Source organism: Eucalyptus grandis, chromosome 2 (genome assembly GCF_016545825.1).
Source record: "Eucalyptus grandis isolate ANBG69807.140 chromosome 2, ASM1654582v1, whole genome shotgun sequence".
NCBI classification, from domain to species: Eukaryota; Viridiplantae; Streptophyta; class Magnoliopsida; order Myrtales; family Myrtaceae; genus Eucalyptus; species Eucalyptus grandis.
The window spans coordinates 26,609,359-26,753,537 of NC_052613.1; the positions used below are offsets into that span (position 1 = coordinate 26,609,359).

A 144,179-nucleotide genomic window follows, 5' to 3' on the forward strand; every position below is an offset into this window, starting at 1 on the left:
CTGAATCTACTGGAAGACGGCGACCTTGAGGATCATGGGTTTGACCCGGATGGGTTTCTGAATCTGTTGGAGGACAGCGACATGGATAGCGGCCGCGAAGGTTCCTTGACTTCGCCGGAGGACTCCGCCGTCCGCTGCGGATACAATCCAAACGACTTCGTGGGCCTTGAAGATTTGGACGTGCTCCTGTGACGAACACTCTTTTTCCCTTGCGAAACAGCAACTGTACAGTCTCTGTCTCGGAGATCCAGATACGTGGAATATGAAAATTAGGGTTTTCTTTTTCTTTTCTTTTTTTTGGTCAAAAGGGTTTTTGATATTCAATTTTTGGATTCAATGAAGTTTCCATCTTGTTTTTCAGATGGTGAATTTGGGTTCTTCTGCATCTTCTTTTAACTCTTCTCCGTGAATGTCAGCATTCATTTACTGTTTTTCACGGTTGAAAAAGATGAAGATAAGCACTGTAAAATCGGTTAGGCCCACTCACTACATGAAAAAAGCAAAGACTAAGAAGAAACTGCAGTAAGGCCCATTTATCAATGGGCTTTTTGATTCTCAGCGATCAACGCAGGAGATCGCTTTCAGTTTGCGCTTCATAGCTAGATCGAATCCTCCAGGCGTCTGGATTCAGAATCTAGTTTTTTTTTTTTTTTTTTTTGGTAAAGGTAAGAATATATTAAGGAAAAGATAGCTATACAAAAAATCAGTACCAAAAACTTTCACTCATAGTTGGTTAGCTTCATGTCGCTTGTACTTTAGATGTAGCTGTTTTTCATTTTCAATGACAGTCCAACTCAGATAATTGCATGTGTCGAGTTGTTAGTTATGGAAACTTGTTCTGTCAAATTTCCTTATGAAAGTCTCGTATAACATCTTTGTATTGATGTCGATCGAAATTTGTTTACAACAATATATTTCATATGATCATACCTTTTAGGCTCCAGTCAGTTTCTTATCTTCTAATTTTCAGAGGCCAAGAATTAATGTCTATAAAAGTCATTGCAATCTGCATTTATAGCTCAGATTACTCAATTATCTCTTCTAGTGTCTTTCTTTCTTTTCTTACTAATGGATTTACTGCGTGGTGGCTGTTTCTTCATCTTTTTAATGCTTATACGTACTGGTATCTCTGTTGCTTTTTCTCTTGACGAAGTATGGGCAAGAATTTTATTGGACAGTAGGGTTCAGTTACAAGATCTAATTTTACTGTTGTAGTAAACACGTATCCTTCTGCTATACTTGTTATCCTATTGTCATCTTAATCCATTGAGTTGTTGATCTATTTGCAAATCTTGTCTTACTCTTAGGTTGTTGGTTCTCTTGCATTCTTAAAAATGTTCGCTAACTTCCAGCAGTTTTCCTGATGAAAACGTGCTTTATCTATCTTAACGTGTGCTCTGGAGGATTAGTTTCTGACATTGTTTTAGCGCAACTGGTTCCAGTTGTCAAGTTTGTTTATCTTGCCTTTTATTGCTGGTGCAGTCAAACAAGTTGATTCACAGTAGCTTGGACATGGTTTCTTCCTCGTCCAACTCGTATACTTTCTAATGGTTACTTCATGTATACATTGTAGGCACTTCTCTGGTGTCCGTTGCCAGTGATGGCTTGCTTCTTCTCTGGAGTGCAGACCATGGCCAAGATTCTCGAGAACTAGTACTCAAGTTGAGCTTGAAAGTACTATTTTCCCCTATGCTCTCCTTATTCTTATTATGATCTTTCAGTTGCTCTTCTAATAAAGGACCAATACCTGGTTTGATGCATTGATTTACATCAACTAAACCTTGCTAATAAAGTGAAGACCATGCAACAGCGTCTTTGAGGTACTGTTTGAAAACTATACTTTCCTCCGTTTCCTTGTGGTATTAGTTGCTGGAGTCAAGAAGCCAATACCCAGAGGCGAAGCCAAATCAAGGTGGAAGGTAGTCGAGCATGGAAAAATCACGGCCCAGATTTTCGCTTTCTGCAAGTTAGCCTCAGCCACAAAGAATATCCAACAGGAGTGCTTGTTGGGCGAAGGTGGAGTTGGTCGAGTATACAGAGGAACGCTCCGGGAGAATGAGCAGGTGACAGAGAGGCATTGACTCGCTTTCCCTCTTCTTTATCTTGGAAAAGGTCGAGGTTTGTGAAACCGCACATTCATCATTGAATGATACGTTTGGCTTAGCACACTGCTTTGCCTTGCACTCCAATGTCTCTCCATAATGGGTATCCTGTCCCGACTTATTATCCTTCCCATCAAAATGGCTCCCTGCCTCCACAGGACGACATTCTTCCTTTTGTCCTTGTCGCCAGTGTATAATTTGGCACTTGCCAGAACTAAGTCATGGAAATGCTCGTGATACTGGTGTTAAACTTACATAGTTATTAATACTGCTCCATTACTTTGTTTCAACAAATTCTGTTCATAAGTTAAAGCAAACAAATTGTGGGCTAGGACCAACTTCACGTTTGGAAAAATGCAAAAAGTTTATATTATTTCAGCTCACTAAACCACCTCTTCAGCTCTAGCAAGAGATTATATGTATCTCAATGCAATATATCATTTGACTTGCGATGGCATTTCCTAAAAACAAGTTAATGACACTTCGCTTAATCTGTTTAATGTCTTCATTCAAGTTGCAAATAATCCTATTCGGAAGGAATGATGAGGATAGAAGAAGCAACGATAAGGGATCTTATTCGGGTTCGAGCAGCAAGAGTAGCATGTCGAGGGATGGAAGTGTTACGTTGATGGACAGAGGCAGAGTTGGTTCTTGCAAGATGGAAGCATTTATCATTCTCACAAAACGAGGGCAAGTTTGTCTAATGAAAGCACGTCTTCGGCCCATGAGACGAACAAAGACGAACAAAGACAGCAGAAAATTATTCCTTGAGCCATAAGAGCAGCGAGAGATCGTTAAACGGAATTGATCTTTCCAGTTCAAAAGGAAGCAGCAGATGCAGCAAAACAGGGTCACCACATCATGCTCTGCTCATTTTGGGGGACGATGACACGGGAGGTTCACGGGATCGGAGCTTCTATCAGCAGCACAGCAGCCACGGCATATCAAGAGGCGATGGCATCATCTCGTGCGGGCGGCACACACTTTATCCGGAGTAAATTGTTTCCCAGCTTCAAGCCCCCCTTGATGCCAACAGGCGCAGATATCGACACAAGAAATTTAAACCCGGACGCCTTGAAGCCGCTCTTTGCTTCCGGTTGCAAGGTGACGACAAGCTGCCAGCATCCTCGACCCTCTCCGTCGATCTGGTGGCGGGGTACGGATGGAGAGATACGACGCACAGAAGAAGTAGCGAGCAGACTTCCGCCGGTACAGCGCCGGGGGAAGAACCATGCACGGTTCTTCTCCATCACAATCAGTCGCGAGCCCTCCCCTTCTGTCACCATCGCCCCCAGCCCCTTTATTCAAGAAATATATGACGTAATATTCCGGATTTATGACATATTTTTTAGTTAGGGCGTGCATGTTTATGTTTTTTTTTTTTTTTTTCTGTTCACGAAAATTTTTTTCCACTTTTTTGTTCCTAGGAACAAAAAGAAGAGAAACGCATTTGTTTGCGTTTTTGTTCAAAATCTGTTTTTTTGTTTCCGAACAAAATTGGAACGGAAATGAGAAACAAAAAAAAAGTTATTTTTTTGTTCTAGAAACACTTTTGAAGAACATTTTTTTCTCTCTCTTCTCTTTTCTTCTTTTTTTCTTCTTCTTTTTTCTTTGGTCGGTTGCTGGCCTCGGCCATGGCCGGTGATCGGCCATCGAGGGCTGGCGACGTCGTCGAGGGTCGGCGACCTCACTGGAGTGTCGCCGGCCCTTGGCGAGGCTCGGCCTTGCCTTGGCTGGGCGAGCTCGAGCCTCGCCAAGAGCCGGTGACGCTTGGTCTCGCCCGGATTCGGCGAGCCCGAGCCTCGCCAGGCGGCGACGCTCGGCCTCGCCGATCCAAGCGAGCCCGAGCTCGCCCAGCCATGGCGAAGCCGAGCCTCTCCCAACCACAGTGAGGCTGCCGCCCCCATCGGCCGGTCGCCGGAGGCCGGCGGCCAAAGAAGAAAAAAAAAAAAAAAAAGAAAGGAAAAAAGGAAAAAAAATATTAAAAATTAAAAGAAACAGAAAAAAGAATATAAATTTATCAAACGTGTTTCTATTCATTTTTATTCCCGAACAAGTTTACTAAACACGTCTTTCTGGTCAAAAATTATTCTCCGAACACTTTTTGAACAAAAACACAAACAAACACACCATTAGTTTCTCTTTTTGGTTGGGCCACATTTTCTTTTTACAAATCAACTAAATGTATCATTTTCGGGTACCGAATAATCGCTTCTCCTGAGTTTCAATATCACTATATTAATTTCTTTATCATTATGACATACACAACATCCATAAGAAACCATATCCCCCAAAAAAAAAAAAAAAAAAAACCACATGAGAGATTACTGTTGCATTTAGTGGCGATGGAGCGAAAATAATATTATGTAATTTGCCTTTATCTACCCAGAAAATAGAAACAAAAAGAAAAAGGCAATCATATAAGATTAAATTATTCCAATAAGCACAAAAATACTCTATATTGATCATTTATGAAAAACAAAGGTCGTAATCTTTTTATGCTGCAATTTGACAGAATTTTATTAAAGATTATGGCTCGTTTATTTTGAGAAAAAAAAAAAACTCATATTTTAGAAAATATTTTCCTAAAAATTAATTGTTTAAAAAATATATAAACAAAAAATATTTCATGTCCACAAACAAGTTTAGGTTAACTTTACGTTAACTTTGATTTTGCACTCTTCAATAATCCTACAATCCCATAAATCTGAAAATGAATTTTTAAAAAATAAAATAAAATAAAGTCCTTTGAACACAATCAGCCCCACGTAAAGAACATGTCCCTGCCAGGAAAGCCCAAACAAGGACTACTTCATCTCATTTGAATCTATAAATGCAACAGGTTTTTATGTATATTGATTACCTAATTAACTCATTTACTTATCTTCAAAATAACATTAACTCACAAAACTTGGACTTGGGCTTCGCTAGAGAATGACGTTTTTTGGTGGGATTCGGAGGATGGATGGGAGGGGTTGATTGAGATCGCGTTGGATTGGCACGATAGTGAGAAAAAGGATTTGATCGAGATCGACATTTCTTTCACACTGAATATTAAATTAGCGATTTGTCTTATTTATTGTATTGAATTTTTTGGTGAATTTTTATTTGTTTGGATGAGGAAGAAAAAATGGATCTTGTATACATCAAAGGTTTGGTCTTGAGCATGACCTAAAACTGCTAAGTCAAATCTTACGGGAGAACCCTACCTGTAAGACGGGACTTAAAACTAGACGAAATAGTCCAAAAGTGGGGAGACAAAGGAGGAATTCCCAGGGTTACCTCCCGCGTCTATAAAACTGATCCTAGGTAGAGGCAACTCCCACGCCTCAATAAATATAGTGGCTGGGATTAATATCCCGTAAGACTGGGACCCAGACAAGTCTTTAAACTATCCCGTCAATCGGAGTCAACCCCAGACGTAAAATGGGGTAATGATAAACTGTCGGGGACTTATAACCAACTCGGGAAAGTTCCCCGGGCTTGATCCTCGTGATGAGGCCGCTTGGCATGCTCTAATTTTCAATTTAATGGAAAAAATTTTGACAAAAAAAATTAATGGCCATAATGTGAAGGGGTAAAAAAGACGTTTTACTTATTAGTGCATACGGATGATGAAGACCCGGTTCGCTTTCCCTGCCCGGATCATCGTCTCGCGGGCACGGGGGAATGGGGACTTGTGGGGCCCACCCCGTGTAAGTTGAGTAGTTTTTTGAAATTTTGAAATTTAATTTTAATGGTGTGATTTACTTATTATGTTTTTTTTTTTTGGTAAAGTACTTATTATGTTATTGTCTGCTACTTTTGCTAATCACCCTCTATTTTTCTACGGTTGTTTTAGATATTGAGTGATTGTAATTATTTCTATAACAGTATTACTAGGTGATTAATTTTAAAAGCTTATAGTGCTTTGAAAACAAAAGAATAGCATTTGTGCTTTTTTTATTTTGTCGGATTATTAATTTTTCTAGCGGCAAAATCATGTATTTTTATTTTTATTTTATACAAGCGTGTCCATTAATATTAGCATCTTTTTTTGTGATTTCAAATGCCTTGATAAAGGAATGAAGTTTGCCATCACCGGCAACAACGCAAAGTTGTTCATTCTTTTAAGTCCGTCTTCCTCGATGGTAGTCCTAATACCCTTAACAGTAATGCGTGTGCACATATATGCATTGGTATATAAACGTGTCATGTTCCATTAGCTAGTGAAGAGAATATTGACATGAAAGGGCCGTGACACGTCAAAGGAAAAAGAAAAAAAGAACTAGAAAACGTATAATAATAATAATAATAATAATAATAATAATAATAATAATAATAATAATAATAATAATAAAATAAAATAATAAAGAAAATAAAGAAGCGAACAATTTTGGTCATTAATGATTGATTATCCTATTTTTCAAAATAAAATACCGATTTGGTCATTTTTTTCACCCCCTGATTTTCTTGTTGCTTCCATGAGTATAAACTTTTGACTAGAACATATCATCCAAGCATTTTCTGATAATTTGTCATGGTTCAAATTGAATATTTTGTCATCGTTTTAAGAACTTTCAATTCATTTAATGTGAATGATTTTTAAAAAAAATTCTAAACCTAAAAATGACCATTTATATCACTTAAAAAAAATGAATCAACGAAAATTAATATCATCATCTATAAAAAAAATATAAATATAAAATTTTGTCGTTGATGAAAATGTTTTTCATTCATTAATTATTTCAGATGACATAAACAATTATTTTCAGACCATTGATTATTCGCGAAACAAAGCTTTCATCTATTTAATTTAGTCTCACAATTTTTCATGGTAAACTCCAAGAAAATGGCAGTCTTCGAATGCATGTTGTCACAACAAGGAAGGACCTTCTGTGAGTGATAGCGTCGATACCAGTTTTTTGTTACCACGTGGCAACAGCCCATCAGCTCTCTTCAATGGCGGGAGGAATATCATGAGCCATCGGTTTCCAATTCTGCAACCTTTGCTCACCAATCCCTCCTTATTCCTCCAATTCTGTATTAGTGGTCCCTGCCGGTGTCATTGGCGAGAAATATCACAGCACAGCTCGGAAGAATTATGAGTTATCGCAACCAACGTGGTACTGTTCTCCAAAATCAATTTTGTTGTATATATTGAGGAGTGCAATACATTTTGTGAGAGCATAACTTTCATCTATTCATTTTAAATCACTCTTAACTGAAAAGTTTACTGTAGCCGGTATACTTATTAGAGTAATACTAAACCTTGTTAAATCAAGCTAGTCTCGGCATTTTGCTCTAAAAGTTGAAGTTGTATCGTTACTTTAATAATGAATAAGCAAATGTTGCCATGAGGTTAGATTGTGAAAATATGAATTTCCCATGTTTCAATGATAAGTACTTCCACAATTTGTAAATTACAAATTAATATCCTATTTGGGTTTCGGTCGTTTCATTTGGTAAGCATCACTAGATTTTGGTCATTTCAATTGGAAAGCAGTACATACTTAGTGAAACAAACCGAGCTATTAAATGATGAATTAGTAAATCTGTCATAATGTTGAGCAATGGGATATAAGATATTTTATTATATAATTTCATTCTTTTGTGACTATGAACTCAAAGTGTGTTTTTATAATGAGAAATGAATAATTTATAAAATATTTTCATAAATTTGATCTTTTATATTGTTTAAAAAATACAAAATATGTGTTAGGCCTTAGGATCTTGATAAGCAACCCCATAAGTTATGGTTCCTTTTTCCTCGGGACACACAGAACGCTAAACATGTATATGACAGAACAACATACATATATGATTGATGTTGCGATGATAAAGAAGTCTTATGTTGTTTCAAATTAAGGTGATGCATTTTAAAATCATATTGCCGATGATACACGACCAGACCAATACGAACAATATTAGATAAGATCACCCAAAATGAAAGTTTACTTCCACACGCTAACCCACAACCATTAATATTTGTTTTAGTACTTAGAAAAAATTACAAAACTACTTAGCAAAACGAGGGGCAAAAAAAAAAAAAAAAAAGAGATAGAGTGAGGGTTAAAAAAAGATGGGTTAATACTATGAAAAATTCCAAATTGATATACCTATTACAAATTTATCCCAAATTAATTTTTTTACTACCAAAATACATTTTTGACAAATTTACCATAAACTGATATTCATGTGACAAATTTACCATTTATTAGTTTTCGTAAATTTTACTATCAAATTGCTGAATATGATGACACGTGATAGTTCATTGGTATATTAATTTAAGATTTTTACTCTTTGTTAGTCACAATTGTACCGGGTTTGTGATTTTTTGTGATATTAATCCAATTAACGGAAGATATATTTGTCACAAATATATTAGTTTGAGATTTTTGGTGGTCAAAAAAATTAATTTGGGATAAGTTTATCACAAATATACCGATTTAGAGTTTTTTTTTTTTTTTATCATTTGGAGTAAATTTATTATAAGTTTACCTATTTGGGGGTTTTTGGTAATCAAAAAATTAACATGAGAATAAATTTAGGGTTTTTTTCGTGATATTAACCCCCTAAAAAAAGAGAGATAATAGGGCAAATCAACTGTCCACTCACTTGGCAACAATTGATACAATAATATTGCATTTCCTCCCTATGGCTATCTATGTAGCACGGACACTCTTCGGAAGCCTTCGTGTCGTGTCCGACACTCCGATACGTGTCCGACACGCTCCGACACGTCCCGACACGCTCCGACACGCGGTCAATGAGTGTCGAAAAATCCGACACGTGGTCAACTCTCTCCGACACGCTCCGACATGCGAGTCCAGAATTCCGACACGCAATTCCGACACGCACGGGGTCAATTTTAAAAATTTCTAATACTTGAGGGGTCAAACTATAAATATACACAAAATAAATAATAAAAGAAGTAAAATTGCTATAAATATACATGCACGGGTCAATTTTTTTTTTTCAGTTTTGTTTTTTTAGAATTTTTTTATTTTTTTAAAAGTCTTTTACTATGAAAGAAGTAATAAAAAATGCTATATATGATAAATAAATAAATTTAAAAATATCATTTCAGCATTTTTCTTTAAACAATGTTTTTTTCCTCTAAGTTTTGTGTATTATTGTAACAAATTAAAATAATAAATGATATTATTTAATATTTTTCGTGTAAATTAATTCTAGGCTATTTTTTATTATTTATTTATGTATTTATATATAAAAATATATTTAATATATAACGTGTCGGAACGTGTCGAAATTCTTTATTTTTAAGAAATGACGTGTCGGTGTGTCGTGTCGTGTCGTGTTGCGTGTCACGTGTCCGTGTCGGTGCTACATAGATGGCTATCGCATGTCATAATGAAGGGCATATCGCAGGGCAGAAGAAAGGTGTCGAGACGCTTCAAATCATCTCTCTCCCTGCTCAACGATGGACGTCACTGCATCGGAGGCGAAGCTGGTGTCCGTGTTGTATCGGGCCGCGAGAACCGCCAGCCCAACCCCATCCCCCTCTGCGTGGCAGAAGCAGGAGGAGGACGACGTGTGTTACCTGCTGGACTGGAGCATGCCGCTTGGGGCCCTCATGGCCGACTACTGTGCCTGCAAGGGCTTCCCGTGTGAGGCCATGCGGTTTGACTACGACAGTGGGCAGGTCTCGGAGGCGAAGTTGGTGAAGGATCTCGGCATGGACGACGAGAACGTCATCTACATCCGGGACAATAAGTTTGGCGGCTAGGGTTAGAACTAGTGTAAGGTATGGGTTTTTAGAAGTCAAAAGAAAAAGAATAAAAGAGACCACCATGCGAAATAAAAGGAAGAGAGAGAGAGAAGAGCGAGAGCTGTTCGAGAAAAGGAAGAAAGAAGAAGAAAGGGGAGGAAGAAGAAGAGTAAAGTGGAAAACAGAAGAGGGCTTTCACATACGCCTTACCAAGCCGATTCGACTTACATAAATTTGAATTAACCAAATTACTAGCGTACACATGCTGCTTCAATTCTATTGCAAAATCTATGTGAGGAAAAACAAATTCAGAATTTCGACCATCATCTTCCTTCGACCACAGAATTCGTCATGGTGTTCACGGAGAAAATACTTTCCCCTTGTGCCTCGTTATTGTGACTTGGATTTCCCCTTTGGAAGGTGAACGTTGGAGGTCTCGGCTGATGAAGATCTGACTCACCGCTCAGCATCCGAACTACGGATAGCATGTTGGGTCGGTCCGTCATTTGGTCCTGCACACAGAGAAGCCCCACTTGAATGCATCTCATTGCTTCTGATGGCGGACAAGTATTAACTATAGCTTCATCCCTTAGGTCTGGTCCTCTATCTTCGCTCCACAATTGCCATGCCTGTAAGAATGAGAGAATAAGAGAACATAGGGAGAAGAAATAGCCGAAGGATTACAGAAATCACTCGAGACTGTACTCCTCACACTTACATAGGAAAGGAGATTGAAATGCTGACCACGGTAGTATAAGCTCGTGTTCTTTTTGCCAGCAACAATCTCAAGTAGCAACACCCCAAAGCCATAAACATCGGATTTCTCAGAAAATATCCCTCCCATGACGTACTCAGGAGACATATATCCTCTGCAATTAATTATCATGTTATAGAGTTTCCTAATTGCATTGTAGAGTTTCCTAATTTAATTTATAATTTCAGCAAGAAGGCTTGAATACTAACATTGTTCCTACAACTTTGTGAGTATTTAGCAAAACTTGAGTGCCTTCGAAGATCCGCGCCAGCCCAAAGTCCGAAATTCTTGGGTTCATTTTCTCATCCAAGAGAATATTGCTTGCCTTCAAATCTCGATGGATAACTCGAAGGTAAGAATCGCGATGCAGATACAGGAGCCCACTCGCAATCCCTTGAATGATGTGGAAACGTGCATCCCAGTTGAGTTCTGCTTTCCTTTTTGAATCTAAGCAAGGAAGAAACAGAAAGAATTCGTGACCTTAAATGCTACTAAGATATATACATATATTTTACCACCAGCACAAGTATGATTTGAAAAGAGTGAGACCAACCAAACAGAAAGGAATCTAAGCTTTTGTTTGACAAGTATTCGTATACTAAAATCTTTTCTTCTCCTTCGACGCAGCAGCCCATGAGTCTGACCAGATTTCGATGCTGAAGTTTCGATATTAGAATGATCTCATTCTTAAATTCATCCATGCCTTGGCCTGAGCTACTGGAAAGTCTTTTGACAGCTATCTCCTTTCCATCATTCAGCATTCCCTGTTTCCGAACTCAAAGACCTGTCAGACCTTGGATAATGTCATAAAATTCCCTAAACGAACATCTTAGAGAAGGCTTTTACCTTATAAACGGGTCCAAACCCTCCTTGGCCAAGTTTATTTGTTGCATCAAAGTTGTTAGTTGCAAGAATTAAGCTACTAAAACTGAACAGCTTGAATTGGGATGCGTCATTTTGCTTCAGCTGATCTTTCCATGCATTTCCAAAAGACATTTCTCCTCTTTTATCAGTTATATCTGGCCAGTCAAGTGCGTTAGGAATTTGGCAAAGTTTTTAGATTACAATCAATGTGAAATTAAGCATTGGACGTGAGCTGCTGGTACCTCTTTTGCTGGCTCTCCACTTCCAGAGACCGAAAATAGCAGTTCCAACGAACATGATGCCTAGGATGGTACTTATGCTGATGATAAGTTTTGCTTCTGTTGACATGCCTGACATGAGAAAAGAATTGTAAGATGTGCGATAAAGTTTAAACGAAACTCAGTGAAACTTCTTATACCTGTATTGTCATGCGCGATTCGAATATATACATCTTGCCCAGCTGTTGAAAACTCCTGAAAATCCATGAGATCTTTAGCCCAGACCAAACACCCTATCGTTTGGACATAAGAATAAGCCAAGCAAGAACAATTATTCATGCACCAGCTTTGGCATTTTCCTACATCTCCAGGGTCTGATAAATATGCTGCAGAATCAGGCACTTTCATCTGTTTCGTGTGTACAAAGACATCTTTCTTCATCTGCGTTGAAGGCGACCTGCTTGTGTTCTTCTGGCAGTTCAATTCTGTTTCTCTAATGCACCCCCTGGTCCAATTCCTTCTGTTCCATTCTTCTTTCGATTGTGGCATAAACCCTTTTACGCAACGGCAGATAGGAGAGTTTTTTGAGTTGCAGATGCCAAAGGGACCGCAAGTTCCATAAATGTCACAACCGGTGCTCGGTGCTGCCCAATTTTTTGACCAACCATTGGATCCATAATACCATAACATTAGTGCTAGAATTCCTCCGGGTGAAATGGAGCCATAAACAAGAACAGAGTTGTTTTGATAATCATAAGAAAAATCAGTGGTTCCCTGCTGAGGATCTTGCTGGAGACTGTACCCGTTATAGTATGAGGATTCCATTTCTGGTACGCCGATGAATGTCGATTTATCCCACGGTCCACTTCTCCAATAAGGGGTCGAGCCATTCCAAGAGAAAAGTTGCGGTGGAGTCTCTGATGTAATCCCAGTGGCGAAATTTCCCGATGATGGATCGTTGTCGTTTTTCCAGGAAACTAAAACCCGTCTCTCTCCTGTTCTCTTGTTTAGTCCTATCTTCATGTTTGGTAGAATTGTATCAGTTGGATCATCAAAGCTTGCCCATACTTCAGTAGAATTCCTCTCTTGTAGAACAAACTTTCCACCATCTGAAAGCATTGCTGCTGTATTATTTGACTGGACAGAAACATTGGTGGACCAAACTATGTTCTGTTGTCCATCCACCAGCTTCAAATTCCCATCACTGCCTATCGCTAATTTCGCAGACCGATCTGCGGACGTGAGTGGCGAATCCCTATTGGCCACCCACACGGTTTTAGAAGGCGTCAAGTTCTTGTACCATATGCCAACATACTGGTTTTCCGACCCATTCGGCGTGAAGAACCCAAGCTCGAAGATTTGGCCTGAGGAGACGAGAGTTTGGTTCTGAAAGAGCGGCTCCGATGTAGTAATATTGTGAACCGCGCCACTGGCTATATGTCTCGCCGGAAGTAGGAAGAAGAAGACCAAGCAAGAGCACCAAGCAATTATGAGTCGCATGATAAGAATGAATGAGCCTGACGAACTCGGCGGCTTCGGTCTAATCTGCAGACAACAGCACCAAGCAATTATGAGTCGCATAATAAGAATGAATGAGCCTGACGAACTCGGCGGCTTCGGTCTAATCTGCACTTTCTGCAGATCAAGAATAGATGATCAGGATTTTCTGCTGAGTTCAATGTCGTGGCTCAAGGGTGGCTCCATTTTGGCTGGGTCCGCCTTAGGCCCGGTAACATTAATAATAAGAAGTAAAGTCAAAATGTCAAAATGTCAACCAGCAAGAAGAATATACCAAGAACAAGAAAAGAATGGGGGTTTGGTGCGGGCGTACCGTTCACGAGACGGAGGGCTACGAGATGCCGGTTTCATTCAAAGACAACCTTCCCCGAATTGTCTCTTTTTTTTTTTTTTTTTTTTTTCAATTACGGTTAGAATTTCTTGCTGCACTTGTGTTGAGCCTTTAGTATATGACTAGAGAAGAAATTTTGTATGTCCTATTATGCTAGGTGATTAGTAGAAATTTTTCAACAATCCGTGAAATCTTGGTGTTGTTGCCTTTGTCTTTTTTTTTTTTTAATGTTGTATTACTAAAATATAGCTCGTTATTGTTGGGGGTAAATATCAATTTTGGTCAATTTAGTTTTGGGGAAGATGTTGATCTTGAATTGGTTTAATTCTTGATGAATTGTTGCCCAGTTTTCCCCAACACTCCATAACTGTTGATGTTGTTGTTTTTTTTTTTTTTTTTTTTTCATAACTGTTGTTTTCACCTAACCATATTTTCATTGACAATTTAACTTTGAGATTGTTCCTCGCCAATGTTCAAATTCGACTTAGACTCTCAGTTTACACGTGCATCATCCTCTTCCACAAAATTCGAATTTGCTTATCTGCTAACCCATACAATGGATGAGATCGAAGTGTTGTGTAATCAATTATTTAAGGCGGTGCATTTATGTTAGAAGTTAGAACAATTCAAGTGCCTACAACTGTAAGTCAAAACAAATAGTCACTCCATGTTATTTGTAATGTCATTCTTGAAATGTCTAAAATGTAATGTGTTCCTAAACTTTCAATTGCTTGGATAAGTTTTTTTTTTAATATTTGATCATGAGTCCTATTAAAGATAATATTCAAGATTGCGCGCAAGAAAAGAAATCCTCTTCAGGGCTTGGATGTCTTCTTCAAATCCTAAACCTTCAATTGGTTGGCCAACAAAAGGAGTAATTCATTGGACTCCCTGTAGTAGCACAGGAAATAAAATAAAATAAAAACAAGGGTTTCTTTCCTTTTGTACCTGCGAATCCTTGTTGAAGTAGGACACGGTGGGGCTTAGGGTCAAAGTTTACATTATTTATTTATAAATATTTTAGATTTTGGATTAAATTTAGGTACGAGAAACACTCAAGCGTGTGAGCGATTGTAATTCTGATTCTCCGATTATAGTGGATTATTTGTTGTTAACTCTCTCCGTAGATGTAGATAACGATACTCAGATTAAATCATGTAAATATATTGTGTCCTTATTATTCCTCATTTATACTCAACCATTGCACGTTGATGCTCACAACTACTATTCATCATGGCCAATTCTTATTTTTCCACAATCAGTGTCCAAGCTACCCTACGTATACATCAGTTTGAAAGTCTCCAACCGTGTTAGGCTCAAGGGCAACTTTCCCTCTCCTTCATGGACTATAATCCAAACACTTGATGTATAACTCTAGATCCACACTTCAAGTCGACGCCTCCACCGTATACTTTCATCAAGCATTTCTCTCGTCACTACAAAGAGATTCTTCCCATCAACTAGTCACATTTTTGTATGCATGCTTAGTCATCACCCAACTTTCGCTTCAACTCCTATCCTCCTTTTGACAAACATTTCTTTAAGTGGTACTAGAGATTGCAACAAGATGTGTCGAATGTTTGGGAAGTAGCTAAAATTGAAGAGATGCTTTCCTTTAACTATATGGTGATTGACCCAGTCAAGTATGGACTCATAGGGAGCCTTTGTTGCTTTTGGTCACTGTCGATCAACTGCTTCTTCTTGCCAACTGGTCTGGTAACAATCACTCTTCTTGATATCTAGTCCTTGACCGGCCTATCCCCTCTTATAGACTTATATGGTCAATGGCCACACACATGTTCAGACTTTTGTGGTATTTCATTTACCGACTTACCATTTGATGAGTTCATGGACAAATTTGCCAGGTCAAGTGGACCTATCTCCTCCCAAAAGCACGTAGCATTTCTATTGTACTGGCTTAATCGTTATATATTATGTTCACCCATTGCTTCTGTGTCTCATGAACTCATTGATATAGCATATGCACTCTCCAATAGGATTGATGTGGGTCTTGGCCGTATGGCACTTGGCGCGTTGTACAAGGGCTTTACTGACGCACAATCTTCCCTGTTCAGCACCCATCCTACATCATTCTTTGGCCCTATATGGATTATGCATGGATGGCTGCGTGCATATTTTCCTCGGCTATTTTCCAAAGGCAAAACCACTCCAATCATGAAATACCAACTGAAAATAAGTTTGGGCTTTGGAAGTTTTGTAGTGCATTTCTGCCAATCCCTGAAGGATTCTCATTTCTGCCAATCCCTGAAGGATTCTCAGTCTTTTAAATGCTTCCTTAGCTACCTACTTTCTTTAGAGAGTTTTACTTTCTACGGGTTTGGCGTTGACTTCATATGCAACCCTTCCTTATCCCATCATGACATGTCTGCATTTTGGATGAGCGTTCTCATCCCCATTGATCTTATGCTGGATTTCCATTTTGGGGAAAAATATACTTTGAGCTTTGAAGCACACAATCTCTATTATTACGCTCGCCAGTTCGGGCTGACTTAAGGTATGCTTATGCCCATAGTATATTCCATGAATTTTCCTCTTGTCTTGGCTGAAGAAAAGACTTATGCCATATGCTACATCGAGATCACCCAGCATATTTCAAAGAAATTCAAATTCTTTAATTACTTTGGGGTTCCGTATAGCTCGAGATCTTTAACCAATGGTGGGTAGATTATACGGCTTTCATTTTCCCATGTAATCCGAGTTTGGTGATGTCGAGAATTACTCAATATCTCATGACCATGCAACATCCTTTCGAAAGGCTTGCGTACCAAATTCCTACCATTCAGATACACCATTATCCTTCACAGGGATTTTACCTTCACAAAGTGAGTATATTAGCGATTCAATGGATGAATCACAATCTCCTCACAACACTTATTGTTCCGATGTACTGTTTGTTAATGGCGTCTATGCCTTCAGGACAAGTAATCCTCCAGCAGAGAAGACTCTCCCATCCATCAATTGTAGTGACATCCAAAGTAAATGGGTCAAGCTCTATAATTTGTTGGAGAAAGGGTATGAAATTATATGTGAGATTCCTTGAGGATGAGATTGGATCTTTGCTCGCATATTTAACCAATTTACCTTACCCATTGCCATGTCATGCCTTGAAATTTGCCATTAATGAATTTTTCATTTCCTTCGACTCTGCCTTAGAAGCTTATAAGGCAAATGTGAAGTCCATTAAGGCCATCGAGGAGCAAGAGGAGGCATTATCCCTCAAGGAGAAGGAGTTGGCGCAATCCTATAAGCTTTTTGACGTATATCGTGGCAACACTAACATCTCATCACAGGTTTTGTTCAAGCTATGCCAATTAATCTCCGAGCTTGAAACCACATGTGAATCAATGACGCAAGCTCTTTTAATGATCATGTCCAGAAAGACAAGCTCTTTGAGGCTAATTGTGATAAATAAATAAATAAAATTAAAGCTTCATAGCTTCATTTCTAGACTGTGGAAGCACTTTACGTAATGCTCTAGGCTGCACGTTATCCTTATTTGATGTTTCTTTTCCATGAAATAATCATCAATGTACATACCTCTGGCATATGATCTTTCCTTTGATATGTTACTTGCTGATGTCATCCATAGCACATGCCTATCTGTTGCGCCCTTATCCATAGTTATAATATCTTTGCATTTATGATCTTCAGCAAACAACTTTTACTGTATCCAATGCATATCCCATGAGGATTGGGACCTCGATTTTCGCAGGCTGCGCCTTGTCTCAATACTCTTCATCCTAATAAAGTTGCCTTTTGATTGTCTATTTAACCGAGTAAAGTGAAGTCTCCGGTAAGCTAGCTCAACTAGAAAAATTCCTCCATTCTAGGGGGATCGTTTTGGATTCGAATAGTGGCAAAAATTAAATTAGTGATTTGCCTTATCTATCACATTGAATTTGAAGGTGATTATTTATTTTTTCTTATTTATATATTTTTGTTGGGGATGAAGAAGGAAATAGGGTCTTGCATACATTAACGGTTCGAAGTACAAAAGCCGCTTGATCCATAGGTCTGCAATTGATTTGACGTGGAATTAATTACTATTCAATTTAATGGCCATAAATGTGAAAGGGGCAAAAATGACTTTCTCCGTATTAGTGGACATGGATAATGAGCGCCCGGTTCGCTTTCCCTGCCCGGATCGTCACACGGGCCCACCCCGGACAGGTATTTTTTTATATTTTATATCTTATTTTAATGGTGTCAATTACTTGTTATTTGTTATTTTATTGCCTACTAATTTAGCTGATCACCCTTTATTTCTCTACAGTTTTCTAAATATTGTGTAATTGTAATTATTTCTATAAAAGTATTACAAGGTGATTAGTTTTTAAAGCTTATAATGATTTGAAAACAAAATAATCTTTGCATACGATTGGCAAAGGGAAATAAGAAAAAAAAAAGGAAAAAGAGCAAGGAAAGGAAAAAAAAAGAAAAGAAAAGAAAAAATTAATAAAAATTAAAAATATATTTAAAAATTATTAAAATGTCCATGTCAGTGCCGATCATGTCAATTAAGATACCCAGTATCTACATTAATAATTTCCGTCCTAAAGTGGCTGAATGAACGAAATTAATACCGACCTAAAAGGTTTAGCACTAAATTGATTCAACGGAAAGGTTTAATACTATATTGATATTAACGCAATAAATTTAAAGACTCTTTTTGTACTTTTCCCAAGAGTTAGAATGGTTATGTCAATTATTAAAGTCTCCAAGAATGTGCTTGAGAGAACAAATTTCGTTATGAAGTGAAATATTATTTGGAGAAAGTGGCAATAATCACCAACACACAAGAAAAAGAACAAATTGCATTGTAATTTCTTAATTAGATCATTGCATCGAGAAGTAAGATTAATCATTTTTTTAAGAAACCCGTCAAAAACCCTAATTGCGCTCTCATGTTGCGGCGGCAAAAATCAGAGCCCCTATTACAAATAATGCTTGCAAGACGTAAAGCTGTCGACGAGCTATAGCCTTGTGAAGAACCCTAAAATGCATGAAGAGTAACGGGGATGTCGGAGTCGATGTTAAATGTGCCCATTATAATATACGATTTCTTCTTTTTCCCTTGTTTTATAGAGACTATACGCAGTGCAAAACAGATACATGATTTTTGCACGTTATGAAAGGACGAGAAAACTGCTATTCAAGCTTTAGAATTGATCGATAAAATATCTCTCAAATTCATTTTACTATTGTCAAGTCCCACCTATGACAATTGGCAAGCTACATCATAATATTTGAAACTTGGCTGAAGTTCGGTTATAGATTTATTTGATCTCAAGTAGACAAATATCAAGCTTTTTGTGTACCACTTGTATATATCGGTAATTTTAATGGACAGAATAATTACACAAATTGTTCCTAAACTTTGGCTAATATGCAACGTGATTCTGACCATGCATAGAATTAAGTATTTACACATTATTGTAATTAAATAAAATAGTTATGACATAAAATTGTACATTTTCATAGCCAATACGAAATATTCTCGTTTCCGCTTTTACTTAGGTTTTCTTATTGCTTCGGAATTATCTTCGTCGCCAACATCTTCTCCCTCGTGTTCTTACGAACTATCTAGCTCAATCCCTTAGGTGATCGGAAAATCACAATCAACTCATAATCAAAACCCTAAACGTTTTCCTATCACTCTGGAATTGCCTTCATTGCCAACATCTTCTCCTTCATGTTCTTGTGAACTATTTGGCTCAATCACTAGGTGATCGTTGTTGCGACTGAACCCCTTCAATAGGGAGGGAAATTAGGTTTAAGGGTATTGCCAACTTCAAGGCAATAAATTTTCATTGACCTGGGCTCTCCCAACTCATACCTCACGCGACATTGAGCTTTCAAATTTTAAACAATTAACCCTACATGAATTCCAACTAAGGAGCCGTCATTAGCCTTTTTTAATTTGCTAGAAACCAAGTAAATACGGAAGGATATATTACTATTTGCACAACTAGAGACTGTAGACTCGAGGACTTGATTACGTCTTAAGTCTAATGCCCCTTCACTATGAAACTCGATTAAATGCTAATGTCATAGCTACCTATTGAAGAATTTTATGTTTCGTCCTAACCATTCTAAAACAAAGAAAATAACATCCAAAACATTGAAATGCACAACCAAGTATAATCACAAAGAAAAACACACAAGTATCATAATATTGTACTTAAAAAGAAAAAGACAATCCAAAACAAGGAACCCTATTGTTTAGGCTTGTCCAATTTTAGGTTTTAATTTATAGGAATTTTCCAAATCTTCTGTTTTTTTGTTTTGTCAGAATTTTCTGATTTTTTTAATGATTTCTCTGAATTATATATATATATATATATATTTTTTTTATGAATTTCCGGGATTTTTTTAAATTTCTTAATGATTTTTTGGATTTTTGGATTTTAAATTATTTTTTGGAATTTTATTTTTAAATTATTTTTTTATAAATTTTTGGAATTTTTAAATATTTTTCAATTTTCTGAACCTGTTAATGATCTTTATGATTTTTTTTCGAATTTAAATAATTTATTATTTTTTAAGGATTTTCTAAGTTTTTATTATTTTTATGATTTTTGAAATTTTTAATGAAATTTATGACTTTTTTACCTTTTATTATTATTAAATTCAAGGAATAGGTTTGTACTGGGTTTACCTGAAGTTGCCTTCGTGGCCAACATCTTCTCCATGTTCTTACAAACTATCTAACTCAATCACATAGATGCCTGGAAGATCACAATCAACTTAAATTCAAAACCCTAAACACAATATTCTCGTTTCCAATCTTCTGTTTTCCAATCATATCTTCTCCCTCAATTGGAACAGGCTCGCAGCTAGCTCGCTCTTCAACGACGGAGTGTGTCGATGGGCGATGAATTTACGTGCGTCTGTGTTTTATTTGCAAAGAAGAGCCTTTCAAATTTGTGCAAATTTTGGAATCGATCGAGAGTGGGAGCGTAGCTCACGTATCTGCAGAATGGATTCATCCTTCGGATAAATTCCAGTTGAATGATAATTTGAAATTCGCTAATTGTATTTTTAAAACTGAGAAAAAGGGCTCAGCTTATTTTTATTCTCTCTCTTAAGAAAAGGAGGTTTATTTGAGTTTTATTATTCTAAAATAGATAGGTTATATGAATCTTATGAATTCTTAAAAATTATTTATTTCAAGAATTTATAAGATCCGTTTCTAAAGAGGGAGAGAGAAAATTGGGTTTGATATTTTTATTTCGCTTTGAATAACTCAATTCGATTAGGCCGCCTTTTTTACTTATCTCAGCCTCGCTGAGTTTATAATTTTCCTAAACTAGACCGAATAAAGTTCTTAAAAAAGATTAAAAAAATATTGGGAAAATTCCAAATAAGGACCCAAAGTGCATTCTTTTTTTTTCAAAAGAGGATCTGGAGTTAAAGTCTATATCAAATAAGGACCCAAAGTGATTATTTAATCTCAAAGAATGACCTCACTCGTCGGCAGGTAAATAGATGCATTTCCGATGGCTTGATCAGAGGTATTTTTGTCCATTTCTTTTAAAAAATTTCGGCTATCTTTTTTTTTTTTTTGTGACCTAGGGAAACCCTGTATAGCCGACAGCTGGGAGTAAACCCCTGGGGAGGCAAGTAGGAAACCACCACCCACGCACCCCGGGTAAGTCGCCAAGTGTCTCCACCTGCCTCCCTGCAACTTGCGTCGCAGGAGCTTCGAACTCCGGCCTCCAGCGTGGAAGTCCTGGAGCCTACCAGCGGAGCCACCCTCGTGGGTGGTTAGTGGTTGCATTGTTCATCTCTCTCGCAATCCCCAAGCAAAGCCAGTCATAGAGAGAGAAAGAGAGAGAGAGAGTTAGAGAGAGAAAGGAAGCAGCGAAGAGGGAGCCAGCATGTTCTCTCTCTTCTTCCTCCTCCTCCCTCTACTCGCCGCTTCTGCTCCACATTCGTACAACAACGTCTCGTGCCACATCGACTACGGCGGCCACGCCCCCGCCGCCGACTCCTTCAATACCATGTGGCTCCCCGACCGCTACTTCACCGGCAGCGCCGCCGCCGCCGTCTTGGAGCCCCTCTGCTTCCACCAGCCCAAGGAGAAGACGCTCTGCTACTTCCCCCTCTCCTTTGGCAAGAAGAATTGCTACGTCCTCTCCGGCCTCCCCTTCGGCCGCTACTACCTCCACACCTTCACCGTCTACGACAACTACGACGGCAAGTCCCACCCCCCGAGCTTCAACGCCTCCGTCGATGGCACCCTCGTCTTTAGCCGGCACTCCCCCGGCCCTCCCCGACCTCGCCGCGCCGCTAGTGCCTACTCCGACCTCTTCGCCTTCGTCCACGATGGCAAGGCCGATGTCTGCTTTCTACAAGATTGCTACCCCCCATGGTCGGATCCCTATTGCTCATCTAGGTCGATCCGCTGTCTTATCCGTGTCCGTGGGCAACGATTTCATCCTGGTCAACTACGGGAGACTGGATTGCGGCACCGGTCAGTGGGGGCCGGGTTTTAGCGACGACGCCGACTACTTCGGCCGGTCCTAGCAGTCGGATTACAACGCTCGAACCGCTGCCATGCGTAAAATCATCGATGCCATCTCGACCGCGAGCAGCATCGCAGGGACCAATCAACAACCCAATTATTTCCCCATGAAATTGTACTAAATCGTGGTGACGGCCGGTCAAATGGGGGCCCTGAAGAATGAATTGGAGGTGGACGCCAAGCTGGATTTCCTGTTGTGGATCTACTTCACGGAGATCGATCCACGGGTGAACAAGGCGGGCCAGAGGGTGTTCGATGTCCTGGTGAACAGAGCGAACGCAACCAGGATCGATATCTATAAGGAGGTTGGGCAATTCGCGGCTTTCGATTGGCATTACACTGTGAAGAATTTGAGCAGTACTGTTTTGAATGTGAAGCTGGTCCGTGTTGTTGGTGCCCCAATGCTTAGCGGAATTGAGAACTATGCGCTGGTCCTACCGCCGCCGAGGCCACCCTCGCCAGATCTGGCAAGGGTCAGCCTGCAAGCCTTCACTCGCGGTCGGCAAGGGCTTGGTGGCCCTCGCCCACTACCGACGATGGGTGTCCAGCCCTCGTCGGTCATCACCAACGGCTAGCGCTCACCGGCCCTTCCCAAGTTCAATGGTCTTGAGAAGAAGACGAACAAGGAATGAAGAAGATGATGAATAGTGCAACCATCAACCAAAAAAAAAAAAAAAAAAAAAACAAGACAATTGAAATTTTTTAAAAGAAATGGACAAAAATACCCTTCATCTATTTCTATAGTGTATACTAAATAGAAAACATGAAATATGATAAACACATAAATGAGCTTAGAGTATCAAGTACATAAACTTAATGTAACCATAATAAAATTATTAATGACATCTAATAATGCTCATCCTTTCGACATGTTCATTAAATGTTTTGGGGGATAGTATTTCTGTTAATGAATATGCTATCATAAGAGTGTCGCTAATGTGCTCATTTGACACTCTTTGTTATTGTGAATCGCTATTGCTGTACACTGTTTCTGCAATTGTTTCGAAAGAGGAAGATGATAAAGCGCCGTGAAAAAAAGAAAAAAAATTCGGTTAGGCCCAACCCATGGGAAAAGCCCAAACTGAGAAACTCGTAGGCCCATTCGCCAATGGGCCCATTCAAAGCTTAAAGTTGCAGATTAAAGATGCTGCAGCCTGCAGCGACGGGGAAGACGCCTTTGGAATTCGCAGTGATTTGATGCAATGCAGAAGGTCGCTGCTTCGCAAATCGCGAGCATAAGCATTCCAATTCAACGACGAAGCGATCACAATCGGCACCAGATCCGGCGGCCTCTCGATTTTGCTCTGTGATCTCTCGTTCTTGCTTCAATTCGTTGTCGAGTTTCCATAGCTAGATCGGATCTTTCAGGCGTTAGTACTTTTCATTTGCAGAGCACAATGCGTGGAATGCCTGCAGTGTAACTTCCGCATTTATGATTTTTCCTTTTTGTTGGGTTCTCGTAGAGTCTAAAGTTAAACCAACTGAGGCTATTCGGGGAGGAAAGGAGCCAAACCATAGTGTCTCTATGTATGAAAGATTAGCTCACACTCCCTTAGTCAACTGTGCAGTAACAGGGACCTATATAGACCGTCACAGTATAATTCCGCCCACCCGATGATTTGGTAGAAGGTTCCTTGACTTCGCTAGAGGACTGGGCCGTCCGCTGTGGATACAATCCAGACAACTTCGTGGGCCTTGAAGATCTGGAAGTGCTAGTGTGAGAGAGAATACGAGCACTCTTTTTCTCTTGCAAAACAGCAATTGTACAGCCTCTGTCTCGGAGATCCTCTGAGGAGATACGTGGAACGTAACAGAAAATAGGAAATTAGGGATTTCTTTTTCTTTTTTTTTTTTTGGTCAAAAGGGTTTTTGATGTTCAATTTTTAGGTTCAATGAAGTTTCCATCTTGTTATTCAGATGGTGAATTTGGGTTCTTTTGCATCTTCTTTTTCCTCTTCTCCGTGAATGTCAACATTCATTTACTGTTTTCACTGTTGAAAAAGATGAAGATAAGCGCCGTAAAATCGGCTAGGCCCACCCACTGCGTGAAAAAGGCAAAGACTAAGAAGAAACTGCAGGAAGAAACTGCAGCAAGGCCCATTTTTCAATGGGCGTTTGCGCTTCATAGCTAGATCGAATCCTCTAGGCGTCTGGACTTAGAATCCAGTTTTGGTTAGCTTGATGTCGCTTGTACTTTAGATGTAGCCGTTTTGTATTTTCAATGACAGTCCAACTCAGATAATTGTATGTGTTGAGCTGTTAGTTGCAGCAACTTGCTCTGTTAAATTTCCTTATGGAAGTCTTGTATAACATCTTGCATTGATGTCAATCAAAATTTGTTTGCGGTGATATATTTCATATGATTATACCTTTTAGGCTCTAGTCAATTTCTTATCTTCTAATTTTTAGAGGGCAAGAATTAATGTTTGTATAGGTCAATGCAATCTGCATTTACAACTCAAGTTACTCAATTATCTCTTCTGGTGTCTTTCTATCTTTTCTCACTAATGGATTTACTGCCTGGTGGCTGTTGCTTCGTCTTTTTAATGTTGATATGTACTGGTACCTCTGTTGCTTTTTCTCTTGACGTAGCATGGGCAAGAATTTTATTGGACAGCAAGGTTCAGTTACAAAATCTAATTTTACTGTTGTAGTAAACACATATCCTCGTGTTATATTTGTTATCCTATAGTCATCTTAATCCATTGAGTTGTTGATCTATTTGCAAATCTTGTCTTACTCTTAGGTTGTTGGTTCTCCTGCATTCTTAAAAATTTCCACTAACTTCCAACAGTTCTCCTGATGAAAACTTGCTTTATCTATCTTAACGTGTGCTCTGGAGGATTAGTTTCTGACATTGTTTTAGCGCAACTGGTTCTAGTTGTCAAGTTTGTTTATCTTACCTTTTATAGCTGGTGCAGTCAAACAAATTGATCCACAGTAGCTTGCACATGGTTTCTTCGTCGTCCAACTCGTATGCTTTCTAATGATTACTTCATGTATATATTGTAGGCACTTCTCTGGTGTCCGTTGCCAGTGATGGCTTGCTTCTTCTCTGGAGTGCAGACCATGGCCAAGATTCTCGAGAACTAGTACTCAAGTTGAGCTTGAAAGTACTACTTTCCCCTATGCTCTCCTTATTCTTATTATGATCTTTCAGTTGCTCTTCTTATAAAGGACCAATTCCCGGTTTGATGCATTGATTTACATTAACTAAACTTTGCCGATAAAGTGAAGACCATGCAACAATGTCTTTGACGTACTGTTTAAAAAACTATAATTTCCTCCTTTTCCTTGTGGTATTAGTTTCTGGAATCGAGAAGCCAATGCCCAGAGGCGAAGCCAAATCAAGGAAGAAGGAAGGCGAGCATGGAAATATTACGGCCCAGAATTTCGCTTTCCGCAAGTTAGCCTCAGCCACAAAGAATATCCAACAAGAGTGCTTGTTGGGCAAAGGTGGATCTGGTTGAGTATACAGAGGAACTCTCCGGGGAATGAGCAGGTGACAGAGAGGCATTGACTCGCTCTCCCTCTTCTTTATCTTGGAAAAGGTCGAGGTTTGTGAAACCGCACATTCATCTCTGAATGATACGTTGGGCTTAGCACACTGCTTTGCCTTGCACTCCAATGTCTCTCCTAATGGGTATCTGGTCTTGACCTATTATCCTTCCCATCAAAATGGCTCCCTGCCTCCACGGGACGACATTCTTCCTTTTGTCCTTGTCGCCGGTGTATAATTTGGCACTTGCCAGAACTAAGTCAAGGAAATGCTCGTGATACTGGTGTTAAACTTACATAGTTATTACTACTGCTCCATTACTTTGTTTCAACAAATTCTGTTCATAAGTTAAAGCAAACAAATTGTGGGCTAGGACCAACTTCACGTTTGGAAAAATTAGGGGGCAAATGGATGGATTAGGTCGGGTCGAAAATGGGTCAACCCATATTTGACCCATTTAATCCGTTTTGACCTATATTCTTATAGTGTAAACCCAACTCAACCCGTACCCGACCCATACCCGACTCAACCCGTATTGCTAAAACCTATTAATATTCTAGGAAAACTCACTTCTACTATATGTTAATTTGATTAAAACTTCAAATTAAATTAAAAATAGTAAATAAAATAAACAAAGTTAAAAAAAAAAAAACCTATAAATTGAAATATTTATAAAAAAATTAGATTATGCACATGCTTCTCTCATTTGAAGTGAACATACCATTAAATAACTCATATTTGACCCATTTAATCCGTTTTGACCTATATTCTTATAGTGTAAACCCAACTCAACCCGTACCCGACCCATACCCGACTCAACCCGTATTGCTAAAACCTATTAATATTCTAGGAAAACTCACTTCTACTATATGTTAATTTGATTAAAACTTCAAATTAAATTAAAAATAGTAAATAAAATAAACAAAGTTAAAAAAAAAAAAAAAAAAAAAACCTATAAATTGAAATATTTATAAAAAAATTAGATTATGCACATGCTTCTCTCATTTGAAGTGAACATACCATTAAATAACTACTAAAAATTGTAACATGAAATTTTTTAACTAAACCTAAAAAAACTCATTTTTATGATTTTTTTTATAAAAAAAAAAGTATTGTTAAAACATTTTTATGCAATACAAATTTAATGGAAATTTTTTATAATTCATTTTAAAATATTTTTAAAAAATTCAAATTTTTAAAATTTTTAAATATAATTTTTAATTATTTTTAATTGTTAATAATTATTTTCTTTTTCTTTTTCTCTTTTCTCTTTTCTTTTTTCTTCTTCTTTGGCCGGCCACTGGCCACAACGACGGCCGACGACCGGCGACAGGCAAGATCAAGCTCACCGGCATCGGGTGGGGCTCGATCTCGCCGATTCGGCGAGGCCAAGGCCTTGCTCGACGCCCGTGAGACTTGAGCTCGGCGGCATCGGGCGAGGCTCGATCTCGCCGATCCGGCGAGGCCGAGGCCCCGCCGACGCTGGCGAGCTCGAGCCTCACCAGTTGTCAGCGAGGCCGAGCCTCGCCAGATCTGGCAAGACTCGAGCTCGCCGGCATCAGGCGAGGCTTGATCTCACTGATCTAGCGAATCTGAGGCCCCACCTAATGTCGGCGAGCTTGAGTCTCACCAAATCCGGTGAGGCTCAAACCTCGCTAGTCGTCGGTGACTCCGCCGGCGAGCTCGAGCCTCGCTTGGCCTCATCGATCGGCAGCCGGCTGTTGCCCTGCCGGCCGCCGACTAAGGAAGGAAGAAAAAGAAAGAAAAAAAAAAAAAAAAATTGAAAAATGAAATATAATCATAATTTCGATTTTTATTAAAAAATATTTTTATAAAGTTAAAAAAGGGCATGGGTTTAAACTTTAAAGTTGGTTTCCTAATAACCCATTTAGACTTATTTCTTTTTGTGTTTTACTTTCTCAGACCCATTTCAGATTCATAGTTAACTTTCACTTGACTCATATATGGCTTATTTAACTAAAAATAGGTCATAATATGGATTTATGACCCATTTTGCCACCTCTAGGAAAAAATGCAAAAAGTTTATATTATTTCAGCTCACTAAACCACCTCTTTAGCTCTAGCAAGAGATTATATGCATCTCAATGCAATATATCATTTGACTTGCGATGGCATTTCCTAAAAAACAAGTTAATGACACTTCGCTTAATCTGTTTAATGTCTTCACTCAAGTTCAAAATAATCCTATTCGGAAGGAATGATGAGGATAGAAGAAGCAACGATAAGGGATCTTATTCGGGTTCGAGCAGCAAGAGTAGCATGTCGAGGGATGGAAGTGTTACGTTGATGGACAGAGGCAGAGTTGGTTCTTGCATGATGGAAACATTTATCATTCTCACAAAACGAGCGCAAGTTTGTCTAATGGAAGCACGTCTTCGGTCCATGAGACGAGCAAAGACAGCAGAAAATATTCCTTAAGCCATAAGAGCAGCGAGAGATCGTTCGACGGAATTGATCTTTCGAGTCCAAAAGGAAGCAGCAGATACAGCAAAACAGGGTCACCACATCATGCTCTGCTCATTTTGGGGGACGATGACACGGGAGGTTCACGGGATCGGAGCTTCTATCAGCAGCACAGTAGCCACGGCATATCCAAAGGTGAGGGAAAAGTACTAAAAAAGTCATAAATCTATTGCATTGGTACCAATTCAGTGCTAAACTTTTCCATTGGACCAATTCAGTCCTAAACCTTTTAATATTGATACTAATTCAGTCCATACTGCCAATTTTGGCCGGCCGGCGCTAACGTGGACGTCGGCCGAATGCTGATGCGGCATTTTTTATTATTTTTTTCGATTTTTTTATTAATTTTTTCCTTTTTTCTTTTCTTTTTCCTTTTCTTTTCTGCTTTCTTCTTGGCGGTGGCTGGTGAGCCTCCAGTGAGGCTTGCCAGCCACTGGGCAAGGGCCGCTATGCTCTCGCCTGCCGTCGGTGAGGGTCGCAGCCCTCGCTCGACCCCTCCCAAGGTCGTTGGCGAGGCGGCTTCACCCGGATCTGGGCGAGGCCAGCCTCGCCCTGGCCTTGTCGCTGGAGGAGGGAGAGGAGGAGGGATGAGTTGTGGGACTGGCACCATCAGAAGAAGGAGAGGAGGGTGTTGGGGCGGTAGGCTAGGGTTTCGGAGGTGAAGATCGGGCGGAGGAGCGGTGGTGTGAGGCGCGGGAGGTGGGGGACCAGGGCCTCGAATTGGGATTTCGTGGAGGTGAGGGCGGCGATGATGAGGTCAAGAAGCTCCGGGGTCAACAGCGGAGGAGGCAGCGGGGAATCAGCGGCAAGACCAAGGCGAGGCCAGATCTGGGCTAAGCCACCTCGCCCGCGGCCCTAGGCAAGGCTGAGCGAGGGTCGCGACGACGAGGACTTTGTAGCCCTCGCCTCCGCCCTAGCGATGGCCGCCATGGCCTTGCCAGCGGCCCTGGGAGAGGCTGAGCGAGGGCCACGACCCTCGGCGCGGCGGCAGCAAGGGCTTCGCGACCCTCGACCAATGGCCGGTGAGTCTCAACGGCCACTTTGCCGGAAGAAAACAAAAAATAAAAGGAAAAAGAAAAAAAAATAATAATAATAATTAATAAAAAATAATAATAATAATAATAATAATAATAATAAATTAATAAAAAGTTTGAAAAAAAAATTTATAAAAATTGTCATGTTGGCGTCCGGCCACCGACCGACGTCCACGTCGGCCGCCGGCTGGCCAAAATTGGCCGGATGGATTGAATTGGTACCAATATTAAAAGGTTTATGACTGAATTGGTTCAATTGAAAAGTTTAGGACTGAATTGGTACCAATATAATAGGTTTATGACTTTTTTGATACTTTTCCCCAAGAGGCGATGGCATCATCTCATGCAGGCGACACATACTTTATCCGGAGAAATCATTTCCAGGTTGCTTCCGGTTGCAAGGTGACGACAAGCTGCCAGCATCCTCGACCCTCTCCGTCGATCTGGTGGTGGGGTACGGATGGAGAGATACGACGTACAGAAGAAGTAGCGAGCAGACTTCCGCCGGTACAGCGCCGGGGGGAGGAACCATGCACGGTTCTTCTTAATCACAATCAGTCGCGAGCCCTCCCCTTCTGTCCCCATCGCCCCCAGCCCCTTCATTTAAAAAAAAAATATATGACGTAATATTCCGAATTTATGACATGTTTTCTAGTTAGTTTCTCTTTTTGGCTGGGCCACATTTTCTTTTTACAAATCAACTAAATGTATCATTTTCAAGTACCGAACAATCGCCTCCCCTGAGTTTCAATATCACTATATTAATTTCTCTATCATTATGACATACACAACATCCATAAGAAACCATATCCACCCCCCCCAAAAAAAAAAAAAAAACCACATGAGAGTATACTGTTGCATTTAGTGGCGATGGAGAGAAGATAATATTATGTAATTTGCCTTTATCTACCCAGAAAATAGAAAAAAAAAAAAAAAAAAGGCAAACATATAAGATTAATTTATTCTAATAAGCACAAAAATACTGGTCTGTTTTGATCATTTATGAAAAACAATAGTCGTAATCTTTTTTGCTGCAATTTGACAGAATTTTATTGAAGATTATGGCTTGTTTATTTTGCGAAAAAAAACTCCTATTTTAGAAAATATTTTCCTAAAAATTAATTGTTTTAAAAAAATGTATAAATGAAATATTTCATGTCCACGAACAAGTTTAGGTTAACTTTATGCTAACTTTGATTTTGTACTCTTCAATAATCCTGCAATCCCATAAATTTGAAAATGAATTAAATTGATTTTTTTAAAAATAAAATAAAATAAAATCCTTTGAACACAATCAGTCCCTCTAAAGAACATGTCCCTGCCAGGAAAGCCCAAACAAGCACTACTTCATCTCATTTAAATCTATAAATGCAACAGGTTTTTATGTATATTGATTACCTAATCAACTCATTTACTTATCCTCAAAATAACATTAACTCACAAAACCCGGACTCGAGCTTCGCTGGAGAATGATGGTTTCTGGTGGGATTCGGAGGACAGAGGGGAGGGGTTGATTGAGATCGTGTTGGATTTGCACGATAGTGAGAAAAATGATTTAATCGAGATTGACATTTCTATCGCACTTAATATTAAATTAGCGATTTGCCTTACTTGTCGTATTGAATTTTTCGGTGAATTTTATTTGGATGAGGAAGAGAAATGGGATCTTGTATACATCAACGGTTTGAGGTATAGAAAACTATTTACTATTGAATTTAATGGAAAAAATTTGACAAAAAAAATTAATGGACATAATGTGAAGGGGTAAAAATGACATTTTACCTATTAGTGCATACGGATGATGAAGACCCGGTTTGCTTTCCCTGCCCGGATCATCGTCTCGCGGGCACTGGGGCGGGAATGGGGACTTGCGGGGCCCACCCCGTATAAGTTGAGTACTTTTTTGATTTTTTGATTTTATTTTAATGGTGTCATTTAGTTATTATGTTATTGTCTGCTACTTTTGCTAATCACCCTCTATTTTTCTACGATTGTTTTAGATATTGTGTGATTGTAATTATTTATATAACAGCATTACTAGGTGATTAATTTTAATAGCTTATAGTGATTTGAAAACAAAAGAATAGCATTTGTGCTTTTTTTTTATTTTGTCAGATTATTAATTTTTCTAGCGGCAAAATCACGTATTTTTTTTTTTTTTTTATACAAGCGTGTCCATTAATGTTAGCATCTCTTTTTATGATTTCAAATGCCTTGATAAAGGAATGAAGTTTGCCATCATCGGCAACAATGCAAAGTTGTTCATTCTCTAAGTCCGTCTTCCTCGATGATAGTCCTAATGCTACGTATGGTTGTCTGGATTTCTAATTGAGATAAAATTGGATATGATATGATATGAAATCCTTAGATTTTTTTATATTATGTCCATTGTTTGGTGAATCGCAGAAGTAAAGTCGAATATATTCATACCATGATTTTTTTGATATAAATAGTATATTATTATAAATGAACCTAAATGTTCATAAACGGAGATGGCGAAAATCTCTCGTAACACTATTCCTTAATTTATTTTTATTTTATTTTTCCACTTTTGTATATTATTTTATGTATTATTTATATTTTCCCCTTTCATCACTCTTTAATAAAATTTTATCAAATAGTAAACTGTACTAACCTACCTAAAACACAAAAATACCTAAAATATTTAATTTATAGATTGAATCTTTATTATAAGATAGAATTAAAGTTGAATATATAAATTGAAATAAGATTAATTAAAATAAATTTCTATTTTTTTAATTTCTTAAATTAGAATTAAAATATTATTTATATTGAAATATAATTTCATTTTTGTTAATTTAATAAGTTTGTTATTCGAGAAAAATAACTTTCCTATTATAGACATTAGAAATTTTATCCACCTTTAACCCACCTCCCCCATGTGATAATTTTATCTTGCCTACATCCCCCTCATAGCCGACTTTATGCTGTCCTGAGCGAGCACCAAACGTAGGATAGAATAAATCATATCCTATCCCGAATTTTATCCCGACTGCCAAACGCAACATTAATAGTTATGCATGTGTGCGTATATGCATTGGTATATAAACATGTCATGTTCCATTAGCTAGTGAAGAGAATATTGACATGAAAGGGCCGTGCCACATAAGAGGAAAAGAAAAAAGAACTAGAAAACGTTAAAAAGAGAGAGAGAGAGAGAGAGAGAGAGAGAGAGAAGCAAACAATTTTGGTCATTAATGATTGATTATCCTAGTTTTCAAAGTAAAATACCGATTTTATCCCGACTGCCAAACGCAACATTAATAGTTATGCATGTGTGCGTATATGCATTGGTATATAAACATGTCATGTTCCATTAGCTAGTGAAGAGAATATTGACATGAAAGGGCCGTGCCACATAAGAGGAAAAGAAAAAAGAACTAGAAAATGTTAAAGAGAGAGAGAGAGAGAGAGAGAGAGAGAGAGAGAGAGAAGCAAACAATTTTGGTCATTAATGATTGATTATCCTAGTTTTCAAAGTAAAATACCGATTTGGTCATTTTTTTCATCCCTTGATTATCTTGTTGCTTCCATGAGAATAAACTTTTGACTAGATCATATCATCTGATGGCATTTTCTGATAAGATGGTGGTCTTGCGATCATAATAGTTATGGTTCAAATTGAATGTTTTGTCATTACTTTAAGAACGTTCAATTCATTTAATGTGAATGATTTTCTAAAAAAATTCCTAACCCTAAAGATGACTGTTTATACCACTTAAAAAAATGAATAAATGAAAATTAATTTCATTATCTACCAAAAAGTATAAATATAAATTATTGTCGTTCATGAAATTTTTTTTCATTTATTAATTATTTCAGATGACATAAACAATTATTTTCAGACCATTGATTATTCGTGAAACAAAGCTTTCATCTATTTAATTTAGTCTCACAATTTTTCGTGGTAAACTCCTACAAAATGGCAATCTTCGAATGCATGTTATTACGACAAGGAAGGACCTTCTGTGAGAATAGTGTCGATCCTTTTTCTTTTTTTTTGCCACGTGGCAACAGCCCATCAGCTCTCTTCAATGGCGGGAGGAATATCATGAGCCATCGCTTTCCAATTCTACAATCTTTGCGCACCAATCCCTCCTTATTCCTCCAATTTTGTATTAGTGTTCCTTGCAGGTGTCATTGGCGAGAAATATCACAGCACAGCTCGGAAGAATTATACGTTATCGAAACCAACGTGGTGCTGTTCTCCAAAATCAATTTTGTTGTATATATTGAGGAGAGCAATACATTTTGCGAGAGCATAACTTTCATCTATTTATTTTAAATCACTCTTAACCGAACTGTTTACCGTGGCCGGTTCACTTATTGGAGTAGTACTAAACCTTGTTAAATCAAGCCAGTCTCGGCATTTTGCTCTAATAGTTGAAGTTGTATCGTTGCTCTAACAATGAATCAGCAAATGTTGCCATGAGGTTAGACCATGAGAATATGAATTTCTCATGTTTCAATGATAAGTACTTCCACAATTTGCAAATTACAAATTAATATTCTATTTGGGTTTCAGTCGTTTCATTTGGTAAGCATCACTAGATTTCGGTCATTTCAATTGGAAAGCAGTACATACTCAGTGAAAGAAACCGAGCTATTAAATGATGAATCAACAAATCTATCATGATGTTGAGCAATGGGATATAAGGTATTTTATTATATAATTTCATTGTTTTGTGACTATGTGTTTTTATAATGAGAAATGAATAATTTATAAAATATTTTCATAAATTTGATCTTTTATATTGTTTAAAAAATACAAAATATATGTTACGCCTTAGGATCTCGATAAGCAACCCCATAATTTATGATTCTTTTTTCCTCAGGACACACATAGAACGCTAAACATGCATATGACGGAACATCATACATATATGATTGATGTTGCAATGATAAAGAAGTCTTATGCTGTTTCAAATTAAGGTGATGCATTTTAAAATCATATTGCCGATGATACACAACCAGACCAAAACGAACAATATTAGATAGGATCACCCAAAATGAAAGCTTACTTCCACATGCTAACCCCACAACCATTAATATTTGTTTTAGTACTTAGAAAAACATTATGAAAATACTTAGCAAAATGAGGGTTAAAAAAAGATGGGTTAATACTATGAAAAATTCTAAATTGGTATACATATTATAAATTTACTTCAAACTAATTTTTTTACTACAAAAAATCATAAACGAGTACGTTTTTGACAAATTTACCTGAAACTGGTACTCATGTGATAAATTTACTCTTTGTTAGTTTCCATAAATTTTACTATCAAATTGCTGAGGTGGATGACACGTGACAATTCATTGGTATACCAATTTGAGATTTTTTAGAGTTGTACCATTTTTGTAATTTTTTTGTGATATTAATTCAATTAACAAAAGATTTATTTCTCACAAATGTATCAATTTGAGATTTTTGGCAGTAAAAAAAATAATTTGGGCCGGTTTAGAGTTTTTTTGATCATTTGAAGTAAATTTATTATAAGTGAACCTGTTTAAGAGTTTTTTATAATCAAAAAATTAATTTATGATAAATTTAGGGTTTTCGTGATATTAACCCAAAAAAAAGAAGAGAGATGATTGTGCAAATCAACTGTCCACTCACTTGGCAACAATTGGTACAATAATATTGCATTTCCTCCATATGGCTATCGCATGTCATGATGAAGGGCATATCGCAGGGCAGAAGAAAGGTGTCGAGACGCTTCAAATCATCTCTCTCCCTGCTCAACGATGGACGTCGCTGCATCGGAGGCGAAGCTGGTGTCTGTGTAATACCGGGCCCCGAGAACCGCCAGCCCAACCCCATCCTCCTCTGCGTGGCGGAAAGTAGGAGGAGGACGACGCGTGTTACCTACTGGACTGGAGCATGCCGCTTGGGGCCCTCATGGCCGACTACTGTGCCTGCAAGGGCTTCCCGTGTGAGGCCATAGGGTTTGACTACGACAGTGGGCAGGTCTCGGAGGCGAAGTCGGTGAAGGATCTCGGCATGGACGACGAGAACGTCATCTACATCCGGGACAATAAGTTTGGCGGCTATGGTTAGAACGAGCGTAAGGTATGGGTTTTTAGAAGTTAAAAGAAAAAGAATAAAAGAGACCACCGTGCGAAATAAAAGGAAGATAGAGAGAAGAGCGAGACCAGTTCGAGAAAAGGTAAAAAGAGAGGAGAAAGAAGAAGAGAGGGGAAGACGAAGATGAGGAAAGTGGAAAAGAGAAGAGGGCTTTCACAAACGCCTTACCAAGCTGATTCGACTTACATAAATTTGAATTAACCAAATTACTAGCGTACACATGCTGCTTCATTTCTATTGCAAAATCTATGTGAGGAAAAATAAATTCAGAATTTCGACCATCATCTTCCTTCCACCACAGAATTCGTCATGGTGTTCATGGAAAAAATACTTTCCCCTTGTGCCTCCTTATCTTGACTTGGATTTCCCCTTTGGAAGGTGAACGTTGGAGGTCTCGGCTGAGGAAGATCTGACTCACCGCTCAGCATCCGAACTACGGATAGCATGTTGGGTAGGTCCGTCATTTGGTCCTGCACACAGAGAAGCCCCACCTGAATGCATCTCATTGCTTCTGATGGCGGACAAGTATTAACTATAGCTTCATCCCTTAGGTCTGGTCCTCTATCTTCACTCCACAGTTGCCATGCCTGTAAGAATAAGAGAACATAGGGAGAAGAAATAGCCGAAGGATTATAGAAGATCACTCGAGACTGTACTCCTCACACTTACATAGGAAAGAAGATTGAAATGCTGGCCACGGTAGTATAAGCTCGTGTTCTTTTTGCCGACAACGATCTCAAGTAGCAACACCCCAAAGCTATAAACATCGGATTTCTCAGAAAATATCCCTCCCATGATGTACTCAGGAGACATATATCCTCTGCAATTAATCATCATGTTATAGAGTTTCCTAATTTAATTTATAATTTCAGCAAGAAGGCTTGAATACTAACAGTGTTCCTACAACTTTGTGAGTATTTAGCAAAACTTGAGTGCCTTCGAAGATCCGCGCCAGCCCAAAGTCCGAAATTCTTGGGTTCATTTTCTCATCCAAGAGAATATTGCTTGCCTTCAAATCTCGATGGATAACTCGAAGGTAAGAATCGCGATGCAGATACAGGAGCCCACTCGCAATCCCTTGAATGATGCGAAAACGTGTATCCCAGTTGAGTTCTGCTTTCCTTTTTGAATCTAAGCAAGGAAGAAAGAGAAAGAATTCGTGACCTTAAATACTACTAAGATATATATATATATTTTTCCATCAGCACAAGTGTGATTTAAAAAGAGTGAGACCAACCAAACAGAAAGGAATCTAAGCTTTTGTTTGACAAGTATTCGTATACTAAAATCTTTTCTTCTCCTTCGACGCAGCAGCCCATGAGTCTGACCAGATTTCGATGCTGAAGTTTCGATATTAGAACGATCTCATTCTTAAACTCATCCATGCCTTGGCCTGAGCTACTGGAAAGTCTTTTGACAGCTATCTCCTTTCCATCATTCAGCATTCCCTATTTCCGAACTCAAAGACCTGTCAGACCTTGGATAATGTCATAAAATTCCTTAAAGAAACATCTTAGAGAAGGCTTCTACCTTAAAAACGGGTCCAAACCCTCCTTGGCCAAGTTTATTTGTTGCATCAAAGTTGTTAGTTGCAAGAAGTAAGCTACTAAAACTGAACAGCGTAAATTCGGATGCGCCCTTTTGCTTCAGCTGATCTTTCCATGCATTTCCAGGAGACATTTCTCCCGTTTTATCAGTTATATCTGGCCAGTCAAGTGCCTTAGAAATTTGGCAAAGTTTTTAGATTACATTTAATGTGAAATTAAGCATTGGACATGAGCTGCTCATACCTCTTTTGCTGGCTCTCCACTTCCAGAGACCGAAAATAGCAGTTCCAACAAACATGATTCCCAGGATGGTACTTATGCTGATGATTAGTTTTGCTTCTGTCGACATGCCTGACATGAGAAAAGAATTGTAAGATGTGTGAGAAAGTTCAAACGAAACTCGTAGTGAAACTTCTTATACCTGTATTGTCATGTGCGACCCGAATATATACATCTTGCCCTGCTGTTGAAAACTCTTGAAAATCGATGAGATCTTTAGCCCAGACCAAACACCCTATTGGGCGGACATAAGAATAAGCCAAGCAAGAACAATTATTCATGCACCAGCTTTGGCATCCTCCTACATCTCTGATGTCTGATAAATATTCCGCAGAATCAGGCACTTTCATCTGGTTCATGTGTACAAAGACATCTTTCTTCACCTGCGTTGAAGGCGACCTGCTTGTGTTCTTCTGGCAGTTCAATTCTGTTTCTCTAATGCACCCCCGGTCCAAATCCCTATGTTCCATTCTTCTTTTGACCGCGGCGTAAACCCTTTTACGCAATGGCAGATAGGAGGGCTTATTGAGTTGCAGACGCCAAAAGGACCGCAAGTTCCATAAACTCCGCAAATGCTGCTCGGTACTGTGACATTTTTCAACCAACTATTGGATCCATAATCCCATGTCATTAGTGCTAGAATTCCTCCGGGTGAAATGAAGGCATAAGCAAGAAAAGAGTTGTTATCAGTATCGGCAGAGAAATAAGTGGTTCCCTGCTTAGGATCTTGCTCGAGAGTGAACGAGCTATAGTATGAGGATTGCAGTTTTGGTATGCCGCTGAATGTCGATTTATCCCACGGTCCACTTCTCCAATAAGGGGTTGAGCCATTCCAAGAGAAAAGTTGTGACAGCTTGAATTTTCATAATTTGTTTTCGATTAAATAAATCGGGCCTTTCATCGAAACGCTAATAGTGCTATTCTCTGAGCTGATCACTCACGAGATAACTGGACTATCTGGGGAAACAAGTAGGGAATCTAAATGCAATTGCACTTGAGAATTCGACCAAGAATCGACTGCTCAACCGTGTTGATCTGCAAGGGTCATTATGGCACCGTCAAAGATCGATAAGAAATCGAAGATAGGTCGATTCGACTGAGATATGTGATCAAATTGTGGGTGATTCCACTTGATTGAAAAATTCTCATCGATCGGCACTAAATTGATTTTATGTCGTTTTGGTACCCGGTGCCCGTAATTGAAACCTTGAGATTTTCACGACAACTGAGAGTTGCTAATGGGTCGAAGATGTACTTTGTGACTCGAGATAAATCGATCACAGGTCAATGGCACAAAAAATTCCTAAAAGTTATCCGGTAGACTAGATCACGCTAAAAGCGCGCCGGATTGAAAATAACCGCAAATTTGAACCCGATTTCAGAAATTGAAAGTTCTGAGGTGTCACAAGCTATTTTAGGAACGTCGACTCACTCTCCGAGGAATTTTCAGAGATTCCGGGATTTTTGCGGAAAATTGATTCGGACGTTACGGAAAATCAGCGGAAATTCAGATGGGCTAAATTGATGGAAATTGGGACTTCTAAGCCAAGCCTGTGAGTGTCAGGAATTTATAGAAAATCGTTCGGGATTTTTCTTCATCAAGATTGGACCTCAATTTGGGAAATTGAGTGAAGGAATTTATCCTAAAAATTAGTGAAATTCGGATCAATAATTGGGGATGGAATTTTGCACTTAAATTGAGTTATTTTGGTGGATAATTGATTGGAAAGTAATAGGGAACATCCAATTAATGGAATGGCTAAGGTTTGTCAAAATTGGGCCCCTCCTTGGCTTCCTTCACACGCCTCTCCACCGCCTCTCTCCCTTCGTGCGATGAGCTGAAGACCAATTGCATCTGTCCTTTTCTTTCTTTCGTTTTTGTCGAAGCTCCCTTCCCACGCTCTCGCCATTCCCACCATCTCTTGTTCTCCACGTCCGCGAGCCCCGCTTCCTTCGCCGAGTGTTGGCTAGCAAGTTCCAGCACCCACAGTCAATGGAAGACACGAGCAAGCTGCCCGTGTGTTGACTCCAACAAGTGGCCGAAGCTGCTTCTCCATCTCGCTTCCATCGACGCCAAGCACGTGAGTCAACAAATCAGTTCATCTTTCCCTTAACCGACCGCAGCAGTCCACGTTTTCGCCCCTCCTCGCGTCTTCTCCACCAGCTCGCCAGCGAAGCCCCCATCATCGGTCAACAACCCAAGCTCTCACTCTCCTTAGTTGACCACCGGGTGCAGCAACCGAAGCCACACCCCACCGAAACTCCTTGAAGCAGCTCACGGCGAAGCTGCCACCGTCCGTGACTCACCACCACCGAAGTCCCTTTGCTCGATTTCTTCAGCCCATTAACGCCGTGGACTTCATCCGCTCGAAGACTCCACCGCCAGCTGCTTCCCTGCTCCATCTTTCGTTTGTGTCTTCGCCAGCGTCACCTTCAGCTCGACGCTAGCTAAGCCAGCAAGCCCCGAAGACCCGCAGCTCCGTTTCGCTTCGGTTGGCGCGCTCGGTCTAGTGGATTTCACGGCCCAGCAGTTGGGCCCGTCCAAGAAACCAGAGAAGCCCATTTTGTTTAACCCAAAAAAGCCCAAATGATTCAGGCTCGGGCCCAATTCCATTGCAAGCTTAAGGCCCACTTGAATTCAAGCTCAACTCAGCCTTTCCAAGCCCGCGTTAATGAAGCCCAAGTCCACCGAAGTTCAGCCCGCGAATCAAGTGAAGCCCAGCCCAAGTTGGAAACAAATCTCAGATTTGGGTTGAGATTTGTTGGGCCCGTTTTAGGCCCGGTCCGAGAGTTCGTCGACGCCGCCGAAAATTCAGGTTTCGGCCGCCGTCGCGTCATTGTTGCGGTGAACCGGTTTCCGCAATTAACCGGTGAGTTTATACTCTAAACTCTGCTTAGTAGGTTAATAATGTTTAAGGGGTGTTAGATTTATTTTATTAGGAATTAGGTGGTTAGTTAGATTAAATTAGAAATTGAATTATTTAATTGAGCATGTTAGGTGGTTAGCATGGTTTAGCTAAGGCCTAAATAAATTGTACTATTTATCTAGTAGGGTTCGGGAATTTCTCCGAGTCCGTATTGGTTATTAATTTAATGATTTTGGCCTAGGTTATTATTTGTAGAGTTTAAATTGATTTATTTAATTAATTTCAGTAATTATTTAATTATTAATTATTTTTCCGGAAATTAGGCCGAGATAGTCGGTGACCGGAATTTCGTGCTGATTGCAATGGTGTGGTTAATTTCTGCAATTGAATGTTAAATTATGCAAATTGAGTGTTGATTTGACTTTTGGTATTTAATTCCAAAATTGTGAATTTCCAATATTTATTCAGAAAATCCCAGGTGTCGGGTTTTGACACCGAAAATAGTTTTTAGTACTATATGAAATAGTGGGTTTTTAAAAAGGATGAATATCAATTTTTCTGGATCAAGTTGACCGTGTACCCACACACGAGTAATTTCATGTGAATTTTTAATACGAAGAAAAAGGCCAGGCTCACCATTTTAATTGAAGCATTTGAGTGCAATGCACGGTGCCCTGGGCCATATTTGAGTGATCGTGTGATGGTTATGAGAAATCGTCCCGAGCTGTTGAGCTGGACGTTATCCCTATTTGGGATACCCCCTAGACAACGGGAAGCCGGTCGCAGTTGATTCTGGACCCTATGCTCCTTCGGGAAAGCCGTCTGATAAAGAGACGTTGCCGTGCTCAATGGGGTGAGACGATGCCTGGCAATGCCAGAAGACCGCCGAACTGAGAGTAGGCCGTGCTATATGCCGAGATCAAATCTAAGAACGCATGATTAATTGAGTGTGGTGTTTCAATTTCTGGAGCTTATTTGTTGCTCATGCTCTCGTGTTGTCTGTGAGATAAATTGTACTGACCTGCAGGGTGGATCTGAGACGAGGTAAGTCTCCTTGATTGTGTGATTGCGTGCTTAGGACGCTTCTTGGCGTATTTCCCTCCCAATTGGGGTTTAGAGCTTAGACTCGCCGAGATGATATCTCACCCCATTGTGGGACAACATTTTCAGGGTCGTTGAGTGGAGGACCTGGAGCTGAGAGGAGGTGATTGGAAGCGTAGGTCAGTTAGGACCGCTTCTTTTTGGAAGGCCAGTCTTTTGTAGTCTTTTGGCCAGAGACCTTTGTGCATGACTCAGTGTATATATAAAAGCATGTTTGTTTGTGAATCTATTATCCTGCCTTTCTATCCCGAGATGATTACTGTCAGGGGATTTCTTTTCGCTTCCGCATGTGCAATAAAATGGAAAGGGTCGGCGACTCGTCCTGGGAAGTCGTAAATTTTTATCGACCAGATAGGGATGGGCACGCGCTCGGGGTCCGGGGTGTGACAAAAGTTGTGGTGGAGTCTCCGACGTAATCCCAGTGGCGAAATTTCCTGATGATGGATCGTTGTTGTTTTTCCAGGAAACTAAAACCCGTCTCTCTCCGGTTCTCGTGTTTAGTCCTATCTTCATGTGTGGTAGAATTCTATCAGTTGGATCGTCAAAGCTTGCCCATACTTCAGTAGAATTCCTGTCTTGTAGAACAAAGTTTCCACCATCTGAAAGCATTGCTGCCGTATTATTTGACTGGACAGAAACATTGGTGGACCAAACTATGTTCAGTTGTCCATCCACGAGCTTCAAATTCCCATCACCACCTATCGTTAATTTCGCAGACTGATCTGCCGATGCGAGTGGTGAATCCCTATTGACCACCCACACGATTTTAGAAGGAGTCAAGTTCTTGTACCATATGCCAACATACTGATTTTCCAACCCATTCGGCGTGAAGAAGCCAAGCTCGAAGATTTGGCCTGAGGAGACGAGAGTTTGGTTCTGAAAGAGCGGCTCCGATGTAGTAATATTGTGAACCGCGCCACTGGCTATATGTCTCGCCGGAAGTAGGAAGAAGAAGACCAAGCAATAGCACCAAGCAATTATGAGTCGCATAATAAGAATGAATGAGCCTGATGAACTCGGCGGCTTCGGTCTAATCTGCAGACAACAGCACCAAGCAATTATGAGTCGCATAATAAGAATGAATGAGCCTGACGAACTCGGCGGCTTCGGTCTAATCTGCACTTTCTGCAGATCAAGAATAGATGATCAGGATTTTCTGCTGAGTTCAATGTCGTGGCTCAAGGGTGGCTCCATTTTGGATGGGTCCGCCTTAGGCCCGGTAACATTAATAATAAGAAATAAAGTCAAAAAGTCAAAATGTCAAAATGTCAACCAACAAGAAAAGAATGGGGGTTTGGTGCGGGCGTACCATTCACGAGACGGAGGGCTACGAGTTGACAGTTTCATTCAAAGACAACCTTCCCCGAAATTTTGGTCTCTCATTTTTTTTTTTCAATTACGGTTAGAATTTCTTGCTGCACTTGTGTTGAGCCTTTAGTATATGACTAGAGAAGAAATTTTGTATATCCTACTATGCTAGGTGATTAGTAGAAATTTTTCAACAATTCGTGAAATCTTGGTGTTGTTGCCTTTGTCTTTTTTCTTTTTTTTTTAATGTTGTATTACTAAAATATAGCTCATTATTGTTGGGGTTAAAATCGATTTTGGTCAATTTAGTTTTGGGGAAGATGTTGATCTTGAATTGGTTTAATTCTTAATGAATTGTTGCCCAGTTTTCCCCAACACTCCATAACTGTTGTTTTCACTTAACCATATTTTCATTGACAATTCAACTTTGAGATTGTTCCTCACCAATGCTCAAATTCAACTTAGACTCTCAGTTTACACGTGCATCATCCTCCTCCACAAAATTCGAATTTGCTTATCTGCTAACCCGTACAATGGATGAGATCGAAATGTTGTGTAATCAAGTATTTAAGGCACTGCATTTATGTTAGAAGTTAGAACAATTCAAGTGCCTACAACTGTAAGTCAAAACAAATAGTCACTCCCTGTTATTTGTAATGTCATTTTTGAAATGTCTAAAATGTAATGTGTTCCTAAACTTTCAATTGCTTGGATTTATATCAAACCAAATTTGAAGATGACTATATATAAGCCATTTAAATTGTTAAATTATATCTCGAATTTGAGCATTTGTAAAATACGATCCGCTTGGATAAGTTTTTTTAAATATTTGATCATGAGTCCTATTAAAGATAATATTCAAGATTGCGCGCAAGAAAAGAAATCCTCTTCGGGGCTTGGATGTCTTCTTCAAATCCTAATCCTTTAATTGGTTGGCCAACAAAAGGAGTAATTCATTGGACTCCCTGTAGTAGCACAAAATAGGAAATAAAAGAAAAGAAAAACAAGGGTTTCTTTCCTTTTGTACCTGCGAATCCCTGTCGAAGTAGCAGACGGTGGGGGTTAGGGTCAAAGCTGTTGACCCTGGGCACAATATAAAGGGATGTGGTTTTTTCCTTGAAGAAAAAAAAAAAAAACCGCACAAAGCAGGGGCGGCACACAGATAAAAGCTAGACGTGGGTCCTCTTGAAAACCTATAGAGCACAAGAAGGGACGCACGAAGAAGAAGCCACCGAGGGCAAGGAAAGACAAACACGCTGAGTTTTATTTTGGGCGTACATAGAGGGCTTGGATTTTGTGTCGTAAGTTTACATTATTTATTTATAATTTTAAATTTTGGATTAAATTTAGGTACGAGAAACATTTAAACGTGCGAGCGATTGTAATTCTGATTCTCCGATTATAGTGGATTATTTGTTGTTAACTCTCTCTGTAGATGTAGATAACGATACTCAGATTAAATCATGTAAATATATTGTGTCCTTATTATTCCTCATTTATACTCAACCATTGCACGTTGATGCTCACAACTACTATTCATCATGGCCAATTCTTATTCTTCCACAATCAGTGTCCAAGCTGCCCTACGTATACATCAGTTTGAAAGTCTCCAACCGTGTTAGGCTCAAGGGCAACTTTCCCTCTCCTTCATGGACTATAATCCAAACACTTGATGTATTACTCTAGATCCACACTTCAAGTCGACGCCTCCACCGTATACTTTCACCAAGCATTTCTCTCATCACTACGAAGAGATTCTTCCCATCAACTAGTCACTTATTTATATGCATGCTTAGTCATCACCCAACTTTAGCTTCAACTCCTATCCTCCTTTTGACAAACATTTCTTTAAGTGGTACTAGAGATTGCAACAAGAGATGTCGGATGTTTGGGAAGTAGCTAAAATTGGAGAGACGCTTTCCTTTAACTATATGGTAATTGACCCAGTCAAGTATGGACTCATAAGGAGCCTTTGTTGCTTTTGGTCACCGTCAACCAACTGCTTCTTCTTGCCAACTGGTCTGGTAACATTTACTCTTCTTGATATCTGGTCCTTGACCGGCCTATCCCCTCTTATAGACTTCTATGGTCAATGGCCACACACATGTTCTGACTTTTGTGGTATTTCCTTTACCGACTTACCATTTGATGAGTTCATGGACAAATTTGCCAGGTCAAGTGGACCTATCTCCTCCCAAAAGCACGTAGCATTTCTATTGCATTGGCTTAATCGTTATATATTATGTTCACTCATTGCTTCTGTGTCTCATGAACTCATTGATATAGCATATGCACTCTCCAATAGGATTGATGTGGGTCTTGGCCGTATGGCACTTGGTGCATTGTACAAGGGCTTTACTGACGCACAATCTTCCCTGTTCAGCACCCATCCTACGTCATTCTTTGGTCCTCTATGGATTATGCATGGATGGCTGCGTGCATATTTTCCTCAGCTATTTTCTAAAGGCAAAACACTCCAATCATGAAATACCAACTGAAAATAAGTTTGGGCTTTGGAAGTTTTGTAGTGCATTCCTGCCAATCCTTGAAGGATTCTCAGTCTTTTAAATGCTTCCTTAGCTACCTACTTTCTTTAGAGAGTTTTACTTTCTACGGGTTTGGCGTCAACTTCATATGCAACCCTTCCTTATCCCATCATGACATGTCTACATTTTGGATGAGCGTTCTCATCCCCATTGGTCTTATGCTGGATTTCCATTTTGGGGAAAAATATACATTGAGCTTTGAAGCATACAATTTCCATTATTACGCTCGCTAGTTCGGGCTGACTTAAGGTATGCTTATGCCCATAGTATATTCCATGAATTGTCTTCTTGTCTTGGTTGAAGAAAAGACTTCTGCCATATGCTACATCGAGATCACCCAGCATATTTCAAAGAAATTCAAATTCTTTAATTACTTTGGGGTTCCATATAGCTATGAGATCTTTAACCAATGGGGGCAAGATTATATGGCTTTCATTTTCCCATGTAATCCGAGTTTGGTGATGTCGAGAATTACTCAGTATCTCATGAGCATGCAACATCCTTTCGAAAGGCTTGCATACCAAGTTCCTACCATTCAAATACATCCTTATCATTCACAAGGATTTTACCTTCACAAGGTGAGTATATTAGTGATTCACTGGATGAATCACAATCTCCTCACAACACTTATTCTTCCGATGTACTGTTTGTCAATGGCGTCTATGCCTTCAGGACAAGTAATTCTCCAGTAGAGAAGACTCTCCCATCCATCAATTGTAGTGACGTCCAGAGTAAATGGGTCAAGCTCTATAATTTGTTGGAGAAAGGGTATGAAATTATATGCGAGACTCCTAAAATTGAGGATGAGATTGGATCTTTGCTCGCATATTTAACCAATTTACCTTACCCATTGCCATGTCATGCCTTGAAATTTGCCATTAATGAATTTTTTATTTCCTTTGACTTTGCCTTAGAAGCTTACAAGGCAAATGTGAAGTCCATTAAGGCCATCGAGGAGCAAGAGGAGGCATTGTCCCTCAAGGAGAAGGAGTTGGCACAATCCTATAAGCTTTTTGACGTATATTGTGGCAACACCAACATCTCATCACAGGTTATGTTCAAGCTATGCCAATTAATCTCCGAGCTTGAAACCACATGTGAATCAATGACGCAAGCCCTTTTAATGATCTATCTAGAAAGACAAGCTCTTTGAGGCTAATTGTGATTAAAAAAAAAGTTAAAGCTTCATAGCTTCATTTCTGGACTGCGGCAGCACTTCATGTAATGCTCTAGGCTGCATGTTATCCTTATTTGATGTTGCTCTTCCATGAAATAATCATCAATGTGCATGCCTCTGGCATATGATCTTTCCTTTGATATGGTACTTGCTAATGTCATCCATAGCACATGCCTATCTGTTGCACTCCTTATTCATAGTTTTAGTATTTGTGCATTTATGATCTTTAGCAAACAACTTTTACTGTATCCGATGCATATCCCATGAGGATCGGGACCTCCATTTTGGCAGGTTCATCCTAATAAAGTTGCCTTTTGATTGTCTATTTAACCGAGTAAAATGAAGTCTCTGGTTAGCTAGCTCAACTAGAAAAATTCCTCCATTCTAGGGGGATTGTTTTGGATTCAAATAGTGGTAAAAATTAAATTAGCGATTTGCCTTATCTATGACATTGAATTTGAAGGTGATTATGGGGTCTTGCATACAGTAACGGTTCGAAGTACAAAAGCCGCTTGATCCATAGGTCTGCAATTGATTTGACGTGGAATTAATTACTATTCAATTTAATGGCCATAAACGTGAAGGGGCAAAAATGACTTTCTACGTATTAGTGGACGTGGAAAATGAGCACCCGGATCGTCACACGGGCCCACCCCGGACAAGTAGTTATTTTCTTTTTTATTTTTTATTTTGATGGTGTCAATTACTTGTTATTTGTTATTTTATTGCCAACTAATTTAGCCGATCACCCTCTATTTCTCTCCAGTTTTTTTTAAATATAGTGTAATTGTAATTATTTCTATAAAAGTATTACAAGGTGATTAGTTTTTAAAGCTTATAATGATTTGAAAACAAAATAATGTTTGCATACGATTGGCATAGGGAAATAAGAAAAAAAAAAGAGAGAGGAAAGTAAGGAAAAGAAAAGAAAAAATTAATAAAAATTAAAAATATATTTAAAAATTATTAAAATGTCCATATCGGCGCCGATCATGTCAATTAGGATACTCAACGTCTACATTAATAATTTCCGACTTAAAGTGTTCAAATGAATGAACTTAGTAGTGACCTAAAAAGGTATAGCACTAAATTGATTTAACGGAAAGGTTTAATATTGTAGTGATATTTACGCAATAAATTTAAAGACTCTTTCTGTACTTTTCCCAAGAGTGAGAATGGTTACGTCAATTATTACAGTCTCCAAGAATATGCTTGAGGGAACAAATTTCGTTATGAAGTGAAATATTATTTGGAGAAAGTGGCAATAATCACCAACACACAATAAAACGAACAAATTGCATTGTAATTTCTTAATTAGATCATTGCATCGAGAAGTAAGATTAATCATTTTATTAAGAAACCCGTCAAAAACCCTAATTGCGCTCTCATGTTGCGGGGGCAAAATATCAGAGCCCCTATTACAAATAATGCTTGCAAGACATAAAGCTGTCGACGAGCTATAGCCTTGTGAAGAACCCTAAAATACATGAAGAGTAACGGGGGATGTCGGAGTCGATGTTAAATGTGCCCATTATAATATACGATTTCTTCTTTTCCCTTGTTTTATAGAGACTATACACAGTGCGAAACAGATACGTGATTTTTGCACGTTATGAAAGGACGAGAAAACTGCTATTCAAGCTTTAGAATTGATCGACAAAATATCTCTCAAATTCATTTTACTATTGTCAAGTCCCACCTATGACAATTGGCAAGCTACATCATAATATTTGAAACTTGGCTGAAGTTCGGTTATAGATTTATTTGATCTCAAGTAGACAAATATCAAGCTTTTTGTGTACCACTTGTATATATCGGTAATTTTAATGGACAGGATAATTACACAAATTATTCCTAAACTTTGGCTAATATGCAACGTGATCTCTTACCATGCATAGAATTAAGTATTTACACACTTTATTGTAATTAAATAAAATAGTTATGACATAAAATTGTACATTTTCATAGCCAATACGAAATATTCTCGTTTTCACTCTTACTTAGGTTTTCTTATTGCTTTGAAATTATCTTTGTCGCCAAGATCTTCTCCCTCATGTTCTTACAAACTATCTAGCTTAATCACCTAGATGAACGTAAAATCACAATCAACTCAAAATCAAAACCCTAAACGTTTTCCTATTGCTCTGAAATTGCCTTCATCGCCAACATCTTCTCCTTCATGTTCTTGTGAACTATTTGGCTCAATCACTAGGTGATCGTTGTCACGACCGAACCCCTTCGATAGGGAGGGAAATTAGGTTTAAGGGTATTGCTTTCATTGACTTAGGCTCTCCCAACTCATACCTCACGCGACATTGAGCATTCAAATTTTAAACAATTAACCCTACATGAATTCCAACTAAGGAGCCATCATTAGCCTTTTTTAATCCGCTAGAAACCAAGTAAATACATAAGGATATATTACTATTTGCACAACCAGAGACTGTAGACTCGATGACTTGATTACATTAGTCCTAAGTCTAATGCCCCTTCAATATGAAACTCGATTAAATGCTAATGCCATTGCTACCTATTGAAGAATTTTATGTTTCGTCCTAATCGTTCTAAAACAAAGAAAATAACATCCAAGACATTGAAATGCACAACCAAGTATAATCACAAAGAAAAGCACACATGCATCATAATATTGTACTTAAAAAGAAAAAGACAATCCAAAACAAGGAACCCTAATGTTTAGGCTTGTCCAATTTTAGGTTTTAATTTATGGGAATTTTCCAAATCTTCTGATTTTTTTAAAAATAATTTTCTGATTTTTTTAATGATTTTTCTGAATTAAATATATTTAAAATATTTTTATTTTTATGAATTTACGGTATTTTTAAATTTATTAATGATTTTTGGATTTTCTATGTTTTTATTATTTTTATGATTTTTTGAAATTTGTAATGAAATTTATGATTTTTTTATCTTTTATTATTATTAAACAAGGAATAGGTTTGTACTGGGTTTACTTGAAGTTGCCTTCGTGGCCAACATCTTCTCCCTCATGTTCTTACAAACCATCTAACTCAATCACATAGATGCTTGGAAGATCACAATCAACTTAAATTCAAAACCCTAAACACAAAATATTCTCGTTTCCAATCTTATGTTTTCCTATCATATCTTCTCCCTCCATGGGAATAGGCTTGCAGCTGGCTCTGCTCTTCAGCGATGGAGTGTGTCGATGGGCGATGAATTTATGTGTGTCTGTGTTTTATTTGCAAAGAAGAACCTTTCAAATTTGTGCAAATTTTGGAATCGATCGAGAGTGGGAGTGTAGCTCACGTATCTGGCATGAATGGATTCATCCTTCTGGATGAATTCCAGTTGAATGATAATTTGAAATTCGCTAATTGTATTTTTTAAAACTGAGAAAAATGGCTTAGCTTATTTTTATTCTCTCTCTTAAGAAAAGGAGGTTTATTTTAGTTTTATTATTCTAAAATAGATAGGTTTGATGAATCTTATAAATTCTTAAAATTTATTTATATCAAGAATTTATAAGATCCATTCCTAAAGAGAGAGAGAGAGAAAATTGGGTTTGATATTTTTATTTCGCTCTGAGTAACTCAATTTGATTTGGCCCCCTTTTTTACTCATCTCAGCCTCGCTGAGTTTATAATTTTCCCAAACTGGACTGAATAAAGTTCTTCAAAAGATTAAAAAAAAAAAAATCTTTGATGGGGTCAATTTTTGGTTTCACTGCACACTCAAACTTCACATTGATCACTCAATAAGTCATGAGAACATTAACCAACAATTAAGTTTATTCGGAATAGCTCACCAAACACTTGCTTGTTACCGATTTGGTTGTGCGATGCGATACCTAGGCTGTAAGTTATAATATAATTCTTCAATGCGGAAATTCAAAATAATGGATATTTGGTCTTTATGATTTTTGCAATAGGAGAGATAAAGACATACTTTTATCCATGGCGATACCGTTGAAAATAATTGTTACAAAAACTGAAGAGATGAAGAAATCCGATTTCTCTTTTTTGACCCACTTTTATTAACGTATTCTATCTGATGGAGAATTGAATACAATATTCACTCCTTGCTTGGGTGAAGAGTGTACTAGATTCTATTTATACACGCTATTAATAAGTGTTTTTGATTAAAGAGTATTTTTACTTTGTATGGGTTGCACCTTTTCGGGAAAATTGTAAATTCACAATAGAATCGTACCTTTCCATCATTTTTATAAGTGTTACAACCTTTCATAGCCAATACATTTTAGCACTTAAATATTTATTGAACCATTAATTAATAACATTACGTGGGCCACAATTATTCTTAAATTCTCCCACTTGGCTCATATGACCTCCATTTCATGGTTTAAAAAGACCATAATGTGCACAATAAAATAATGCTAAAAATTTAATTAAATTGACTATCACGTAATAATCACTATTAAGTAAAGAAAACTAATATGAATCATAGTGGTTATACGTCATTAATCGACATAATCCCTTTTGTGTAATACAACTATAGGTCTTTACTTAACATGATAAAAAAAAAAAAATGAGGAGTACAGTAATGGTCTAATTATAATGTATCTATTAAAGACTATTATGTTACACATTAATCTATTTCTATAGTGTATACTAAATAGAAAACATAAAATATGATAAACACATAAATGAGCTTCGAGTATCAAATATATAAACCTAATGTAATCATAATACAATTATTAATGACGTCCAATAATGCCCATATTCTCAACATGTTCATTAATGAATATGCTAGCATAAGAGTGTTGCTAATATACTCATTTGACACTCTCTGTCATTGTGAAAATCGCTATTGCTGTACACTGTTTCTGTAACTGTTTCAAAAGACAAAGATGATAAATCGCTATTGCTGTACACTGTTTCTGTAACTGTTTCAAAAGACAAAGATGATAAAGCGCCGTGAAAGAAAGAAAAAAAAATCGGTTTGGCCCAACCCATGGGAAAAGCCCAAACTGAGAAACTCGTAGGCCCATTCTCCAATGGGCCCATTCAAAGCTTAAAGTTGCAGATCAGAGATGCTGCAGCCAACAGCGACGGGGAAGACGCCTTTGGAATTCGCAGTGATTCGATGCAATGCAGAAGGTCGCTGCTTCGCAAATCGCTAGCATAAGCATTCCGATTCAACGACGAAGCGATCGCAATCGGCGCCAGATCCGGTGGCCTCTCGATTTTGCTTTGTGATCTCTCGTTCTTGCTTCAATTCGTTGTCGAGTTTCCATAGCTAGATCGGATCCTTCAGGCATTAGTACTTTTCATTTGCAGAGCACAATGCGTGGAATGCCTGCAGTGTAACTTCCGCATTTATGATTTTTCCTTTCTGTTGGATTCTCGTAGAGTCTAAAGTTAAACCAACTGAGGCCATTCGGGGAGGAAAGAAGGAGCCAAACCATAGTGTCTTTATGTATGAAAGATTAACTCACACTCCCTTAGTCAAATGTGCAGTAACAGGGACCTATATCGACCGTCACAGTACAATTCCGCCCGATGATTTGGTAGAAGGTTCCTTGACTTCGCTAGAGGACTGGGCCGTCCGCTGTGGATACAATCCAGACAACTTCGTGGGCCTTGAAGATCTGGAAGTTCTAGTGTGAGAGAGAATACGAACACTCTTTTTCTCTTGCGAAGCAGCAACTGTACAGCCTCTGTCTCGGAGATCCTCTGAGGAGACACGTGGAACATAAAAATTAGGGATTTCTTTTTTTTTTTTTTTTTTTGGTCAAAGGGTTTTTGATGTTCAATTTTTAGGTTCAATGAAGTTTCCATCTTGTTATTCAGATGGTGATTTTGGGTTCTTCTGCATCTTCTTTTTCCTTTCTCCGTGAATGTTAGAGAAAATATTGGGTACGTCTTATGTAGACAGCCTGGCAAACAAGAAGGCGGTGGGAGCGCGACACGTGTCCTCGTGGGACCCATAAGGTCAAGCGCCATCTTCCTCTCCTCGATCTCGACTCAGCGCTTCTTTCTCTCTCTCTCTCTCTCCTCTCCCAAATAACTCGGCTGTTGGCTCGGCTCGGCTCGACTCGGCTGGCAAAAGAAAGGACAGGTAATAAATGCGCAACACTCCCGCTTAAATTTTCTCTCTCCTCGCTTGAATTTTTTTGGTTTTGTCTCTCTTTCGTGGAAGAGCGAGACGGAACGAGCTGCACTTACTTCCTCCGTTTCCTTCTCGGCGCATCCCACCCCCTCCGCCTCCGCCTCTCCAAAAGCCTCACCGATCATCTACCTCGTCACGTCGCCTCCTCCAAGAGCCCCGCCGGTCGCAGCTGGTTTCTCAAACCTTCGCCTCCGATTTGTTTCCAACGTGGAGATCGAGGTTTGTGCTCGCGTTGGTCTCTCGGCAACTCCTGGGCCTCCGTCCGATTGCCTCCCTCCGACGAACTCGTCATCAACTCCGACTCCGAGCCGCCGCCGCCGCCGATGGCGTCCTCCGTCTTTGGTATCTGCTCGTCCTCCCCCTCCCTCAGGCCGAAGACGTCGCCCGCCTCCGCCGCGAAGTTGTCGGCCTCCGGCAGGAGGGAGGCGGCCTCGGTCTCGTTCCCGAGCGGTGCCGGGCTCCCCGCCGTCGACCGGGTGTTGTCCCTGTCGCTGGCCCGATCGGTCGCGAGGGGGATCTCGGTGGACCTAGGCAGGGCCGACGGCGCGGCGAAGAAGGAGAGGCGTGGGCTAGAGGGCTGGGGAGGATTCCTGCTCGCTGTGGACGAGGTACGTGGACTGGCTACACCAGCATTGGAGCTAGGGCTTTTCCTTGGACGTGAACCGAATCGGGTCCACGGACGAGTTCGTGGAGGAGATAGAGCCTCGGTTCCAGGCCGCGTTCAAGGCGATGGAGGAGCTGGGGAAGGGCGCGATCGCGAACCTGGCCCAGACGAGGGCCGCATGGTCGGGCACTACTGGTTGAGGAAGTTGGAACTCGCGCCGGCCGGGTTCCTGAAGGCGCAAATTGAGAGCACGCTTGACGCGGTCTGCGGTCCCAATTTCCCCTGTTCTTCTTTAATTGTTGTTTCCTGAGTTTAATGAGCTCGTGGTAATGATAATAATGATATCTATTGCTCCTATTCTAGAGGATTCTTAGAAGAGAAGCTTGACAATCGGTTTATTTGTTGACATTTGCTGAATGCCAAGTGTCGGGAGTTCTGTTGAAAGATGATAAAATTTTATTCATTGGAGCAAGTTCTCAATAAGACAGAAGCTCGTGACTTTTAACTTACAATGTTGGACACTCCCCGTCATATAGGTTTGTCTTTCGGTCGTCTTAGATGGATGTTGGAGCTCCCGAACGACGAGATAGTCGATAGATCGGTATCCTTTGCTAATGGAACAAGTGGAGAGTAGTAGTGGTCATCGGCACATAATTGATGTAGAGAGAAATGGGGACGCCTCATTGACAGCATCTCATGGTGATCAGCAACGCAGGGTAGACTCAACAGAGGATGAGGATGGACTTTCGCCTATCATGCCAGCCCTTGCGGATCAAACAACTGTAAATTCATCAAACAGATTGAACTCCGTGAATTCCTCTAGCACGAGAAGAAGGAGTGATGATTACCACCAGCATCGAACAAGTCCATTGAATTCTGGACTATGGATTTCAGTGGAGTTAGTTGTCACCGTGGGTCAAATTATAGCATCCATAGTGGTTTTGTCATTGTCAAGACATGAAAATCCAGAGGCTCCACTATTTGCATGGGTTGTAGGTTATGCATCTGGTTGTGTGGCAACACTGCCTATTCTTTACTGGCGTTATCATTCTGGCAACCGTGGTAGTGATCAGCAGTCCAGTCGATCCCATCGAGGGACTTCTCATAGTAGTCAATCAGAGCCTAGCTCTTATATAGCTATCTCTGTCACACAGTCCACAGATGAGGGCAATCAACATTCTGAAGAATCGGCATCATGGAATGGCCAAATTGCAGACACTCTGAGTTCACGGTAAAGTTCAATCGTTTCTTATGCTGCTCATGGATGATGATTGCTTCTCATCTATTCAAATTGAATTTCAATTTGCACGTTGTGGGATTGTTGGCATCATTCAGAATAACCTAGTCTATACAATCTATGATAGATGGAATCAACAGCTAATTTCGTTTTTGCAGAATTAGTGGGCTGGTGGACCATTTCAAGATGGCCTTAGACTGTTTTTTTGCTGTATGGTTTGTTGTTGGCTATGTGTGGATTTTTGGAGGTCACTCTTCACCTTCTGATACTCCGAAACTGTTCTGTTCTGTCTATACATGTAATTGCTGTGCTTGATGAAATATGTGTTGTGGCCCTTTTGCAGGTTATGTATAGCATTTCTAACTTTTAGCTGTATTGGATATGCCATGCCTTTTATACTATGTGCAACAATTTGTTGCTGCCTACCTTGCATAATGTCTGTTCTGGGCATCCGAGAAGACTTTTCGCAGACAAGAGGAGCCACCTCAGAAACCATCAATGCTCCTCCTATCTACAAATTCAAGGTGAAGCAAGACTTAAATGCTGACGGTGAGGAATTTAACACAGGAGGAAGTGAAGGCGGGGTCTTGGCTACAGGGACAGAAAAGGAGTGTTTCTTGTCAGGAGAAGATGCGGTAAGCATAAAATCCACTTATGTCCTCCCATTCCAATTCTGGAGTTCAAGCACCCTCCTGCTGAATTTTGACCTATAATGTAGGGCTAGCATTTGATTTCGCGTCCTAAAAAGAAAGGCCTCGCCTCACATCTGCTTATACGTTCCTTAACATGGTGAAACTATCATGATAGCAGCAAGTCACTAATGCTTACTATCGGCAGCTAGGCATGATATTTATCTTCAAGCAGACAAAGTGATGTTGCCATTGTATTTGTGCAGGTTTGCTGTATTTGCTTGTCAAGATATGCAGATAACGATGAACTTAAAGAGCTACCTTGTCACCATGTCTTCCACGTTGAGTGCATTGATAAATGGTTAAAGATCAATGCCTCATGCCCCCTCTGTAAAAGTGAGATTAGCGAGAGCAGTGGGCTTTCGCAATCTGACAGAGACAGCTAGAACTGAGGACGAGTTTCAAGTAGCTCAAGAATTTGCATAAGGGAGCTGCCCATGAATTTGCCAACTACAATGTTTGCTCATCGGACTTACGATGAAACAGGGCCTCTTCGCAGATACGTGTATTGACTTGGCACAGGTAGCAAGAGGTTATATCTGCAAAGAGGTTCTCTTGTGACGCATCGGATGATTTACCATTGCTACACTACACTATGTAGAAGTGAATCTCTTGCTTGGGAGTGGTCCCACCTTCTCAGGACATGTAAATGTGAGGTCGAAGTTGAATGGTCGGCTCATACGCCGGGTCCCGTGAAACGATCTGGGGGTGTTGCAATGGCAAAGGAATCTTTGCGCACAGATCCTATCTCGGGATAATGGTAATGATGTATATAGCTTGTTCGAAAATACAGCACATGGTGTATTTAATCATGTAAATTGCGATAAACTGTAACTATTCATCGTGTCATGTTCTCCTATTTTAGAGCCCTAGAGTGGGCATGCTTAAGATAAATGGAGGACCTCAGTACTATTGCTGTTACAGACAGTTACCAAAGGCTGATCAAGAAATAGCTAGCATAGTGCGTAATCAAAGTTGTAGCAATATGCTAAAAATTGCTGATATTTGCAGAGAACAACTTTAGTTTTATCTTTCCTCTTTTAAATAAAAAGATTGAAGACAGATGAGCAATAGAATTTGGAAGAACGTGATGGACAAAAACTGATCATGGATAGAGCAATAGCAATTTAGTCTTTGGTTTTGTTTTAGATTCTGTTTGTTTCATAGATTTGGAAAATATTTTTTTAATATTAATCACTTAGATCAAATTCAAATAATTAGTTCATGAAAAGTTCTCTCCATCCCTTGCAATTATGCATGTCTAAATATTTTTATGAACGTTAAAAATCTCTTATTCATTAATTTTTTATAGGCAATACAAGTAATATTCATTTTTAAAAGTGATACGAATGCATAATTTTTAAGATACACTTTACACAGTATCAAAGATCATTCCACACCATCCCTCACAAGATATGAGAGCATTGCGCAAGTGGTCGGTTTGGGACTCAGAAAAGAAGAAAAATGGCTTTTTCTTGAACTTACATATTTCGTGCCATTCATATTACTATTCTGGTTGTGGTCTCAGAAGGGAGATGAGGCTACATAATTTCAACCTCCTTATTTTGGTGCAAAAACAGCAAAAATGGCATACCATTATTTTCGCATTTTCTAAATTTATTTTCGAAGTTTCAGACGACTTAAAAGCAGGAGAAATTGCCAAAGGCCTCAAGAGATAATTTCTTTGAAGGTTGTTTCAGGGAAAACTAGAAGAAAGAAAAAGAAAATTAAACATTTTCCCTACAATCTAGGGAAATTTCCGTAACAGAAAAAAGATAAAGTCCAGCAAAACATATGGCTCCTCTACAACAACAACCCATTAGGAGACCACTTGTCTTCATCCATTTCATTAGTGATACGAAAAAATCAAAGAAGATAAATTAGAAGATAAATTAGGAGGTTCATATTAGCAAGGATAACATAGAGCCAAGGCCCGAATCACTCACTTGCATACCAAAAATAGAAAACTTTCATGACCTGAAACTAGAAAACGAAGAACAAAAACCAACCCAGGAGAGCATTTCTTATTGATGCAAAATCTATCATTTGTAACATCTCATTCCAAAATTTTTCACAGAACGCAATGTTTATACAAAGGAAAAACAATGGTGGACATAAATAAGGGAAGTACAACATGTCTCCAGAAGTAAGTTTGCAGAGGCCACTTGTTCTTAAGGCTGATGAAGCATCCGTTCTTCAAAATTTCTCCTATGGCTCCACCTCAGGATGTCCTATAGATTGTAAAACTAACAATGCAAAAAGGGAAACCTTAGCTTAATGCATATTCCCATTGCCCAAAATGAGCTTTCAACTCCACTTGTTAGATAGAGAGGTCCTTAAAAGCTTCCAGTTTTCCATTTGACGCAAGAGAATCCATGCTTATGCCACCCGCAGGATGGTTGACTCCATTTTCAGGATTACTAGAAATCTGGTTGTACGAGGACTTTAGAACTGCAGAACTGCGACTTCCTTCAAAAATATGTGGAGTGCGGGAAGTATTCAGCACAACGTAATTTCCATCCTGTTGAAGATGTATTTTACAAGTGTCAGAGACACCATCTCAAAAGTCAAATCTAGCTTTATCCAATCATAATATCCCATCTTTGTATTCAGTAAAATGAGTAGGCCAATAAGGAAGTAGGGATAGAAGAATGGTCATCAGTAACGAAATTCACCGACGAGATCCCTCCCTGACTCTCACACCCCAACACACACCCACCCAGCCACCCACTGGCTACCCTATACTGCTGCTACTCCAATTATTCCAACAGATACTCCACATTTTAAGCATAACTTTACCAAAAACAGTTGATGAGATCAAAACTTACTTGATGCAGCATCCATATCAACTACTGCTGAGGAGAGTAGCTTGTGAACCGCAATACAATCCTTGAGTTTCCATTCCTTAACTGATCTGAGTGCTCCATTTCTATGCAACATAACGTGGACATGCTCAACAGATTATCAAGGGGATGGCAGCGTAAAACGGTCCAAAACAAATGAAATGAAGATGGTAGACCTTCGTTGCAACAAACAGTACCTTTGCACCAAGTTGTTGCTTGAATCCTCAATTAATTTCACAGCCTTGCCCTTATTGCTGGGTTCCAAAGATACAGCATTTCTGCAGCAGCTGCCTTGTGCATCAAGGAATCTGCACACACAAAAAGAAGACCAAGCACACTTAGAACCTGTTATAACACACATAAGAAAATTGTCTGATGTTGAGGATACCTTTATGCTTATTGAGGAATGACTCATTTGCCTCTAACAGAGACTTCCCATGCAAATGACTGCAAGATGAACAATTGTATGTGTTAAAAGACTGCCATATTGAAAAAACAAACAAGAAAGATATAGCAAGTCCAAAAGACAGGTTGTAAAGAACCTGATTTATGGTCGTTCAGCTTCTAATACAGTGCAAATAAGTTTCTCAGAGTCAGTAGCTGGGGCAGCCATGGAACTAACTACGTGGAAAACTTTAACTGCAGCATAAGAAGCACCCATCAGGAACAACACCAAGCCGTCAAAGTCTCTAGCAACCGGGAAACAATATAGACCACCACTGAAAAGAATTGAGGAAAAAGCAGCAGCAACACAGATCAACATACTATGACTTGCATCAAAATTTACAGACACCCAAAAGATGCGACAAATATATCAACAGCTCAACCCAAGGAGTTAAGAGGACATATGAGAATGATAAAATATCTCGAGTGCAAACTAGAGAGGAACTAACCAGGCACCTATGTGTGTCAGGGCTTTCTGCGTCCAACCGGAGCAGCTGCTTCACCGCCTGGGTTTATGAAAAGAGCAGCATATAAAGATGCATATATTAAAATGGAGGTAAGTAGAAAATTAAATTGCAAGCAGCACATATATAGGAAAAAGAAACAGAACATTTATCAGCTTGTCATTAAGTTACTCTGAACAATATGTTTCAAGAAGTTTCAAGAGTAAGAAAGTCACTGGACAAAAGAAAAAAGAAGAAGCAAAGTAACCCCCAGGCAAAATTACCTGAAAAGCAAGCAAAGTTTTCCACTTTCTCATATTTACTTCAAACGAAAGAATGTGTGTTTCCAAAGAATCAGGTGAGCTCCTTTGAAGCCGCTTCAATTACTTTGTTGCCTTTGATAGTGGATCCTCGACCTACCACCACATATACATAATGGAATCCAGGTCACAGCAGCAACTTTTAATAAAAAGGAAGTTACATAATATATGAAGCCAAAAAGAAGATTGCGCAGGAATATTACATACACTAATTTATCGGAAGAAGCTGCTCATTGGTACATATCATGCTCTCTCTAGAAACGATAAAGCACATTTTTTGGCGAAAGGAATGTAATCACCAATTCCAATATTAGTATTTTCATGTGCTATTCAGAATCAAAATGGGCAGGCATTCGCGTATATGACAGAATGCCTATCCCCCCTCCTTTATGAGACACTTTTTTTTTAATCGTAGCCTAACTATTTCCCATTTCATAGATGGATATCTAGGGACTCAAGTCTAAATAAAATTGACTGTACACAATTGTAATTTGCACCAGACATATTTTACTTGAGTAATTATGAAAATTGAATCTGACAAGAAGATACCTTGTAAGTCCAGCTAACTTGGTGCTATAATTTGACCCACGGTGACAACTAACTCCACTGAAATCCATAGTCCAGAATTCAATGGACTTGTTCGATGCTGGTGGTAATCATCACTCCTTCTTATCGTGCTAGAGGAATTCACGGAGTTCAATTTGTTTGATGAATTTACAGTTGTTTGATCCGCAGGGGCTGGCATGATAGGCGAAAGTCCATCCTCATCCTCTGTTGAGTCTACCCTGCGTTGCTGATCACCATGAGATGCTGTCAATGAGGCGTCCCCATTTCTCTCTACATCAATTATGTGCCGATGACCACTACTACTCTCCACTTGTTCCATTAGCAAAGGATACCGATCTATCTGACTATCTCTGTCGTTCGGGAGCTCCAACATCCATCTAAGATGACCGAAAGACAAACCTATATGACAGGAGTGTCCAACATTGTAAGTTAAAAGTCACGAGCTTCCTGTCTTATTGAGAACTTGCTCCAATGAATAAAATTTTATCATCTTTCAACGAACTCCCGACACTTGGCATTCAGCAAATGTCAACAAATAAACCGATCGTCAAGCTTCTCTTCTAAGAATCCTCTAGAATAGGAGCAATAGATATCATTATTATCATTACCACGAGCTCATTAAACTCGGGAAACAACAATTAAAGAAGAACAGGGGAAATTGCAGACCGCAGACCGCGTCAAGCGTGCTCTCAATATGCGCCTTCAGAACCCGGCCGGCGCGAGTTCCGACTTCCTCAACCGCAGTGCTGACCATGCGGCCCTCGTCCGCCCGGTTCGCGATCGCGCCCTTCCCCGCTCCTCCATCGCCTTGAACGCGGCCTGGAACCGAGGCTCTATCTCCTCCACGAACTCGTCCGTGGACCCGATTCGGTTCACGTCCAAGGAAAAGCCCTAGCTCCGGTGCTGGTGTAGCCAGTCCACGTACCTCGTCCACAGCGAGCAGGAATCCTCCCCAGCCCTCTAGCCTGCGCCTCTCCTTCTTCGCCGCGCCGTCGGCCCTGCCTAGGTCCACCGAGATCCCCCTCACGACCGATCGGGCTAGCGACAGGGACAACACCCGGTCGACGGCGGGAGCCCGGCGCCGCTCGGGAACGAGACCAAGGCCGCCTCCCTCCTGCCGGAGGCCGACGGCTTCGCGGCGGAGGCGGGCGACGTCTTCGGCCCGAGGGAGGGGGAGGACGAGCAGATACCGAGAGACGGAGGACGCCATCGGCGCGGCGGCGGCTCGGAGTCGGAGTTGATGACGAGTTCGTCGGAGGGAGGCAATCGGACGGAGGCCCAGGAGTTGCCGAGAGACCAACGCGAGCACAAACCTCGATCTCCACGTTGGAAACAGTCGGAGGCGAAGGTTTGAGAAACCAGCTGCGACCGGCGGGGCTCTTGGAGGAGGCGACGTGACAGAGGTAGATGATCGGCGAGGCTTTTTGGAGAGGCGGAGGCGGAGGGGGTGGGATGCGCTGAGAAGGAAACGGAGGAAGTAAGTGCAGCTCGTTCCGTCTGCTCTTCCACGAAAGAGAGACAAAACCAAAAAAATTCAAGCGAGGAGAGAGAAAATTTAAGCGGGAGTGTTGCGCATTTATTACCTGTCCTTTCTTCTGCCAGCCGAGTCGAGCCGAGCCGAGCCAACAGCCGAGTTATTTGGGAAAGGAGAGAGAGAGAGAGAGAGAGAGAAAGAAGCGCTGAGTCGAGATCGAGGAGAGGAAGATGGCGCTTGACCCTATGGGTCCCACGAGGACACGTGTCGCGCTCCCACCGCCTTCTTGTTTGCCAGGCTGTCTACATAAGACGTACCCAATATTTTCTCGTGAATGTCAACATTCATTTACTGTTTTTCACTGTTGAAAAAGATGAAGATAAGCGCCGTAAAATCGGCTAGGCCCACCCACTGCATGAAAAAAGCAAAACCTAAGAAGAAACTGCGGCAAGGCCCATTTGTCAATGGGCGTTTGCGCTTCATAGCTAGATCGAATCCTCCAGGCGTCTGGATTCAGAACCCAGTTTTGGTTAGCTTGATGTCGCTTGTACTTTAGAGGTAGCTGTTTTTCATTTTCAATGACAGTCCACCTCAGATAATTGTATGTGTCGAGCTGTTAGTTGTGGCAACTTGCTCTGTTAAATTTTCTTAAAAGTCTTGTATGACATTTTGCATTGATGTCAATCAAAATTTGTTTGCAGTGATATATTTCACATGATTATACCTTTTAGGCTCCAGTCAATTTCTTATCTTCTAATTTTCAGAGGGCAAGAATTAATGTCTGTATAGGTCACTGCAATCTGCATTTACAACTCAAGTTACTCGATTATCTCTTCTGGTGTCTTTCTTTCTTCTCACTAATGGATTTACTACCTGGTGGCTGTTGCTTCGTCTTTTTAATGCTGATATGTACTGGTACCTCTGTTGCTTTTTCTCTTGACGTAGTATGGGCAAGAATTTCATTGGACAGCAAGGTTCAGTTACAAAATCTAATTTTACTGTTGTAGTAAACTCATATCCTCCCGTTATATTTGTTATCCCATAGTCATCTTAATCCATTGAGTTGTTGATCTATTTGCAAATCTTGTCTTATTCTTAGGTTGTTGGTTCTCCTGCATTATTAGAAATGTCCGCTAACTTCCAGCAGTTCTCCTGATGAAAACTTGCTTTATCTATCTTAACGTGTGCTCTGGAGGATTAGTTTCTGACATTGTTTTAGCGCAACTGGTTCTATTTGCAAGTCTGTTTATCATGCCTTTTATTGCTGGTGCAGTCAAACAAGTTGATCCACAGTAGCTCGCACATGGTTTCTTCGTCGTCCAACTCTATGCTTTCTAATGGTTACTTCATGTATATATTGTAGGCACTTCTCTGGTGTCCGTTGCCAGTGATGGCTTGCTTCTTCTCTGGAGTGCGGACCATGGCCAAGATTCTCGAAAACTAGTACTCAAGTTGAGCTTGAAAGTACTATTTTCCCCTATGCTCTCCTTATTCTTATTATGATCTTTCACTTGTGATGGCCTAAAAACATGTTAATGACACTTTGCTTCATGTGCTTAATGTCTTGATTCCAGTACCAAATAATCCTATTCGGAAGGAATGATGAGGATAGAAGAAGCAACGACAAGGGATCTTATTCGAGTTCGAGCAGCAAGAGTAGCATGTCAAGAAATGGAAGTATTATGTTGACGGACAGAAGCAAAGTCGGTTCTTGCATGATGGAACCATTTAATATTCACACGAAAAGAGCGCAAGTTGTTCTAATGGAATACTAGTGTAAGGTAGAGCTGTTAAATGGGTGGATCAGGTTGGGTTGTGCAATCCATTTAACACCTCTAGTGTAAGGTATGGGTTTTTAGAAGTCAAAAGAAAAGGAATAAAAGAGACCACCGTGCGAAATAAAAGGAAGAGAGAGAGAAGAGCATTTCGAGAAAAGGTCAAAAAAGAGGAGAAAGAAGAAGAGAGGGGAAGACGAAGATGAGGAAAGTGGAAAAGAGGCGGGCTTTCACAAACGCCTTACCTTACAAAGCTGATTTGACTTACATAAATTTGAATTAACCAAATTACTAGCGTACACATGCTGCTTCATTTCTATTGCAAAATCTATGTAAGGTAAAACAAATTCAGAATTTCGACCATCATCTTCCTTCGACCACAGAATTCGTCATGGTGTTCACGGAGAAAATACTTTCCCCTTGTGCCTCCTTATCGTGACTTGGATTTCCCCTTTGGAAGGTGAACGTTGGAGGTCTCGGCTGACGAAGATCTGACTCACCGCTCAGCATCCGAACTACGGATAGCATGTTGGGTCGGTCCGTCATTTGGTCCTGCACACAGAGAAGCCCCACCTGAATGCATCTCATTGCTTCTGATGGCGAACAAGTATTAACTATAGCTTCATCCCTTAGGTCTGGTCCTCTATCTTCGCTCCACAATTGCCATGCCTGTAAGAATGAGAGAATAAGAGAACATAGGGAGAAGAAATAGCCGAAGGATTATAGAAGATCACTCGAGACTGTACTCCTCACACTTACATAGGAAAGAAGATTGAAATGCTGGCCATTGTAGTATAAGCTCGTGTTCTTTTTGCCAGCAACAATCTCAAGTAGCAACGCCCCAAAGCTATAAACATCGGATTTCTCAGAAAAAATCCCTCCCATGACGTACTCAGGAGACATATATCCTCTGCAATTAATTATCATGTTAATCAATCAAGTTATAGAGTTTCCTAATTGCGTTGTAGAGTTTCCTAATTTAATTTATAATTTCAGCAAGAAGGCTTGAATACTAACAGTGTTCCTACAACTTTGTGAGTATTTAGCAAAACTTGAGTGCCTTCGAAGATCCGCGCCAGCCCAAAGTCCGAAATTTTTGGGTTCATTTTCTCATCCAAGAGAATATTGCTTGCCTTCAAATCTCGATGGATAACTCGAAGGTAAGAATCGTGATGCAGATATAGAAGCCCACTTGCGATCCCTTGAATGATGCGGAAACGTGTATCCCAATTGAGTTATGCTTTCCTTTTTGAATCTAAGCAAGGAAGAAAGAGAAAAAATTCGTGACCTTAAATACTACTAAGATATATATATATATATATCCATCAACACAAGTATGATTTGAAAAGAGTGAGACCAACCAAACAGAAAGGAATCTAAGCTTTTGTTTGACAAGTACTCGTATACTAAAATCTTTTCTTCTCCCTCGACGCAGCAGCCCATGAGTCTGACCAGATTTCGATGCTGAAGTTTCGATATTAGAACGATCTCATTCTTAAACTCATCCGTGCCTTGGCCTGAGCTAGTGGAAAGTCTTTTGACAGCTATCTCCTTTCCATCATTCAGCATTCCCTGTTTCCGAACTCAAAGACCTGTCAGACCTTGGATAATGTCATAAAATTCCCTAAACGAACATCTTAGAGAAGGCTTTTACCTTATAAACGGGTCCAAACCCTCCTTGGCCAAGTTTATTTGTTGCATCAAAGTTGTTAGTTGCAAGAAGTAAGCTACTAAAACTGAACAGCTTAAATTGGGATGCGTCATTTTGCTTCAGCTGATCTTTCCATGCATTTCCAAAAGACATTTCTCCTCTTTTATCAGTTATATCTGGCCAGTCAAGTGCGTTAGGAATTTGGCTAAGTTTTTAGATTACAATCAATGTGAAATTAAGCATTGGACGTGAGCTGCTGGTACCTCTTTTGCTGGCTCTCCACTTCCAGAGACCGAAAATAGCAGTTCCAACGAACATGCTGCCTAGGATGGTACTTATGCTGATGATAAGTTTTGCTTCTGTTGACATGCCTGACATGAGAAAAGAATTGTAAGATGTGCGATAAAGTTTAAATGAAACTCATAGTGAAACTTCTTATACCTGTATTGTCATGCGCGACCCGAATATATACATCTTGCCCAGCTGTTGAAAACTCCTGAAAATCCATGAGATCTTCAGCCCAGACCAAACACCCTATCGTCTGGACAAAAGAATAAGCCAAGCAAGAACAATTATTCATGCACCAGCTTTGGCATTTTCCTACATCTCCAGGGTCTGATGAATATTCTGCAGAATCAGGCACTTTCATCTGTTTCATGTGTACAAAGACATCTTTCTTCATCTGCGTTGAAGGCGACCTGCTTGTGTTCTTCTGGCAGTTCAATTCTGTTTCTCTAATGCACCCCCTGGTCCAATTCCTTCTGTTCCATTCTTCTTTCGATCGCGGCATAAACCCTTTTACGCAACGGCAGATAGGAGAGTTTTTTGAGTTGCAGATGCCAAAGGGACCACAAGTTCCATAAATGTCACAACTGGTGCTCGGTGCTGCCAAATTTTTCAACCAACCATTGGATCCATAATTCCATATCATTTGTGCTAGAACTCCTTCGGGTGAAATGAAGCCATAAGCAAGAAAAGAGTTGTTATCAGAATCAGCAGAGAAATAAGCGGTTCCCTGCTGAGGATCGTTCTGGAGACTGTACCCGGTATGGTATGAGGATTTCATTTCTGGTATGCCGATGAATGTCGATTTATCCCATGGTCCACTTCTCCAATAAGAGGTGGAGCCATTCCGAGTGAGAAGTTGCGGCGGAGTCTCTGATGTAATCGCAGTGGTGAAATTTCCCGATGATGGATCGTTGTTGTTTTTCCAGGAAACTAAAACCCGTCTCTCTCCTGTTCTCTTGTTTAGTCCTATCTTCATGTTTGGTAGAATTGTATCAGTTGGATCATCAAAGCTTGCCCATACTTCAGTAGAATTCCTGTCTTGTAGAACAAACTTTCCACCATCTGAAAGCATTGCTGCTGTATTATTTGACTGGACAGAAACATTGGTGGACCAAACTATGTTCTGCTGTCCATCCACGAGCTTCAAATTCCCATCACTGCCTATCGTTAATTTCGCAGACCGATCTGCGGACGTGAGTGGCGAATCCCTATTGGCCACCCACACGGTTTTAGAAGGCGTCAAGTTCTTGTACCATATGCCAACATACTGGTTTTCCGACCCATTCGGCGTGAAGAAGCCAAGCTCGAAGATTTGGCCTGAGGAGACGAGAGTTTGGTTCTGAAAGAGTGGCTCCGATGTAGGAATATTGTGAACCGCGCCACTGGCTATATGTCTCGCCGGAAGTAGGAAGAAGAAGACCAAGCAAGAGCACCAAGCAATTATGAGTCGCATAATAAGAATGAATGAGCCTGACGAACTCGGCGGCTTCGGTCTAATCTGCACTTTCTGCTTATCAAGAATAGATGATCAGGATTTTCTGCCGAGGTGGCTCCATTTTGGCTGGGTCCGCCTGAGGCCCGGTAACATTAATAATAAGAAAACGAAGTCAAGAAGTCAAAATGTCAACCAACATGAAAAGAAGTGGGTTTGGTGCGGGCCTACCGTTCACGAGACGGAGGGCTACGAGTTGACCGGTTTTATTCAAAGACAACCTTCCCCGAATTGTCTCTCATTTTATTTTATTTCAATTATGGTTAGAATTTCTTGTTGCATTTGTGTTGAGCCTTTAGTGTATGACTAGAGAAGAAACTTTGTATGTCCTACTATATTAGGTGATTAGTGGAAATTTTTCAACAATCCGTGAAATCTTGGAGTTGTTTGCCTTTGTCCTTTTTTTTTTTTTAAGGTTGTATTACTGAAATATTGCTCGTTATTGTTGGGGTTAACTCAATTTAGTTTTGGGGAAGATGTTGATCTTGAATTGGTTTAATTCTTGATGAATTGTTGGCCAGTTTTCCCCAACACTCCATAACTGTTGTTTTCACCTAACCATATTTTCATTGACAATTCAACTTTGAGATTGTTCCTGTTCAAATTTGACTTAGATTCTCAGTTTACACCTGCATCATCCTCCTCCACAAAATTCGAATTTTTTTATCTGTTAACCCATACAATGGATGAGATCGAAGTGTTGTGTAATCAATTATTTAAGGCCGTGCATTTATGTTAGAATTTAGAACAATTTCAAGTGCCTACAACTATAAGTCAACACAAATAGTCACTCCATGTTATTTGTAATGTCATTCTTAAAATGTCTAAAATGTAATGTGTTCTTGAACTTTCAATTGCTTGGATTCATATCAAACCAAATTTGAAGATGAGTACATATAAGCCATTTAAATTATTAAATTATGTCTCAAGTTTGAACGTTTGCAAAATACGATCTGCTTGGATAAGTTTTTTTAAATATTTGATCGTGAGTCTTGTTAAAGATAATATTCAAGATTGCGTGCGAGAAAAGAAATCCTCTTGGGCTTGGATGTCTTCTTCAAATCCTAATCCTTTTGGGGGACGATGACACGGGAGGTTCACGGGATCGGAGCTTCTATCAGCAGCACAGCGGCCACGGCATATCAAGAGGCGATGGCATCATCTCGTGCGGGCGGCACATACTTTATCCGGAGAAATCGTTTCCCAGCTTTAAGCCCCCCTTGATGCCAACAGGCGCAGATATCGACACAAGAAATTTAAACCCGGACGCCTTGAAGCCGCTCCTTGCTTCCGGTTGCAAGGTGACGACAAGCCGCTGCCAAAGCATCCTCGACCCTCTCCGTCGATCCGGTGGCGGGGTACGGATGGAGAGATACGACGTACGAAGAAGTAGCGAGCAGACTTCCGCCGGTACAGCGCCGGGGGAGGAACCATGCACGGTTCTTCTCCATCACAATCAGTCGCGAGCCCTCCCCTTCTGTCCCCATCGCCCCCAGTAGGGGTGAGCGGTTCCCGGTTCCTTACAGGTTCCGCTTGGAACCTGGAACCTACCCTCTGGGTACGGGTTCCTCATTTTTGGAACTGGAACCTACCCGTCGTCGAACCAAGAACCTGGAACCTACCCGTCACGAGGTTCCAAGGTCGGTTCCAGTTCCAACAGTTCCAACAGTTCTTTATTTTATTTTTTTTTTCATTTTTAGTTAAAAAAATGGAAATGAATGCAGCAATAATAACAACATAGCCATGAATCCTGCAACCTGATGCTAGAACACACTTCACATGCTAAACCGACTTGAAGCTATTGAAGACGCCCAATAAACTGATGTTACGTTACTCTCATTTAGACATTGCAGATAGCAAACCAGCTGGTAGGCGAAATTGGGCACTTACATCACTACTGCATACATATCACATAAGTTGAAATTCCTCAGAATTGACACAACTAAAAGCTCCCCAATGTCTGGAAGGACGACCACTAATAATCACTACCACACTATGAGAACAAGCACCACCGTGACCTCAACAAGCACTGAATAGGAAAAACAGGTCCAACACAAGCCTATAAGTCTCATCTAAAGAAGAAGATCAGGCCAATCATTAGCAGAACCGATCAAAGGCACTGAACGTTGAACACAATGTGTTGTAACAGCGACAAGCTTAACAAGACATAAAGTTGAAGCAACATTAAAATTCACTAAAATCCCATCCCTGATACTATCAAAACCACATGAAGCAACAGAAACTACCACAGTTCGCAGATCATCGGATATAAAAAATGCTTGTGCTCAAGAGTAACAAAGCAGCACTGTATCTAAGCAGCTATTTGCTTCCTTAAAAGTCTTCAATTCGCTTAAAATAATTCAGGGATCAGATCCTGGTATATAATTCCATCCGGGCGAGCATCCAGCACCACAAGGACTCCTGTTTCATCAACGCACCCAATTCAAGTGAGCCACTAAATTGTAAAACAAAAGGATTGCAAAATGAAGCATGTGTCAATGCAAACACCAAGCGTCTCAACTATCAGCTGAAATACCAGTAAAAGATATGGATATCCACGCGATTGCGATGAATTAAAAGGAGATAACAAAACAAGCCATTTCAAGATGTTTTGCAGACAAAAGCCAGATTCATCAGGTTTTGGAAAAGGTTCAGCTGACTCTTAAGAAATGACATATTTTACATTCTCCGGCAAAGAAAAACATATTTTACATTCAGGTACCACAGAGAATTACCTGGCGACAACCAAGACTCAGTGGAACTGCTTGGTAATGGAGCAAGCCAAAGAATGTTCCGCAAGTTCATTGAATCATCATAAATTACATTTGAACCTGAAATGCAGCTGTCAGCCTCAGCAACAAGACCATGGACTAGACAAAAGAACTAATAACTTCCAATGCAATATGCAAGGCTGCATATTTCCATCCCCAAACATTTGCTTATTCTTTTGATTTCAACCCATGAGACTCTACCTAATCTTTCAGCAGACTAGAAGTTTGGCACAAGAATGAAAGACAGTATATTAAAAGCAATAATCAGAAAAGCATCGAGAGGTCTCTTTCGCAACAACTAAAAAGCTCTAAGCCAAAGCAAAAGCACCTCCTCCCATGAAAACATCTCAGAACCCTAGCTTGGTGCGGCGCCAGTGCCTGCGCTTCGCGTTGTACCTGAACGATTTCGGCGACAAAAATTAGGCCACAAAAAAATAAAATAAAATAAACAGACAGCTTTTTTTGGACAAAACGTGAAGGAATTGGATATGAACCTGATGGTGTTGTCGGTCCGCATGCGAATCCAGTGAGGGATGGGCCTGTTCTGCCTCATCTTCTTCACCAGCTTCTTCTTGATCTGGCGACGGCGAGCACGCGGCGACGGTGGCGCGACGGCGACGAAGGCACGAGTCTCACGGCACCAACGGCGGCATGAACGGCGCACCGAAGACGGCGGCAGCCGCGGCTCAACCCACGGCCAAGGGGGAAGAGCTCGGTTCGGGCGGAGGTGGTGACGGTTCGAGCAACGATGGCCGGACGGCCGAGCAAGCGGCAGCAAGAGGTGGTGATGGTGGCTTGGGGACGGCGGCGGTGCCTCACGGTGGCGCGGACGACAAGACAGCTCGTCGGGCTCAACGGTGAGATGGCTTGTCGGACGAGCAGTGGGTGGTGGGGTTCGGTGGCCAAGAGGTGGTGGTGAGTAGGGCGTGGGGCGGCGGTGTGGTGGTGGGTGAAGCAGAACCGGCGAGAGGAAGGAAGAAGAAGAAGAAGAGGTGGGGGTTCGGCCGAGAGAGGGGGAAAGAGAAGAGAGAGAGAGAGAGAGAGGGGAAAAGAAAAAGTGGGGGCAGGAAGTGACGTGAGGAGGAAAACGTGGAAGAAAGAGAGAGAAAAAAAGAAAGGGAAAGGGGGAAAGTTGAACAGAAGGGGGGGAAATCGTATGGAAGGAATTAGGGTTTTTTATTTTTTAACTTTGCCGCCGGTTCCGGTTCCTCAGGTTCCGGTTCCTATGGGAACCGGGCCCGAACCGAGAACCGCCGGTTCCCGGAAAAAGAGAACCGGGAACCGAACTGGAACCTCCTCCGGTTCGGTTCCGGTTCCCGGTTCTACCCGGAACCATGCTCACCCCTAGCCCCCAGCCCCTTTATTTAAAAAATATATGACGTAATATTCGGATTTATGACATATTTTCTAGTTAGTTTCTCTTTTTGGCTGGACCACATTTTTTCTTTACAAATCAACTGAATGTATCATTTTCAAGTACCGAATAATCGCCTCCCCCGAGTTTCAATATCACTATATTAATTTCTTTATCATTATGACATACACAACATCCATAAGAAACCATATCCCCTCTCTCTCTCCCCCAAAAAAAAAACAAAAAAAAAAACCACATGAGATTACTTTTGCACTTAGTGGCGATGGAGCGAAATAATATTATGTAATTTGCCTTTATCTACCCAGAAAATAGAAACAAAAAAAATGCAAACATATAAGATTAATTTATTCCAATAAGCACAAAAATACTGGTCTATGTTGATCATTTATGAAAAACAAAGGTTGTAATTTATGGCTTGTTTATTTTGCTGAAAAAACTCCTATTTTAGAAAATATTTTCCTAAAAATTAATTATTGTAAAAAATGTATAAATGAAATATTTCATGTCCATGAACAAGTTTAGGTTAACTTTATGTTAACTTTGATTTTGTACTCTTCAATAATCCTGCAATCCATAAATTTGAAAATGAATTTTTTTAAAATAAAATAAAATAAAATAAAATCCTTTGAACACAATCAGTCCCTCGAAAGAACATATCCTTGCCCGGAAAGCCCAAACAAGCACTATTTCATCTCATTTAAATCTATAAATGCCACAGGTTTTTATGTATATCGATTACCTAATCAACATCATTTACTTATCTTCAAAATAACATTAACTCACAAAACCTGGACTCGAGCTTCGTTGGAGAATGATGTTTTCCGGTGGTTTTCCGGTGGAGTTCGAAGGACGGAGGGGAGGGGTTGATTGAGATCGTGTTGGACTTGCAGGATAGTGAGAAAAAGGATTTGATTGAGATTGATATTTCTATCACACTTAATACTAAATTAGCGATTCACCTTACTTATCGTATTGAATTTTTCGGTGAATTTTTATTTATTTGGATGAGGAAGAGAAATGGGATCTTGTATACATCGACGGTTTGAGGTATAGAAAACTAATTACTACTCAATTTGATGGCAAAAATTTCAACAAATAAATTAATGGCCTTAATTGAAGGGGTAAAAATGACATTTTACTTATTAGTGCATACTGATGATGAAGACCCGGTTCACTTTCCTTGCCCGGATCATCGTCTCGCGGGCACGGGGGCGGGAATGGGGACTTGCGGGGCCCACCCCGCATAAGTTGAGTACTTTTTTGAATTTTTATTTTTTATCTTTAATGGTGTCATTTACTTATTATGTTATTGTCTGCTACTTTTGCTAATCTCCCTCTATTTTTCTACGGTTGTTTTAGATATTGTGTGATTGTAATTATTTCTATAACAGCATTACTAGGTGATTAATTTTAAAAGCTTATAGTGATTTGAAAACAAAAGAATAGCATTTGTGCTTTTTATTTTTTTTTTATTTTGTTGGATTATTAATTTTTCTAGTGGCAAAATCACATTTTTTTTATACGAGCGTGTCCATTAATGTTAGCATTTCTTTTTATGATTTCAAATGCCTTGATAAAGGAATGAAGTTTGCCATCATCGGCAACAATGTAAAATTGTTCATTCTTTTAAGTCCGTCTTCCTCGATGATAGTCCTAATACCCTTAATAGTTATGCGTGTGCGCATATATGCATTGGTATATAAACGTGTCATGTTCCATTAGCTAGTGAAGAGAATATTGACATGAAAGGGCCGTGACACGTCAAAGGAAAAAGAAAAAAAGAACTAGAAAACGTTAAAAGAGAGAGAGAGAAGCAAACAATTTTGGTCATTAATGATTGATTATCCTAGTTTTCAAAATAAAATACCGATTTGGTCATTTTTTTCATCCCTGATTATCTTGTTGCTTCCATGAGTATAAACTTTGACTAGAGCATATCATCCGATGACATTTTCTGATAAGATGGTGGTCTTGCGATCATAATAGTTATGGTTCAAATTGAATGTTTTGTCATCACTTTATGAACGTTCAATCCATTTAATGTGAATGATTTTTTTTTTAAATACCTGACCCTAAAGATCACCGTTTATATCACTTAAAAAAATGAATGAATGAAAATTAATTTCATTATCTATCAAAAAGTATAAATATAAATTATTGTCGTTGATGAATTTTTTTTTTTTCATTTATTAATTATTTCAGATGACATAAACAATTATTTTTCAGACCATTGATTATTCGTGAAACAAAGCTTTCATCTATTTAATTTAGTCTCACAATTTTTCGTGGTAAATTCCAAGAAAATGGCAATCTTCGAATGCATGTTATTACAACAAGGAAGGACCTTCTGTGAGTGATAGTGTCGATACCTGTTGCCACGTGGCAACAGCCCATCAGCTCTCTTCAATGGCGGGAAGAATATCATGAGCCATCGGTTTCCAATTCTGCAATCTTTGCGCACCAATCCCTCCTTATTCCTCCAATTCTGTATTAGTGGTCCTTGCTGATGTCATTGGCGAGAAATATCACAGCACAGCTCGGAAGAATTATACTTATATCGTAACCAATGTGGTGCTGTTCTCCAAAATCAATTTTGTTGTATATATTGAGGAGTGCAATACATTTTGCGAGAACATAACTTTCATCTATTCATTTTAAATCACTCTTAACCGAAAAGTTTACCGTGGCTAGTACACTTGTTAGAGTAGTACTAAACCTTGTTAAATCAAGCCAGTCTCGGCATTTTGCTCTAATAGTTGAAGTTGTATCGTTCCTCTAATAATGAATCAGCAAATGTTGCCATGAGGTTAGACCGTGAGAATATGGATTTCCCATGTTTCAATGATAAGTATTTCCACAATTTGTAAATTGCAAAGTAATATCCTATTTGGGTTTCAGTCGTGTTGACACCTAAATTTTAACGGCCCGTTTAGTCATTTATCGCATTAAAAATTAGGGTTTAATTTTATAGCATATAGATTTAGGTGCATTTTATTTATTGGACCGGTGCGGAGTGAGGTCAAATTAGTTGGATTAAGCCCACGAAGCGAGCAAGTCGGCCCAAGCCCATACTTTTAATGATCGAAAATTATCTTGTGGGAAAATTAATTTTGAAATTTCAATCGGGATATGAATTTTTTTTTAGATATGGCAGATGGGTAAAAAAATATTGCGATTTGTCTTTAGAAGATTTGGATTTAGAAAAATTTCATCTTGATCTCGAATCCTTATCAATATGGGATAAATTTTGTGAAAAAGATTTGCGAAGATTGATTCGAAGTATAATTTGAAAATCTAATTACTTTCCCTTTTAAAAGGCCGTGCGTGCGAGAGGTTTAGGGGGCTTCCTTTTAAAAAAATTCAGAAAAAGAAAGAGAGAGAATAGGCTTTTGCTAGGTTTTTTCGGATCAAGGAAGAGGAAAAAAAGCAAAAAAGTAAAAAAGTGGGAAGTGAAAAGGAGAGTAAAAGGAAGAGACAGAGGAGGAGGCGGAAAAGCAGAAAAAAGGGGGTGATTTGACCCCTACTGTTCATCTTCTCTCCAAGTTTGCTGCCCCCGCGTTGCTTCTCCATCCGTGACTACCCGCTCCTCCGCATCACCGCGCGCTCCACCATCGAACCTCTGCCCGAGCACCGGATCCCGAGTTCCCGCGACGCCGTTTCTGCTCCCCTCGGCCCGAAGCTCCACCACCGCACCGACCCACGACGGCCCGACTCCGCCTCTGCTGTCGCCGATCTGCAGCGCCCCTGTCCGTGACGCCATCGCCCATAAGCTCGTGACACCGGCACCGCCGACCCAGCCCTTCCGCGAGCACGGCCATGCAGAAGCCCGTCGAAGCCGATCACCGAATTTCCTCGCTGCGCTGCCTTGATTTCTGCCGATCCGGAGCTTTTCCTGCCCCGCTCCGCCCGCTCGAAGCCGTGAGTCCACTACTCGACGACTCGCGATCAACACCCACGGAGACCCCTGCAACGCTCTTGCCCCTCGCCGGACCTTCGCCGGAGCCCCGACCGCGACACCCTTGCTGGACCGACGGTGACCACCACACGGGCACAAGCTTGTTTGGAAAACAAAAAAAAGGAAAAGGGAATTAGGTAGATTTTTATTATTATTACTGTTTATCTAGTTATAGTTTTTTATTTTCTTTTATATCTAGTTTTGTTCGATGGAATTGTTCCTCTTAAATGTTTGATTGAGATTCCAACATGAATTGGCCCCTCAAATAAGAGATTGACAGTCCGATTTTCGAGCCCGAAATCCGACTCGCAATCTCTCACAAAAATCGACAATCCAATCTCAAGCCCGAGATTCGATTCGCGATTTAATTTAAAATTGGCCAACCCGATCTCATGCGCGAGATATGGTTCGCCAATTTTAGGATATCAATCTTATCTTGTTTGATTTGCTATCGTCAAGTTGGTTGAGTCAATCTTATTTTTGTAAAAGAAAAATCCAAAAAAATATTTGAATTAGATTTGCTTTAGGATTAAAATTGCAATCTTATTTCGAATTTCTTAAAGAAAAACACAAAAAGAATCATTGTGCATATTAGATTGCGATTGCATGTTTCATTTTAAATTTAGATCATCTTTTTTAAATAAATTGCATTTTAGATTTAGATAATGTCTTAGTTTAAATTAGGATTTAATATGACTTAATTCTAATTTAAATTAGATAGAATCTTAATCTAGCTAGATCTTTTCAAATTTCATAAAATCTGTCTTAGGATAAATTAGTTGCAATTTCTAGGATAGATTGCATTTTTTAAATAAAAAACGTCATTTGCATGTCATATAAGATTAGTTTCATACAATGCACGTCATTTAGTGATTTTTGTTAGGTGCATTTAATTAGAAATTGCCCGTCATTAGAATTAAGTCATTAGATTAATTTAGATTGCATATTTAAATGTTGCATTTCTTTAATTTCGAATCTCATAAAAATACAAAAAAAATTATTTAGAATAAATCATCTCATGCTTAGGATAGATCACATGCTTAGTTATGTCATATTGCTTAGATCATATAGCTAAGTCATGTTGCCATGTCATATCATTCATGTTAAATTAGTGGCACGCATTGCATATTGCATGTTTTTCATTAATTAAGTGAAAACAAAACAAAAATTGCGTGTTAATTAGAAATCATATTTAGGACTGCTGATATGAATTCTAAACTAACATTGCAGATGCTTTCGTTGCTTTGAGGTAAGTCCTGCAATTTATTTTCTGCTTTACTTGAGTGTTAAATTGGTGGTTTGCGCACACTGCATGAACACCTCACATGTTAGGGAATTAGTTTTAAATCAATCCAAACTCCTTGCCAAACATTTTTCAAAATTAAAAGAATGGTACCGAAAGGGCATTAGAGAAATCTAGTGTAACCAAGTCCCCGTACCCATAATCTCTGGTTCATAGAAGTAAAGTAAAACTCCCGTTACTTTACTTGGGTTTATAATCGACCCACCAAAAATAGATTAGTGGCGACTCCTAATTAAAACAATTACATGTTAAGAACTTGAACCTAAGTCGCGAATTGGTATGGGCTTGGGAGAGCCCGAGTTAAGTCTAGGCTTAACAATCCATTAGCCAAACCCTAGGTGGTTCACACCCCAAAAACTTTGGTCGCGACAGAAGCTTGGCGACTCCGCTTAATTACTGGGACTTGAGTTGAAATTCTTAGTGGACTTAGGCCAATTTTCTTTTTTGAAAAAAATGCTTTTGTTTGGCAGCGAGGATTCCAGGTACGTCCCTAACATTTAGGTGTTAAATGTTCTTGCAGATTGGGAGGTATAAGGGGAAGTGTTTGCTAATCTTTGTTATGCAGGGAGGTGTAGGAATGTATGGTTTACTTTCATATATGAAGTGTTACTTGATATAAATTGTCATGCATGCCTTGCATTTATCACTACACTTAGCACACACAACCTGCCGCCGGACCTGGGCCGCATTGGATCATTTAGGATGGTATTGAGATGGATACCACTTCGACCGCATGCTCGCGGTATGAGTCGCCCATCTCAATCCCGAAGTTTCTTTCATGGTGTCAAGAGTACCCACCTCGGTCCGCATGCCCGCGACCCAGTCGGCTCTTTGACCAAGCCGGAGTCATGAGGACCCGACATAGTCCACAAGCCCGTGGCTAGTCCGATCATCCTTGTGGCTCCACTTTGATAAGCCTTATAGAGTAGAAATCGAGCCACTTAGCATGTGCATGTCTATGTGATTGCCATTGATTTTTCTTGGCGAAGTAAGTCTTCTATCCCTATACTATGCAATTTACTTTTGGTCCATCCATGACAATCTAGGTTATTCGTTTGATCTAATTCATTTATCAATTAGAAATCAAATGAGGAATTGCCATGCAATGAATTATTTGCCAAAAAAAACTCTGGAGAATTTGTTTTCAATTCATGTTTAGGAGATTTGGTCTTGTTAGGGTGCCTAGCTTTATTTTCCTAGTCCATTTTTAGAAAATGCCCTTCTTGTAAGAACTTTTCATGAATAAGTGAAAAAAAATGGAAAAATCGATTAGATCATTGTCATGGATTGACTTTCTATTTACCCTCATGTTTACATGTTCCCGTTCATTTGAATTAGGTGATTATGGAACGATCCCGCTCACCCATCCGTTCACGATCGAGTTAAAATGACGGATAAAAAGAGCTTATCTCGTCAAGCAAAAATGTTGCAATCTATCTTTAGTGAGAAATTGCGACTCCAAGAAGAGAACCAAGAAGACCTTTTGAATCGTCTCATTTTCCTGAGGTAGTCGAATTTGATGCCATCATGAAGAGGGTAGCAACATATCTATGGAAGAATATCAAACCTGAAGGGCTTGCATCACAAGATCAAGAAGGGTGAAGAATTCAAGTACACATGATTCATGGTCTTAAGTAGTTCGATTTCCTCATTTAATTAGGGGCATGCACCTTCCCCGCATGGGAATTCTTATTGCTTTTAGGGATTGATTTCAATTTATTCTGTGCTTGAGCATCACATTCCAATAAATGTAATTTGATTGATGGATATCAATAGAATTACAAGTTTTGTTTTGAGGATATGATGGGGTATGCCAAACCAGTCCAATGACGATATCCAACAATAAAAAGAAAATATCATCCAAGGAGAATTCTGATGACTGGGCTTCTTCATGCTTCCTCATCCAAAAAGAATTAAAAAAATCATTTTTAAGCCATTTCCAAAAAAAAAAGCATGCGTTAGATTAGCCTTGTTTAATTTTCTGACTCATTTACTTCATGTTTCAGAGCATTACTTTCTTGACCCGATAAGAAAGCATCTGAAAAAAGGCACATCAGGTTGCAATTGGTTCAATTGTTACTCAACAAGTTTCTAAAGAGTTAATGTTGGTCACATCTCGATACTACTTGAAATTTCCATCTTGAAGGGCCAAACAAAGTGTGTTCCATTTCCATGCTTGACGGAATTTTCATTCTCGCCCATTAAATGAGGAGCAAGTTAAAGAGGATCATCCATCTTTGATGAAAGAGGTACATCTCATCTTTAAACATAAATAATTCTGGAATTGACACTCTATTCTTTTCCTTGCAGATGACGAATTGGGGGCACTACAGATTCTAGTAGTGACATGACTGAGACAAAATCTCAATCCGAGCCAAAATGGTTGTGCAATTTGAGTTTACTTTGAGTTGCATACTATCCTATTCATGCACGTTCTCTTGTGCAGGAGCAAAAGCCAGAATGGAGTATTCATCAAATCAAAAAATGGATTTTCACTTTTGATTGATAGAGACAATCCAAGGACATCCATTGCTAAGACAATCCCTTCGTGGGACAATTCATTGAATGAATGCTGAAAATCATGTTTTGAGTGCAATAAATTATTTGTTTTGAAGTCACAAACACTTTTCATGCTTAAAGTTGCTGGACTCTTTTGAAAAGAGAATTTTCATATTGATTTAGCTCACCAATTTCATGTGGAGATTTGTCAAGATATACAATTTAATGGAGTGACTTCAATGCTTAAAAATGCTGAATGAGACGTATCAGGATGATGAAAGGCAAGCCTTATCCTATACACAGTCCCATACTTATACACTTGATACACTTGTGAGATGAGTGTAGGAAGTTCCATATCCGCAAGGTAAAGAGTTCTCTCGCAAAGGTACGATAACCGAAATGATGAGAGGCAATTCATTTCTCTATCCTAAACACTACAGTGATCCGTTGCTTAACCCTTTTGAGCCCATACACTTATGGATATTCTTTTCAAATTACCCCTGTCAAGAACCACCCCACTTTGGGGCAAATTGGAGGGTAAGATAGCACCATAAAGTAAAGTGAATGGATTGAAATTTTCTTGCTTTCACTTGCATCAATTTTCAAGTCGTGCTATTACATTGAATTCATATGGTAATTTAAGTGCCTTAGGATGATGAAGAGCATTTCTTTCTCTATCCTACATACTTATATCCTTTGCATAGCCCATTTGAGCCTGCAATTTTATTTCTTTAAACCCAGTTGGTGATCATCCCCCACACTGGGGCAAGGCAAGAGACATATGAAGACCTTTGAAAGTTTGAATGTCATTCAAAGTGTAATTGCTTGACACATGCATAGAAATCAAAATAGAATTAAGGGGCATGAAAAAGCAGTGTGCCTGGTAAAAGCAAGGCCAATGCCCATGAAAAAAAGTGAAGAAAAAATGAACAAGAACTAGGGGCATGAAAAACAGTGTGCTTGATAAAAGCAAGGTCGATGATGCCCATAGATGAAAAAGAGAGTCAAGATAAAGACTATCTGTTATAAAAAGATTGTATCTCCAATGGAGCAATACTCAAAGAACTCAAAAGTTGAGTTTTTACAATCAATGGGGCATTTCATGAAGACAATCCCCGATGATGAAAAAGAAAACTGGTGGCAATGCCAAGATGATCACCAACTTTCACCCTTTATACACATTTTGAGCATGATGATCCTTTCATTTCTCAACCCATGAACCTAACCTATGTTACGTCCTTTACAAAGTCTCTTCAGATTAGGGCACTTAAATTAACATAGGAGTTCACATGTTTTATGCATCGCTCGAAAAAGTGCGAGCAAGATTATTTCTTTCTCATTTTGCGGGGTTCTTGACTTGTAAACCCGGAGATGATTAAAGAGTTGTTCTTTCAATAGCCTTGACTCAAAGAGTCCCTTTGTTAAGCCGTTGACCGAGCCCTCATTATGGTCCCTGTTAAAGACCTCTCAGATTGGTAAGGTTGTACCGCTTGCGAGAAAACTCGGACCCTTGTTAGTATGATGACAGTGAGATGGAGTGATTCTCATAAAATAGAATCTAAATGAGAGTGAGTGAAAGTCCTTTTTAACTGAAGGTCTCTCATTTGGTATTCTTAGGAAATCCATGTCATGAGTGAAGATTGTCTTGAATGATAATTCTCTCAAGTGGAAATTTGGGTGATGCAAAGGTCATTATGCATAAACCCCGATTGAGTTGATGAAAGCCTCACTAAATTTTGAAATGTGCATTCTAGAGTAGCTTAGATTGTCTATCTCTTTGATGAATGCATATCAGTTTTTGCTCTAATTCATGTCTGACAGGTAATTCAAGTTCCTTTCAGAATGTTTCATGATATTAGAAGATGAGAAACCTCCATCAGGAGGTGAAAGACCTCCACAGGATATCTAAATTCCAAAAGACATATCCCCAAGGATTAGAGATATCACCAGGTAAGTATATCTCTACCATACTCTAAAATACTTGTCATTGTGCAGGTATTCTCTCTCAAGTACATCGACACTTGACTTGGTCAAGTTGTCCAATTATATTGACCTGGCATACTTTCGTAGCCCAGAGTCATTTTCATCGACTCGGCGTGCTTCCATAGCCCGATGTCGCCTTTAATAGACCCGGCGTGCTTCAGAGCCCGGAGTTCTTGACCTGGTGTGCTTTTGTAGCCCGAGTCCCTTTAATAGACCCGGCGTGCTTTTGTAGCCCGGTGTCCTTCATATTGACTCAGGCGTGCTTTCGTAGCCCGAGTCATTTTCATTGACTCGGCGTGCTTCCGTAGCCCGATGTCTCTTTCTTGACCTCGGCGTGCTTTCGTAGCCCCGAGTCCCTCTTTATCGACCCGGCGTGCTTCGATAGCCCGGTGTCCTTTATATTGACTCCGCGTGCTTTCGTAGCCCGAGTCCTTCTTTATTGACTCGGCGTGCTTTTGTAGCCCGATGTCCAGTTATATTGACTGGGCGTGCTGTCATAGCCCGAGTCCCTTTTGAAAACACCGACACTCGGCCGAGTTGTCTCCCAAATATTTTCCTCCGATTCAATCTGATTAAGGCGACCGAAGAATGGTTCGGGTCCCGGTCGATTGACCTCTCACAAGGCTGGGCGACCGAAGAATGGTTCGGGTCCTAGCCAAGCAAAACCTCGTTTAGGCGACCGTAGAATGGTACGGGTCCTAGACAACATTTATTGCTCTAACAAAGGCGACCGTAGAATGGTACGGGTCTTGGAAAAGCAATTTCTCCATTCGGCGACCGTAGAATGGTACGGGTCCTGAAAATCAATTTTCCGTCAAGGCGACCGTAGAATGGTACGGGTCCTCGACAATACCTATTCCCTATTTTAGGCGACCGTAGAATGGTACGGGTCCTAGAAAGTGAATCCCCGTTTAGGCGACCGTAGAATGGTACGGGTCCTAGACAAAACCTATTTCCCTATTCAAAGCGATCAGAATGGTACGGGTCCTGGAAGGTAAATCCCGTTTAGGCGACCGTAGAATGGTACGGGTCCTAGACAAAACCTATTTCCCTATTTAGGCGACCGTAGAATGGTACGAGTCCTGGAAGGTAAATCTCCGTTTAGGTGACCGTAGAATGGTATGAATCCTAGACACAACCAAACACTGTCATACTAAGGCGACCGTAGAATGGTACGGGTCCTGGGAAAGCAGTTCCTTACAAAAAATTTATGCCGTGCATCAGGGCGGCCCGTAGAATGGTACGGGTCCCGGGAAAGCATTTCCTTACAAAAATTTCTGCCGTACTGGGCGACCGTAGAATGGTACGGGTCCTGGGAAAGCAGTTCCTTATAAAACATTTCTGCCGTATTGGGCGACCGTAGAATGGTACGGGTCCTAAGAAAGCAGCTTCTTTCTGCCATACTGGGCGACCGTAGAATGGTACGGGTCCTGGGAAAGCAGCATCTTCACAAAGTCATGTTACTATTCTAGGCGACCGTAGAATGGTACGAGTCCTGGACAAGTAACACCCACTACCTCGAATTACTCTATCCTCCTCGAAAGTAAGTTATTTCAGGTAGGTTCATCTATCATTTGCATTAGCATTTCCATGCATCATATAAGTTGCATTAAAAATGGGATACATTTCCCGACAAAAAATCAAGTCATTCAATGCATGTGCATGGTCAAAATTTAGGTTTCAATTTATCTTTGAATGCAACCTCTTCAAGCTCACCTTCAAAGAGGGGCAGCTGTTGACACCTAAATTTTAACGGCCCGTTTAGTCATTTATCGCATTAAAAATTAGGGTTTAATTTTATAGCATATAGATTTAGGTGCATTTTATTTATTGGACCGGTGCGGAGTGAGGTCAAATTAGTTGGATTAAGCCCACGAAGCGAGCAAGTCGGCCCAAGCCCATACTTTTAATGATCGAAAATTATCTTGTGGGAAAATTAATTTTGAAATTTCAATCGGGATATGAATTTTTTTAGATATGGCAGATGGGTAAAAAAATATTGCGATTTGTCTTTAGAAGATTTGGATTTAGAAAAATTTCATCTTGATCTCGAATCCTTATCAATATGGGATAAATTTTGTGAAAAGATTTGCGAAGATTGATTCGAAGTATAATTTGAAAATCCAATTCCTTTTCTTATAAAAGGCCGTGCGTGCGAGAGGTTTAGGGGCTTCCTTTTAAAAAAATTCAGAAAAAGAAAGAGAGAGAATAGGCTTTTTGCTAGGTTTTCTTCGGATCAAGGAAGAGGAAAAAAAGCAAAAAGTAAAAAAAAAAAAGTGGGAAGTGAAAAGGAGAGTAAAAGGAAGAGACAGAGGAGAGGCGGAAAAGCAGAAAAAAGGGGGTGATTTGACCCCTACTGTTCATCTTCTCTCCAAGTTTGCTGCCCCCCGCGTTGCTTCTCCATCCGTGACTACCCGAAGCTCCTCCGCATCACCGCGCGCTCCACCATCGAACCTCTGCCCGAGCACCGGATCCCGAGTTCCCGCGACGCCGTTTCTGCTCTGCCCTCAGCCCGAAGCTCCACCACCGCACCGACCCACGACGGCCCGACTCCGCCTCTGCTGTCGCCGATCTGCAGCGCCCCTGTCCGTGACGCCATCGCCCATAAGCTCGTGACACCGGCACCGCCGGCCCAGCCCTTCCGCGAGCACGGCCATGCGAAGCCCGTCGAAGCCGATCACCGAATTTCCTCGCTGCGCTGCCTTGATTTCTGCCGATCCGGAGCTTTTCTTGCCCCGCTCCGCCCGCTCGAAGCCGTGAGTCCACTACTCGACGACTCGCGATCAACACCCACGGAGACCCCCGCAACGCTCGCCCCTCGCCGGACCTTCGCCGGAGCCCCGACCGCGACACCCTTGCTGGACCGACGGTGACCACCACACGGGCACAAGCTTGTTTGGAAAACAAAAAAAAGGAAAAGGGAATTAGGTAGATTTTTATTATTATTACTGTTTATCTAGTTATAGTTTTTATTTTCTTTTATATCTAGTTTTGTTCGATGGAATTGTTCCTCTTAAATGTTTGATTGAGATTCCAACATGAATTGGCCCCTCAAATAAGAGATTGACAGTCCGATTTTCGAGCCAAATCCGACTCGCAATCTCTCACAAAATCGACAATCCAATCTCAAGCCCGAGATTCGATTCGCGATTTAATTTAAAATTGGCCAACCCGATCTCATGCGCGAGATATGGTTCGCCAATTTTAGGATATCAATCTTATCTTGTTTGATTTGCTATCGTCAAGTTGGTTGAGTCAATCTTATTTTTGTAAAAGAAAAATCCAAAAAAATATTTGAATTAGATTTGCTTTAGGATTAAAATTGCAATCTTATTTCGAATTTCTTAAAGAAAAACACAAAAAGAATCATTGTGCATATTAGATTGCGATTGCATGTTTCATTTTAAATTTAGATCATCTTTTTTAAATAAATTGCATTTTAGATTTAGATAATGTCTTAGTTTAAATTAGGATTTAATATGACTTAATTCCTAATTTAAATTAGATAGAATCTTAATCTAGCTAGATCTTTTCAAATTTCATAAAATCTGTCTTAGGATAAATTAGTTGCAATTTCTAGGATAGATTGCATTTTTTAAATAAAAAACGTCATTTGCATGTCATATAAGATTAGTTTCATACAATGCACGTCATTTAGTGATTTTTGTTAGGTGCATTTAATTAGAAATTGCCCGTCATTAGAATTAAGTCATTAGATTAATTTAGATTGCATATTTAAATGTTGCATTTCTTTAATTTCGAATCTCATAAAAAATACAAAAAAATTATTTAGAATAAATCATCTCATGCTTAGGATAGATCACATGCTTAGTTATGTCATATTGCTTAGATCATATAGCTAAGTCATGTTGCCATGTCATATCATTCATGTTAAATTAGTGGCACGCATTGCATATTGCATGTTTTTCATTAATTAAGTGAAAACAAAACAAAAATTGCGTGTTAATTAGAAATCATATTTAGACTGCTGATATGAATTCTAAACTAACATTGCAGATGCTTTCGTTGCTTTGAGGTAAGTCCTGCAATTTATTTTCTGCTTTACTTGAGTGTTAAATTGGTGGTTTGCGCACCTGCATGAACACCTCACATGTTAGGGAATTAGTTTTAAATCAATCCAAACTCCTTGCCAAACATTTTTCAAAATTAAAAGAATGGTACCGAAAGGGCATTAGAGAAATCTAGTGTAACCAAGTCCCCGTACCCATAATCTCTGGTTCATAGAAGTAAAGTAAAACTCCCGTTACTTTACTTGGGTTTATAATCGACCCACCAAAAATAGATTAGTGGCGACTCCTAATTAAAACAATTACATGTTAAGAACTTGAACCTAAGTCGCGAATTGGTATGGGCTTGGGAGAGCCCGAGTTAAGTCTAGGCTTAACAATCCATTAGCCAAACCCTAGGTGGTTCACACCCCAAAAACTTTGGTCGCGACAAGTCGTTTCATTTGGTAAGCATTACTAGATTTCGATCCTTTCAATTGGAAAGCAGTACATACTTAGTGAAAGAAACTGAGCTATTAAATGATGAATCGACAAATTTGTCATGATGTTGAGCAATGGGATATAAGATATTTTATTATATAATTTCATTCTTTTGTGACTATGAACTCAAAGTGCATTGTTATAATGAGAAATGAATAATTTATAAAAATCTTTCATAAATTTGATCTTTATATTGTTTAAAAAATACAAAATATGTGTTAGGCCTTAGGATCATGATAAGCAACCCCATAAGTTATGGTTCCTTTTTCCTTGGGACACACGTAGAACGCTAAACATGTATATGACAGAACAACGTACATAAATGATTGATGTTGCGATGATAAAGAAGTCTTATGTTGTTTCAAATTAAGGTAATGCATTTTAAAACCATATCACTGATGATACACGACCAAACCAAAACGAACAATATTTGATAAGATCACCCAAAATGAAAGTTTACTTCCACATGCTAACCCACAACCATTAATATTTGTTTTAGTACTTAGAAAAAATTACGAAAATACTTAGAAAAACGAGGGGCAAAAAAAAAAAAAAAAAAAAAGAGATAGAGTGAGGGTTAAGAAAAAAAAAAAAGGTTAATATCATGAAAAATTCCAAATTGATATACCTATTACAAATTTACCCCAAATTAACTTTTTTACTACCAAAGTACATTTTTGATAAATTTACCATAATTGATACTCATGTGATAAATTTATCATTTATTAGTTTTTATAAATTTTATTATCAAATTATTGAGTTGGATGATATGCTCAACGATGGACGTCGCTGCATCGGAGGCGAAGCTGGTGTCAGTGTCGGTGCTCGTACCGGGCCGCGAGAACCGCCAGCCCAACCCCATCCCCATCTGCGTGGCAGAAGTAGGAAGAGGACGACGTGTGTTACCTGCTGGACTGGAGCATGCCGCTTGAGGCCCTCATGGCCGACAGCTGTGCCTGCAAGGGCTTCCCATGTGAGGCCACGCGGTTTGACTACGACAGTGGGCAGGTCTCGGAGGCCAAGTCGGTGAAAAAACTCGGCATGAACGACGAGAACGTCATCTACATCCGGGACAATAAGTTTGGCGACTAGGGTTAGAAGTAGTGTAAGGTATGGGTTTTTAGAAGTCAAAAGAAAAGGAATAAAAGAGACCACCGTGCGAAATAAACGGAGGAGAGAGAGAAGAGCGAGAGCAGTTCGAGAAAATGAAGAAAGAAGAAGAAAGGGGAAGAAGAAGAGGAAAGTGGAAAACAGAAGAGTACTTTCACAAACGCCTTACCAAGCCGATTCGACTTACATAAATTTGAATTAACCAAATTACTAGCGTACACGCGCTACTTCAATTCTATTGCAAAATCTATGTGAGGAAAAAAAAATTCAGAATTTCGACCATCATCTTCCTTCGACCACAGAATTCGTCATGGTGTTCACGGAGAAAATACTTTCCCCTTGTGCCTCCTTATCGTGACTTGGATTTCCCCTTTGGAAGGTGAACGTTGGAGGTCTCGGCTGATGAAGATCTGACTCACCGCTCAGCATCCAAACTACGGATAGCATGTTGGGTCAGTCCGTCATTTGGTCCTGCACACAGAGAAGCCCCACCTGAATGCATCTCATTGCTTCTAATGGCGGACAAGTATTAACTATAGCTTCATCCCTTAGGTCTGGTCCTCTATCTTCGCTCCACAATTGCCATGCCTGTAAGAATAAGAGAACATAGGGAGCAGAAATAGCCGAAGGATTATAGAAGATCACTCGAGACTGTACTCCTCACACTTACATAGGAAAGCAAATTGAAATGCTGGCCACGGTAGTATAAGCTCGTGTTCTTCTTGCCAGCAACGATCTCAAGTAGCAACACCCCAAAGCTATAAACATCGGATTTCTCAGAAAATATCCCTCCCATGACGTACTCAGGAGACATATATCCTCTGCAATTAATTATGATGTTAATAAATCAAGTTTTAGAGTTTCCTAATTTAATTTATAATTTCAGCAAGAAGGCTTGAATACTAACAGTGTTCCTACAACTTTGTGAGTATTTAGCAAAACTTGAGTGCCTTCGAAGATCTGCGCCAGCCCAAAGTCCGAAATTCTTGGGTTCATTTTCTCATCCAAGAGAATATTGCTTGCCTTCAAATCTCGATGGATAACTCGAAGGTAAGAATTGCGATGCAGATACAGGAGCCCACTCGCAATCCCTTGAATGATGCGGAAACGTGTATCCCAGTTGAGTTCTGCTTTCCTTTTTGAATCTAAGCAAGGAAGAAAGAGAAAGAATTCGTGACCTTAAATACTGCTAAGATATATATATATATATTCCATCAGCACAAGTATGATTTGAAAAGAGTGAGACCAACCAAACAGAAAGGAATCTAAGCTTTTGTTTGACAAGTATTCGTATACTAAAATCTTTTCTTCTCCTTCGACGCAGCAGCCCATGAGTCTGACCAGATTTCGATGCTGAAGTTTCGATATTAGAACGATCTCATTCTTAAACTCATCCATTCCTTGGCCTGAGCTACTGGAAAGTCTTTTGACAGCTATCTCCTTTCCATCATTCAGCATTCCCTGTTTCCGAACTCAAAGACCTGTCAGACCTTGGATAATGTCATAAAATTCCCTAAACGAACATCTTAGAGAAGGCTTTTACCTTATAAACGGGTCCAAACCCTCCTTGGCCAAGTTTATTTGTTGCATCAAAGTTGTTAGTTGCAAGAAGCAAGCTACTAAAACTGAACAGCGTAAATTCGGATGCGTCCTTTTGCTTCAGCTGATCTTTCCATGCATTTCCAGGTGACATTTCTCCTGTTTTATCAGTTATATCTGGCCGGTCAAGTGCCTTAGGAATTTGGCAAAGTTTTAAGATTACATTTAATGTGAAATTAAGCATTGGACATGAGCTGCTCGTACCTCTTTTGCTGGCTCTCCACTTCCAGAGACCGAAAATAGCAGTTCCAACAAACATGATGCCCAGGATGGTACTTATGCTGATGAGAAGTTTTGCTTCTGTCGACATGCCTGACATGAGAAAAGAATTGTAAGAAAGTTCAAACGAAACTCGTAGTGAAACTTCTTATACCTGTATTGTCATGTGCGACCCGAATATATACATCTTGCCCAGCTGTCGAAAACTCCTGAAAATCGATGAGATCTTTAGCCCAGACCAAACACCCTATTGGGCGGACATAAGAATAAGCCAAGCAAGAACAATTATTCATGCACCAGCTTTGGCATGCTCCTACATCTCTGATGTCTGATAAATATTCCGCAGAATCAGGCACTTTCATCTGGTTCATGTGTACAAAGACATCTTTCTTCACCTGCGTTGAAGGCGACCTGCTTGTGTTCTTCTGGCAATTCAATTCTGTTTCTCTAATGCACCCCCTGGTCCAAATCCCTCTGTTCCATTCTTCTTTTGATTGTGGCGTAAACCCTTTTATGCAACGGCAGATAGGAGAGTTTATTGAGTTGCAGATGCCAAAAGGACCGCAAGTTCCATAAACTTCGCAACTGTTGCTCGGTGCTGCAGAATTTTTCAACCAACTGTTGGATCCATAATCCCATGTCATTAGTGCTAGAATTCCTCGGGTGAAATGAAGGCATAAGCAAGAAAAGAGTTGTTATCAGTATCGGCAGAGAAATAGGTGGTTCCCTGCTTAGGATCTTGCTGGAGAGTGAACGAGCTAGAGTATGAGGATTGCATTTCTGGTATGCCGCTGAATGTTGATTTATCCCATGGTCCACTTCTCCAGTAAGGGGTGGAGCCATTCCAAGTGAAAAGTTGCGGCGGAGTCTCCGACGTAATCCTAGTGGCGAAATTTCCCGATGATGGATCGTTGTTGTTTTTCCAGGAAACTAAAACCCGTCTCTCTCCGGTTCTAGTGTTTAGTCCTATCTTCATGTGTGGTAGAATTGTATCAGTTGGATCATCAAAGCTTGCCCATACTTCAATAGAATTACTGTCATGAAGAACAAATTTTCCACCATCTAAAAGCATTGCTGCTGTATAATTTGACTGGACAGAAACATTGGTGGACCAAACTATGTTCTGTTGTCCATCCACGAGCTTCAAATTCCCATCACTGCCTATCGTTAATTTCGCAGACTGATCTGCGGACGTGAGTGGCGAATCCCTATTGGCCACCCACACGATTTTAGAAGGCGTCAAGTTCTTGTACCATATGCCAACATAATGGTTTTCCGACCCATTCGGCATGAAGAACCCAAGCTCGAAGATTTGGCCTGAGGAGACGAGAGTTTGGTTCTGAAAGAGCGGCTTCGATGTGGTAATATTGTTAACCGCGCCGCTCGCTATGTGTCTCGCCGAAAGTAGGAAGATGAAGACCAAGCAAGAGCACCAAGCATTCATGAGTCGCATAATAAGAATGACTGAATGAGCCCCACGAGCTCGGCGGCTTCGATTTACTCTGCACTTTCTGCAGATCAAGAATAGATGATCAAGACTTTCTGCCGAGCTGAACCTCGTGGCTCAAGGGTGGCTCCACTCCCTGTTGGCAGGGTCCGCCACTGTGAGGGCCAGCTAACATTATAATAAGAAAAAGAAAAGTCGAAAAGTCCAAATGTCAAAAGCCAAAATCTCAAAATGAAGAAAAGAAAGAGGGGGTGAGAAGAAGAGAGAGAGAACAACGAGGAATTTTGTTCAATCGATTTTTGGTCAATTTTGTTTTGGGGAATATATTGATCTTGAATTAGGTTAGTTCTTGATAAATTATGACCCAGTTCTCCCTAACACTTCATAACTATTGTTTTCATCCGAGCATATTTTCATTCACCATCAAACATTGAGATTGTTCCTCACCAATGTTCAAATTCGACTCAGACTCTCGATTTACACATGCATCAACCTCTTCATCAAAATTTGAATTTACTTATCTGTTAACCCATACAACAAACGAAATGGAAGTGTTGTTTAATCAATTATTTAAGGTCGTGCATCCATGTTGGAATTTAGAACAATTTCAAGTGACCGTAACTATAAGTCAACACAAATAGTCATTTTATGTTACGTGCAATGAGTGTACATCTAAGCCATATAAATTGCCGAGTTACTTCCGATCATAGAACCTTAATGAATTATTGTAATCATTTAAAGCCAAAAAAGTCAAAAAGAAGAAAAGAAAGAAGGGGCTGCTTGCTCAGGAAGAAGAAGAGAGAGAACAACGAGAAGACCATGCCAAGAAGGGGGGAATTTGCATTTGAAATCCCAATTCGTAAACCAAACGTTGTCGAAATGGGCTCAAATTTCAGTGTCGAGACTGAGGACTACGAGTTGATCTTTTTCATTCATGGGGAACCTTCTTTGAAGCATCTCTCTCTCTCTCTCTTCCAATTGCGGTTAGGGTTTCTTGTTGCACTTGTGTTAATCTTGATGAAACGTTGATGTTGAGCCTCTAATATATGATTAGAGAAGGAACTTTGTATGTCCTACTATGCTAGGTGATTAGTGGAAATTTTTGGGCGAAATCTTGGTGTTGTTGCCTTTGTCTTCTTAATATTCTGACATCATTATTGAAATGTTGCTGGTTATTGCTAGCGTTAAAATCGATTTTGGTCAAATTAGTTTTGGGGAAGATATTGATCTTGAATTGGCTTAGCTCTTGATAAATTGTTGCCCGATTGTCCCTAACACTTCATAACTGTTGTTTTCACCTTAGCATATTTTCATTGACTATCAAACATTGAGATTGTTCCTCCCCAATGTTCAATTTCATCTTAGACTCTTAGTTTACACCTGCATCATCCTCTTCCACAAAATTTGAATTTGCTTATCTGTTAACTCGTACAATAGATGAGATCGAAGTGTTGTGTAATAAACTATTTAAGGCCGTGCATCTATGTTAGAAGTTAGAACAATTTTCAAGTAACTATGTGTCACGCCCCAAACCTTTGAGTGCGTGCTTATCCATCTCTGGTCGATAATATCTTGCGACTTTCTAGGACGAGTTGCCGACCCTTTTATTTTATTGTACATGCGGAAGCGAAAATAAATCCCCTGACAGTAATCATCTCAAAATAGAAAAACAGAATAACAGATTTACAAACAAACATGCTTTCTGAGTCATGTACAAAAGTCCATGGTCAAAAGACTACAAAAGACTAGCCTTCTAAAAAGAAGCGATCCTAACTGACTTATGCTTCCGATCACCTCCTCTTAGCTCCAGGTCCTCCACTCGACGACTCTGAAAATGGTTATACAATAACAAGTGAGACAATGTCTTAGCAAATCCATGCTCTAAACCTCGATTAGGAGAGAAATACGCCTAGAAACGTCATAACCACACAATCATGCATTTAGTGTAGAGGACTTACTTCGTCTCAATTCCCCCTTGCAGGTCAGTATAGTTCATACCACAGACAGCCTTACAAATATGAGCAATAATTAAGCTCCAACAACTGGAGCGCCACACTCAATTCTCAAACCAGCACAAGGGTCCTGATTATAGGGCCAAATTGTTATAACACGTCATATACCATGCCATACAATTTTGTCCCATAATCCGGCACATCAATTCCACTCAACATATGTTCCAATTGGTAATTACACTCACTTTAGGGTACGGCCTACTCAATGATCGGTAGTCTACTAGCATAGCCAGGCATTGTCTCACCCCCATTGAGTACGGTTACGTCTCTCAAAGACGACTTTCCTGAAGGAGTATAGATCCAACCTCTACTGCAACCCAAATCCCAATAAATGGGTAACGTCCATCTGACACAGTTCGAGGACATGTTCTCTTAACCAGCACACGACCACTCACATTTGGCTCAGGACACTGTGCAATACACTCAAATGCCTCAATTAAAATAGTGATAATGGCTTATTTTCTTCGTATTAAAAAAATCCCGTGAAATTAGTCGTGCATGGGTACACGGTCATATTGGACCTGGAAATTCCATAACCCTCTTTTTAAAATCCCACTGGGTTATATATTATATAAAAATATTTTCGGTGTTTAAAACCCGACACCCAGGGTTTTCTGGATAAATATCAAAATTCATCAATTTTGGAATAAATGACCCACTTTCCAATTAGCACTCAATTTTCACAAAATAACACTCAATTGTAGAAATTAACCACACCATTGCAATCGGCACGAAATTCCGGTCACTTTGATTACCCCCGGCCTAATTTTCGAAAAATATTTAATAATTAAATAATTTCTAAAATTAATTAAATAAATGCATTAAATATTAAAAATACTAACTTAGGCTAAATAAAGTTAATCTAACCACCTATTGAGCTAATTAAATTATTCTAATCATCCTAGCTATGTAACAATACACTAACCTAATTAAATATAAGTTTCTAACCACCTAATTTCTTAATCTAACCATCCTAATTTAACTAACAAAATTAATAATTAAACTAATTACACTTAAATAAATCTAAACACCCCTTAAACATTATTAGCATACTAAGAAGAGTTTAGTGCATAAACTCATTGGTTAATTGCGGAAACTGGTTCACCGCGATGACGGCGCGATGGCGGCCGAAATCTGAATTTTCGGCGGCATCGGTGAACACTCGGACCTGGCCTAAAACAGGCCCAACAAATCTCAGCTTGGGCTGAGATTTGTTACTGAAATGGGCTGGGCTTGAAGCGGGCTGACCTCGCGGGCTTGGGCTGCTGAATTCTTGGGCCGATGTTGGGCTGAACTTCATGTGGACTTGTCTTTGGATGGGCTGGAATTCACATGCAAGTGGGCTGAGCTTCAAATGGGCTGAACCAAGGATAATTCATGGGCTGCAGATGGGCTCAAAGGAGCTGCTGGGCTTCTGGACGCTGAAGATACGGCTGGTTGAACGCGGGCCGTTTCGTGGAGACCAACAGCAAAGGAGCTGACCGAGTCGCTGGATTGCTGGCGGTTGAAGACGCACGAACTGGCGGAAGGCTGGCAGGGAGAAATCAACGCGGCTGGGGGAGCGCAATTGCTGGTTGACTCGATGAAGGCGTGGCTTCCTCGAGCGGTGCTGCTGGCGTCCAGTTGGTGGGGTTTTTGGGAGGTCAACCGAATGAAAACCAGGCTGGTTTGTTGACCGTGAAGACGCGTGCCACGGAGCTGAAGACGAAAGCTTCTGGGGAAATTCGTTGGCGTCGAGCAGGGGGTGTCGTGGACGAAGGCAGCTGGCGTCGTTGACTGGAGGGGCAGACGGGCGAATGAAAAGAGAGATCGTGGGGCTGAGTGAATTGGACAGAGAGAGAGAGATGGGGCGGCTTCAATCGAGGAAAATGAAAGAAAAGCAGGGCAGCTAGCTTCGGTTTTTTAGGACAGAAGAGAGGCCGACGTATTCAGGAAAAAAGGGAGGCTTCAAGCGTGCTCAAGAAGATTGAGCAAAAGAAGGGGGTGAAGTCAAACCAATCTATCCCTTGCATTTCAATTCAAATGGAAGCCAAAATTGAAGCCCCTCTCATAGTTTCGAATTTCCTTTTTTTTTTTTTTGCCTTCAATTTCTTCGAAATTTTCTCCAATTGGTATCCAAATTTAATGTAGGAAAAAGCCCACATAATTTCTACAAGTCCCCTTCACCATATGGCTCGGTTTGCAAGTCGAACATCTCTTTAATTCGGATGATCTGAATTTCCGTTAATTTTCCATAACGTCCAAAACGATTTTTCGTAAAAATCGCGGAATCTTCGAAAAATCTTCGGAGAATGAGTTGACGTTCCTAAAATAGCTCGTGACACCACAGAACTTTCAATTTTTGAAATCGGGTTCAAATTCACGATTAATTTCACCGCGGTGTGCTTTTAGCGTGACCTAATCTACTGGGTAACTTTTAGGAATTTTTGGTGCAATTGACACGCGATCGATTTATCTCGAGTCACAACGTACATCTCCGACACATTGGCAATTTTCGGTTGTCGTGAAAATCTCGAGGTTTCAATTACAAACACAGGGTACCCAAAACGACATAAAATCAATTTAGTGTCGATCGATGAGAATTTTGCAATCAGATGGAATCACCCACACTTTGGTCACATATCTCAGTCGAATCGACCTATCTCTGATCTCTGATCAATTCTGCTAGTGTTGTAATGACCCTTGTAGACTAACACGGTCGAGTAGTCGATTCTTAGTCGAATTCTCAAGTCCATTTTATTTAGATTCCTTAATTGCTTCCTCAGATAGTTTAGTTATCTTGTAAGTGACAAACTCAGAGAATTGCACTATTGGCACATCGACAAAAGGTCCGATTTATTTAATTGAAAATAAAATCTGAAAATTCAGGCTGTCACACTATGACTATAAGTGTAGGTCAACATAAATAGTTGTTTCATGTTATGTGAAATTAGTAGATCTAAGCCATTTATATTGTCGAGTTGCTTCCGATCATTGGGGGAGGGGGGACTTTGCAATCCCGATTCGTAGGCCAAACGTTGTCGGAATGTGCTCAAACTTCAGCGTATTGTTCACGTGACTGAGGGCTATGAGTTGACCGGTTCATTCATAGAGAACCTTCTTCGAATTATCTCTCATTTTTTTTTGCACGTGTGTCCTACTATGCTAGGTAATTAGTGAAAGTTTTTGGGTAGTTCGTGAAATCATCGTGTTGTTGCCCTTGTCTTTTAATATTCCAACATTGTATTTACTCTTTCTAAGGTTGTATTACCGAAATATTCTGGTTATTGCTAGGGTTAAAATCGATTTTGGTCAATTTAGTTTTAGGAAAGATATTGATCTTGAATTGGGTTAGTTCTTGATAAATTGTTGCTCGATTGTCCTTTACACTCCATAACTGTTGTTTTCACTTGAGCATATTTTTATTGACTATCAAATGTTGAGATTGTTCCCCCCTTCCCCCAATGTTCAAATTTGTCTCAGACTCTTAGGGCTCGCATGACAAAATTTATATTTCTCGATTTCTCTGTTTCTCTGTTCCTCGGAACAGGTTTGGAACAGAAATCCGTTTGGTAAAGAAAATTTGATTTATCTATTTCTGAAACAGATTTCTATTCCAGAAATAGAGAAATTGAAGAAATCAGAAGCTGAAATTTTTAACTTCTAAATTTCTGAAATATAAATCAGAAACTGAAATCAAACTATATAAAAGAACCTTGCGCTTTCTTGCTAACTTAATTCACTCGTAACCATAACTTCACAAATTATTGCTAATTTTCTTTTTCTTATTTTGCTCATGTTATTTTTCACATTTTTTTTCAATTTTTTTTTTCGATAACTTCCTCTTTACTTAAAAACAATGGGGCTTTTTCCTCCTAAAAAAGGCATGCGCATGGCCAGTTGAAGAAAAAGTTCTTACGTAATAGATGAATAAAAAACGTGCCTAGAAATTTAACCTTATTTTTTTACGGATTCAAAATTCTTGCAAAATCAAAATAATTAGATTGTTACACAATCTTGAATTTTAATTCGAAAGTAAGAGATTCAAGAGAATCTCTCTCTTTGCTATGCAAGGGCCATTAAAGGTTCATTGAGTAACAATAAAGAAATTAGGGATGAGCAACTCTACTGATTCAATTCGAGAATCAAAATAAACCGACATTCCCCCGATTGGTTCCTAACCATAAACGTTACTTTAAGGTAGAATTCTTATATATTCCTTTACACCATTAATTTTATTTTGTTGATAATCTTATATAATACTAGTTTTTGATCAAATGACAAGGTTATATAGGCACCATTGATGGCATCCATATTCATGCTTCCGCAGTACTTGTCTGAACTTACGTATGATGAGCTTGCAAACGATACATTGACCGAGGAGGGAAACCAAATAAATATGCTTAGGAAAACAATTGCTAATAAAATGGCAAGGGATAATAATATACCGGAAATTCCATGAAATTGTATTTTCAACTTTTGTAATGTATTTGAGGATTTCCTATGTTGTTTTGGTATTATTTCCACTATTATTTTATATTTGAGGATTTTCTATGTTGTTATCTAATCAATTTCTATTCCTAGAAATAAAAATTTTGTTCGGTTATCAAACGAATTTCTATTTCAGAAATAGAAATTTTGAGTTGTTATCAAACGGGTTTCTTTGCTCGAAACTTGTTCGGAGAATAGAAATTAAGAAATTGATTTACGGCCATAAATCAATTTCTGTTTCAGAAATTTTGTCATGCACAGCCTTAGGGGTGCATGACAACCAGTAATTTCTACTCCATAAACAATTTTTCTATTCCAAACTTGTTTCTGGAATAGAAATCCATTTAATAAACTTATTCCATTTTTCTATTTCTGGAATAGATTTCTATTCCAGAAATAGGTTTGGAATAGAAATCAGAAGTAGAAATTTTCTACTTCTTTATTTCTAGAATAAAAATGAGAAATAAAAAAAAAAAATTCTGATCGTTCGTCAACCGGTTCTTCATTCGTTGCCACCGACCACTGTCCATCGGTCGCCCACCACCCGCCGGCCCCCGCCGACGCCGGTGGCCGGCCGCCAGTTGTCGGCCACCACCGCTGCCAATTGCCAGCCGCCGTCGTTACCGCCACCATCCGTTGGTCTGCTATCGTCCGAAAGGAAGATTTTTTGTGTCTTATCTAACGAATTTCTATTTTTAGAGTAGAAATTTTGTGTCATTATCAAATGGTTATTTTTGCTTAGAAACTCTTCTAGAAATAGAAATAAAAAAATCTATTTCTGTTTAAGAAACTATTTTTGGAACAGAATAGTTGTCATACGCACCCTTAGTTTACATCTGCATCATTCTCCTTCACAAAATTCGAATTTGCTTATCTATTAAGCCGTATAACAAATGATATCGAAGTGTTGTATAATCAACTATTTAAGGCCGTGCATCTATGCTAGAAGTTAGAACAATTTTCAAATGACTATGACCATAAGTTTAAGCTAACACAAATAGTCATTTCATGTTATGCGAAATGAGTAGACCTAATCCATTTAAATTGTCGAGTTGCTTCCAATCATTGGGGGGGAGGGAGACTTTGCAATCCTGATTTGTAGGCCAAACATTGTTGAAATGAGCTTAAATTTTAGCGTATTGTTCATAAGACTGAGGGTACGAGTTGACTAGTTCATTCATAGAGAACCTTCTCCGAATTGTCTCTCATTTTTTTTTCCAATTGCAATTAGGGTTTCTTGTTGCACTTGTGTTAATCTTGGTGAATCGTTGATATTGAGCCTCTAATATGTGACTAGAGAAGAAACTTTGTATGTCCTATTATGCTAGGTGATTAGTGGAAATTTTTAAGCGATCCATGAATTCTTGGTGTTGTTGCCTTTGTCTTTTTAATATTCCAACATCATATTTACTCTTTTTAAGTTTGTATTACTGAAATATTGCCGATTATTGCTAGGGTTAAAATTGACTTTGGTCGATTTAGTTTGGGGAAGATATTGATCTTGAATTGGGTTAGTTCTTGATGAATTGTTGCCCGGTTGTCCTTGACACTCCATAACTATTGTTTTCATCTGAGCATGTTTTCATTGACTATCAAACATTGAGATTGTTCCTCCCCAATGTTCAAATTTGTCTCAGACTCTTAATTTACACCTGCATCATCTTCCTCCACAAAATTCGAATTTGCTTATCTGTTAACCTATGCAAATGAGACGAGATTGAAGTGTGGTGTAATAAACTATTTAAGGCTGTGCATATATGTTAGAAGTTCGAACAATTTTCAAGTGACTATGACCGTAAGTGTGAGTCAACACAAATAGTCATTTCATGTTATGTGACAATGAGTAGATCTAAGCCATTTAAATTGCTGAGTTGCTTCCATTCATTGGGGAGGGGGAGGGGGAGTGGACTTTGTTATCATGACTCCAACTCCATTTCATGGTCCTAAGCACATGCGGAAATGTAAACAAAGAAACTCCTTAGACAAACAATAGCTGGGAGACCGGTACATACATTACATAGAACACATTACTTTATCATAACAGTACTTTTATAAGCCATTTTTATTCAAGCCATTTTTCCTTTTTACATTATACTACAAGTTTCCACATAGGTTAGAGCATTTTTATCTCCTCTAGTGTGATTGTGGCTTCTAAAATTGACGTGAGACTTTCTTGCCTAGAAATCTGAAAAATGAGGGAGTGAGTTGGGAAACTCGGTGCGTAAAACTCCTAATTCTCTAGTAGGTAAACATCTGGACATCGAAACCTAATAAGTACAACACTTGCAAACAATGTCAATAACAGATCAAAAGCAAATTACTTGCCATGTCTTGACTCGATACATGATATCGACATAAAATACCTTTGGTTTAACAATGAACACATCAATACATCATACTTATGCATAACTGGCAGCCATGCAAATTCATTTATCGTCGTCTTGGCTAAACCAAGCCCTACCGGCTCAATTGAGGCTTCTAGCTTCTTGCTGAGTTTCCTACCTCGACCAAGGCATCTCGGCTCAACCGAGGCTTCTGGGGCTAGCTTCCCTAGACTTTCGAGTTTAAGACCTAGACATCCTAGCTCAACCTCCCCTTCAATGAATGAGGCATCGCCGTTATGCCATGTGATGACGGGTGCTTTATTCTCTTTAAGCACACACACATAAGTGCAACACAAGCCAATTCTTATATTTTCTTCTTAGCCAACTTATACATGGTCCGAAGGCATACTCATTCATACATGTTTTCCAAGAATCCTAGTATTGCACTATACAACATGTCAGGAACGATCCTTGATACGTGACTTGAACCGAACATGTAGCGTTAATCCCCACACCGAACAAGGCTCGGAAACGCCGCGCCTCAATGCCGATCTAAAACCTTGAGGCTTGGGTAAACCTCGCTTTTGTGCAAATCCTAAGCTCAATGGACTTTGACTTCAACCTAACGTGAACATACTTCATGCCGTGAATGACCTTTGGATCGTGGCTTGATTCAAATGCCAAACACCATGTCCCCGCACCAACCAAGGCATAAAACCGGCATGCTTTAGTGCCTTACCAAGACCTCATGAGCTTGGGCGATACCTGTATCGATCAAGACTAAGATCCGGCATGCTTCGATGTCGATTCAAGACCTTACGGCCTTGGGCGATCCCCACACCAAGCGAGACTTAGAACTAGCATGCTTGAATGCCGATCCAAGGCCTTATGGCCTTGGACGACCTTGCATTGCATTAGACTCAACCCGAGCGAACATGGGCCTCATTCCAAGCGTGAACAACTCAAGCACACATTCAAGCACAATCATGAGCAAAACCATACAAAAGATCTAACATCCTACCAATAGCTTGACGGGTGAGCACCTAACTAAACTCAACAATGGAGTCACTGCCCCCTGAGGAGAAATAGGGATCTTACTTACCTGGTTGAACCATGAAAACTAACTTGAATGACTTGATGAGGGTGATGGTGCGAGCCTGAGAGAAATGAAAGAAAGAGGAGAATAGGGCGTGCATGCCAAGTGAGCTCTAATGATGGAAATGAATAAAGGGCTTCTCCAATTTATAGACACCAACCTCATTATTATTTGTCCAAATGGTCCAATCGTATTTCGAGAAGTGGCATGACTATAACATTGAGATGGCAAGCCTAAGTTGCGAGGTGCCATACCCATTTCGAAAGGTGACACATCTAATGGCCTAATGTAATTATTAGAGGCCTACTTGTTTCATTTTCATTGGACCATTTATACCATGCCATAATGACTTGGCCTACTTGTTCTCCAATGAGGATTTTATGGTAATGATGATCATACCTTCCATGGACACCTAAAGTTATGAGTCACCAACTTCTTCTCGAAGGTAAATCTTTTAGCCATCATTACAAAATTTTAATGGACACCTAGGCTTAGGAGTCACCATTGCCATCATTACTTGACCAACTTGTTCTACAAGGAAGATCTTAGGTGTGATGATGACCAAATCTTTCGATGTCACCTAAGCCTATGACTCACCATCTTCATTAATAGCTTAGATTTGGGCAATCATGAGGTTTGGATACTTATTACGTGCCTAGATTCCAAAACTTGCTCCCAAAGTATTTTAGAGTCTTCTATTATATGTCTTCTTTTTATTGGGCCACATAAATGCTTGATTTATTATTGAAGAACAAGTCATCATGAATGGGTGGCATTGTGAGAAGATAAGGTGGCGCCTAGGCCATAAGATATCAATAATTTGGCATGAATCATCTACTTAATTTCCAATGTGAATTTTTGGTAATCATAATCTACAAGGATCCATGTAAAATGATGAGTCATCCTCCATGAAGAAGTTAGGGTATTCTAGAAGCTTCTCTTTTGTCCATTTCCAAGCAACATGGCAACCATGGGAAATAAGCCATTGGAAGTGCAATTGGAATCGACAAGAGCTTTTTGTGTACATCACTTAATGACCATTCCGACACACCTAATGTTCATGGCAAAGCCACCCCTGGTGTGGTTGTTATAGGCAAAGTTTGTCTTTTTGGCTAGATCGATGGCCCAAGGCATAGGCTTAATGACCGACCTTTGGACCAACTCTAATTGAGCGGACCGACTCTTGGATCTGCCCTAGGCCTAGTCTAGGCTGACTCCCAATTGTCATGTGGTTGTTCGAGATTGGTCAATTCATGCGGCACATGATCGTCACGATCGACTTATGGTCGTCCACGGTTGGTACATGACCAAGTGGAATCACTCGCGACCAGAACATGACCGTTCGGGATCGATTCATGATCGTCCATCGATATGTGGTGGAACGTGACCATCCCTCAATCAACTCTTATAGTCAGGCAGTCGTCCATTAGCCAAATGACTCGGGTCCACTTGCTTGGTCATTAGATTGGTTCACGGCTGATCTCTTGATCAATCTATGACCGATCCTTACCACTGACACACTAGACTTATATCCATCTCTCATAGGTCGAAAATTTCGTCCCCTAAAAGAAATTTCGTCCTCGAAATTTCAATGCGTACCTGATTCTTGGAATAGGTATGGGTACTTGCACTTCATGGCATCCTCACGTTTCCATGTTGCTTCCTCTGTTTCATGGTGTCATTAATAGGGCCTTTACCAAGGGAATGGCCTTACTTCTTATCACTTGCTCTCTTCAATCTACGATTCGCACTGGCTCCTCAACATACGACCCTCTGTCGTCTACCTCGATCTTATCAAAGTTCAGCATGTGTGTCGAATCAGGCTCATACATTCTCAACATAGATACATGAAACACATTATGCATTTGAGCAAGTTTCAATGGCAGCATCAACCGATAAGCTAAATTCCTAATTTTTCTAGAATTTCAAATGGTGATATATACCTAAGGCTCAGCTTTCCATTTTTGCCCAAAGCAGGACACAACCTTTAGGGGTGATATCTTGAGGAAAACATGATCACCTACTTGAAACTTTAGAGGTTTTCATTGTCTATCTATATAACTTTTCTATCTACTTTAGGCAGTCCTAATGCCTACTTCTACTTATCGTAAGTAAGGCTAGCTCTAGACGAGTGACTTTCCTTTTCCTGACCTCGTTCCAACAGACTGAAGTTCTGCAAGCTTGACCATATAGTGCCTTAGGCAAACTCTATCTCCATCCTAGTAGCTCTTTAGGAAAACGTTGAAAAATTTCCTTACTACGGAATGTCTTCGAACTTCAGCATCACCACGCCTTTGCTGCACCACTTTGATTTATCTTCCATTGTTTCTAAATAACCTTGGCAGCTGTCATTAAGAAGCTAAGCTTTTTGTACCATCCATAGTGGCTTGCTTCTAATTGAGTCAATCCATTATGATAATGTCAAAATCTTACATAACCAACTCGATTAGGTCTACTACTTTATATTATTACATATAATGACCCTATGCTCTCTGCATCTTATAGTGGACAATACTTCATTCTAGGGTCTTGAAATTTCCCACTTCCTCCTAAGTGAGTGCGTATACTCTTCCTTAGGCCGGAGGACGATTATCTTACTGTGGGACTCCATTGTGTGGTGCCGTTTGTAGTTGTTGCAATGGCATCATTTGCTATTGCTGTGGACAGTCTCTTATCATGTGGCCTTGTTAACCATAGCCATAACAAGCTCTTGTTCAAGCCAAAAAGGAAGCATTGCCGTGTCGCTTCCCGCAACTGCGGTGTATCTCATTCGAAGCGAAAATCAATCTTAGTTTCTTATTCTTTTTGTAAGGACGTTCTCCTTCCTGTATTGACCTCTTGTCACGATGTTGGTTGACTTAAGAGGTTGGTAGACAATGTGACATCCTGAAATTCGACCCCGTTTCAATGAAGTGAAATGGGCATTTCGTCGACGTGCCTATGGCACTTTTTTTCTGAGCTAATCACTCACGAGTTAACTAACCTATTGGGTAAAGCCGTTAAGGGATGTATCAGCTGTAAAATCCCTAAAAGCTACCTAAATGGTTGAATTGTGCTAAAATCACGTCCGATCGATTTTTAACCACGAAATTGAACTTGATTTCAAAAATCGAATTTTAAGCGCGTCATAATTCTTATTTTTAGGATATTGTCTCATTTTCCGTCAAATTATTGACGAGTCCGAAATTTCAAGAAAGAAATTATCGGAAGAAAAATTGAAGCTCGAAAGAAATTAGAATGGGAAAGAGAAAAGAAAATCAAATAAGAAAAGTATTGTTATTTATTTTTCTTTTTCTCTCTCTCCCTTCTCTTTTCTTTTCTCTCTTTTCTCTCTCTCTCCCTTCTCTTTTCTTTTCTCTCTTTTCTCTCTCTCTCTCCTCCTCTCCCTTTCCCCTCGTGCGATTTTCCCCCACCGCCTACCTTTTCTCTCTCTCCTCTTTGACTGGTCAATACCTATCCTTTCTCTCTCTCTCTCTCTCTTTCTTTTTCTTCATCTTCCTCCCCGTGCATCCAAAGAAGCGAACCAGAAGAGGAAGCTCGAGCAGAAGCCGCCGTTCGCTGAAGCCGCCGCTTGCCGCCCGTCCCGCCGCCCGCACCCGCGACGCCCACCCGCACACGCCGTGCGCTCCACCCTGCGTCCGTCGCCGTTGCCGTCCCTCCCCCACGCGATCCAACTCTGCTCAGCCCTGTTCGCCTCTGTCCAGCCCCCGTCCGGCCACCTCCGGCCACCGCCCAACTCCGCCGGACCTCCCCGGCGTCCCCCTTGCTCTCCACCGACCTCCCCTCGCTGTTTTGGCCGCCGGATCTGCTCCGGCCAGCCAAGGGCAGAAAACCCACGAGTGGGTTTCCAGCCCCTTTCAGGCTTGTTTTGGGCCGTTTCTGGGCCCCGAACCCGAGCCGTGCTTTGGGAAGTTTTGTTCCTCGCGTCGCCCTCGTTGGATTGATCTGATTTGCACGCGATTTGGTGAGTAATCTCACTAATCTCGGATTAGTTGGCTAATTATGCTTAAGGTTGGTTTAGTTTTAATTAATTATGTTTAGGTTGTTAGATTAGAATAAATTAGCAATTATTAGTCAATTGTGATGCGATTTAGATAAATTGATTGTGCAATTAGCAAGTAGACGTGGTCTACTAATTATTGGAAGTGCCTCGGGATTTTTCCTGACCCTTAGTGGGCTCCAATTAGGCTTTTCGGGCCTAAGTGGAATTTTTAGTATTTAAATATTAATTTTCGGAATTAAATTAAATAATTATTTATTTTCCAAAAATTCAACTGAGATGTCTCGGGACCGGAATATTATGCTGATGACTGTGGTGAAGTCTGTTTATTTAATTGGGCTTTATTTTGAGTTAAATTGAATTTTTAATATTAATTAATTAATTTTCGAAATTAATTAATTAATTAATTATTTTTCGGAAATTAAGATTTTGATGGCCGACGACCAAAATCTTGTTCTGATTGTCGTGGCACAGTCCATTTATTTATTTGAGCTCCACGTTGTATGGAATTGAATAAATTGTGATATTTTAGGGATTTACTCTAAATTGATTGGAATTGATTGAGATTGAATTGTTGATTGGTAAATGGCCAAGTATGTTATTCAGCATTTATAATGCTTTGTTGAGTTGATTTAATTATTTGATTGAGAAATCGTTGGGCATTGGTTGTCGGTATTGAAAGTAGATTGGTAATCACTTGAAAGAGGACATGTGGGCTCGGTGAATTGGAATATCACCTGGAGAATGCACATGAATTCAGTGGTTGAATATGTCACCTTGGCGAAAAGGTCGCCTAAGAGAATGCACGTGGCTCGGAGACTCGGTATGTCCTCCTGGAGAATGCACGTGGCTCGGTGACAGAGTTTGGCATCTAAAAGGGCACGTGGGCTCGGTGAATTGATGCATCACTTTGGTGAGATAGCACCTAAGAGAATGCACATGGGCCCAGGCATCTAAAAGGACACGTGGGCTCGGTGACTTGATGTATCACTTTGGCGAAGAGGTCGCCTTAGAGAATGCACGTGGGCCCAAGGTTCGAGGCACGTGGACTCGGAGACTTGGAATGTCGTCTTGGAGAACGCACGTGGCCTAGCTTTTAGATACTCCTCCGTGGAAAATGAATTGTATGACGTGTAATCGACTGGTTCGATTTATTTGGAATAAATGGGTGTCTATTGTGAATTGTACTGACTTGCAGGTGAAATATGAGGCCAAGGTAAGTCCTCTGCCCTGTGTGTGTTTAGGTAGCCTATAGTATAATGGTTTACTAATCGGGCTTAGTGGGGTAGAACTCGCTAAGACGTAGTCTCATCCTTGTTTGGGGGGGGAAAACATTTCAGGACCCCGATGAGGAGTTGAGGAGGAGAAGTCTATGAAGGATAATTCGAAAATGAGATCTGAGGAGAAGGATTTTTGGAAGAAGAAGATAGTCCCGAGAGGGGCTTGAGTACGGCCTGGATGGATTGAGATCCTATCTTCTTTTGAGATCTCCATTTTGATGTGAATAGTTATGAAGTGATTTGTGTTTTGTATAAAAGTTTGGTTATAAATTTCAGTATGAAAAATATGGCCATGTTTTTCTATCCCATCGTTTTATTGTCTGGGGATTTTAACTGCTTTCGCATGTGCTTAATAAATGAAAGGGTCGGCGATACATAGTCCTGGGATATCGCATTATAAAATTGACCAAGATGAAGGATGTGTGCATGCCCGAGGATCAGGGCGTGACAGACAATGACCTCTTTGATAAGCTGCCGTGGTGGCTTGCTCCAAGAAATCTTTTTCTACCAACTAGGCTCATTCATATAGTTTGTTGTAGCCTTTGAGGTTCCATGGCACTAGTTGGCTCCGAATGTCTGTCTTCAGGCCATCTCGGAATCTTTTCGCTCAATCCATCGGATCTTCGATCAGCCTGGAGGTGTACCTCGACAGCTCGGCAAATTCTGTCTCATATTGATCAACGGTCATATTCTTTTACTGGAGCTGCAAGAATTCTGTCATCTTCTTGTCATGGGCACATTCGGAAAAATATTTTCCATTGAAAGCCTGGACGGAGGCATCCCAAGTTATGGGAGTATCTTCAGGAAATACTCTCCCTTTTGTCGCATCCCACCAATGACTGGCATTACCCTACAACTAGTATATTGCCAATGTCACTTTGTCTTCATTTGAGCACCTCAAGAGTGCGAATATCTTTTCCATTTCTTTAATCCAAGATTTGGCCTCTTTAGGATTTCCTTGTAAATGGCATTCGCCATTCCCCAAACTAAAGGCAGCTTGTGGTAAAGCCTACTTTACCATCGACTTCAAACATTTGCAAGTGCCAAAAAAATTTCCTCCATCCGAAGATCTTGCTCTAAGTTACTACCCAAGCTTACTTGCCTTGTAAGACCTACAATATTATTTTAGTAGCTAACTAATTAGTAACAAATGTTACTTGTACCACACAACCAATCAAAGGCAAACATTTGCATTTGATGTTTTATACTCTCATGGTCTACTTTACTACTCTGACCACTAAGCGCACCTTATCATCCCATGCGTAAACCTGCTTTGATACCAAAGATGCTTTGTGACACCCCATAATGCCACACGCAACATGTGTACTCTCTGATTCTTTCTTTCTTTCTTTCTTTCTTTTAATTCATTTGATAGCAAGCAAAAACACTACAAATACATTACCATACAACATACAAGGAGATCATCACACAAGTTATATACATTATGTTAACCTTATATTTGCAACTCAAAACAGTAATACCAACAACACACAAAATACCAAAAGACTTGGGAAGGGTTAGGATCGCCTAACTTCAATACTATCCTTTTATACCCAAAAGCCTGCTTGTACAACACCAAAGTTAAAGTCTAAAGATTAATGACTTCCCCCATCGATGGCCCATTAGAAATTTAGTCAGCAGGACCATCAAATCCTTTGAGCAGTCCTAACCAATCGCCGTCAAAGATCGCGTATCAAGCTATATACCGATCGACCCACTTAGCAAGTCCCATGTCAACCCAAACCTTGGTTGTACACTTAATATACATAAGAGCCGTATAAGGCAATACCACTTCTTCATAATTATACACAATATGAGTTGGAGCTCCAAAAACTAGCAGTGGTGCAAGAGTAATCCTACACGTTTGAAAAATAAAAGAATGAGCCGATGCCCAGTAAATGAAGTTCCTAAGTCTAAGATAGGAGATCCACCTATTACTCCACCTAGTATCAACAAAAATTGTGAATTCAAGGCGGTACAAAACGACCATGCATTATGAGTGCAAGGATAAATGTACAATTTTTCATATCATGACATACCAATGAGGCAAACATAACATTACATAAGATCAATCACACATATGTAAATAGATATCATATATATATATATACAAGTACCATAATATCTCATCAATTTACTCATATAAACTCATATTCGTATTGGCTAGGACCATCTTGATTCACGAGGCATTTTGACTAAGGAGTCATCGTCACTGCCAACTCGTGGGGAATAGAATTACACATACCCATTTGTCACACCTCAACCTATTAATCACGGGTGTCCTCTACATTATTGATGATTAATACATCACTGTACATCTGCATGAGGATGACCATTTATTAATCTCATACCATGGCTTCACAAGCCATGTCATACCATGACCACATGAGTCATGTCATCATAAAATTTCATGTCATCTCAACCTTGCAGGAAACCGTCTCATATGGTAAAACATTTGGCTAACTCTAGAGTTTTATACATACTTATATAAGGGAATTCGCTCTGTGGCAAATAGGCCGTGACAAATATCTTAATCACGTAAGATCAAAGACGTATATAATTAATCACAACACAATAAGCGTTACAAACATTTCAGTGTCCACAATTACAAGTGACAACACATTACTCCCTTAGCATCCTCATAGCAATCAATCAATTATGTACACTTTGACAAATAAATACTCTTTTTCCTTTCACCAAACCATGATCATTTTGTAGAGAACTTTTACTGGTTTGTATATTCTTGATATCCATTTAGTAATAGACACTACTACTTTGATAATTAAAGTAACTCATAAATTTACATTTTTATAATAAAGCCACCCTCGATTAAGCTCATTTTTTTCCACAAAAATTAAGGGGCATTTTCTATAATTCCAAATTCTTAAATAAAAAAAAACTAGACTATTGCCCTAGTAATATTCTCATTTTGTAAATTTACCCATAATTTTCGATTTTCAACCAACCATGTCATATTAATCAAATTAAAAACTAAATGATATACTTTTTGTTATTTAAGACATACTAACATTTTATTTACACAATAGACACCCCACATATTTTACAAAACTATTAAAACAACCCACTTTTGATTTATTAGTACAACTAGTTCCAATTTTTACATAATCAACACATCATACAAATTAAGCAATTAACTCTAAAAATTATTGTCCCACCTATCAAATAAGGTTTCACAAGCTATGAATAGTCCCCAGAAGTTTAGTTTTTTGCAAATTCGTCCCTCAACTTGATGAAATTATAAATTTGCCCTTAAAGCTTCTAAACTCATTTTTTTGAACCGGTTTGATTTCCCTTAATTAAAATTACTTAGAAACCCACTTATTAACATTAAAAATCATAAAATAACCCTATTAACAGCCCCATTTCAGATCTGGAAATTTCGAATTTACCTCATATTTTGTCAAAGATTTACCAAAACACTCTTTCTTATGCTTAGTTTTACCATTTTCACACTTTTCCCACTTAAGGTGCAACAAAACCATTTGGGTTTTCTTCAAACACCTACTAGGCATGAGGAAGTTCTTTTAATACAACCCAACAATCACCATAGCTCAACAATCAACCATGGCAACTTACTCACATATAGAGTGAAATCTATAGTAAATAAACAAACAATCCATCAACCAAGCTCAAGAGTACTAAGGAGATTATTCTAGCCTAGTCCTTGGGATTTTCACTTACCTTGAGTGGAATCTTCAACAAATAAAGCCTTTACTCACATTGAAATCAAAATAATTATTAAAATTAACAAGTATCATTCTTTAGAAAACAACAAAGCTCATTTGACAAAAATAAAAGGAAATTCATATGTAAGACACTAAATTGAAAGTAAGGGTGTGGACATTGTCTTGAAAGAGAGAGTAAAATAAAACTTGAGCGTGAAGAAGGGGAAAAAAAGATGGAGGCGCACGTTCAAGAAAGTAGGGGAAATAAGGCATTTGTCTCGTCTTCCACAGTTATTCACTATATTTAAAGGTGGCTTGAAGTAACATTTATTAGCCTCAGTTAAAAGTAATAATGCCAATTAACTAGAGTTAAATGTTGACAAAAAAATTACTAGGGTTAAGATTGTGTTGTGCATGAAATCATATGGATAAGTTTAAAGGATTTAATTTAGACATGTGGATAAAAATGTTGTGGAGATGAAGACATTTGTGACAAATAGCATGATTTAATAAAAATATGGAGATATTATGTTAATTTGAATAGATACTTCACATTACAGTAAATAATCAAGGAAATTGGTATTCATTTTAAACATATGTAAATTAGAAAATTATTTTGATACTGTTAGGGAAATCCCTTATGATGTTTTGAAGATGACAAAATAAATCAAATGCTACTAACGCGTTTAATGGTTAAGTAATAAATCATGCAGATGATAGAACATGTAAATGATATTGTCAAAGTTTGAAGAAGGCCAGAAGACTGAACGTAACACATGTCTAAAGTATATTATGAAGATTTCCAGACTTCTGTGTCAAAGTCCGAAGACTACCAGACTTTAGTGTCAAAGTCTGTTCACTCTGACAAATTCCAGATTGAATGTGAATGAAGAACCAAAAAACAAACTCTATGTTGAATAGAGAACCAGAATACAGACTCTATGTTGAATGAAGAACCAGAAGACGGACTTTATGCTGAAGCTGAACTTATTCAGACTGTGTTAAGATCTTAAAGCTAAATTTGTTCAGAAGTAGAATATGTTCAGATCCAAATTGTAAAGTCTATTGCACTCAGACTCAGATTGTACAGTCTATTGCACTCAGACTTTACATCCAGATTCGACAGAACATAACACAAGTCCCAATTATACAATGGCTAGTGATCTGGTTTTGATTCCACATTAAGATTGATTTGATTGACTTAATCTAATTGATTGACAATTGGATTTTAAAGACAATAAATTTCTATACGGAGAAGCTCTACTTAGGGAAACTTAGATTCTATTTGTATGGGCGATCCGAATCAATTTGGGATTCTACCTTTATCATTTAATGACTACCAAATCTTCTAGATACAAATTTGTTCAATGGGTATATTGGAAGATGATTCTCTGAGATACTGTCCAACGGCTAGTTTAGAAGTTGAGGAGTATTTAAGGAGATGAATGACTGATGAGCAAGTAAGAGACGGGGCATAAAATTTATAATTATAAAGTCTAAGCAACTTTCGATCATACACTTGTCTCTTGTGAGTTTAAACGTTTGTGATCGTGAGAGAAATACCAAAATAGTGACTAAGTGAGGTAGTGCGATCTACTAAGTGTTTGCACTCAAAGTTGTAATCTCTTATTGATTGCATAGTGGAATTCAGCCAAGAAGGCCGTTAGCATGGGAGAGTGGACGTAGGCTTGGATTAAACTGAACCACTATAAACCTTGTGTTCTTATTCTCTTCCTTGAATCTCTTTATTTTGTTTGTACTTCTATTTAACTGCTAAAGTTTAATCTCGCTCAAAAATCCGCTGCTTTTCAAACTCAGTTTCAAAAGTCTATTGTTATTCAAACTCAGGTTAAAAGTAAAGGTTTTCACTGCATTTTGCAGAATCTGTTTTTACACCTATTCACCCCCCTTCTAGGTGTTCATACAAGCACTTTCAGATACCACTAAAATTATTAACAAAAGATACAAAACAATAGAGAAACCTTAACTCAGTAAAAATTTAATGTTTGAAAATTATTCGATACGTATTCAGGAGCGTATCAATCCTCGCTGATAGTTACTATACTAATTATATATCCTAAATATCATAAACTATAAGGAAAATTTCGGATGTCATATTATCATTCATTCGGGACTATAAACCCAAAGTGCTTTTGTACGACGAAGAATGAATAATTTATAAATAATCGCCACAAATTTGATCTTTTGGATTGTTTAAAAGAATTATTCAACAAATATGTTTTCGTTAATATCTGTCTAATATCAACGGTGGATCACTTATCTCTCTCTCTCTCTCCCTCTCTCTTCCACAATGGACATCGCTGGAACAGCAAGGAATGGTTGTTCCTGTCAGCAGTGGGACACCAGAACTGGGAGGACGACGCCGTCATTTGCCACCTAGTTTCATTGCGTGCGAATTGCACTCTCCCTGTCTCCTTGTCTCTCCCTTTGTCCCTGTCGTTTCGCTTTGCTTCCCATCTCTCCTGGACCTTGCCTTCCAAGCTCTTGCTCCAGGTACGATTCCTTTGGACTCGCATTGTGCATTCGCGGTTGCCGCTCTTCTCATCGCTTGAGCTGTTGTTTTGTGAGATTGGGTGAGGAAACGGCCGGCTCAAGCCATTTCATTTGCCTGATTCCTGAGGTTGAATTGTGTTCTGCTCGGTTTGTTTGAGGGACGGAAACTGAGCGGAGAGGCAAAGTTTCTTTTCCTTTTAGTTTTTCCCTGTTCTTGCTGGTTTGGAGCTTGATTTTGGAAGATTGAAGCGCATTTTACTTGCCAATGCGGTAATTGTTGCCTGTACAGTACACGGACGGCGCGGGTTGATATTGTAGTGCTCGTGCGAGCAATGTGCTTTTATGGGGAAACTGTTAGGTGATACTGATGTTAGCTAGTAGATCGCGCGCTTTTGGATAACCCAGTTCCATGAGCGTGCCGAATGAAGCTGCTTATTTATGCTTTCTGCACTCTTCTGCATTTTTTCGACGTCAATCACGCACTTTGCTCTTGAGGTCTTATTGTATTCTTGCACATATTCTATGCATTTGGTGTTTAAAACAAAGGATTTGTTTTACTATGCGAAGTACGAAGATTTTTATAACATAGTAGGTGCTTGAGTTTGTTCGAGGTTGTGGTCTCTCTCTCTCTCTCTCTCCCCCAACATGAATAGGAAGGAATCCCATGGTGCACTAATTTTTGCTCTTCCTATATGTTTGAGACAGAATAGTTTATAATGTCGACAAATTAGGTAAAAGAACTTTACTTCGACTAGTGTGAGTATTCTATTGTCGCCATGTTTACTGAAACTTCGAGGGAAGAATTCAGTATGAACATGCTATCTTACATGGATGTGGCATTGCGTGTTATAGTTTGAAATGTTACAAATCCAGAACTTTAGGACCAGCTTCATGGAAGCTCCAGCATTTGACTTTGAAGTTTTCTCACTGAACATCTAGTATGTGGAATGAAGTCCTCATCAACGTCCTAAATGATATCATTACTACCAGCAAGCATTGTCTTGTGCATTCAGCACTTCCTCCACGTCAAGATGGCCATGCTTTCCTAGCTGTGTGAATGAAATGGATTTTTGTTTTCCTTATAATGACTTCTAAAGAATCACATCTTCTCTTTACTTTAACACGAAGGGGCATGTACATTTCACTGGAGTTTGACATTGAGTAATGAAATCGTGTAGGGGGATACTGGGAAGATGTCAGCTATTGACCCAAATTCGGCCATTTATGTGACTGATTCTGCCAAGGACATGAAGGACAAGGTTTGCTGCTGTCATTCTTTCACCAGTTCTTTTTCCATGATCATCACAGAATTTCGATGAATTGTGGCTGGCAGAATAACTGAGGGATTTGGCATCATCCATGTTTCTCAGATATTGCTAATTGTGGTTCTGTCTGAGATTTTAGCAAAGATGTTGCCTAATTTTTGACTTGTGAGCAAATGACGTTTATCAGTATGGGCATGCTTTGTTCTGCACAAACGTCATCAATACCGCTCTCTTTTTCTTTTTTTCATTTAAAAGAAGATAGTATATCATGTAACTTAATAGCTGACGAGAAATTCGATTGCATGATGTACTTGTGCAATCATAAAATTTCCATTCACTGATAATGAATTCATTATTGGTCTAGGCAAATACATTGTTCTATTTGGAGCAAAAAATATCCATATCGTATTGTTTTTGTTGGTTGCATACCTATCTATCGAGGAGGAAGGTGCAATATCCCCTTGGCAGCCATCAATTGCTCGTGTTAACGGCTGCAGATAAACAAATACGCGTTTACTGGTGGGCAAGACACCAAGGAAAAGAAAAGACAGTACGGTGCAAGCCTGGAGGTACTGTTTTTCCCGAATTATTCTAGTTCAGCATTGAATCCCTGAATTTCTGCGTCAAATATCTAGATTTGAAGATAAGCGGAATGATTGACATGATAAATCTCGCTCGCCAGTTGGTGTATTGTTCTTAGCTAAAAATAGCTGGAAATGGCCAGTTGTCCTTCAACCAGAAACTTGGGCTCCGCATGATAACGTTCTTTTTTTTTTTTTTTTTGACAAAGATAACGTTCTTGTTTGTTATTCTTCTTTTTTTGTTCTTTTGTTTCATTGAAACAAAAAAGAATATAAATCCGTTTGACAAAATCAACTAATTCTTATATTTTTGGAATAAAAAAGCAATTGGGAAATAAATTTAAAACAAAAACAAGAAATTAAAAAAAAAAAGTAACTTCTTATTTATGAAAATAATTTCTAAAAATAAGTCATTTTCTTTCTTTTCTTTTTTTCTTCTCTTCTTCTTCCTCGTCACTTGTCACCCCATGCCATCTACCACTAGTTGCCAGATGGTGCCTTTGTCGGTCACCACCGCCCTCGGCTAAAGGATGAGCAAGAAGAACAAGAGAGGTAAAAAGAAAAATCTGAAAAAATTATTAAAAAAATTAAAAGAAATTCTACATTACAAAAAATTTATGGGTTGTACCAAACATATTCATATTATTTATCTATTTCGAGAATAAAAATTTTCTATAGTTATCAAACGCATTCTTTTATTTAAAAATTATTTTAGAGAATAAAAATAGAAAAATATTATTTCTGAAAAGAAATTGTTCCTCGAACAACAATATTACCAAACGCATTCTTAATGGTGTAATGAGAGTTGTTTCTTAACTTCACTATCATCTCTCTTCACGTCTTTCAACATTTCTATCACAGTAAAAATAAGAATAGAGATGCGCCGATGGTTCATTAGGGATTTACTTGTCACAATTGGTGTAGGTAAATACAGATTTGGGTTCTTCTCACGTTCATAGAATGATGCTCCTCTCCTATGCACAAATCCTGAAGTTACTTAAACAATATAAACGATTTTTTTAGAAAATATTATTCGAAATGTTTATTTTTTACATTAAAAATTTTCAGTTGTTCTCCAAAACCAATTTTGTCAATTGTCATTTCATATATTTTGAAGAGCGAAATACATGTTCTGTAAAAACGTGGCTTTTATACATTTATTTAAATCACTCTTAACCAAAAAGCTTATTGCGTCTTATACACATGTTTAAGTATTACTAAATCATGTCATATCAATTCAGTCACAGCGTTTTGCTCTGACATTTGAAGTTTTAACATAAATTTAATGCATGAGGAATCATTCATAAGCTATTACGTGACGATGAATTGGCAAATTTTGCCACAGGGCTATACCGCGAGAATATGCATTTCCCATTTTTCAATGATTAGTATTTCTGCATAATTTATAAATTAAAAAGTAATATCCTTCTTGAATTTCAGTCATTTTCATTTGGTAATCATTAGGTTTCCATCATTTCAATTGGAAATCAATGTACACTCAACAAAAGAAACTGAGCTACTAAGTGATGATGAATCGGCAAATTTGCCAAGATGTTGAGCAATGGGATATAAGATATTTTATTATATACTATCATTCTTTTGGAATTATAAACTCAAAGCGCTGAAAAATGAATGACTCATAAATTATTCATAAATCTTATCTTTTGTATCGTTTAGAAAAATTAGTCGACATATATGCTTTTATTAAAAAGAACAAATCTATGATTTAACAATTTTTCCAGCGATGCAATATGATTTTAGGAAAATAACATTTTTCATGAATCAGATAAGTCCTGTGCTAAAACCTTAATTTCAAAATTTATGGAAGGGAGTTGAACATTTTTTTTTTTTTTTTTTTTTGGTAGTTAAAAGGTTATGGTTCCAAAAAAAAAAAGAAGAAAAAAGGCTGGAGTTTTCGAGTCATTTGAATATATTTCAATATACGTTACAATTTCATTCCTACTTCTTAATATTTCCTTTTCAAAAGCTAGGGAATTGAGCAAGTCGAATATATTAGGAAGTATCTGTCTTAAACAAAGATCGTTTTATCGTTGAAAAAATATCCTCCTATATCCACGGCGGATCCCTCGTCTCTCTCTTCATTCTCTCTTCCACGATGGACATTGCCGGAAGGGCGAGGAATGGTCGTTCCTGTCCTCCGTGGGCCGCCGGAACAGGGAGGACAACGCCGTTATTTGCCACCTGCTGCACCGGAGAACAGCTTTTGCCGCCTCATGGTGGTCGAGATTTCAAAAATATCAGATATTTCCCTCCCTCTCCTCGTCCTCCCTCTGCAATTCCAAACTCTGTTACCTTACCTCTTCACTCTCTCTCTCTCTAAGAAACCTGCAAACTCGTTCCACCCTCTCTCCAAGAAAACCAATGTCTTGTGTTCTCCGTCGTTGATGGGTGAGCGCCGGCGAACGGAAATAGCCAAGATCGCCGACCGGCTGCTCGGTTGGTGACCTAATCCAAAAGGCGCAAGGGCCTCTTCAATAAGGCCTCCCAGCTCTGCCGCCTCGGCGGCACTCGTGCCACGGTCGTTGTCTTCTCCCCCGCCGGCAAGCCCTGCTCTTTCGGCAACCCATCGGCCGATGAGATCATCAGCGACTACCTCTGCCACGGCGACTGCGACGGCGACGTGACGCCGCCGATGGGCCTGACCCAGTGGGCGGACTGGATGTAAACGGAGTGGTACGCTTGCGCAACCGAGGAAGACCTCGAGTCCCTAATCTTGAAGTACGAAGCCGTCCGCGATTGGGCGCGCCATAGATTGAAATCTTTGGAGGAGGCATCGCGAGTCGAGGTCAGCAGGGGTGAATCGTGCATTCTGAGCGTCGAGGAGATTGATGCGGTTTTCGAGAGTTTAGGCCGATGCGTCGAGGAGAACTCGGCCGATGGCGGTGGAAGTCCGGTGGTGGAGTCCATCCCGGCGCTCTCTGATCTCGAGGGTCGCGGATCTAACGCTGCCGGCGGTGGTTGTTTGGGAGCGGCGTCGACCCCACGAGCTCCAATCTTGAGGATCATGGGTTTGATCCCGACGAGTTGCTGAATCTACTGGAGGACGGCGACCTTAAGGATCATGGGTTTGACCCGGATGGGTTTCTGAATCAGTTGGAGGACGACGACATGGACAGCGGCCGCATGGACAGCGGCCGCGAAGGTTCCTTGACTTCGTCGGAGGAATCGGCCGTCCGCTGTGGATACAATCCAGACGACTTCGTGGGCCTTGGAGATCTGGACGTGCTACTGGGAGAGAGAATACGAAGACTCTTTTTCAAACAGCAACTGTACAGTCTCTGTCTCGGAGATCCTCTGAGAAGATACGTGGAGCATAATAGAAAAACTTGCTCTATCCATCTTAACGTGTGCTCTGGATGATTAATTTCTGACATTGTTTTAGCTCAATTGGAAAAGGTCGAGGTTTATGAAACCACGCATTCATCACTGAATGATACGTTTGGCTAAGCACGTTGATTTGCCTTGCTCTCGACCGTTTCTTTATAATATGTATCCTGCCTTGAACTATTATCCTTCCCATCGAAATGACTCCCTGCCTCCACAAGACGGCATTTTTCCTTATGTCCTTGTCGCCAGTGTATAATTCGGCACTTGTCAAAACTAAAAAGTCATGGAAATGCTGAAATAAGTATTTGGAGAACAGCCCCATGACTTATACAAAAAATAAGCATGAGAATTTAGACACTAGCAAAGAGATAAAAGGAAATAATCTATAATTTGCAAACTTGTCGTTGCTGCTCGAAAATCAGGAAGATGGAAATAAAGAGTGTGAGACATCTGTCTCAAAGACATGATTTGTTTCCTCGTAATACTGTTATTGAGCTATACATGGTTATTAATGCTTCTCCATTACTTTGCTTCAACAAATTCTGTTCGTAAGTTATAGCAAACAAATTGTGGACTAAGGACCAACTTCATGCTTGATAATATACAAAAAGTTCATGTTGCTTCAGCTCATGAACCACCTCCTCAGCTCTAGAAAGTGATATTATGTATCTCGATGTGAATTATCATTTGACTCGTGATGGCATTTTCAAGAAACTAGTAAATGACACTTTGCTTCCTTTGTTTAATGACTTGATTCCAGTACCAAATAATCCTTTCAAGGGGAATGATAAGGATAGAAAAAGCGATGATAAGGGATCCAACTCGGGCTCGAGCAGCAAGAGTAGTTTATCAAGGGATGAAAGCGTCACGATGAGAGACAGAAACAGTTGGTTATTGCATTATGGAAGCATTTATTATTCTCACAAGATGAGCGCAAGTTTGTCTAATGGAAGCGTATCTTCTGTTCACAAAGATGAGCAAAGACAGCGGAAAATGTTCCTTGAGCCATAAGAGTAGCAAGAGATCGTTTGACAGAATTGATCTTTCAAGTCCAAAAGGAAGCGGCAGATACAGCAAAACAGGATCACCAGATCAAGCTCTGCTCATTTTGGGGGACGATGACACGAGAGGTTCACGGGATCGGAGCTTCTATCAGCAGCACAGCAGCCACGGCATATCAAGAGGCGATGGCATCATCTCGTGCAGGCGGCACATACTTTATCGGGAGAAATCGTTTCCCAGCTTCAAGCCCCCGTTGATGCCAACAGGCGCAGATATCGACACAAGAAATTTAAACCCGGACGCCTTGAAGCCTTTCCTTGCTTCCGGTGGCAAGGTGACGACAAGCTGCCAGCATCCTCGACCCTCTCCGTCGATCTGGTGGCGGGGTACGGATGGAGAGATACGACGCACAGAAGAAGAAGCGAGCAGACTTCCGCCGGTACAGCGCCGGGGGAGGAACCATGCACGGTTCTTCTCCATCACAGTCAGTCGCGAGCCCTCCCCTTCTGTCCCCATCGCTCCCAGCCCCTTTATTTAAAAAATATATGAATATTTACGCTAACTTTGATTTTGTACTCTTCAATAATCCTGCAACCCATAAATTTAAAAATGAATATTTGAAAAATAAAATAAAATAAAATCCTTTGAACACAATCAGTCCCTCGAAAGGACATATCCCTGCCAGGAAAGCCCAAACAAGCACTACTTCATCTCATTTAAATCTATAAATGCAACAGGTTTTTATGTATATTGATTACCTAATCAACTCATTTACTTATCTTCAAAATAACATTAACTCACAAAACCCGAACTCAAGCTTCACTGGAGAATGACGTTTTTTGGTGGGATTCGGAGGACGAAGGGGAGGGGTTGATTGAGATCGTGTTGGATTTGCACGAAAATGAGAAAAATGATTTGATTGAGATTGACATTTCTATCGTTCTTAATACGAAATTAGCGATTCGCCTTATTTATCGTATTGAACTTTTCGGTGAATTTTTATTTATTTGGATGAGGAAGAGAAATGGGATCTTGTATACATCGACAGTTCGAGGTATAGAAAACTAATTACTATTCAATTTAATGGCAAAAATTGTGACAAAAAAAATTAATGGACATAATTGAAGGGGTAAAAATGACATTTTACTTATTAGTGCATACCGGTGATGAAGACCCGGTTCGCTTTCCTTGCCCGGATCATCGTCTCGCGGGAAAGGGGGCGGGAATGGGGACTTGCGAGGTCCACCCTGCATCTGTTGAGTAGTTTTTTGAATTTTTTTATTTTTTTATTTTAATAGTGTCATTTACTTATTATGTTATTGTCTGCTACTTCTGCTAATCACCCTCTATTTTTCTAGGGTTGTTTTAGATATTGTGTGATTGTAATTATTTCTATAACAGCATTACTAGGTGATAAATTTTAAAGGCTTATAGTGATTTGAAAACAAAAGAATAGCATTTGTGCTTTTTTATATTTTATTTTGTTGGATTATTAATTTTTCTAGCGGCAAAATCACGTTTTTTTTTATACGAGTGTGTCCATTAATGTTAGCATCTCTTTTTATGATTTCGAATGCCTTGATAAAGGAATGAAGTTTGCCATCATCGGCAACAATGCAAAGTTGTTCATTCTTTAAGTCCGTCTTCCTTGCTAATAGTCCTAATACCCTTAATAATTATGTTTGTGCGCATATATGCATTGGTATATAAACATGTCATGTTCCATTAGCTAGTGAAGAGAATATTGACGTGAAAGGGCCGTGACACGTCAAAGGTAGAAGAAAAAAGAACTAGAAAACGTTAAAAGAAAAAAGAGAGAGAGAAGCAAACAATTTTGGTCAGTAATGATTGATTATCCTAGTTTTCAAAATAAAATACCGATTTGGTCATTTTTTTTCATCCCTATTATCTTGTTGCTTCCATGAGTATAAACTTTTGACTAGAGCATATCATCCGATGGCATTTTCTGATAAAATGGTGGTCTTACGATCATAATAGTTATGGTTTAAATTGAATGTTTTGTCATCACTTTAAGAACGTTCAATTCATTTAATGTGAATGATTTTTTTTTTTTTAAAAAATTCCTAACCCTAAAGATGACCATTTATATCACTTAAAAAAATGAATCAATGAAAATTAATTTCATTATCTACCAAAAAGTATAAATATAAATTATTGTCGTTGATGAAATTTTCTTTCATTTATTAATTATTGCAGATGATATAAACAATTATTTTTCAGACCATTGATTATTCGTGAAACAAAGCTTTCATCTATTTAATTTAGTCTCACAATTTTTCGTGGTAAACTCCAAGAAAATGGCAATCACGTTATTACAACAACGAAGGACCTTCTGTGAGGATAGTGTCAATCCTCTTCAATGGCGGGAGGAATATCGTGAGCCATCGGTTTCCAATTCTGCAATCTTTGCGCACCAATCCCTCCTTATTCCTCAAATTCTGTATTAGTGGTCCTTGCAGGTGTCAATGGCGAGAAATATCACAGCACAGCTCGGAAGAATTATACGTTATCGTAACCAAAGTGGTGCTGTTCTCCAAAATCAATTTTGTTGTATGTATTGAGGAGTGCAATACATTTTGCGAGAGCACAACTTTCATCTATTCATTTTAAATCACTCTTAACCGAAAAGTTTACTATGGCCGGTACACTTATTAGAGTAGTACTAAAGCTTGTTAAATCAAGCCAATCTTGGCATTTTGCTCTAATAGTTGAAGTTGTATCAATGCTCTAATAATGAATCAGCAAATGTTGCCATGAGGTTAGATCGTGAGAATATGGATTTCCCTTGTTTCAATGATAAGTATTTCCACAATTTGTAAATTACAAAGTAATATCCTATTTGGGTTTCAATTGTTTCGTTGGAAAAGCGTCACTAGATTTCAATCGTTTCAATTGGAAAGCAATACATACTCAGTGAAAGAAACTGAGCTATTAAATGATGAATCGGCAAATTTGTCATGATGTTGAGCAATGGAATATAAGATATTTTATTATATAATTTCATTCTTTTGTGACTATAAACTCAAAGTGCGTTTTTATAATGAGAAATGAATAATTTATAAAAATATTTTCATAAATTTGATCTTTTATATTGTTTAAAAAATACAAAATATGTGTTACGCCTTAGGATCTTGATATGCAACCCCATAATTTATGGTTCCTTTTTCCTCGGGACACACATAGAACGCTAAACATGTATATGAATAGAACGCTAAACATGTATATGATGGAACAACATACATATATGATTGATGTTGCGATGATAAAGAAGTCTTATGCTGTTTCAAATTAAGGTGATGCATTTTAAAACCATATCGCCAATGATACACGACCAAACCAAAACGAACAATATTAGATAAGATCACCCAAAATGAAAGTTTACTTCCACATGCTAACCCACAACCATTAATATTTGTTTTAGTACTTAGAAAAAATTACGAAAATACTTAGCAAAACGAGGGACAAAAAGAAAAAAGAAAAAAAAGAGATAGAGTGAGGATTAGAAAAAGATGGGTTAATACTATGAAAAATTCCAAATTAATATTACCTATTACAAATTTACACCAAATTAACTTTTTTACCATCAAAGTACATTTTTGACAAATTTACCATAAATTGATACTTATGTGACAAATTTACCCTTTATTAGTTTTCATAAATTTTATTATCAAATTGATGAGTTGGATGACACGAGATAGTTCATTGGTATACCAATTTGAGATTTTACTAGTCACAATTGTACCATTTTTGTGATTTTTTGTGATATTAATTCAATTAATGGAAGATATATTTATCACAAATGTATCGGTTTGAGATTTTTGGCGGTCAAAAAAATTAATTTGTGATAAGTTTATAACAAATGTACTGGTTTAGAGTTTTTTTAATCATTTGGAGTAAATTTATTATAAATTTACCTATTTTGGAGTTTTTGGTAGTCAAAAAATTAATATGAGAATAAATTTAAGATTTTTTCGTGATATTAACAAAAAAAAAAAAAAAAAGAGAGATAATTGTGCAAATCAACTGTCCACTCAATTGGCCACAATTGCAACAATAATATTGCATTTCCTCCATATGGCTATCGCATGTCATAATGAAGGGCATATCGCAGGGCAGAAGAAAGCTGTCGAGACGCTTCAAATCATCTCTCTCGCTGCTCAAAGATGGACGTCGCTGCATCGGAGGCGAAGCTGGTGTCTGTGTCGTACCGGGCCACGAGAACCGCCAGCCCAACCCCATCCTCCTCTGCGTGGCAGAAGTAGGAGGAGGACGACGTGTGTTACCTGCTGGACTGGAGCATGCCGCTTGGGGCCCTCATGGCCGACAACTGTGCCTGCAAGGGCTTCCCATGTGAGGCCACGCGGTTTGACTACGACAGTGGGCAGGTCTCGGAGGCCAAGTCGGTGAAGGATCTGGGCATGGACGATGAGAACGTCATCTACATCCGGGACAATAAGTTTGGTGGCTAGGGTTAGAACGAGTGTAAGGTATGGGTTTTTAGAAGTTAAAAGAAAAAGAATAAAAGAGACCACCGTGCGAAATAAAAGGAAGATAGAGAGAAGAGCGAGACCAGTTCGAGAAAAGGTAAAAAGAGAGAGGAGAAAGAAGAAGAGAGGGGAAGACGAAGATGAGGAAAGTGGAAAAGAGAAGAGGGCTTTCACAAACGCCTTACCAAGCTAATTCGATTTACATAAATTTGAATTAACCAAATTACTAGCGTACACACGCTGCTTCAATTCTATTGCAAAATCTATGTGAGGAAAAACAAATTCAGAATTTCGATCATCATCTTCCTTCGACTACAGAATTTGTCATGGTGTTCACGGAGAAAATACTTTCCCCTTGTGCCTCGTTATCGTGACTTGAATTTCCCCTTTGGAAGGTGAACGTTGGAGGTCTCGGCTGAGGAAGATCTGACTCACTGCTCAGCATCTGAACTACGGATAGCATGTTGGGTCGGTCCGTCATTTGGTCCTGCACACAGAGAAGCCCCACCTGAATGCATCTCATTGCTTCTGATGGCAGACAAGTATTAACTATAGCTTCATCCCTTAGGTCTGGTCCTCTATCTTCGCTCCACAATTGCCATGCCTGTAAGAATAAGAGAACATAGGGAGCAGAAATAGCCGAAGGATTATAGAAGATCACTCGAGCTTGTACTCCTCATACTTACATAGGAAAGAAGATTGAAATGCTGGTCATGGTAGTATAAGCTCGTGTTCTTTTTGCCAGCGATGATCTCAATTAGCAACACCCCAAAGCTATAGATATCGGATTTCTCAGAAAATATCCCTCCCATGATGTACTCAGGAGACATATATCCTCTGCAATTAAATATCATGTTAATCAATCAAGTTATAGAGTTACCTAATTGCGTTGTATAGTTTCTAATTTAATTTATAATTTCAGCAAGAAAGCTTGAATACTAACAGTGTTCCTGCAACTTTGTGAGTATTTAGCAAAACTTGAGTGCCTTCGAAGATCCGTGCCAACCCAAAGTCCGAAATTTTTGGGTTCATTTTCTCATCCAAGAGAATATTGCTTGCCTTCAAATCTCGATGGATAACTCGAAGGTAAGAATCGCGATGCAGATATAGAAGCCCACTTGCGATCCCTTGAATGATGCGGAAACGTGTATCCCAGTTGAATTCTGCTTTCCTTTTTGAATCTAAGCAAGGAAGAAAAGAAAGAATTCGTGACCTTAAATACTAAAAAGATATATGTTTTCCGTCAGCACAAGTATGATTTGAAAAGAGTGAGACCAACCAAACAGAAAGGAATCTAAACTTTTGTTTGACAAGTATTCGTATACTAAAATCTTTTCTTCTCCTTCGACACAGCATCCCATGAGTCTGACCAGATTTCGGTGCTGAAGTTTCGATATTAGAACAATCTCGTTCTCAAACTCCTCCATGCCTTGGCCTGAGCTACTGGAAAGTCTTTTGACAGCTATCTCCTTTCCATCATTCAGCATTCCCTGTTTCCGAACTCGAAGACCCGTCAGACCTTGGATAATGTCACAAAATTCCCTAAACGAACATCTTAGAGAAGGCTTTTACCTTATAAACGGGTCCAAACCCTCCTTGGCCAAGTTTATTTGTTGCATCAAAGTTGTTAGTTGCAAGAAGTAAGCTACTAAAACTGAACAGTGTAAATTCGGATGCGTCCTTTTGCTTCAGCTGATCTTTCCATGCATTTCCAGGAGACATTTCTCCTGTTTTATCAGTTATATCTGGCCAGTCAAGTGCCTTAGGAATTTGACAAAGTTTTTATATTACAATCAATGTGAAATTAAGCATTGGACGTGAGCTGCTGGTACCTCTTTTGCTGGCTCTCCACTTCCAGAGACCGAAAATAGCAGTTCCAACGAACATGATGCCTAGGATGGTACTTATGCTGAAGATAAGTTTTGCTTCTGTTGACATGCCTGACATGAGAAAAGAATTGTAAGATGTGCGATAAATTTTAAACGAAACTCATAGTGAAACTTCTTATACCTGTATTGTCATGCGCGACCCGAATATATACATCTTGCCCAGCTGTTGAAAACTCCTGAAAATCCATGAGATCTTTAGCCCAGACCAAACACCCTATCGTGTGGACATAAGAATAAGCCAAGCAAGAACAATTATTAATGCACCAGCTTTGGCATTTTCCTACATCTCCAGGGTCTGATAAATATTCTGCAGAATCAGGCACTTTCATCTGTTTCATGTGTACAAAGACATCTTTCTTCATCTGCGTTGAAGGCGACCTGCTTGTGTTCTTCTGGCAGTTCAATTCTGTTTCTCTAATGCACCCCCTGGTCCAATTCCTTCTGTTCCATTCTTCTTTCGATCGCGGCATAAACCCTTTTACGCAATGGCAGATAGGAGAGTTTTTTGAGTTGCAGATGCCAAAGGGACCGCAAGTTCCATAAATGTCACAACTGGTGCTCGGTGCTGCCAAATTTTTCAACCAACCATTGGATCCATAATCCCATATCATTTGTGCTAGAATTCCTTCGGGTGAAATGAAGGCATAAGCAAGAAAAGAGTTGTTATCAAAATCAGCAGAGAAATAAGCGGTTCCCTGCTGAGGATCGTTCTGGAGACTGTACCCGGTATGGTATGAGGATTTCATTTCTGGTATGCCGATGAATATCGATTTATCCCATGGTCCACTTCTCCAATAAGAGGTGGAGCCATTCCGAGTGAGAAGTTGCGGCGGAGTCTCTGATGTAAGCGCAGTGGTGAAATTTCCCGATGATGGATCGTTGTTGTTTTTCCAGGAAACTAAAACTCGTCTCTCTCCTGTTCTCTTGTTTAGTCCTATCTTCATGTTTGGTAGAATTGTATCAGTTGGATCATCAAAGCTTGCCCATACTTCAGTAGAATTCCTGTCTTGTAGAACAAACTTTCCACCATCTGAAAGCATTGCTGCTGTATTATTTGACTGGACAGAAACATTGGTGGACCAAACTATGTTCTGCTGTCCATCCACGAGCTTCAAATTCCCATCACTGCCTATCGTTAATTTCGCAGACCGATCTGCGGACGTGAGTGGCGAATCCCTATTGGCCACCCACACGGTTTTAGAAGGCGTCAAGTTCTTGTACCATATGCCAACATACTGGTTTTCCGACCCATTCGGCGTGAAGAAGCCAAGCTCGAAGATTTGGCCTGAGGAGACGAGAGTTTGGTTCTGAAAGAGCGGCTCCGATGTAGTAATATTGTGAACCCCGCCACTGGCTATATGTCTTGCCGGAAGTAGGAAGAAGAAGACCAAGCAAGAGCACCAAGCAATTATGAGTCGCATAATAAGAATGAATGAGCCTGACGAACTCGGCGGCTTCGGTCTAATCTGCAGACAAGAGCACCAAGCAATTGTGAGTCGCATAATAAGAATGAATGAGCCTGACGAACTCGGCGGCTTCGGTCTAATCTACACTTTCTGCAGATCAAGAATAGATGAGCAGGATTTTTTGCTGAGGTGGCTCCATTTTAGCTGGGTCCGCCTTAGGCCCGGTAACATTAATAATAAGAAAAAGAAGTCAAGAAGTCAAAATGTCAACCAACAAGAAAAGAATGTTTGGTGCGGGCGTACCGTTCACGAGAAGAAACTTTGTATGTCCTACTATGCTAACAATCCGTGAAATCTTGGTGTTGTTGCCTTTGTCTTTTCTTTTTTTTTTAATGTTGTATTACTAAAATATAGCTCGTTATTGTTGGGATTAAAATCGATTTTGGTCAATTTAGTTTTGGGGAAGATATCGATCTTGAATTGGTTTAATTCTTGATGAATTGTTGCCCATTTTTCCCTAACACTCCATAACAGTTGTTTTCACTTAACCATATTTTCATTGACAATTCAACTTTGAGATTGTTCCTCGCCAATGTTCAAATTCGACTTAGACTCTCAGTTTACACATGCATCATCCTCCTCCACAAAATTCGAATTTGCTTATCTGGTAACCCGTACAATGGATGAGATCGAAGTGTTGTGTAATAAATTATTTAAGACAGTGCATTTATGTTAGAAGTTAGAACAATTCAAGTGCCTCCAACTATAAGTCAAAACAAATAGTCACTCCATGTTATTTGTAATGTCATTCTTGAAATGTCTAAAATGTAACGTGTTCCTAAACTTTCAATTGCTTGGATAAGTTTTTTTTCTCTCGTCACTACAAAGAGATTCTTCCCATCAACTAGTCACATATTTGTATGCATGCTTAGTCATCACCCGACTTTCGCTTCAACTCCTATCCTCCTTTTGACAAACATTTCTTTAAGTGGTACTAGAGATTGCAACAAGAGATGTCGGATGTTTGGGAAGTAGCTAAAATTGGAGAGACGCTTTCCTTTAACTATATGGTAATTGACCCAGTCAAGTATGGACTCATAAGGAGCCTTTGTTGCTTTTGGTCACCATCGACCAACTGCTTCTTCTTGCCAACTGGTCCAGTAACAATTACTCTTCTTGATATATGGTCCTTGACCGGCCTATCCCCTCTTGTAGACTTCTATGGTCAATGGCCACACACATGTCTAGACTTTTGTGGTATTTCATTTACCGACTTACCATTTGATGAGTTCATGGACAAATTTGCCAGGTCAAGTGGACCTATCTCCTCCCAAAAGCACGTAGCATTTCTATTGTACTGGCTTAATCGTTATATATTATGTTCACCCATTGCTTCTGTGTCTCATGAACTCATTGATATAGCATATGCACTCTCCAATAGGATTGATGTGGGTCTTGGCCGTATGGCACTTGGCGCGTTGTACAAGGGCTTTACTGACGCACAATCTTCCCTGTTCAGCACCCATCCTACATCATTCTTTGGCCCTCTATGGATTATGCATGGATGGCTGCGTGCATATTTTCCTCGGCTATTTTCCAAAGGCAAAACCACTCCAATCATGAAATACCAACTGAAAATAAGTTTGGGCTTTGGAAGTTTTGTAGTGCATTCCTGCCAATCCCTGAAGGATTCTCAGTCTTTTAAATGCTTCCTTAGCTACCTACTTTCTTTAGAGAGTTTTACTTTCTACGGGTTTGGCGTTGACTTCATATGCAACCCTTCCTTATCCCATCATGACATGTCTGCGTTTTGGATGAGCGTTCTCATCCCCATTGATCTTATGCTGGATTTCCATTTTGGGGAAAAATATACTTTGAGCTTTGAAGCACACAATCTCTATTATTACGCTTGCCAGTTCGGGCTGACTTAAGGTATGCTTATGCCCATAGTATATTCCATGAATTTTCCTCTTGTCTTGGCTGAAGAAAAGACTTATGCCATATGCTACATCGAGATCACCCAGCATATTTCAAAGAAATTCAAATTCTTTAATTACTTTGGGGTTCCGTATAGCTCGAGATCTTTAACCAATGGTGGGTAGATTATACGGCTTTCATTTTCCCATGTAATCCGAGTTTGGTGATGTCGAGAATTACTCAATATCTCATGAGCATGCAACATCCTTTTGAAAGGCTTGCGTACCAAATTCCTACCATTCAGATACACCATTATCCTTCACAGGGATTTTACCTTCACAAGGTGAGTATATTAGCGATTCAATGGATGAATCACAATCTCCTCACAACACTTATTGTTCCGATGTACTGTTTGTTAATGGCGTCTATGCCTTCAGGACAAGTAATCCTCCAGCAGAGAAGACTCTCCCATCCATCAATTGTAGTGACATCCAAAGTAAATGGGTCAAGCTCTATAATTTGTTGGAGAAAGGGTATGAAATTATATGTGAGACTCCTTGAGGATGAGATTGGATCTTTGCTCGCATATTTAACCAATTTACCTTACCCATTGCCATGTCATGCCTTGAAATTTGCCATTAATGAATTTTTCATTTCCTTCGACTCTGCCTTAGAAGCTTATAAGGCAAATGTGAAGTCCATTAAAGCCATCGAGGAGCAAGAGGAGGCATTATCCCTCAAGGAGAAGGAGTTGGCGCAATCCTATAAGCTTTTTGACGTATATCGTGGCAACACCAACATCTCATCACAGGTTTTGTTCAAGCTATGCCAATTAATCTCCGAGCTTGAAACCACATGTGAATCAATGACGCAAGCTCTTTTAATGATCGTGTCCAGAAAGACAAGCTCTTTGAGGCTAATTGTGATAAATAAATAAAAAAAATTAAAGCTTCATAGCTTCATTTCTAGACTGTGGCAGCACTTTACGTAATGCTCTAGGCTGCACGTTATCCTTATTTGATGTTTCTTTTCCATGAAATAATCATCAATGTACATACCTCTGGCATATGATCTTTCCTTTGATATGTTACTTGCTGATGTCATCCATAGCACATGCCTATCTATTGCGCTCCTTATCCATAGTTATAATATCTTTGCATTTATGATCTTCAGCAAACAACTTTTACTGTATCCAATGCATATCCCATGAGGATTGGGACCTCGATTTTCGCAGGCTGCGCCTTGTCTCAATACTCTTCATCCTAATAAAGTTGCCTTTTGATTGTCTATTTAACCGAGTAAAGTGAAGTCTCCAGTAAGCTAGCTCAACTAGAAAAATTCCTCCATTCTAGGGGGATCGTTTTGGATTCGAATAGTGGTAAAAAATAAATTAGTGATTTGCCTTATCTATCACATTGAATTTGAAGGTGATTATTTATTTTTCTTATTTATATATTTTGGTTGGGGATGAAGAAGGGAAATAGGGTCTTGCATACATTAACGGTTCGAAGTACAAAAGCCGCTTCATCCATAGGTCTGCAATTGATTTGACGTGGAATTAATTACTATTCAATTTAATGGCCATAAATGTGAAGGGGCAAAAATGACTTTCTCCGTATTAGTGGACATGGATAATGAGCGCCCGGTTCGCTTTCCCTGCCCGGATCGTCACACGGGCCCACCCCGGACAGGTATTTTTATATTTTATATCTTATTTTAATGATGCCAATTACTTGTTATTTGTTATTTTATTGCCTACTAATTTAGCTGATCACCCTTTATTTCTCTACAGTTTTCTAAATATTGTGTAATTGTAATTATTTCTATAAAAGTATTACAAGGTGATTAGTTTTTAAAGCTTATAATGATTTGAAAACAAAATAATCTTTGCATACGATTGGCAAAGGGAAATAAGAAAAAAAAAAAAAGGAAAAAGAGCAAGGAAAGGAAAAAAAAAGAAAAGAAAAGAAGGAAAAGAAAAGAAAAAAATTAATAAAAATTTAAAATATATTTAAAAATTATTAAAATGTTCATGTCATGCCGATCATGTCAATTAAGATACCCAAGATCTACATTAATAATTTCCGTCCTAAAGTGGCTGAATGAACGAAATTAGTACCGACCTAAAAGGTTTAGCACTAAATTGATTCAACGGAAAGGTTTAATACTATATTGATATTAACGCAATAAATTTAAAGACTCTTTTTGTACTTTTCCCAAGAGTTAGAATGGTTATGTCAATTATTAAAGTCTCCAAGAATGTGCTTGAGAGAACAAATTTCGTTATGAAGTGAAATATTATTTGGAGAAAGTGGCAATAATCACCAACACACAAGAAAAAGAACAAATTGCATTGTAATTTCTTAATTAGATCATTGCATCGAGAAGTAAGATTAATCATTTTTTTTAAGAAACCCGTCAAAAACCCTAATTGCGCTCTCATGTTGCGGCGGCAAAAAATCAGAGCCCCTATTACAAATAATGCTTGCAAGACGTAAAGCTGTCGACGAGCTATAGCCTTGTGAAGAACCCTAAAATGCATGAAGAGTAACGGGGATGTCGGAGTCGATGTTAAATGTGCCCATTATAATATACGATTTCTTCTTTTTCCCTTGTTTTATAGAGACTATACGCAGTGCAAAACAGATACATGATTTTTGCACGTTATGAAAGGACGAGAAAACTGCTATTCAAGCTTTAGAATTGATCGATAAAATATCTCTCAAATTCATTTTACTATTGTCAAGTCCCACCTATGACAATTGGCAAGCTACATCATAATATTTGAAACTTGGCTGAAGTTCGGTTATAGATTTATTTGATCTCAAGTAGACAAATATCAAGCTTTTTGTGTACCACTTGTATATATCGGTAATTTTAATGGACAGAATAATTACACAAATTGTTCCTAAACTTTGGCTAATATGCAACGTGATTCTGACCATGCATAGAATTAAGTATTTACACATTATTGTAATTAAATAAAATAGTTATGACATAAAATTGTACATTTTCATAGCCAATACGAAATATTCTCGTTTCCGCTTTTACTTAGGTTTTCTTATTGCTTCAAATTATCTTCGTCGCCAACATCTTCTCCCTCATGTTCTTACCAACTATCTAGCTCAATCCCTTAGGTGATCGGAAAATCACAATCAACTCAGAATCAAAACCCTAAACGTTTTCCTATCACTCTGGAATTGCCTTCATTGCCAACATCTTCTCCTTCATGTTCTTGTGAACTATTTGGCTCAATCACTAGGTGATCGTTGTTGTGACTGAACCCCTTCAATAGGGAGGGAAATTAGGTTTAAGGGTATTGCCAACTTCAAGGCAATAAATTTTCATTGACCTGGGCTCTCCCAACTCATACCTCACGCGACATTGAGCTTTCAAATTTTAAACAATTAACCCTACATGAATTCCAACTAAGGAGCCGTCATTAGCCTTTTTTAATTTGCTAGAAACCAAGTAAATACGGAAGGATATATTACTATTTGCACAACCAGAGACTGTAGACTCGAGGACTTGATTACATCAGTCTTAAGTCTAATGCCCCTTCACTATGAAACTCGATTAAATGCTAATGTCATAGCTACCTATTGAAGAATTTTATGTTTCGTCCTAACCATTCTAAAACAAAGAAAATAACATCCAAAACATTGAAATGCACAACCAAGTATAATCACAAAGAAAAAGATATTCCAAAACAAGGAACCCTATTGTATAGGCTTGTCCAATTTTAGGTTTTAATTTATAGGAATTTTCCAAATCTTCTGTTTTTTTTTTTTTCAGAATTTTCTGATTTTTTTTAATGATTTCTCTGAATTATATATATATATATTATTTTATATTATTTTTATGAATTTCCGGGAATTTTTAAATTTCTTAATGATTTTTGGATTTTTAAAATTTAAAATTATTTTTTGGAATTTTATTTTTAAATTATTTTTTATAAATTTTTGGAATTTTTAAATATTTTTCAATTTTCTGAACCTGTTAATGATCTTTATGATTTTTTTTCGAATTTAAATAATTTATTATTTTTTAAGGATTTTCTAAGTTTTTATTATTTTTATGATTTTTGAAATTTTTAATGAAATTTATGACTTTTTACCTTTTATTATTATTAAATTCAAGGAATAGGTTTGTACTGGGTTTACCTGAAGTTGCCTTCGTGGCCAACATCTTCTCCATGTTCTTACAAACTATCTAACTCAATCACATAGATGCTTGGAAGATCACAATCAACTTAAATTCAAAACCCTAAACACAATATTCTCGTTTCCAATCTTCTGTTTTCCAATCATATCTTCTCCCTCAATTGGAACAGGCTCGCAGCTAGCTCTGCTCTTCAACGACGGAGTGTGTCGATGGGCGATGAATTTACGTGCGTCTGTGTTTTATTTGCAAAGAAGAGCCTTTCAAATTTGTGCAAATTTTGGAATCGATCGAGAGTGGGAGCGTAGCTCACGTATCTGGCAGGAATGGATTCATCCTTCTGGATAAATTCCAGTTGAATGATAATTTGAAATTCGCTAATTGTATTTTTTAAAACTGAGAAAAAGGGCTCAGCTTATTTTTATTCTCTCTCTTAAGAAAAGGAGGTTTATTTGAGTTTTATTATTCTAAAATAGATAGGTTATATGAATCTTATAAATTCTTAAAAATTATTTATTTCAAGAATTTATAAGATCCGTTTCTAAAGAGGGAGAGAGAAAATTGGGTTTGATATTTTTATTTCGCTTTGAATAACTCAATTCGATTAGGCCGCCTTTTTTACTTATCTCAGCCTCGCTGAGTTTATAATTTTCCCAAACTAGACCGAATAAAGTTCTTAAAAAGATTAAAAAAAAATATTGGGAAAATCCCAAATAAGGACCCAAAGTGCATTCCTTTTTTCAAAAGAGGATCTGGAGTTAAAGTCTATCTCAAATAAGGACCCAAAGTGGTTATTTAATCTCAAAGAAGGACCTCACTCGTCGGCGGGTAAATAGATGCATTTCCGATGGCTTGATCAGAGGTATTTTTGTCCATTTCTTTTAAAAAATTTCGGCTATCTTTTTTTTTTTTTTTGTGACGCACAGCCGACAGCTGGGAGTAAACCCCTGGGGAGGCAAGTAGGAAACCACCACCCACGCATCCCGGGTAAGTCGACAAGTGTCTCCACCTGCCTCCCTACACTTGCGTCGCAAGGGCTTCGAACTCCGGCCTCCAACGTGGAAGTCATGGAGCCTACCAGCGAAGCCACCCTCGCGGGTGGTTAGTGATTGCATTGTTCATCTCTCTCGCAATCCCCAAGCAAAGCCAGTCATAGAGAGAGAAAGAGAGAGAGAGTTAGAGAGAGAAAGGAAGCAGTGAAGAGGGAGCCAGCATGTTCTCTCTCTTCTTCCTCCTCCTCCCTCTACTCGCCGCTTCCGCTCCACATTCGTACGACAACGTCTCATGCCACATCGACTATGGCGGCCACGCCCCCGCCGTCGATTCCTTCAATACCACGTGGCTCCCCGACCGCTACTTCACCGGCAGCGCCGCGGTCGTCGTCTTGGAGCCCCTCCGCTTCCACAAGCCCCAGGAGAAGACGCTATGCTACTTCCCCCTCTCCTTCGGCAAGAAGAACTGCTACGTCCTCCCCGGCCTCCCCTTTGGCCGCTACTACCTCCGCACCTTCACCGTCTACGACAACTACGACTGCAAGTCCCACCCCCCGAGCTTCAACGCCTCCGTTGATGGCACCCTCGTCTTTAGCTGGCACTCCCCCTGGCCCTCCCCTGACCTCACCGGCGCCGCCAGTGCCTACTCCGACCTCTTCGCCTTCGTCCACGATGGCAAGGCCAACGTTTGCTTCTACAGCATTGCTACCAACCCCCCCATGGTCGGATCCCTATCGCTCGTCTAGGTCGATCCGCTGTCTTATCCGTGTCCGTGGGCAACGATTTCATCCTGGTCAACTACGGAGACTGGATTGCGGCACCGGTCGGTGGGGCCGGGTTTTAGCGACGACGCCGACTACTTCGGCCGGTCCTAGCAGTCGGATTACAACGCCCGAACCGCTGCCATGCGTAAAATCATCGACGCCATCTCGACCGCGAGCAGCATCGCGGGGACCAATCAACAACCCAATTATTTCCCCATGAAATTGTACTAAATCGTGGTGACGGCCGGTCAAATGGGGCCCTGAAGAATGAATTGGAGGTGGACACCAAGCTGGATTTCCTGTTGTGGATCTACTTCACGGAGATCGATCCACGGGTGAACAAGGCGGGCCAGAGGGTGTTCGATGTCCTGGTGAACAGAGCGAACGCGACCAGGATCGATATCTATAAGGAGGTTGGGCAATTCGCGGCTTTCGATTGGCATTACACCGTGAAGAATTTGAGCAAAGATCTTGTTTTGAATGTGAAGTTGGTCCGTGTTGTTGGTGCCCCATTGCTTAGCGGAATTGAGAACTATGCGCTGGTCCTACCACCGCCGAGGCCACCCTCGCCAGATCTGGCAAGGGTCAGCCTGCAAGCCTTCGCCTGTGGTCGGCAAGGGCTTGGTGGCCCTTGCCCACTACCGGCGATGGGTGTCCAGCCCTCGTCGGTCATCACCAACGGCTAGCGCTCACCGGCCCTTCCCAAGTTCAATGGTCTTGAGAAGAAGACGAACAAGGAATGAAGAAGATGATGAATAGTGCAACCATCAACAAAAAAAAAAAAAAACAAAAAAAACAAGACAATTGAAAATTTTTAAAAGAAATGGACGAAAATACCCTTCATCTATTTCTATAGTGTATACTAAATAGAAAACATGAAATATTATAAACACATAAATGAGCTTAGAGTATCAAATACATAAACTTAATGTAACCATAATAAAATTATTAATGATATCTAATAATGCTCATCCTTTCGACATGTTCATTAAATGTTTTGGGGGATAGTATTTCTGTTAATGAATATGCTATCATAAGAGTGTCAAATGTGCTCATTTGACACTCTCTGTTATTGCTGTACACTGTTTCTGCAATTGTTTCAAAAGACGAAGATGATAAAGCGCCGTGAAAAAAAAGAAAAAAAATTCGGTTAGGCCCAACCCATGGGAAAAGCCCAAACTGAGAAACTCGTAGGCCCATTCGCCAATGGGCCCATTCAAAGCTTAAAGTTGCAGATTAAAGATGCTGCAGCCTGCAGCGACGGGGAAGACGCCTTTGGAATTCGCAGTGATTTGATGCAATGCAGAAGGTCGCTGCTTCGCAAATCGCGAGCATAAGCATTCCAATTCAACGACGAAGCGATCACAATCGGCACCAGATCCGGCGGCCTCTCGATTTTGCTTTGTGATCTCTCGTTCTTGCTTCAATTCGTTGTCGAGTTTCCATAGCTAGATCGGATCCTTCAGGCGTTAGTACTTTTCATTTGCAGAGCACAATGCGTGGAATGCCTGCAGTGTAACTTCCGCATTTATGATTTTTCCTTTTTGTTGGGTTCTCGTAGAGTCTAAAGTTAAACCAACTGAGGCTATTCGGGGAGGAAAGAAGGAGCCAAACCATAGTGTCTCTATGTATGAAAGATTAGCTCACACTCCCTTAGTCAATTGTGCAGTAACAGGGACCTATATAGACCGTCACAGTATAATTCCGCCCACCCGATGATTTGGTAGAAGGTTCCTTGACTTCGCTAGAGGACTGGGCCGTCCACTGTGGATACAATCCAGACAACTTCGTGGGCCTTGAAGATCTGGAAGTGCTAGTGTGAGAGAGAATACGAGCACTCTTTTTCTCTTGCAAAACAGCAATTGTACAGCCTCTGTCTCGGAGATCCTCTGAGGAGATACGTGGAACGTAACAGAAAATAGGAAATTAGGGATTTCTTTTTCTTTCTTTTTTTGGTCAAAAGGGTTTTTGATGTTCAATTTTTAGGTTCAATGAAGTTTCCATCTTGTTATTCAGATGGTGAATTTGGGTTCTTTTGCATCTTCTTTTTCCTCTTCTCCGTGAATGTCAACATTCATTTACTGTTTTTCACTGTTGAAAAAGATGAAGATAAGCGCCGTAAAATCGGCTAGGCCCACCCACTGCGTGAAAAAAAGCAAAGACTAAGAAGAAACTGCAGGAAGAAACTGCAGCAAGGCCCATTTTTCAATGGTCGTTTGCGCTTCATAGCTAGATCGAATCCTCTAGGCGTCTGGACTTAGAATCCAGTTTTGGTTAGCTTGATGTCGCTTGTACTTTAGATGTAGCTGTTTTGTATTTTCAATGACAGTCCAACTCAGATAATTGTATGTGTTGAGCTGTTAGTTGCAGCAACTTGCTCTGTTAAATTTCCTTATGGAAGTCTTGTATAACATCTTGCATTGATGTCAATCAAAATTTGTTTGCGGTGATATATTTCATATGATTATACCTTTTAGGCTCTAGTCAATTTCTTATCTTCTAATTTTTAGAGGGCAAGAATTAATGTTTGTATAGGTCAATGCAATCTGCATTTACAACTCAAGTTACTCAATTATCTCTTCTGGTGTCTTTCTATCTTTTCTCACTAATGGATTTACTGCCTGGTGGCTGTTGCTTCGTCTTTTTAATGTTGATATGTACTGGTACCTCTGTTGCTTTTTCTCTTGACGTAGCATGGGCAAGAATTTTATTGGACAGCAAGGTTCAGTTACAAAATCTAATTTTACTGTTGTAGTAAACACATATCCTCGTGTTATATTTGTTATCCTATAGTCATCTTAATCCATTGAGTTGTTGATCTATTTGCAAATCTTGTCTTACTCTTAGGTTGTTGGTTCTCCTGCATTCTTAAAAATTTCCACTAACTTCCAACAGTTCTCCTGATGAAAACTTGCTTTATCTATCTTAACGTGTGCTCTGGAGGATTAGTTTCTGACATTGTTTTAGCGCAACTGGTTCTAGTTGTCAAGTTTGTTTATCTTACCTTTTATAGCCGGTGCAGTCAAACAAATTGATCCACAGTAGCTTGCACATGGTTTCTTCGTCATCCAACTCGTATGCTTTCTAATGGTTACTTCATGTATATATTGTAGGCACTTCTCTGGTGTCCGTTGCCAGTGATGGCTTGCTTCTTCTCTGGAGTGCAGACCATGGCCAAGATTCTCGAGAACTAGTACTCAAGTTGAGCTTGAAAGTACTACTTTCCCCTATGCTCTCCTTATTCTTATTATGATCTTTCAGTTGCTCTTCTTATAAAGGACCAATTCCCGGTTTGATGCATTGATTTACATTAACTAAACTTTGCCGATAAAGTGAAGACCATGCAACAGTGTCTTTGACGTACTGTTTAAAAAACTATAATTTCCTCCTTTTCCTTGTGGTATTAGTTGCTGGAATCAAGAAGCCAATGCCCAGAGGCGAAGCCAAATCAAGGAGGAAGGAAGGCGAGCATGGAAATATTACGGCCCAGAATTTCGCTTTCCGCAAGTTAGCCTCAGCCACAAAGAATATCCAACAAGAGTGCTTGTTGGGCAAAGGTGGATCTGGTTGAATATACAGAGGAACTCTCCGGGGGAATGAGCAGGTGACAGAGAGGCATTGACTCGCTCTCCCTCTTCTTTATCTTGGAAAAGGTCGAGGTTTGTGAAACCGCACATTCATCTCTGAATGATACGTTGGGCTTAGCACACTGCTTTGCCTTGCACTCCAATGTCTCTCCTAATGGGTATCTGGTCTTGACCTATTATCCTTCCCATCAAAATGGCTCCCTGCCTCCACGGGACGACATTCTTCCTTTTGTCCTTGTCGCCGGTGTATAATTTGGCACTTGCCAGAACTAAGTCAAGGAAATGCTCGTGATACTGGTGTTAAACTTACATAGTTATTACTACTGCTCCGTTACTTTGTTTCAACAAATTCTGTTCATAAGTTAAAGCAAACAAATTGTGGGCTAGGACCAACTTCACGTTTGGAAAAATTAGGGGTGGCAAATGGATGGATCAGGTCGGGTCGAAAATGGGTCAACCCATATTTGACCCATTTAATCCGTTTTGACCTATATTCTTATAGTGTAAACCCAACTCGACCCGTACCCGACTCATACCCGACTCAACCCGTATTTCTAAAACCTATTAATATTCTAGGAAAACTCACTTCTACTATATGTTAATTTGATTAAAACTTCAAATTAAATTAAAAATAGTAAATAAAATAAACAAAGTTAAAAAAAAAACTATAAATTGAAATATTTATAAAAAAATTAGATTATGCAAATGCTTCTCTCATTTGAAGTGAACATACCATTAAATAACTAAAAACGTAACATGAAATTTTTTTAACTAAACCTAAAAAAACTCATTTTTATGATTTTTTTTATAAAAAAAGTATTGTTAAAAAATTTTATGCAATACAAATTTAATGGAAAATTTTTATAATTCTTTTTAAAATATTTTTAAAAAATTCGAATTTTTAATTTTTTAAATATAATTTTTAATTATTTTTATTTTTATTTATTTTCTTTTCTTTTTCTTTTTCTCTTTTCTTTTTCTTCTTCTTCGGCCGGCCACCAGCCACAACGACGGCCGGCGGCCGGCGCAGGCAAGATCAAGCTCACCGGCATCGGGTGGGGCTCGATCTCGCCGATTCGGCGAGCCAAGGCCCCACTCGACGCCCGTGAGACTTGAGCTTGCGGCATCGGGCGAGGCTCGATCTCGCCGATCCGGCGAGGTCGAGGCCCCGCCCGATGCTAGCGAGCTCCAACCTCGCCCGGTTGTCGGCGAGGCCGAGCCTCGTCGGATCTGGCAAGACTCGAGCTCGCCGGCATTAGGCGAGGCTTGATCTCACTGATCTAGCGAATTTGAGGCCCCACCTAATGCCGGCGAGCTTGAGTCTTACCAAATCCAGTGAGGCTCAAGCCTCGCTAGTCGTCGGTGACCTGCCAGCAGAGCTCGCGCCTCGCTTGGCCTGTCATCGACCAGCGGCTGGCTGTTGCCCTGCCGGCCGCCGACTAAGGAAGGAAGAAAAAGAAGAAAAAGAAAAAGAAAAAAAAGAAAAACAAATTGAAATATGAAATATAATCATAATTTCGATTTTTATTAAAAAAATATTTTTATAAAGTTAAAAAAGGGCATGGGTTTAAACTTTAAAGTTGGTTTCCTAATAACCCATTTAGACTTATTTCTTTTTGTGTTTTACTTTCTCGACCCATTTCAGATCCATATTTAACTTTCACTTGACTCATATATGGCTCATTTAACTAAAAATAGGTCATAATATGGATTTATGACCCATTTTGCCACCTCTAGGAAAAAATGTAAAAAGTTTATATTATTTCAGCTCACTAAACCACCTCTTTAGCTCTAGCAAGAGATTATATGCATCTCAATGCAATATATCATTTGACTTGCGATGGCATTTCCTAAAAAACAAGTTAATGACACTTCGCTTAATCTGTTTAATGTCTTCATTCAAGTTCCAAATAATCCTATTCGGAAGGAATGATGAGGATAGAAGAAGCAACGATAAGAGATCTTATTCGGGTTCGAGCAGCAAGAGTAGCCTGTCGAGGGATGGAAGTGTTACGTTGATGGACAGAGGCAGAGTTGGTTCTTGCATGATGGAAACATTTATCATTCTCACAAAACGAGCGCAAGTTTGTCTAATGGAAGCACGTCTTCGGTCCATGAGACGAGCAAAGACAGTAGAAAATATTCCTTAGCCATAAGAGCAGCGAGAGATCGTTCGACGGAATTGATCTTTCGAGTCCAAAAGGAAGCAGCAGATACAACAAAACAGGGTCACCACATCATGCTCTGCTCATTTTGGGGGACGATGACACGGGAGGTTCACGGGATCGGAGCTTCTATCAGCAGCACAGTAGCCACGGCATATCCAGAGGTGAGGGAAAAGTACTAAAAAAATCATAAATCTATTGCATTGGTACCAATTCAGAGCTAAACTTTTCAATTGGACCAATTCAGTCCTAAACCTTTTAATATTGATACCAATTCAGTCCATACTGCCAATTTTGGCCGGCCGGCGCTGACGTGAACGTCGGCCGAACGCTGATGCGGCAATTTTTATTATTTTTTCGATTTTTTATTAATTTTTTCTTTTTTCTTTTCTTTTTCCTTTTCTTTTCTGCTTTCTTCTTGGCGGTGGCCGGCGAGCCTCCAGTGAGGCTTGCCGCCACTGGGCGAGGGCCGCTAAGCTCTCACCTGCCGTCGGCGAGGGTCGCAGCCCTCGCTCGGCCCCTCCCAAGGTCGTTGGCGAGGCGGCTTCGCCCGGATCTGGGCGAGGCTAGCCTCGCCCTGGCCTTGTCGCTGGAGGAGGGATGGGTTGTGGGACTGGCACCATCGGAAGAAGGAGAGGAGGGTGTTGGGGCAGTAGGCTAGGGTTTCGGAGGCGAAGATCGGGCGGAGGAGCGATGGTGTGAGGCGCGGGAGGTGGGGGACCAAGGCCTCGGGTGGGATTTCGTGGAGGTGAGGGCGGCGATGATGAGGTCAAGAAGCTCCGGGGGTCGATAGCGGAGGAGGCGGCGGGGAATCGGCGGCAAGGCCAAGGCAAGGCCAGATCTGGGCTAAGCCACCTCGCCCGCGGCCCTAGGCAAGGCCTAGCGAGGGTCACGACGGTGAGGACTTTGCAGCCCTCACCTCCGCCCTAGCGATGGCCGCCATGGCCTTGCCGGCGGCCCTGGGAGAGGCTGAGCGAGGGCCGTGACCCTTGCTGGTGGCAAGCGAGGGCTTCGCGGCCCTTGACCAATGGCCGGCGAGCCTCACCGGCCACCGCCAGAAGAAAACAAAAAATAAAAGGAAAAAGAAAAAAAGAAAAAATTAATAAAAATTTTAAAAATTTTAAAAAAATTTATAAAAATTGCCATGTTGGTGTCCGGCCACCAACCGATGTCTACGTCGGCGCCGGCCGGGCCAAAATTGGCCGGATTGACTGAATTGGTACTAATATTAAAAGATTTAGGATTGAATTGGTCAAATTGAAAAGTTTAGGACTGAATTGGTACCAATGTAATAGGTTTATGACTTTTTTGATACTTTTCCCCAAGAGGCGATGGCATCATCTCATGCAGGCTACACATACTTTATCCGGAGAAATCGTTTCCAGGTTGCTTCCGGTTGTAAGGTGACGACAAGCCGCCAGCATCCTCGACCCTCTCCGTCGATCTGGTGGTGGGGTACGGATGGAGAGATACGACGTACAAAGAAGTAGCGAGCAGACTTCCGCCGGTACAGCGCCGGGGAGGAACCATGCACTGTTCTTCTTAATCACAATCAGTCGCGAGCCCTCCCCTTCTGTCCCCATCGCCCCCAGCCCCTTCATTTAAAAAATATATGACGTAATATTCCGAATTTATGACTTGTTTTCTAGTTAGTTTCTCTTTTTGGCTGGGCCACATTTTCTTTTTACAAATCAACTAAATGTATCATTTTCAAGTACCGAACAATCGCCTCCCCTGAGTTTCAATATCACTATATTAATTTCTCTATCATTATGACATCACAACATCCATAAGAAATCATATCCACACCCCCCCCCAAAAAAAGAAAAAAAAAACCACATGAGAGTATACTGTTGCATTTAGTGGCGATGGAGAGAAGATAATATTATGTAATTTGCCTTTATCTACCCAGAAAATAGAAACAAAAGAAAAAGGCAATCATATAAGATTAATTTATTCCGATAAGCACAAAAATACTGGTCTATGTATGATCATTTATGAAAAACAAAGGTCGTAATATTTTTGCTGCAATTTGACATATTTTTTATTGAAGATTATGGCTTGTTTATTTTGCAAAAAAACTCCTATTTTGGAAAATATTTTTCCTAAAAATTAATTATTGTAAAAAATGTATAAATGAAATATTTCATGTCCACGAACAAGTTTAGGTTAACTTTATGCTAACTTTGATTTTGTACTCTTCAATAATCCTGCAATCCCATAAATTTGAAAATGAATTAAATTGATTTTTTTAAATAAAATAAAATAAAATCCTTTGAACACAATCAGTCCCTCTAAAGAACATGTCCCTGCCAGGAAAGCCCAAACAAGCACTACTTCATCTCATTTAAATCTATAAATGCAACAGGTTTTTATGTATATTGATTACCTAATCAACTCATTTACTTATCCTCAAAATAACATTAACTCACAAAACCCGGACTCGAGCTTCGCTGGAGAATGATGGTTTCTTGTGGGATTTGGAGGACAGAGGGGAGGGGTTGATTGAGATCGTGTTGGATTTGCACGATAGTGAGAAAAATGATTTAATCGAGATTGACATTTCTATCGCACTTAATATTAAATTAGCGATTTGCCTTACTTGTCGTATTGAATTTTTTGGTGAATTTTATTTATTTGGATGAGGAAGAGAAATGGGATCTTGTATAGTTCGAGGTATAGAAAACTATTTACTATTGAATTTGATGGAAAAATTTGACAAAAAAATTAATGGCCATAATGTGAAGGGGTAAAAATGACATTTTACCTATTAGTGCATACGGATGATGAAGACCCGGTTCACTTTCCCTGCCCGGATCATCGTCTCGCGGGCACCGGGGTGGGAATGGGGACTTGCGGGCCCACCCCGTATAAGTTGAGTAGTTTTTTGATTTTTTGATTTTATTTTAATGGTGTCATTTAGTTATTATGTTATTGTCTGCTACTTTTGCTAATCACCCTCTATTTTTCTACGATTGTTTTAGATATTGTGTGATTGTAATTATTTATATAACAGCATTACTAGGTGATTAATTTTAATAGATTATAGTGATTTGAAGACAAAAGAATAGAATTTGTGCTTTTTTTTTTTATTTTGTCAGATTATTAATTTTTCTAGCGGCAAAATCACGTATTTTTTTTTATACAAGCGTGTCCATTAATGTCAGCATCTCTTTTTATGATTTCAAATGCCTTGATAAAGGAATGAAGTTTGCCATCATCGGCAACAATGCAAAGTTGTTCATTCTTTAAGTCCGTCTTCCTCGATGATAGTCCTAATGCTACGTATGGTTGTCTGGATTTCTAATTGAGATAAAATTGGATATGATATGATATGAAATCTTTAGATTTTTTTTTATATTATGTCCATTGTTTGGTGAATCGCAGAAGTAAAGTCAGATATATTCATATCATATCATGTACATTTTTTTTATATAAACAGTATATTATTATAAATGAACCTAAATGTTCATAAACGGAGATGGCGAAAATCTCTCGTAACACTATTCCTTAATTTATTTTTATTTTATTTTTCCACTTTTGTATATTATTTTTGTATTATTTCTATTTTCCCCTTTCATCATTCTTTAATAAAATTTTATCAAATAGTAAACCGTACTAACCTACCTAAAACACAAAAATACCTAAAATATATGATAAATAAAATATTTAATTTATAGATTGAATCTTTATTATAAGATAGAATTAAAGTTGAATATATAAATTGAAATAAGATTAATTAAAATAAATTTCTATTTTTTTAATTTCTTAAATTAGAATTCAAATATTATTTATATTGAAATATAATTTCAATTTTGTTAATTTAATAAGTTTGTTATTCGAGAAAAATAACTTTTCTATTATAGACATTAGAAATTTTATCCACCTTTAACCCACCTCCCCCATGGGATAATTTTATCTTGCCTACATCCCCCTCATAGCCGACTTTATGCTGTCCTGAGCGAGCACCAAACGTAGGATAGAATAAATCATATCATATCCCAAATTTTATCCCTACTGCCAAACGCAATATTAATAGTTATGCGTGTGTGTGTATATGCATTGGTATATAAACATGTCATGTTCCATTAGCTAGTGAAGAGAATATTGACATGAAAGGGCCGTGCCACATAAGAGGAAAAGAAAAAAGAACTAGAAAACGTTAAAAAAAAAAGAAAAAAGAGAGAGAGAGAGAGAAGCAAACAATTTTGGTCATTAATGATTGATTATCCTAGTTTTCAAAGTAAAATACCGATTTGGTCATTTTTTCATCCCTTGATTATCTTGTTGCTTCCATGAGAATAAACTTTTGACTAGATCATATCATCCGATGGCATTTTCTGATAAGATGGTGGTCTTGCGATCATAATAGTTATGGTTCAAATTGAATGTTTTGTCATTACTTTAAGAACGTTCAATTCATTTAATGTGAATGATTTTCTAAAAAAAATTCCTAACCCTAAAGATGACCGTTTATACCACTTAAAAAAATGAATCAATGAAAATTAATTTCATTATCTACCAAAAAGTATAAATATAAATTATTGTCGTTGATGAAATTTTTTTTTCATTTATTAATTATTTCAGATGACATAAACAATTATTTTTCAGACCATTGATTATTCGTGAAACAAAGCTTTCATCTATTTAATTTAGTCTCACAATTTTTCGTGGCAAACTCCTAGAAAATGGCAATCTTCGAATGCATGTTATTACGACAAGGAAGGACCTTCTGTGAGGATAGTGTCGATCCTTTTTTTTGCCACGTGGCAACAGCCCATCAGCTCTCTTCAATGGCGGGAGGAATATCATGAGCCATCGCTTTCCAATTCTACAATCTTTGCGCACCAATCCTTCCTTATTCCTCCAATTCTGTATTAGTGTTCCTTGCAGGTGTCATTGGCGAGAAATATCACAGCACAGCTCGGGAGAATTATACGTTATCGTAACCAACGTGGTGCTGTTCTCCAAAATCAATTTTGTTGTATATATTGAGGAGAGCAATACATTTTGCGAGAGCATAACTTTCATCTATTTATTTTAAATCACTCTTAACCGAACTGTTTACCGTGGCCAGTTCACTTATTGGAGTAGTACTAAACCTTGTTAAATCAAGCCAGTCTCGGCATTTTGCTCTAATAGTTGAAGTCGTATCGTTGCTCTAACAATGAATCAGCAAATGTTGCCATGAGGTTAGACCATGAGAATATGAATTTCCCATGTTTCAATGATAAGTACTTCCACAATTTGCAAATTACAAATTAATATCCTATTTGGGTTTCAGTCGTTTCATTTGGTAAGCATCACTAGATTTCGGTCATTTCAATTGGAAAGCAGTACATACTCAATGAAAGAAACCGAGCTATTAAACAAATCTGTCATGATGTTGAGCAATGGGATATAAGGTATTTTATTATATAATTTCATTGTTTTGTGACTATGAACTCAAAGTGTGTTTTTATAATGAGAAATGATAATTTATAAAATATTTTCATAAATTTGATCTTTTCTATTGTTTAAAAAATACAAAATATATGTTACGCCTTAGGATCTCGATAAGCAACCCCATAATTTATGATTCCTTTTTCCTCAGGACACACATAGAACGCTAAACATGCATATGACGGAACATCATACATATATGATTGATGTTGCAATGATAAAGAAGTCTTATACTGTTTCAAATTAAGGTGATGCATTTTAAAATCATATTGCCGATGATACACGACCAGACCAAAACGAACAATATTAGATAAGATCACCCAAAATGAAAGTTTACTTCCACATGCTAACCCCACAACCATTAATATTTGTTTTAGTACTTAGAAAAAAATTATGAAAATACTTAGCAAAATGAGGGTTAAAAAAAGATGGGTTAATACTATGAAAAATTCTAAATTGGTATACATATTATAAATTTACTTCAAACTAATTTTTTTACTACAAAAAATCATAAACGGGTACGTTTTTGATAAATTTACCTGAAACTGGTACTCATGTGATAAATTTACCATTTGTTAGTTTCCACAAATTTTACTATCAAATTGCCGAGGTGGATGACACGTGACAATTCATTGGTATACCAATTTGAGATTTTAGTATTTGTTTGTTAGAGTTGTACCATTTTTGTAATTTTTTGTGATATTAATTCAATTAACAAAAGATTTATTTCTCACAAATGTATCAATTTGAGATTTTTGGCAGTAAAAAAAATAATTTGGTCTGGTTTAGAGTTTTTTTATCATTTGAAGTAAATTTATTATAAGTGAACCTGTTTAAGAGTTTTTATAGTCAAAAAATTAATTTATGATAAATTTAGGGTTTTCGTGATATTAACCCAAAAAAAGAAGAGAGATGATTGTGCAAATCAACTGTCCACTCACTTGGCAACAATTGGTACAATAATATTGCATTTCCTCCATATGGCTATCTAATGTCATGATGAAGGGCATATCGCAGGGCGGAAGAAAGGTGTCGAGACGCTTCAAATCATCTCTCTCCCTGCTCAACG

General features: G+C 39.4%; 8 protein-coding genes, 1 long non-coding RNA gene and 3 pseudogenes across 10 annotated transcripts in view; 4 read left to right on the plus strand and 8 right to left on the minus strand.

Moving 5' to 3' along the window:
- LOC104434875 (protein MADS AFFECTING FLOWERING 5-like) overlaps positions 1-192 on the plus strand; it is an 888-nt gene extending 696 nt beyond the window's left edge. Inside the window, exon 1 of the mRNA XM_010047729.2 lies at positions 1-192. This exon is cut by the window's left edge and continues 696 nt beyond it. Within this exon, the coding sequence (XP_010046031.2) occupies positions 1-192 (192 nt within the window).
- A 9,944-nt stretch (positions 193-10,136) lies between these two features.
- On the minus strand, positions 10,137-16,615 carry LOC120290591 (G-type lectin S-receptor-like serine/threonine-protein kinase At1g61370). Its single transcript, XM_039306904.1, has 8 exons — positions 16,601-16,615; positions 11,850-13,194; positions 11,674-11,781; positions 11,414-11,586; positions 11,121-11,331; positions 10,777-11,014; positions 10,532-10,682; positions 10,137-10,442 (listed from the first exon to the last, which is right to left on the minus strand). The coding sequence occupies exons 1-8, from the start codon at positions 16,613-16,615 to the stop codon at positions 10,137-10,139; spliced, it is 2,547 nt and encodes an 848-aa protein (XP_039162838.1).
- Positions 16,616-21,399: 4,784 nt separating this feature from the next.
- Positions 21,400-22,621, plus strand: LOC120290592 (annotated as a pseudogene).
- A 12,829-nt stretch (positions 22,622-35,450) lies between these two features.
- On the minus strand, positions 35,451-44,429 carry LOC104434766 (G-type lectin S-receptor-like serine/threonine-protein kinase At1g61490). Its single transcript, XM_018862916.2, has 6 exons — positions 44,372-44,429; positions 36,700-36,824; positions 36,407-36,617; positions 36,063-36,300; positions 35,839-35,989; positions 35,451-35,756 (listed from the first exon to the last, which is right to left on the minus strand). The coding sequence occupies exons 1-6, from the start codon at positions 44,427-44,429 to the stop codon at positions 35,451-35,453; spliced, it is 1,089 nt and encodes a 362-aa protein (XP_018718461.2).
- Positions 44,430-53,323: 8,894 nt separating this feature from the next.
- On the plus strand, positions 53,324-55,494 carry LOC104429771 (E3 ubiquitin-protein ligase At1g63170). The gene is made up of 4 exons (XM_039306905.1): positions 53,324-53,940; positions 54,105-54,224; positions 54,290-54,581; positions 54,842-55,494. The coding sequence occupies exons 1-4, from the start codon at positions 53,324-53,326 to the stop codon at positions 55,019-55,021; spliced, it is 1,209 nt and encodes a 402-aa protein (XP_039162839.1). The 3' UTR covers positions 55,022-55,494.
- A 1,181-nt stretch (positions 55,495-56,675) lies between these two features.
- Positions 56,676-58,777, minus strand: LOC120289212. The gene is made up of 7 exons (XR_005547127.1): positions 58,650-58,777; positions 58,372-58,428; positions 58,021-58,117; positions 57,867-57,925; positions 57,676-57,786; positions 57,464-57,564; positions 56,676-57,156 (listed from the first exon to the last, which is right to left on the minus strand). It is a non-coding gene; the product is annotated as an uncharacterized LOC120289212 (long non-coding RNA).
- A 4,065-nt stretch (positions 58,778-62,842) lies between these two features.
- LOC108956831 lies at positions 62,843-67,419 on the minus strand (annotated as a pseudogene).
- A 610-nt stretch (positions 67,420-68,029) lies between these two features.
- Positions 68,030-73,838, minus strand: LOC104422099. The gene is made up of 4 exons (XM_039306906.1): positions 73,676-73,838; positions 69,198-69,663; positions 68,668-69,099; positions 68,030-68,353 (listed from the first exon to the last, which is right to left on the minus strand). The coding sequence occupies exons 1-3, from the start codon at positions 73,836-73,838 to the stop codon at positions 69,051-69,053; spliced, it is 678 nt and encodes a 225-aa protein (XP_039162840.1). The 3' UTR covers positions 68,030-68,353; positions 68,668-69,050.
- Positions 73,839-85,889: 12,051 nt separating this feature from the next.
- On the minus strand, positions 85,890-87,898 carry LOC104434770 (G-type lectin S-receptor-like serine/threonine-protein kinase At1g61490). Its single transcript, XM_039306907.1, has 7 exons — positions 87,409-87,898; positions 87,240-87,347; positions 86,980-87,134; positions 86,687-86,897; positions 86,344-86,581; positions 86,107-86,257; positions 85,890-86,024 (listed from the first exon to the last, which is right to left on the minus strand). The coding sequence occupies exons 1-7, from the start codon at positions 87,896-87,898 to the stop codon at positions 85,890-85,892; spliced, it is 1,488 nt and encodes a 495-aa protein (XP_039162841.1).
- A 5-nt stretch (positions 87,899-87,903) lies between these two features.
- Positions 87,904-88,698, minus strand: LOC108955340 (G-type lectin S-receptor-like serine/threonine-protein kinase SD1-29). Its single transcript, XM_018862923.2, has one exon. It carries the CDS (start codon positions 88,696-88,698, stop codon positions 87,904-87,906), a length of 795 nt encoding a protein of 264 aa, XP_018718468.2.
- Positions 88,699-120,957: 32,259 nt separating this feature from the next.
- LOC104434769 (G-type lectin S-receptor-like serine/threonine-protein kinase At1g61490) lies at positions 120,958-124,203 on the minus strand. Of its 2 annotated transcripts, none has more exons than XM_039306440.1 (7): positions 122,798-124,203; positions 122,620-122,727; positions 122,360-122,514; positions 122,067-122,277; positions 121,731-121,968; positions 121,474-121,624; positions 120,958-121,391 (listed from the first exon to the last, which is right to left on the minus strand). In XM_039306440.1, exons 1-7 carry the CDS (start codon positions 124,176-124,178, stop codon positions 121,086-121,088), a joined length of 2,550 nt encoding a protein of 849 aa, XP_039162374.1. In that variant the 5' UTR covers positions 124,179-124,203; the 3' UTR covers positions 120,958-121,085. The 2 variants fall into 2 exon arrangements, with proteins under 2 accessions (XP_039162374.1, XP_039162373.1); XM_039306439.1 differs by having other exon boundaries at positions 122,360-122,532.
- Positions 124,204-131,373: 7,170 nt separating this feature from the next.
- LOC104434767 lies at positions 131,374-132,602 on the plus strand (annotated as a pseudogene).
- Positions 132,603-144,179: the final 11,577 nt, after the last annotated feature.

Bases quoted from the DNA above. Each gene is read 5' to 3' on its own strand.
- LOC120290591 (XM_039306904.1), bottom strand. The intron at 11,587-11,673 runs GTACCAGCAGCT...TTGACTGGCCAG, and splicing joins GTGGAGAGCCAGCAAAAGAG to ATATAACTGATAAAAGAGGA. The intron at 11,015-11,120 runs GTTGGTCTCACT...TTCCTTGCTTAG, and splicing joins CTTAGATTCCTTTCTGTTTG to ATTCAAAAAGGAAAGCAGAA.
- LOC104434766 (XM_018862916.2), bottom strand. From the start codon at position 44,429: ATGAACTCATCAAATGGTAAGTCGGTAAAGGAAATACCACAAAAGTCA. The intron at 36,825-44,371 runs GTGGCCATTGAC...ATGCATGGAAAG, and splicing joins ACAAAAGTCAGAACATGTGT to ATCAGCTGAAGCAAAAGGGC. The intron at 35,757-35,838 runs GTAAGTGTGAGG...TTATTCTTACAG, and splicing joins ATTTCAATCTTCTTTCCTAT to GCATGGCAACTGTGGAGTGA.
- LOC104429771 (XM_039306905.1), top strand. From the start codon at position 53,324: ATGGAACAAGTGGAGAGTAGTAGTGGTCATCGGCACATAATTGATGTA. The intron at 53,941-54,104 runs GTAAAGTTCAAT...TCGTTTTTGCAG, and splicing joins GCAGACACTCTGAGTTCACG to AATTAGTGGGCTGGTGGACC. The intron at 54,225-54,289 runs GTTCTGTTCTGT...GCCCTTTTGCAG, and splicing joins CCTTCTGATACTCCGAAACT to GTTATGTATAGCATTTCTAA.
- LOC104422099 (XM_039306906.1), bottom strand. From the start codon at position 73,838: ATGGCGTCACGGACAGGGGCGCTGCAGATCGGCGACAGCAGAGGCGGA. The intron at 69,664-73,675 runs GTGATGCGGAGG...TCCTCTCGCCGG, and splicing joins GTTCGATGGTGGAGCGCGCG to TTCTGCTTCACCCACCACCA. The intron at 69,100-69,197 runs GTTCATATCCAA...GAAATCGTTCAG, and splicing joins CGGACCGACAACACCATCAG to GTACAACGCGAAGCGCAGGC.
- LOC104434770 (XM_039306907.1), bottom strand. From the start codon at position 87,898: ATGACATGGGATTATGGATCCAACAGTTGGTTGAAAAATTCTGCAGCA. The intron at 86,582-86,686 runs GTTGGTCTCACT...TTCCTTGCTTAG, and splicing joins CTTAGATTCCTTTCTGTTTG to ATTCAAAAAGGAAAGCAGAA. The intron at 86,258-86,343 runs GTTAGTATTCAA...AATTAATTGCAG, and splicing joins CACAAAGTTGTAGGAACACT to AGGATATATGTCTCCTGAGT.
- LOC108955340 (XM_018862923.2), bottom strand. From the start codon at position 88,698: ATGAATGCTTGGTGCTCTTGCTTGGTCTTCATCTTCCTACTTTCGGCG.
- LOC104434769 (XM_039306439.1), bottom strand. From the start codon at position 124,178: ATGCGACTCACAATTGCTTGGTGCTCTTGTCTGCAGATTAGACCGAAG. The intron at 122,728-122,797 runs GTATAAGAAGTT...TTCTCATGTCAG, and splicing joins GGTCGCGCATGACAATACAG to GCATGTCAACAGAAGCAAAA. The intron at 121,392-121,473 runs GTAAGTATGAGG...TTATTCTTACAG, and splicing joins ATTTCAATCTTCTTTCCTAT to GCATGGCAATTGTGGAGCGA.